The following is a 121,896-nucleotide window of genomic DNA, read 5'->3' as shown; positions in this document are numbered from 1 at the left end:
CATCCTTACTCGCCTTACTTTTGTCCTCCATCAGCACCGGCCTGTACCCTACCTGCCCTAAGCTCTCTCCTGGCCCCTTACACTAAGTCTGAATTTGTCCTGCTAGGTGACCTAAACTGGGACATGCTTAATCCACCTGACCAACTCCTAAAGCAATGGGACTCCCTAAATCTTTCTCAGATTTTCACCAATCCCACAAGGTATGACTCCAAACACCCAGAAAAGGCGACTCTCCTCGATGTTATCCTCACAAATAATCCTGATCAGTCTGGTGTTTTCGGTAATGACCTTAGTGTCTCTGAGTGGTCTTTGGCCTGGTTTGCTAACTACCTCTCTCAAAGAGTGCAGTGTATAAAGTCAGAAAATCTGCTGTCTCAGCCACTGCCTGTCACCAAGGGAGTACCCCAAGGCTCAATCCTAGGCCCCACGCTCTTCTCAATTTACATCAACAACATAGCTCAGTCAGTAGGAAGCTCTCTCATCCATTTATATGCACATGAGTCTTATACTCAGCTGGCCCCTCCCTGAATTTTGTGTGAAATGCACTACAACAAAGCTTTCTTAGTGTCCAACAAGCTTTCTCTACCATTAACCTTGTTTTGAACACCTCCAAAACAAAGGTCATGTGGTTTGGTAAGAAGAATGCCCCTCTTCCCACAGGTGTTATTACTACCTCTGAGCATTTCGAGCTTGAGGTAGTCACCTCATACAAGTACTTCGGAGTATGGCTAGGCGGTGCACTGTCCTTCTCTCAGCACATATCAAAGCTGCAGGCTAAAGTTAAATCTAGACTTGGTTTCCTCTATCATAATCGCTCCTCTTTCACCCCAGCTGCCAAACTAACCCTGATTCAGATGACCATCCTACCCATGTTAGATTATGGAGACATAATTTATAGATTGGCAGGTAAAGATGCCCTCGAGGGGCTCAACGTTCTTTACCATTCGGCCATCAGATTTGCCGACACATCACTGCACTCTATACTCCTCTGTAAACTGGTCATCTCTGTATACCCATTGCAAGACCCACTGGTTGATGCTTATTTATTAAACCCTCTTAGGCCTTACTCCCCCCTAGCTGAGATATCTACTGCAGCCCTCACTTTATTAAACCCTCTTAGGCCTTACTCCCCCCTAGCTGAGATATCTACTGCAGCCCTCATCCTCCACATACAACACTCATTCTGCCAGTCATATTCTGTTAATGGTCCCCAAAGCACACACATCCCTGGGTCGCTACAATGTTATGTTGTATTGCTACCATGCTGTGTTGTCACGTGTTGCTGCCTTGCTATGTTGTTGTCTTAGGTCTCTCTTTATGTAGTGTTGTCTCTCTTGTTGTGATATGTATTTTTAATCCCAGGCCTCCATCCCCGCAGGAAGCCTTTGGTAGGTCGTCATTGTAAGTAAGAATTTGATCTTAACTGACTTGCCTAGTTAAATAAAGGTTAAATAAATAGAATAAAAATTGTGGAGTAACTATAATATTGTTGATCCATCCTCAGAGATGAAGAGGTAGTCATTCAAAAATCATGTTAAACGCTATTATTGTACACAGAGTCCATGCAACTTGTGACTTTTTAAGCACATTTTTACTCATGAACCTATTTAAGCTTGCCATAACAAAGAGGTTGAATACTTATTGACTCAAGACATTTCAGGTTCAGTTAAAAAATATCTATATTTAATCCATTTTAAATTCAGGCTGTAACGCAAGTCTCCCTCAAAAAATTATATTTAAAAACAAGTTATATTAGATATAATTACTGGGAATAAATAGTGTCATAACACATTGTACACAGAGACATCTAGAGCATGGAACTTTAACCTTTTCATGCCTTTTCATATTCTAGGCCAAGCCACACTACTGTGCCAGCCTGGTTACACATCCATTGTAGTTGCTAAAACTGCTGGAAAGGACCATGTGAAAGCCAGCTCCGTACGGTTAGGGTTAGCACAACAATGTGAAAAGGGTATGAGTATGCTTAGTTCCTGGAAGTCAATATCAATACCATTTCCACTGACTTCAAATGTTACTGTCAATTATAAAGCACGGACATGTTTTGCAGGAAGTCTGCCAACGTATGGCCTTTTATTGGACAATGTAACAAAGGTAGATCAGACAACACAAATCAACAGAATCAACATCCAAAGTGACAAACGCACCAAGAGGTTTTCATAAAGTGCTGACCAAGAAAACAGACAAAGTAACTTAGACATGAAAACCACATAGAAAAGTAAAAATATGATCAATGAAAAGACTCAGATGACAAAACAAATTAAAATCTACCTCACGATAACTTCCGCCTCTGGAAAATGATTAATGGCTTTGCTTGTCCCTTAGTTGCCATCGACTCTACGAGTTCAAAGGGCGTGTAACAGGCATATTATCAGTAGTAATTCATTTGACCATGTAATAAAAAAATACAAAATAAAATGTAAAAAAAACTCGGCCCGAGCGCTTGTATTTTGTGCAATTTTCATTTGTAAAAAAAATATTAAAACCCTAGTTTCTAGTACATTCTAACACCACTCAGCAACAGTCATTTCTAAAGGCACACGAGAAACATTCCAACAGTGCTTAATTTGACCTCTAAAATGGAAAACACCCCATCATCATCATCCAGTCTGTGACAAAGTAAAACAAATGTATATATTCAATCAAACCTCCATCAATGAAAAGCTTATCCACACCGAGGACAAACATACAGTCCAGTTATATTTCCTGTCAAAAATGTGGTTACAATAACCTGCTTTGTAATGAATAATTAACATTTTCAAAGTGTGCTGCCTTAGTTAGCTCTGCTTTGCACAGAAATGACCCTTTCTGAAAAGAAAATGCCAATGTTTAAAAAGTATAACTTTTATATGCAGAGAAAAATATGTATCAGATCAGATGGACAAAGATGGAGCCCTCTGTAGAGAACCTCAAGACATACGAATAGATGTTAGAAAGCTTTCAAAAACACTCAAAATGATAGAAAAAGGATAAGAAAACAAAAGACCTCAGATAAAATCAGTATCATTCACTTCTCAACCCATTCAAAGACAGCATAAAAAATTGTCAAATGCTATTGAAGCATGAACTTTTGACAACAGGACAATTAAATGAGACAAAGTAAGTAACATTAAAAAAAATCTGACCAACTGAGAAACAAATGTAAAAATGGGAGCGGTGCAAATGGCGTTTTGAAAGTTAAACACTAGCTTGTGTGTTGACAGTTGCTGCATCTATACCTGGTTGGGTATACATTTGTGTGGACATTGGTGTTCTGCTAAATCCTGGTTGGGGACTTATTCAGACAAATACCGTGATGGAAGCACTAATGTTCAGTAGGACAGTACAGTCCTTCCCCATCACATTACTATGTCCCCCAACTACGTCTCACGTCTTCTGATGCCTTCTGCCGTTCATTTCAAAATAAGGGTCCTCGCTTTTGTTCTTGAGTTGGGTCTTCTTCGTGAGAGCAGTGTTCTTTTGGGAAGGGAGGGCTTTGATGTTGGGGCTGGTATTTTGGGGGGCCGTTTTGGTGGGCAGCGGTTTGAGAGAGGGGGTGATGGCAGAGGGCGCTTGCCTCCGTACTGCCCTCTGGGCAGTTGGTACCGTTCTCTGGTTGGTCTTGCCAACAGCGGTAGAGCCACTAGGGACCCCATGTAACCGCCCAGTGGTGCCGCCACGTAGAGGCACAACCACTTTGGGGACGGCCCTGGTTTGGGCCTGGCTTTTGTCTGTGGTGTCTTTGCTCTTGGGGAGCGAGATGGTGGATTTGGGCAGGGCTGTTGTGGCAGTCCTGGGGGTAGGGGTTAGTGTCCTGGTGGGTTGGGCCGTTGCCGGCCTGGGTGTTTGCACAGTCACACGGGGGGTTGGACGGACCCGTCTGGCAGCATCCGGACGAAGGCGCGAGGCCGGGGAGGCGGGCCGCCTCTGAGACAGGCGGCGTTGAGTGGCGCCGGTTGGGGGTCGGCCCTCTTTCTGAAAGGGGACCCTTGATGGGGCTGTGGCGGGGCGTGGCACTGTGATGGAGGTGTGGGTGGATGGAGTGGAGGAGGGTTTAGGAAATTTACAGGAGGGCTCGGGGCACACAGGGCTACGAGGCTGGGAGAGGGCGCCGCGAGGGGACGGCCTGAGCTTCAGCTTGGGGGCAGAAGGAGCCACAGCTGGGGAAGAAGAGGAATGGAGCAGTGGTGCCGTCTGCTGGTTCTTGCCACTGTGAATGGAAGGACTTGGGCCCTGCTGCGAAGACAGGGTGGGCGACACAGCAGCCAACTTCTTGGGGATTGGCAAGGGTTTCTGGGTGGGCTTCTTGGGGGAGGGAAGGGGCATCTGCAGGATCTTTTTGGGTGCTGCGGCTGCTTTCCTGGGCAGAGTAGGGGTCGAGACGGGGGTGCAGGTGGCTTTGGAGGCCGAACCAGAGGAAGACGAGGAGGAAGACGAGGGGATGAGGTTGACTGCAGCGAGAGGGTCCATGTCAGGTGGAGGGGCTGCTGCTGCAGAGCCGTGGACCAGTGGACCCTTCTGGTATGCCAGGATCTTCTGCTCCAGAGTGGTGAACTGGAGCACCCGGCCAGGGTCGTACTTGAGCAGGAAACCCCTTAGGGTGTCCCAGCCACCCCCCACACGCACCATCACATGCTTCCCATGCAGCATCTACCACAGTAAGAGAGAGGGAGAGACAGGGATAAATGTGAGACATTGCAGTTAGTCTCTTTAAAGGGTTAACATGGTTATTTTTTACTTAACTATTCCTCGAGACCCGCATCTACACTCACTCCTACTTACCACCCACTACTCACTCCTACTACCACCAACTAATATCTACAGTGCTGTCAACTACTATCTACAACTACTATCTTGGCCAATAAGGGTGTAATCCCTCCTGTAGGTTCAGTACTAATGAGATCCACTCTGCTTCCATAATGAGCTTAGGGAGTGATCTGCTGCTGTGTGGAAACGTGAGACAGACCTCTCCTCCTTCCTTTATCCTACACCGCTGCTTTTTACACTTGGCACGGTTTTTTACTTTCCAGTTATATAAGCATTTTATCAGCCTTAAATACACAACATCGGTACTAAGCTTACTTTTCCAAAATGTCTAAGTCTACAGAACTATCTTGTAGGTTGGTCTCCAGTCTACAGGACCATCTAGTCTATATAGCAGGTTGGTCTCAAGTCTACAGGACTATCTAGTAGGTTGGTCTCAAGTCTACAGGACTGTCTATATAGTAGGGTTGGTCTCAAGTCTACAGGACTATCCAGTCTATATAATAGGTTGGTCTCAAGTCTACAGGACTATCCAGTCTATAGTATGTGAAGGTATAAAAGGACCAGACAAGTACTGACCATAGAATTACATCATGTGTAGTAATTTAATTTATACGGTGCTGACACAGCCAAACGTGTGCCAGGCACCAAGACTGAACCTTTGGATTAGTGGCCAGGTAATAAATGAGGTTACGGTGGAGAGATGTTTTCTGGTCTCTTGGCAGAGGACAGAAAGGGTGTGTCACTAGCTACAGGTCTAATGCTCACTTAGCAGTGGAATTGACCCCAACACTGGTGTTCAATATTTGGGAGTGTTCAGTGTGTCACTATACAGTGTGTGCCGCTCACCCGGATGAAGAGGGTCTTGTCTCCCAGTCTGTAACGGCCCTCTGACAGGTATTCAATAGATACTCTCTGGGAGCAGTTACACGGAGGCTCGTCCGTCAGATGTTGCTCCTGTAACACAGAGGGAGAATTAACATGGGCCTATAGAGTCCTGGCTAAGGAAGTAAGAACATGAGAAAGAAATGTTCTAAAACATTGAGAAACCCTGTTTCATTAACTCATCGCCTAAGGATAAAGCAGAGTTGCTAACAGGAAAACTCAATGAACCGATGAACTCAACTGAACCAATTTTAAGTTGCAAAGACTTGAAAGGCTATAGAACAGCATTCAGTAGCAGCCTCTGAATACTGTAGTTTAAGAGGACCGCTTTGGCAAACACACTAATCAAAGGCTAAGTGTCATGCAGCTTAGGCTGTGGACACAGGAAGCGTTCTGATGTCCGTTGATGTTGTGACTGCGCTGCATTGGTGCCACAGGCTACAGAGTCACATGACCCCGGATGGATGGAGCATCACAAGGACCATAATGACTCATACAGACTTGAGCAGCGAGGCTAGAGCCACTGCTGTCGCCATTTTGGATCTGATGAACTGGGTCACCAACTAACTATTTTAATAGAACAAGAGATGAGACGAAAGTGGAGTCGAGTCCCTATTTAGTCAGTAGAAATTTGACAATAGCAGTTTTAACTCCTGGAGTGACTTACCCCAGGCTGGTAGAGGCCCCCATGCTGGCAGCACACAGTGAAGGTTTTGACTGCAGTAGCAGGCTCTGTCGTCTTCAGAAGGGTCTCCTCCAGCTCAATCTCCTTCTCCAGTTTGACCAGCACCGGAGGCTCCACCCCATACCTATGGAGAAAAACAGATCAGTTCAGGACTGTTAGGAATGGAAAAAAAGATGCCACACATTCATTTTTGCTGCATTGTCCATCTTTCTACCCCAACATACCACATTGCATAACTACAGGATCAGTGAAAGGTCAAAACAAAATGTGGTGGTCATGTTCTAGAATGATCTCATCTTACATTTGTCCCAGTGCAACACCTACAGCACACAGTGCCAGTCAAAAGTTTGGACACACCTACACATTCAAGGGTTGTAATGTATCAAACAACACCAAGGGCAACGTAGTAATGTATTAATCAACACCTAGGTAATTAACTCAAAGGATAATGTAGTAATGTTACAAGAATGGTGGAGTGGAATGGATTGGACCCTACCTCAACTGTACAACCATGGTTCTACTCCACTGATTACACAAGACTGAATGGGTTTTGGTTTGATTGATATACCTGTGATACCTGTCACAGTGCAACACCTACAGCACATACAGTGCCAGGCAAAAGTTTGGACACACCTACACATTCAAGGGTTTTTCTTTATTTTTTACATTGTAGAATATTAGTGAAGACATCAAAACTATGAAATAACACATGGAATCACTGTAGGCGTGTCCAAACTTTGACTGGTACTGTACATCGTCTATCAACCAAGGGAAACTTACTTGGAGACGATGCGGCCGATCTCTAGCAGACACAGACACACCTGCCTGGGATCCTTGTGCAGAACTGCGAGACAGAGAAAATACATACTGTAGAGAGACGACATGGTTGTATAGTATAGCAGCAGTGTCACAAACCCATTACTTATAATGAGAAGGTGTCCACATAAAGAACTTATGTTAATCGCTCTCTATGGTGGATCCTATTATGTCATTAAGGAGGATGGCTTAAACAAAAGCCAGAAAATGGCTTGCAGTGGAGGCATCTGCTCCGTTCAGTCATTAAAGGCTTACAACTCAGCCCATGTTCCTTTGAACCGATTAAGCTAAGAAGCCATTAATCAACTCCAAGGGTAATGTTGTAATGTATCAAACAAAGGGCAACGTAGTAATGTATTAATCAACTCCTAGGTAATTAACTCCAAGGATAATGTAGTAATGTTACATGAGTGGTGGGATGGAATGGAGTTGGACCCTACCTCACCTGTACAACCATGGTTCTGCTCCACTGATTACACAAGACTGAATGGGTTTTGGTTTGATTGATACCTGTGGACATTCGTGCAAGAATGCTAAGCTAACTAGAGGCTGCTGAGAAAAAATAACCCAAATATGCACTTCAAAACTATCTGGAGCGATGGCCGTTTGTGATTAGCTCCTACTTGCTGTGTCTACTGGTCAGTACAGCCTCCCCACCAACTAAAACACCTACCTAGGCCCTCCGATTCAAACAGGTACGTCTCCTCCACGCCTATGTGGCGACACCAGCCCAGGAAGTTGGCAGTGTTGTCGCGGGCGAAAAAGGACCCTGGAGAGGCATTGCACTTACATGCCACCTTCTTCATGGGAAACAACTGCAGGGAAAGTCATTCAAAAAGTACAAAAAATTAACCACACATGCATTGGCATCACAGTTGACATATGACCATTCTTGGTTAGGTAATATTTTCAAATGGACAGAAAAACAAATAATTTCAGAACCAAACACACCAACTCTTTTCAGATGGGAAACAGACCACCAACTCAAACTACCCTATCCTTAACACTCTCCCCACTCCCCTACTTATCCTGTTCCCACCGCCATTCCTCTCATCACAGCTCACCTTGCCCATATCCGAGGCCCTGCTCTGAGAGATCCTGCTCTGCAGAGCTCCAATTAGCCGACACAGCTTCACACCGTTGTTCAGCTCCGCCATGAAGTTCTCCGCTCTCACCTCCTCTCCTGTGTATCAGAGACAGAGAGGAAAATATTAGCATGAGTATGTTAGTGTGTTTTGTTGGGAGTGAGGGGTGAAATGACAGGGCAAGACATTTAAGGCCAAATTATTAACAAAAAAGAAAGAATTCTAGGCTGCACATCCAACAAACTTCCATTGCCAGGTTCAGAGTACAAATAATGCCACACGAACAAGACAACGACACACTTTTTGAATTATTTTCCCCCATGACCCTCCTGGTCTTACCCAGCATCCCGGTGAGCCAGATGGCCAGGTCCTCCTGCATGGGTACCAGTGTGGCTTCGTGGCGCACGGCCAGCCACTGGTCATACTGGAAGACATCGGCTAAGCCCGGCCCATGGCGCAGCGTCAATGGGCTGCGTGGACTCTGCAGGGGCGTGTCAAACTTCTCCCCGAACCACATCTGCAGGGGGGGGGGGGAATATAGAAAAAATACATTGAGTGACAAACTACCACCAGCTGGTGTCGTTACTATGGGAAGAGGGCAGAAAAAGGTTTTGGGTGCTGACAATTAAATCTTCCGAGCATATCGCTTACATTCATCCGTCATTCAACCCTTCCATTATATTACAAGTGGTGTCAGCCTGGCAAAGGAAATGTGTCATATTTTCAGAATGGATTCTAGCACTGTAGTGATTGTATCCAAATGCTCGTAGACTAAAGGAGCTGCACGGATCACTGGAAGTGGGTTTAGACACGGCTGGCAGTGGGATAGACCAGGGGGAGAAATCCGAAATCCTTCACTCACACAGGCTACTAGAACTCAGCCCCTGGCACAGACTGTGCTTTTGTCCGGGCAAGAATAACATGATTGAAGGATATCAATTTTCAAACATGTTGATATTCATCAGTATACAATTTCGACATTTGGACAAAAAAACTATCCAGCTACACTAATTAGATTGAAGTGTAAACAGACGGAGGAAAGGTTGCCTTGGAGATTGAGCAGCGTTTTGTAGGACTCTAAAATGGAAGAAGAATAGAAATAGGATATTGTCGAAAAACAAAACCAAGTACTCTGAGACGGCCTACTAGATGTCTGCGGTGACATTCCACTCGCAGTGAGGGAAAGGAAATCAGCTGAGGGGAGGAGAATGCCTGGAGGCTGGAACAAGCCTTGTATCCTACAGTCACATCAGATCAACCTCCAATCATACACACAGCTGACAGTATATCCGCTATCGCTTCCTCTCTCCCACACCCTCATTGGTATATCATGATTGAGACTTTCCCTGGGTTTAGCCTCACAGAAAGGCCTCGTTTGTTCTTTGGGAGTTTTTCCATGACCCCATTTGAATGACTCCCAAACTTCAGTGGGGGAAGAGAATGGGGGTGAGTCAAGTTATCACTGCTGGAGATATCAGATGTCACAGAAAACATCCCAGACTGACGAGAGTATGAGAGAGAAAGAAAATATGAGAGGAGGGTATGAGCGAGAAAGAGAACGAGAGCAAGTAGGTGTGAGATAGAAAGAGTGAGCGTAAATGGCCCTGCTCAGTAGAAAGTATTTAAAATTCTGGCTGGTTCTCAAAAAGAGATACATTTCATTAATACAGAAATAAGAAGAAAACTCCTCCTCCCCAACCCCCTCTCCCTTACATAACTGTGTTCTAAGGATAAAGTGCCTGGCTGGTGCTCTGGGCAAGGCAACCACACAACATATGTTGTTTTCCGTCTTACTCGTACCAAATATAGCTAATTAGAGAAAAGGCGACGAGCAGGAGAGTGTTTGAGTTACATAAACATGTGGAGATTACCACCATACCATTGGGGATTACCCGTGGTGACCTCTCCAGCATCACCTGACTGGATGCAGGTTTCACACAAATGAAAGCTTTAGTAGCCCTCACGTGGGCTTATTCTAGTTAGACATCAATTCAACTGATCCTTTATGGTAGTACTTGTGCAGTAGAATACCTACCACCTTTCTTGTGTCCAAATAAAATTGCTAAATGGTTTTGGGTACTGTGAAAAGTTTAGACTCCTCCCAAGTACATGTTTAGTTTTCAGAATAAGGGTGTAGGGGTAGCCTGTGTACAGGCAAGTAGACTAATTGTGGAAATAAATACCGCCTATTCCTGGTAAATCTAGCACATAACAGAGGGAGATTGTAAGAGTTTTAACCATTGGACATTAAAGCTACCTCTTAATGGAACATAGTTAGGAAAGGGATTTAAAAACAGCAAATCTACATTCCTAATGAAGCCACCAAATAGCCATTCAGGATGATGTGGATCGCATATATGTACACATACTAGGCCTCTTGATTGCATGTTGGTGTGATCACAAGACAGACACCAAGCCAATGAGTTTGAATACTTCTCAAATGCATCCTTTCACCCTTCCTTAACAGAATCACATGATTTGAGTGCGAAAAAACTAAGTTTCCACTATATTGCTTTCACTAATAATGTCACATCAGATTAGTGATGGGGAAAAATACTTTTACAGCTACATATCACGATAATATTTGCGCTGTACCTGCGCCATAACTCCAGTATTTTTCATCCTATATCTTGTTCTCCATCTTTTTAAAATAATGGTGAGCCAACATGTTTTCAGCACTTTTATTTCCCTGATCAACACTCATTTTCTCATGGCTCTCTATCGTCCCTCTGCAGCAGACATAGGATGAGCAATATGTTAGGAACAGCAAAGCATAATAAAATCATAGTATCGAATCGTAATACACATTGTAACGGCACCGACGTATCATGATAATATTGTATCGTGAGGTCCCTGGCAATTCCCAGCCCTACATCAGATCAGTGATAACGTCAAGGACGAGAGGAAGGAAGGAAGGATTCAAACAGGGCCAGAGTTACACCTGCTAGTCCTTTATGCTCCTCCTAGTTGTGAAATCTTCCCATGGTTGACCTTTGACCTAGAGAGTAGAAACCCCCCACTGCCGTAACCAAGGTCTGAGTTTTAGTGAGGTCTGGACAGGGGGGGAAAGATGAAGCTCATTTACTGCATTTCTATACCATTTAAAAACTACCAAAAAACAGCAAAAAAATAACCCTGGCCATAATCACATTCCCTTCAGTCCATCTACAAACACATAGCCTATTACCTATACAATTAGCTGCTAAACATTAACCAAGCACCGTGATTAAAAACAATCATTTAATACGTTACAGAGGGGATCTGTTTGCAGCAAAAGTATTTTATAAACAAAAAGTAAACAAATGAGTTTGCTTTACAGAACTTCTATTTCAGACCATTTTCTGCAATTGTACACATTTTGCCACAGGGCGGGAATTTTTTTAAAGCACATTTTCTACAATTCTACCATGTTAATATAATATCTGAGTGAGAGTGACTAACAAAATAAATGGGTGCCCCCTGGAGGTCAGGGCCCCTGGGCATGTGCCCTGTCAGTAATTCAGCCATGATTACTACAAGTTTAGTTAGCTGGCTAAATTGACTAATTTACCAATCAAAACATTTTTACTGACTATCAGTGACTTGAACTGGAAAAAGTTTCGAAATTGCACTTAGTGTATTCCACTATCCTAACTCAACAGTAAATTGAGATCCTCGACGACTGTGTGCCCCCCCAAAAATAAATCAATGTTTATTCAATTTGTTTTATTTAACAAACAAAAAATGTACGAGATCCAGACCTCTGTGTCCTCATATGTAGTTACGGCCCTGCCCACAGGGTCTTATTGGCCTCCTCAGATATCAGACGGTCTTGAGAGCAAACAGATTATGTTGCTGGAGATAAGACCAGGAAAAACAGTAAAGCGATTGGATCGCTGTCAGTCCGCCTCCTGAATAGACTAGCTAAACCAGGAAAGTGTTAAGATAATTTGAATGACTTGTGAGGGCGTCCTAAACTGACGGGGGAAAAATATATTTAAAAAAAAAAAATCACGATTTTGCTTTGCCATTGTGTCCAAGGCATTTTGCTTACACCTGACTGCTACTCCTATCCTTTAAATATGTAAACACAGCAGGGATAGGGACCACGGTATGAGAAGAGGTCTTTGGACTGGGCCTTTGAGGGAAAAGGTGTTACCCCTTCTGAACAAAAAATTCCCAAAATCCTTGTATGTGCATGATAAGTCATTTTCTTACCTGTATGCCAGCCTACACTGCCATCACTGCAATCAGAGGAGATTCACCTTTTCATCCTGAAACAGACATGAGGCTATTAAGTATAAAATATCTAGAAAACAGCATTGGAACATGGGCCACAGCACTGAGGGTATCAAATCACCATTCTTATAGGAAATAGGGTTGAGAGTTTGCTGCCTCCTTGATCTTGCTTTGTGATTATATACCAATTATGACAACACATTCAAGCATTCACATTGGATACATGTGGCTCACACATCATCATGTCCTATCCACCACGTGCTAACAAAAACAACACTTCCAGAAAATCTGAAACATCTGCAGCTGACACACATGGTGAGGATGATACAGTCCACAGGCTGAGAAACATCTGGCAGTAGCAACCATCTCTGTATATTTTGTCATTGTAACTTAGCTTACTTAATAGTCAAGCTTCTCTCTCATCTAGGTAAGAACACTTTTTAAACACATTCAACTAAAGGGCTGTTTAGCATGTAGTCTGGAAAGTTCAAGAATGGGATGGGACAACACTGATTCAGCATCAGTCCATGCTATCAATTACACCTTCCAGCCTTAACAGCTTCTACCCCCAAGCCATACAACTGCTGAACAATTAATCAAATGGCCACCGGACTATTTACATTGACCCCCCCTCCATTTGTTTTGTACACTGCTGCTACTCGCTGTTCATTATCTATGCATAGTCACTTCACCCCTACCTACATGTACAAATTACCTCAACTAACTTGTACTCCCGCACACTGACTAGGTGTATATATATAGTCTCGATATTGTGTTACTTTTTACTGTAGTTTATTTGGTAAATATTTTCTTAACTCTTCTTGAACTGCACTGTTTGTTAAGGGCTTGTAAGTAAGCATTTCACGGGAAGGTCTACACTTGTTGCATTTGGCGCATGTGACAAATAGAGTTTGATTTGATTGAAAAGGACATGAGTCAAGGACCATGTGCCAAGTAAATGACATGATATAGGTTAGTGACAAACAAACTATCTAGATTAGCTGTAAAGCGCTGTGCTTTACCTTAAGAGATTATGACTCAAAGATTGAATTTTATTTTATTTTATGACTAAGCACACATACATACATCTCTCAAGGTATTGGAGTGGCCATCACAAAGCCCTGACCTCAATTCTATAGACAATTTCTGGGCAAAACTGAAAGTGCGTGAGAGAAAGGAAGCCTACAAACCTGACTCAGTTACACCAGCTCTGTCAGGAGGAATGGGCCAGAATTCACCCAACTTATTGTGGGAAGCTTGTGGAAGGCTACCCAAAACATTTGACCCAAGTTGAACAATTTAAAGGCAATGCTACCAAATACTAATTGAGTGTAGAGGTCGACCGATGATTTTTCAACGTCGATACCGAATATTGGAGGACCAAAAAAGACAATACTGATTAATCTGACGATTTGTATTTATTTATAATAATGACAATTACAACAATACTGAACACTTATTTTAACTCAATAAAATCAATTTAGCCTCAAGTAAATAATGAAACATGTTCAATTTGGTTTAAATAATGCAAAAACAGTGTTGGAAAAGAAAGTAAAAGTGCAATATGTGCCATGTAAGAAAGCTAACGTTTCAGTTCCTTGCTCTGAACATAACATATAAAAGCTGGTGGTTCCTATTCCCAGGTAAGAACTTTTAGGTTGTAGTTATTATAGGAATTTCCCTCTATACCATTTGTATTTCATTAACCTTTCACTATTGGATGTTCTTATTGGCACTTTAGTGTTGCCAGTGTAACAGTATAGCTTCCATCCCTCTCCTCGCTCCTCCCTGGGCTCGAACCAGCAACACAACAGCCACCATCGAAGCAACGTTACCCATGCAGAGCAATGCAATGCTTGACGCACAACGAAGAGCTGCTGGCAAAACGCACAAAAGTGCTATTTGAATGAATGTTTACGCGCCTGCTTCTGCCTACCACTGCTCAGTCAGATACTTAGATACTAGTATTTACCTTTATTTAACTAGGCAAGTCAGTTAAGAACAAATTCTTATTTTCAATGACGGCCTAGGAACAGTGGGTTAACTGCCTGTTCAGGGGCAGAACGACAGATTTGTACCTTGTCAGCTCGGGGGTTTGAACTTGCAACCTTCCGGTTACTAGTCCAACGCTCTAACCACTAGGCTGTATGCTCAGTCAGATTATATGCAACGCAGGACACGCTAGATAATATCTAGTAATATCAACCATGTGTAGTTAACTAGTGATTATGATTGTTTTTTTATAAGATAAGTTTAATGCTAGCTAGCAACTTACCATGGCTTACTGCATTCGCGTAACATGCAGTCTCCTTGTGGAGTGCAATGAGAGAGAGGCAGGTCGTTATTGCGTTGGACTAGTTAACTGTAAGGTTGCAAGATTGGATCCCCCGAGCAGACAAAGTGAAAATCTGACATTCTGCCCCTGAACAAGGCAGTTAACCCACCGTTCCTAGGCCCTCATTGAAAATAAGAATGTGTTCTTAACTGACTTGCCTAGTTAAATAAAGGTATATAAATAAAAAAAAATCGAAAATCAGCAAATTGGCACCCCCAAAAAAAAGATTTCCGATTGTTATGAAAACTCTAAATTGGCCCCAATTAAATCGGCCATTCCAATTAATCGGTCAACCTCTAATTGAGTGCATGTAAACTTCTGACCCACTGGGAATGTGATGAAAGAAATAAAAGCTTAAATAAATAATTCTCTATTATTCTGACATGCCACATTCTTAAAATAAAGTGGTGATCCTAACTGACCTAAGACATGGAATTTTTACTAGGATTGAATGTCAGGCATTGTAAAAAACTGAGTTTAAATGTATTTGGCTAAGGTGTATGTAAACTTCTGACTTCAAATGTGTGTGTGTGTGTATATATATATATATATATATATATATATATATATATATATATATATATATATATATATATATATATATATATACACACACAACTATATACAATTCAGAATGTAAAGCTCTCCCTCTTCCTCCCAGGATGTAGGGGATTACCCAGACCCATCCCCTTGACCCAAAGGATGTGTGTGTGTGTGAGAACGAAAGAGAGCGAGAGACAATAATGAGCTATAATAGCCTCTGACACTTTAGTCAACAAGAAAACACAGACCCCCCCCCCCCCCCCCCCAACACATACACACCCCAAAATTGCTCCCTTTCTCCCTCAGCAATCCACCCAAATCCCCTTCCCAGTCTGTTCTATAGGATAGAGACTGAGAATGTAAACTTCTCTACTGGGCTGAGCTCCAGTACTCAAACGTCACCATAGACCCGAGGGGCAGGCAGCACAAACTAAAACCCTAGCACTATGACCGCATTTCAATGTCATAGATAGGGTTGCAGAACTTTCAATAAATTCCCTGGTTTTCCCCGAAATCCCAGATGGGGGATTCGCAGAGTCCGGAGGAAAGAAGCAGAAAATCCAGAATCCTCCACCAGGATATCTGGAAAAACAGGGAATTTATTGAAAGTTCCCAGAATTTTGCAACCCTAATCATAGATCCACATTTCAGCTACTTAATACGCTGTTGTCATTTCAAAGACAGCTCTTTACGTGCACAAAAAAAAAGTGCATTCAGTTACTCTGACACAGCGTGAGAGAAATCAATCCATGTCTAATCTGTGATGCGTTGCTCTCGGCAGACAACAGGATGACAGCAGTGCAGACAAGCAGAATTACCTTAGGACAGGAGGAAGACAGTAGTCATGTACGAAAATAGCTGCGTAGAACCCCCAGAAAGTCGGAAAAACCCGTCTCCACCCTGCTTCTGACCGGAAAGCAGAAAGCGCAGCACAGAACATGCAGGCTCCTACTGGCTGGTTCCAGACTTCAGAGTGTGTAATGTCGACAGCCAGAGAGAGAATGACAGAGGGAGGAGAGAATGGAGGGAGGAGGGAGAACATTCACTAATGAAGTGGCTCTGCTCAGCGCTGCGGAGGCCCCCCACTCCTGCCACAGCCAGTCCTCCGCTCACAAAGCACCCATTGTTACACACCCCCCTCCAGCCACCCCACACGTCCATCATCCCAACTCTGCAGCCTGCCCTGGGAGCTCCCTGCGAGGAGCTAGTGGAAATGGAGGGCTAGGGGGCAGGGGAACCAGCCACTTCCTCATCCCATCCTCCTTCCCTAAGCCCCACTCCAAAAGACATGATCGCAAGGGGAAAGTTTGGTGTGGGGAAGACTGAAGAGGAAAGGGCAAGGGCCAGGGTTCAAATTGCACATTGTGACTGTCCCAAAGTTTGCATTGTCTAATGCTTATGCGGGTGCCCAGGCCAGTGCACATGTCCTGATTTGCTAAAAGGTGAAAAGTACTGCCATAGTTGGAACCCTGGCAAGACTTGCTCCTGGAGCAGATCAGTAAGTCTAAACTACTGGACAGTAGACAAACAAAGAGGGGGAGAAAGAGAGAATGGGGTGACTTTCAATTTGAGTAGGGAGGCGTATGGGGCTGACAGCAGAGGACAAAGGGAGCACTAGTCTCTAAGAATGTGCTGCATCTGGGGCCCCAATGCGCGAGCTGAGAGAATGCCTCCCCGTGGGGACCAAAAGGGCAGCATGTGCGTCCACACCACCACCAAAAGTCAATGCGAGGGAGGGAGCGAGAAATGAAAAGAGAGACGTTCAAAAACAGAATGTGTTTTATGCTGCTGGGTTGGCTGAAGTGAATGTGCGAGTGTCTGAGGAAAGGGCAAGGCTCGACACTTGACAAGGGCCGCTGCCTCGCACATTCGACAGTGGTTGCTGAAACACTTGAACAATGCCTGTTCGCTCTTGGCAGCCCTGTTCAATCAAAACTGGTCTTCCAACAATGACCTTTGGGTCCAGCATGCATGTTTAAATGAATATGCATTTGAGCTAGTTTTTGCGTCATAATGTAAACCTTGTTAGGTACATTATTATACATTGGCACATTGTTGGGTAAATTAGATGTCTTTATCTTCTTTGGAAAAGGACCAGTAAGTAAGCATTTCACTGTTAGTCGACGACGCATGTGAAATAACATTTTATTTGATGTTGATTCATGTGTTTTGCTTCTGATAGAACCGGGATGTAAAATTACAAATCAAAAACCTGACAGCTCTTTAAATGAATTGAAATGGTGGGTCTCCCTTTGTGAGTAAATGGGATTGTGAGTAAATGGGAAGGTTTAATGAAGTAGAGGGACATGAGCCAAGCCGCTCTGTAGTCCTGAAGATAAACATACACAGATGGATGAGGGATCAGTAATCATTTAAGAGGATCAGGGGCTATTCCAGACATGGACGATCTACCCTCACCGATCACAATACTACAGACAGCACGTGGCACATGGATGGAGCTGCAGTCGGAGTACATCATGTGTTTGATGTGCATTCACAGTGGATTGTAAAGTGTGTGCGAATTAGTGAGTTAGGGGGGTGATTTGCATATTTACCAATAGCATGGAGCAGCTGCACAAGTCTAACGTAAGAGTGTAAAGGGGCTGTAAGCCAGCACATGGGGCCATAACCTTTTTCATTTTAACCCTGCTCTCCTGCCAAACGGGGTCTGCTCCACTCTCCCCAGAGACTACCAACTTCTCATTCATTTAAACTTCTCCTGCTGAGCCCTTTGTGTCTCAACTTAATTGGCCTGTCAGTTGAAGGTTTCATTCGGTGCCTCTCCATCAGAAATGGACCTTGTATCCATTGTGGGAGTAGGTGCATTCAGGCAGGATTAGGCCTAAGTGTAGCGTACATCATTTAGGCTCAAACCCATGTCCTTCAATTAGAGTTGTCCTGAAGATGACGGGTCGCCAGGAAAGCCCCTCATCGGCTTTTAGGTGTGAACTGAGGAGACACCTGCCAATCCCACTTCATCCTGGTTTGATTAGTCTATTACCACAGCATGCACTTTGAGGCTGCTGGGAAGTTTGTCTTAAAAAAAATGTTTAAAAAATGGAGACAGTCGCACTTCTGGTAGGGAGTAAAAATGTGTGGATTTATTGAAGTCCGAAATTGAGGCAACCAGATTAAAGTTGTCAAAAGGGAGCCAGCATTGAGTTAGATCTCCTATAGGGTGATTGTGCCCGTTAAGCTGCGGAAGGACTAGCAGCTTGCCCATTCATCGGGGGGAGTTTGCTCGCTGATTAACATAGGCTAGCTAGGCCACTGAATAGCAAGTCAACGCAGATGACATCATCCCTGCAGAAAACAATATCCCAACTGAAGTAGCTAAGAATGTCCCGAATACCGCCAAGAGCACTGATCTAACCTGACAGTTTCATAAATGTTGACATTTGCTTTAAATACATTTTCCAGAATGAATAGGGCTCCATGGCCATACTGACAAAGTCCCCATCAGGAAGGCCTTCTTTGATTGCCGAGGAGAGGGTTGTGATCTGATCATTGCAGTGATGGCAACAACTGCAGAAGCTGCTGTATTCAAAAATGGGTCAGTTGTAAGGACAAGGCAGTTAATGACCTCATCTGAAACTGTGACTGGATGATGTCAACAGAATAAAAAAAGGGGGTTTGACTTAAAGAGGGTGTTGAGGAAATGTTCTGTGTGTATTAGGGTATGCTGAAATGCTCTTATGACAGGAACATACATATTTTTTGGGTTATCTTAAAAAGTATACAAGACTAGTTGTACCTTTCAAATTGTACGACTTGTGTTCTCCATTGTGCTAAAACTCAAAAAAGAAAATCCTAAAAAAGGAAATTGGAACACAATGCAAGACCAAATATGGGCCTAAGACGTGTAGGCTAATTTGTAACCGGCTTTATCAAAGTGGTCAGATAAGCTGCTAGACGTCAGAGGCCCTGAAGAAGACCCTCACAGATGGTCAGGTAAGGAGGGTTACTTGCCTGTATGATAATCCCAGGGGTAGAGGGGAGTGGGACTGGGTAAACCTTTCACCTTAACATGAAAAAAGCTCAGCCCTCAGTAAAAACAAAAGCTACCATAGACCCGGTTGTCATTAACTAATGACCTCCAAACACCCTTTCAGCATCCTCCTCTCATCCTGTTCATTGTTTTGAAACTGGACTCATCATCAACTGTCGTAGGAGTCCACAGACCTCTAGAATTAAACTGTATATATTCACAGGACGCCTAAAAGATAAACTCCTCTCACTCTGTCAATTAATCGATGTTCATTGATTCAGGTCAGCGAGGTGAGAAGTAAGTCAACTCCTGTAATAGAAGACTCCAGGATAATACGACACTCAAATCATGTCTGTTTTTATATCAGAAGAACTGAGAAATGGCTAATGACCTCATTCAATATTACATGAGGGTTCGGCAGGTAGAGAGTGAGACAATGGAGACGTTCGCTGTTAGCCAGACAGGCTACAGCCCAGCTGAAACCTGGCCAAAGGAGAAGACATTTAAGCCAACAGAGAAACATTTGTGCTGGGGAGACTATGAAATATTCAAATCCTTGGTGAATGCATCCTTTGAATGTGTACTTTGAGAACCAGTAGCCTAGCATGCCATATGTTTGGCAGAAAGAGAAGAACTTCTGCTGAACAAAGTGAGCTTAAATGACTGCCCTAAGGCAACACGCCAAAGTTACCACACCAACCAACCTATCCTGGAAATGAAAAAATGTAATTATCATGAATGTATGCATCACTGTGGGCACACTGCCTGCCCTCCAGGACATCTACAGCACCCGGTGTCACATGAAGGCCAAGAAAATCATCAAGGACCTCAGCCACCAGAGTCACGGCCTGTTCAACACGCTACCATCTACAAGACGGAAAGTACTGGTGCACCAAAGCTGGGACCGAGAAAATGAAAAACAGCTTCTAACTCCAGGCCATCAGACTTTTAAATAGCCATCACTAGCTGGCCTCCGCCCAATACCCTGCCTTGAACCTTAGTCACTTACTAGCCGGCTGCCCTATGTACATAGTTATTGAACACTGGTCACTTTAATAATGTTTACATACCATTTTACCCACTTCATACAGTTGAAGTCGGAAGTTTACATACACTTAGGTTGGAGTCATTAAAACTCGTTTTTCAACCACTCCACAAATTTCTTGTTAACAAACTATAGTTTTGGCAAGTCGGTTAGGACATCTACTTTGTGCATGACGCGTACATTTTCCAACAATTGTTTACAGACAAATTATTTCACTTAATCACCATTCCAGTGGGTCAGAAGTTCACATACACAAAGTTGACCAGAAAATGTCACCATGGCTTTAGAAGCTTCTAATAGGCTAATTTACATCATTTGAGTCAATTGGATGTGTACCTGTGGATGTATTTCAAGGCCTACCTTCAAACTCAGTGCCTCTTTGCTTGACATCTTGGGAACATCAAAAGAAAATCAGCCAAGACCTCAAAAGAATTGTAGACCTCCACAAGTATGGTTCATCCTTGGGAGAAACGTCCAAATGCCTGAAAGGTACCACGTTCATCTGTACAAACAATAGTACGCAAGTATAAACACCATGAGACCATGCAGACGTCATACCGCTCAGGAAGGAGACATGTACTTTGGTGTGAAAAGTGCAAATCAATCCCAGAACAACAGCAAAAGACCTTGTGAAGATGCTGGAGGAAACAGGTACAAAAGTATCTATATCCACAGTAAAACGAGTCCTATGTCGACATAACCTGAAAGGCCGCTCAGAAAGGTAGAAGCCACTGCTCCAAAACCGCCATAAAAAAGCCAGACTACGGTTTGCAACAGCACATGGGGACAAAGATAGGACATTTTTCCAAAAAGTACGCTGGTCTGATGAAACAAAAATATAACTGTTTGGCCATAATGACCATCATTATGTTTGGAGGAAACAGGGGGATGCTTGCAAGCTGAAGAACACCATCCCAAACGTGAAGCACGGGGGTGGCAGCATCATGTTGTGGGGGTGCTTTGCTGCAGGAGGGAGTGGTGTACTTCACAAAATAGATGGCATCGTGAGGATGGAAAATGATGTGGATATATTGAAGCAACATCAAGACATCAGGAAGTTAAAGCTTGGTCGCAAATAGGTCTTCCAAATGGACAATGACTCCAAGCATATTTCCAAAGTTGTGGAAAAATGGCTTAAGAACAAAGTCAAGGTATTGGAGTGGCCATCACAAAGCCCTGACCTCAATCCTATAGAAAGTTTGTGGGCAGAACTGAAAAAGCGTGTGCGAGCAAGGACGCCAACAAACCTGACTCAGGTACACCAGCTCTGTCAGGAGGAATGGGCCAAAATTCACCCAACTTATTGTGGGAAGCTTGTGGAAGGCTACCCGAAACATTTGACCCAAGTTAAACAATTTAAAAAGGCAATGCTACCAAATACTAATTGAGTGCATGTAAACTTCTGACCCACTGGGAATGTGATGAAAGAAATAAAAGCTGAAAGAAATAATTCTCTACTATTATTCTGACATTTTACATTCTTAAAATAAAGTGGTGATCCTAACTGACCTAAAACAGGGAATTTTTACTAGGATTAAATGTCAGGAACTGTGAAAAACTGAGATGAAATGTATTTGGCTAAGGTGTATGTAAACTTCCAACTTGAACTGTATCTATATACTCTATTGTAGTCAAGGCTCATCCTATAAGTAACTTTCCTATAACACATGTTCTATTCATATACTGTCCAAAGAGTATACCAAACATTAGTAACACCTTCCTAATATTGAGATGTACCCCCCCACCCAAAGCACACAACTGTGGGAAGTATTGGAGTCAACATCGGCCAGCATCCCTGTGTAACACTTTCGACACCTTGTATAGTCCATGCCCAGACAAATTGAGGCTGTTCTGGGGGCAAAAGGGGTGGTGCAACTCAATATTAATGTTTGGTATACTCAGTGCATATATTCCAGACTGAAATTGCACATACTGATATTTCTTAATTGACGTGTGTATTGTTAGGTATTATTGCACCGTTGGAGCTTGAAACATCAGCATTTTGCTGCACCTGCAAAATGTGTATGTGACCAATACAATTTGATTGTATTTCTTCTCAGTCACTTTTCCCTCTCCTGTAACCATTCCTCTGCCACACTCCCACTGGTCCCAGTCTGGCCATTAGTCAACAGTACCCTAAATAAATGAGGGGAAAACCAAGAGGTCTTCATGATCTCCATTGCGTCCAGGGGAGATAGCAGCACATATGGGCTCACGTGGGGGTTTAACCCATTAAGCTGTTCATATCTTATCTGTGGCAGTGTTTTTTGGTTTGGCCTCCTTCTGGAGACTCCACTTCCCCAAAATGTGAGGCATAATGCCAGAGATCAGCCAGATGGTGATTACGGGGTAGAGGGGCAGAATCAGGGCTGTTTGGGGGGCGCACTCCTCACGCATGCATGCGTCTGGATCCAGTCCAGATCTCAAGTATGACCCTATGCCTAATTTTTATTATTTCTGCACAAATGCTACCACAAGATGGTAAATACAGTTGCCTGACAAAAGCAGCACAAAGGGAAAAAATAACCATCTTTGTGTGGTAGGCGTACATATGAGAAATACCTATGAAAAATATTTGTTTTCACATTACAGCTCAATTCAGATACAGAAATGTGTATGTTAAAGAAACAATATGCAGGTCTACTTGAGTTTCTAAAACGGGTATAGTATTTTGGATCCCTTTGCTGCTGGTGAAATGGTCTTCCTCTGGGGTAGCAGCACACACTTAAGCGAAGGGAAGCACCTGCACAACCTTGCTATTACGGTATTCCTCTAGCAGAAAACCAGGAACAGGAGATTTAAATGGACATAAAATCAGTCTGTAGTCAAACATGTTCTATCCATCTCAAGTTGTAACGGTAGGCTACATAGCTAGAAAAATCTATTTTCTGGTATAGCCTAACATTATGTAGCCTGAAAGTAAGCCATAAAATCAAGGGTATCTCCTTCCAGAGAAAGGGTGGATGGTTGCCAGAAGATACAGACCCAGGGCTCGAAGCCTTGGGTCTGGACACCACCCTCTGCAACTGGATCCTGGACTTCCTACCAGGTAGACCACAGGCTGTGAGGATTGGCAACACCTCCACCCTGACTCTTAACACAGAGGCCCCCCCCAGGGGTGTGTCCTCAGTCCTCTGCTGTACTCCCTCTTCACCCACAACTGCATGGTTGCACAACACCAACACCATCAAGTTCGCTGACGACACCACGGTTATAGGCCTGATAACCAACAACGAGTCAGCCAATAGGGAGGAGGTAAGTGAACTGGCATTGTGGCATCATGATAACAACAACCCCCTCAATGTCAGCAAAACAAAGGAGTTGATTGTGGACTTCAGGACACAAAGGGGGGGGAACATGCCTCGATCCACATCAACAGGACTGCAGTAGAGAGAGTCCTGAGTTAAGTTCCTCGGCGTGCACATCACTGAGGACTTGTCATGGACCAACAACACCACCACCACCCTTCTCAAGAAGGCACAACAGCGTCTCTACTTCCTAAAGGTGTCCACATGCTTCCCAGCTGAAACAGTTCAGTAGGATTTGTGCATATATTATGATGAAATTGTGGCATTTTTTCCCTGTTTTGTACTACGGTGAGTGTTTTTTCAGCAGTTCGGGCACACATTTTTTCTGGAGGTAAGCCAAAGTTCTGAGCCGAAGTCTATGTCCCTTCGTCAGTGATTTGTTAACAGTAAGGACTCTTCAATAAAGTATTTTTTTGTCATGCAATGAGAGATGACTTGTTTTCATGCCCATTTTATCTGTTGAAAAATACTGACGAACACATGCTGACGAACACAATGATACATCGAACTGAAGCATGCTGATGAACACGAGGATACATCGAGCAGATAGAAATACCGCTGAAAACTGCCCTTTTCATCCTCGTGCTAGCTACCATTAGTCACAGCAGCCATTTTTAAATGACAGTGTCAGCCTATCAGATCATTTGTTGTTCAACATCATGTGCCATTCCATAATGGCTGCAGTGGCTACTGGTAGCTAGCATGAGCACAAAATGGGAAGTTTTCTGGGAACACAAGTAGTATTTTAATCTTATTGATGGAGCATGTGGATAAAGGTCAAATTTGGAGTACAGTGGCATATCCCATTCCCGCTTTGAGGTACGTTTTCCAACTCATATCTCACGCCGGCTCAACTGTGTCAATGTAGCCAGGACATAAAAATATATCAAAAAGTCACACACTATATACAAATCACCAACGTTTCAGCATCACTGTGCCTTCTTCAGGGTCATGAATGTAGCCAGGACAAACATATTTTCACTAATATCAAAATCAATCGATCATAGCATGGTTTTGGGCTTATTCAGTAGTTTTTACCTGATAAAGTTGAATTATGTCAAAAGTACCATTTCTATTCATAAAAACAGTGGTCACAAGCTAGTCGATTGTGATCTTTAAGGCATTCCTAGTCGATCGCCAAACATTTCTGTAGAAAAGCTAACGTTAAAGGCACACTGGGTTGCAATGCTTTTTTTTTCTTCCGCCGAGTTGCACTGTTGGCGGTAGATGCACAGGGTCGGTGTTTCTATTTTCAACCATTTCATTTGTCTGAAAAGACTAACTCTGCCTATCCTGCGGACCAGGAGATCTGTGACTACATCGAGTGAGCAGAATGTGCTGACCAATCCGATAGATCAATTCACTGTGCCTACTACAGGCTTCCATGACACTGGGCACAAAAAAAGTTTGTTACTAGCCTACGTGAGACTTCATAACTTTTAAACCCATGACCAGAGAGAGAGACTGTCAAAGAACAAAGCAAAGATCTGCTGTTTATATGAGTTTTATTCAACACTATTACAAAAAGCACTCTCTACTTCCACTCGCACTGCAGCTGCAATAAATGAGTAGCCAAGTGTATCGATAGCCCTGCATTTTTATTATTATTAGTAGCTCGTTGTGTCTATTTGAATATCGAGTATTTAACTTTCTCTGGTCATAGGAACAATTTGTGCCCGAGGCAGATAAGGTGCGACTCAAGTTTTTCCATCAGGTGGAAGCCTGTCCCCTCTCTCTGATCAGTCTTTATTTTATTTATTTATTTATTATTATTATTAGTCTCACTGGAGGAAGGAGAGAGCAGGGACTGTGAGCAGTGGACCCCTCTGCTGTTCTCACCCTACCTCCACTGAGACTAATGCTGTCTTTGAAACAACTGGGAACTCTGAAAACTCTTGACTTTTGAGGGTTCAAGACAACTGGGAATTCTGAAAAAAAAAAAGAGATCCCACTGGGGAAATCGTTTTTGAACGGCCATCCAACTCGGAAACTCAGACATCTTTACAGAGCTCCGACTTCCCGACCTGAAGTTCACGGACTTCATGATTTGACCTTTGAGGCCAGACTTTTATGGGAGGAGCGCGCAATTTATTTTCTAGCCACCATAGCCTGAAAATGACAGCTATGTTCTATGTCCTCCTATGGACTGGCGCTTATGACAAACACCGGTACTAAATCAACGATAATAATCTGTTTTAAGGAATAGATTGTGACTTCTTGATTTATTTAATTTAACTAGGCATGTCAGTTAAGAACAAATTCTTATTTACAACGACGGCTTACCCCGGTCAAACCCTAACCCGGTCGACGCCCTAAGGGACCAATCACAGCCAGTTATACAGCCTGGAATCGAACCAGGGTCTGTTGTGACGCCTCTAGCGCTGAGATGCAGTGCCTTAGATTGCTGCGCCACTCTGGAGCCCTAAAAACTGTGTGAGCAGTTGTTAGTCATCATAAACGGATTACTATAAAGTTTAATACTAACATCACCAATCTGAGATAAAAAAGGGTGGGTATTTCCTGTAATGATTTTTGTTGTTGTTGTATTATGTTGTAACACATTATGTCCACCATGAGTAAATTTGAGTAATATAACATAATTCAACGTCAAAGTAGTTCAACACTAATATATTATCATACTACTTTAACCATGGAGTTGAAAAATGCCCGTAAACGCAATTTAACCAGGCACTCTAGACTAGAGCGTCCATAGGGTCTGTGCAGCAGGATGAATGTTTGACTACCATACTTAATTAATGTAACCACGATTGTGTTCCGACCTCAGTGCAGCTCAGTGTACACAAGGGTAAAAGGTAGTGTCGGTATCTTCTGGCAAGGTGGATGGTTGTCCAAGGCCAAGCATTTCTGTTCCTTGCAGTTTGTATCCATGGCAACATTTTCAAACACGCAGTCATTAGTAGGGCGTCTATAACCTGTGTGACATGATGATGCTCATTATGCAGGTTCATACATGGACACGTCGGCAAATTTTGAGTTTTCGACTTCTTCGCTCATTTCGAAATTTGTGTTTTAAAATCCTTTACCAGGGTTTTTCCAGAGGGGTACGCCTAATTGTACATTAAATGTAAAACAAGTTCAGTAATCTAAGCAGGCTACCATATTACACGCCTTTCATTAAAAACATGAGACAAAATCTAGTCTATTGTGTAGACTATAATAGGGTTTACGAACTTAGAAACTACATGAAATAGTCTTCCACTCGAGAGAAGAGATCAGCCACGGGGCACTTGTTGCTTCCTTGTGGGCTGAGAGAGGAAAGGACAGATTCGTTCACGCCACGGAAACAATTGTCTAGTGTTAACTCACCAGCAGTATATACATTACCTGTTCCGTCTCTCGTATAGTTTTCTTTGAAAGTTCCCAAAAGGTTGAGTTCTCTGTCATTAGTTGTCAGTTAACCCTCTCTCCAAACGTGCATGCACTGTTCGAAACAACCAACCAGAGCACAGACGAAGCTCTTCATGGAAAAGGGGCGTGGTGAAGCTCCTGCTGGAAGAGCAGGTAGGCGGACCCAAATGACGCTCCAGGTGGAGTTTGGCTAAACTCACGAATAATATAGACAAATAAATTGTGGTTCGTGAATATATTGTGACAAATCAAACCCCATTTATGTTATGTTGTCATATTTGTTTACGATATTTTCAGCTCTCAATTACTTTTCCATCATAGGCTAACTTTGGACATTTATGAAGACTTCTGGGATATTTTTTATAATTATTGTTGTTGCAGACTTCCTGTCGCACACATCTTCAAGTCTTGTCAGTGCCAAGTTGTCACAGATCTGGAATACTGTAAATGACACACATAGAGGTTAGAGCGTTGGGCCAGTAACCGAAAGGTTGCAGGATCGAATTCCCGAGCTGACAAGGTACAAATCTGTCGTTCTGCCCCTGAACAAGGCCACTGTTCCTGTGCGCAGTGGATGTCGATTATGGCAGCCCCCGCACCTCTTTGATTCAGAGGGGTTGGGTTAAATGCGGAAGACACATTTCAGTTGAAGGCCTTTGTACTAGGTATCCCCCTTTCCCTTAATTGAGAGAGAGAGACAGAGACACAGACACTCACTTGAAGTGTCTCTATTCCTTTGGAACTTTTGTGAGTGCAATGTTTACTGTTCATTTTCTATTGTTTATTTAACTTTCGTTTATTATCTATTTCACTTGCTTGGCAATGTAAACATATGTTTCCCATGCCAATAAAGCCCATTGAATTGAGAGAAAGAAAGAGGCTAAAGTTCCTCCTCTCTGTCTCTGGATCAAAAGCAGATATATACTACCCCTCCAAGGCTGTTAGTCGTTACTACAGGCTAAGACTTTTCTGGGGGAAATTTAAATTGAGTGAACTCAATAAACAAATGACATATTCTCTACTTCTTGCAGATTTAGCTTTTACATGTTGTTTTTTAAGTCAACCAAAATAAAATGTGTGCTCTTGGTTAAAGATAGGCTAAATAAAATATATTGAAATTGGGCCCACCAATTCTGTGTGTGTGTGTGTGAGAGAAAGAGACCATTGGAACAACTACTGGGATTTGAATAAGGCTCAGCAGACATCTGGTTTGAGGGAGACCTATTGGACAGGGAATTGAGCCAGTGTGGCTGGATGGGCAATGAGCACTCTCACACAGTGCAGACACAAGGATTCTAGATGGTGTACTGTCTGTACAATGACACAGCCATCTGATCAGGTTGGGCAATGTCTCCACAAACACCCATACAAAAGAGGCGTCCTTCACCCTTATGCAAAACACACAACTTTTTTTCTGAATAGTTTCAAGTTTTAATGTCACATTCACAAGTACAATGAAAAACCTTTCTTGCAAACTCAAAACCCAACAATGCAAAAATCAATAACAATGTAATACTAGAAGAAAAAAACACGAGATATAAGAAGATACATTTTATATCCCATAAAATATGTCAAAATGTAATTCTATACATAACATTATAGTGTAAGGAAAGTATACCCAAGCACGCTTCAGCCCAGTTTGAACAAAAAGGGAATCAGGTGATGAAGGACTTGAAAATGTATGTCTCGTTAATACATTTCTGATCTATGCAGAAACAGAATGCACCTTTTTCTTAATTTTCCTGGATAGTCACCCGCTGAAGTTTCCTGGGATATGGATTTTTTTGGGGGGATGAAATATAGTGTGTATTATATACATTTTTGCATATATTACAGATTTTCCATGAAAAATACACCATGTGACAGATGGCCTTTATAACTGTACATTTTGCTGGTATGTCTAAAACAAATCAATACATTTCTGCTAATTATTTGTTCCCTGATAATGTAATGGTTTGATATTTATTAGTAACGTTTCTTACATAGGACATAGAACGTCTCATATGTTTGAACATGAAGCACAACATATTACTAAATATTCAAGGAATCTCTTGCAAGTAAGATCTCCACAAGGGGAAGCTATTTTCCACGTTATGGGTTTACCGTCAGTAATAAAATGTATTCCAGTTGAGATCCAGGAAATGTCAAGGACCTGGAAGGCAAGGACGTTACATGCAATTAGAACCCTGCTGAGATCTTTTGTCTAGGTGTGCAGAGGCAGCGTGGACCATGGCCCCATTTCCGCCATATGCTATAAAAGATCTGTCAGACCTAATAAAGACCAACATGTGACATCACAACTGACCATGCATGCAGTTCATCACTGGATGGACACTGCTCTCAGCTTCATGTCTCAAACCAGTGATGGCCGATCAGCTTTTTAAGGTCAGGCAAAATATTGCACCTGAATGTATTTCTTGAAACCAATACAAAGCTACAGAGCACTGCTCATACAGTACAGAATCACATTAGAAATGTTGGTAATGTCAGGGATTTTGAGGAGAATTGTATTTATTTTATAAAATGGCTAGCTATTGCTTACTGTATCACTGTCTGTATTCTCTTCTCAAATTATATTGGCATCTGAAATCTCATTTTAAGCAGTATCCTGTTCAACAAAGAGAACATGATTGTTTAAAACGTTCATGCCTAGGATAACAGGCAGTTGTTTGCCTGGATATATGCATTTTATTTGACATTATTACATGTTATAAACCCTACAATGCGTGCCTACATGTCATAGATCATTGCATTACAAAAGTATTGCGCTATAAGGAAGTCACTGAGAAATAATTAAATAATATAACATTTACTGTAAATAAAGGTTAAATAAAATAAACATGTAATGTAGTGAAATGGGTGGTGCCAACATGAAGGTCTTGTCTGTGTTGCTTGACTATAAGGCTGCTTCTTTCCACACATTTCTTTTTATAACAATGATTGGGGGCCAACATACTTTACAATAAATGTTCACATGGCCTTACAGGAGAGACAATGTGCACATGTTCAATCTCTCTTGAAACATTTTTATGACATTATCCTGATCTGAGCCCCCCAAGCTGACACAATGGACATTTGATGTGAATACTTTTTTCTGTCTGTATTTTAGATTGATTCAGTATCCAAAAGTACATTTCAATACTGATCCATCAGTTATGTGAATTGCTTACAATGCAGCCACCATTATACATTTTTAGCAGGCCTTCCAAGTAGCTAGATTTGACTACAAATTGTATCCGAATCCAGGGTTTTGTGTTCTATTTCAACAGAGCGCGTGCTGCTAGCTAACCGCGCGAAACTTTGCCTTTCAGTTTATCTGTAGCTAGCCAGCCAGCCGGTGGGAGGACACGTCCATGTTGTAACTAGCAACTGTCGTGTCAAAACGTGAAATTATTAGCTAGTTGTTTATATTCATTGTGAAATTATAGTTAGCCAGTTACTACGAATACGCACATCCCAGTTTCTGCGAACGTTAGCTAAATTAGAAGATAGACAATTTAGCCAGTTAGATAACGTTAACTAGTTTCCGATTAGTAAAGTCGAGTTAACGTTAGCTGGGCAGTTGAAATAAATTAATGGGTAGACTATTTAAATAATCCCTCGGGGTTAGCGATTATTAGTTGAGTTTTCAGGAACGTTGACGTAGCTAACGATATCTGTTCAAAACCAATATGCCTCTAGCAAGATAGGTACCGTTACAACTAGCTATCCAATACTAGCTACATTGCCGCCATGCCAGCAAATAAAACCATTCTGCTCATGGAAGGAAACACTGAATATTTGCTTAATTCCAAACCCATTCATAAACGGTCCTGGATCTAAAACTGGCTAGCTATGTGGCTAACGTTAGCTGCTGTCTAAATGTGACTGACTAGCTAGCAGCCACCGTCAACTAGTAAATCCGAAATCGAATGCCTCAATGTTGACGAGCCGCTAATCTCAGTATTGTTGCTATTTATTTAGCTGAATCGTTAATATCCAGTGGGTAAAGTTAGCTGCACCCATAGACTTTCTACTCCACAAAATGGGGTCTATTAACGTTTGTCTCCGCCATTTTGTGACAGAAATTTCTCTGAGCACAGGGGTACGTGTAATGGTTGAATGTAGTAACCTCGTCAAGTAGATATCCGTCTGGCAGTTACAGAAAAGGGATCATGAGCAATTTCCATTCATCTCAGGAGACAAAAGTCATTTCTGAGTGCTCGGCTATTGGTGCCAACACCGGTGATAACCTGGTAGCTGGTTGCTCTCAGGCAAGGGCTGCAGATACTGGAATAACGTTACATTACTAGCTATCTCCAATTAAGCTATGACACGATGTGGCATTATCACTTTGAAATTGTAGCTAGATTTGGTAGAAAGTAGAGTTGCGGCTATTGAAACGGCCAGGTGATTTCGTGATCACAATATAACCAAGAGAAAGTATTTGTGAACAAACAGTACAGTAATGATACATTATTATAACGTGTCTTCATTTCTACATTGACAGATTAGAGTACTGCCCTGGGCCCAGACAATTTAGTTATGAACTGTCACAGCTTTGACACTGGTGTAAAGCAATGTGGTGTAATGGGATACTGTTTTTGGCGTTGAGATAACTAATATCATGAACCACTCATTTTGTGGATGAAATTAGCAAAACTGAATTTACTGTGGTGACTTTATTAACTGTAATGATTAGTCTTAATAGTTAAGAATATTCAGAGAAAGCAGTCACTTCATCAAAATTTACAATTTATATGAAACCATTACACTACTAGGAAATTAATTGAATGTCAATATTGATCAACATATAGCCAATTTTAAGAATAAAGTAGGTCTCCCCTCCCCCACGAACAGTAGTAATTCTGTTCTGTTTGAACGGGTCTTGTACATTTCAGATGAGCTCTAAAAAAGACAACACTGTCTATTGTTCCAATAAACCGCTTTGGAGTGCAATACCGTTGTTTCTAGTAGAGGGCGCTGCGTGGCAGTACGAGCTCGAGGCCTCAGATCTTTTTGTCTGGAACTGGATCCCGCTGCCGCTCTACAGTGTGTGCGATTGCTTGGAGCCGCGTCCGTAACACACTGTCAAACCACTCCAAACGAACACATTTGATACCAAAACTATTCATTTAACATATTTTACAATGGCAGTTTTAGTTTGCCGTTGAAATCGGTCGTTATTCTGGCTAAGTGTTTATTACAACTTACTGAATCGGCTTGTTTTCTGTGTGTAGCTGTGCATCAGTCTTTATTAGCGAGCTGGCGCTCTTCTTGCTATTAGCTATTTCTTTAACTTTTTTAAACACTCAGCTTCGCGAATGACTGAGCGCCGGCGGAGTATGGGATCCTTGGTGTCTTAGGAAGCGAGTGAGTGGGGTTTTAACCGTTTTTACATGCAAAAACAATGGCAAATTCGACGGGGAAAAATGTACTAGATCAGCGAAGGAAAGGACTGGCTTTCCTGGACGAGCTGCGGCAATTTCACCGAAGCAGAGGGTGAGAATGGGGCGTTTAAATACACCTTTAAACACCATGTGCACATGACTATGGATGCTTACAAACAATTAGTAATACCATTCTCCATGTATTTTATGTTTTTTTCCTTCAGATCGCCGTTCAAGAAGATTCCTATCGTGGGTGGGAAAGAGCTGGATCTTAATGCTCTCTATATCAGAGTCATTTCGTTAGGTGGATTTGCTAAGGTGAGTGCAACTAAAAGTGCATTTTCGCACTCTCGGTTTTCAGTGAAGTCTTCAGTGAACCGCTAGAGAAGTCTCTTTCGGCATCCCGAAGAGCTATTTCATACTAAAACCGCGGTAGGAGAGAGAGGATTGCGGTCGGCCTTGTGCTAGTTTGCCATCTATGCAATGTGGTGGCTTGTGTTGTGTATGGTTTGAATTGAAAGTCCGTACGGTAGCTGCATTGCTCGGAGTCTGAGTGCAGTTAGAGCAACTCAAAATTAGCGGGCACGTTTAACATCGATTATCGGCACAGAGCACTGGCTAGGAAGAACTATTCGCCGCGGGCGATAGGTAACATTTTGTGCAACTATATTTTTTTACGATAATTTGGGGGAAGCTAGTTATTCGCATTAGCCATCTTTGGCTCAATGGCCGAAGACACATGTAGGCCGCACACAGGCCTATTTATTGAAAACTGTAAACGTGAAAACAATTACTCAAATAAAGACTGCTCGCCATCATTCCATCATTGTTACTAGCATTGTGCTGAAGCGGGTCATCGTTGTCTCGGGCTTTGGTAGCTACCACATTTAGCCTGCACGCTTGGCTTGCCAGAAAAGTAATGTTAGCCAGATTGCTAACACTAGCTAGTAAGTAAGCCATCCAGTTCAAGCTGTAGCTAGCTGTGAGTTGTTGCTTGCGGAGATAACTAGATGGCTTGCAAACATGGAATAAAATACACAGTTCTAGCAACAACAAAAAAAGTAGCAAACATTAACATCTTATTAGATGCTAATCAGATTGTTTGACTGTCTTTTCCATATTTTATGCATCCTGATATTGGGTAATTGAAAAATGTATAATAACAGCCTCATTTACTTTACAGGTTTCTGACAAAAATCAGTGGTCTGAGCTGGGTGAAGATTTTAACTTCCCAAGGAGTTGTTCAAATGCAGCATTTGTTTTAAAACAGTACTACCTTCGGTAAGTGGCATGGTCTTGCATTAGCTACTACACTCAGGCAGCATGTGGCAAATGTTTACAAATTGTGAGAGGCTGGAAACAGGAAAGGACCATGCAACAATCCAGCATCGCTGACAGTTTTTAAAGATGTTGAACACAGAAAACAAAAACACTATAGTGGACCTTACACTGGCTGCAATGTTTATGCCTCATAACAGTATGATTTGACGTAACATTTAGTACATTTTAGTGGGTTAATGCAGATCACTATTTTATATATATATTATGTTTTATATGCCGTGTCTTACTACTGGGGATTCTGCCATACATCTTCTCTTTGTATATTTAAACTATTACTAAGGGACATGAACTGGGAATGCTTTTTAAATGGTCTGTGATTGGTGTGTTACTGAATGCTGGCTGGTCATTTGTCATTGAATAGGCTAGCCGTTGCCATAACTATGCCATCAACAGCACGTTACCCTAAACACCTTTTGCCCTCGGTGTAGATGGTTCACCAGCAGCAAGCCTGTGGACAGTGTGGAGCTGCTTCTCTACTCAAGTCTCCTTTTCCCTCCAAAATATTGCCATCATTGCCACGGCCACCTGCTTTTAAGAGGAAGGATCACATTCACCAGTCTAACCTGGAGGCTGCTTATATAACCCTGCTTTGCCAGTTAGTTGAAGCAGCATATCTTTAGTAATCCTGTTGCATTAATCACCTTCACTTTTTGGGAATGGTTGAAAGAGCAGTAGGTCAACAGTCTACAAGTATCCAATCATGAAGGCATGTTAAATTCTAAACAAGGTTCACTTAGACTACCTAAGTGGCATACCTGCTTACAGATATGGCTTATGAATTTGAACAACTTGGCATAGGCCTGAAGATGTTATTGCCTTCTTCTCTTAAGTCATCATGGGATTTTATATAGGCCCAACATGCAGAGCCAATGATAGGCCAAGCATTGTAATGAAGTGTTTCCAAATGGTGCTGGTTATTCCAGCATATTTAGCAAAGGATTTCATTCTTGGCATCAGATGATTTATTGAATTCAAGTATTTGAACATTAACTTCCTGATTTGATATTGGGTAGGCAATTTCACCCTGTGAGATTGGGTGCAGGATGTTCTAGCCCAGCTGCAACACCTGATTCTACCAATGAACAAGGCCTAAATGGTCTTCAACCAAGAAACAGGTGTGCTGCTGCTTGGCTGGGAACAAAAGTCTGCACCCAGTGAGACTTTTTTTCCCCTTTCAAATCGTCATTTGAAGAGTCATAGGCTAACTTATGATATAGCTCAACGCAGGGCTCTCCAATGACTATTTTACTCGTATATGTGTATTGGCACAGCAAACATGTTGTGACGATACAAGTATTGTTTTATTTAGGAGCACCAGTGTGCCGAGGAGAACGAAGGATTCTAACATTATTACTTCAAATATTTTTTGTTGCGCTCCTAAATTTCTGTGTGCACCTGGCTACATTTTCCAACTTAGGTGAACATGTGCTCTTTGTAAAAAAATATATTAACACATGTCAGAGTAGAGCCCTGTAAAACAATATTTGACTGAAACACAGAGCTGTAAATAGCCTAACTGACAGCAGGTTGGAAGGAGCTGTTGGGAGCTGCCCAGATGCATTACTTATTTTGCTTCATATATTCAAACCAATGCACAGGCCTAACTCATTTCAAGCCTGCATTTGACCTCGCTCCCTTAAACTTCTCCTGTGTTTTACCCCATGACACACCCCACTCGAATCACATGTTAGTTGTAGACTAGAATGGTCAAACTTCTATTCCTTGGAAGGTTTTTTTCACAGCTTATATAGGTATATATATCTATAGGTTTATTTTACCATACTCCTGTGTATTTACCAAACAAAAATTTTTATTGACCAGGTTAAGACCGCCTTCTACCATCAACTCAAATTGGTTTAAGTGGAAGATGTAGTCTCTGTTATAGGGCAAGCAAGCCTGTAACTGTGAAACTTATTGGAACCAAAGAGCCCTTTGGTTTAGCTGGGAGGGGTATCTCAATACCAACGCGGTCTTAAGGGCAAACACTGAATAGTCAAATGTATTGGAAGTAGGGAGTCCTTTGTTTGCTTGTTGGTCTTCTTTTACCACTACTTAAATTGAACGTTGCCAAGGGCAAGGCACTTGTCATTGAAAATAGTAAGTGATCCTGCAACCTGGGAACCTGAGCAAAACCTTAGTTCAGGTGCAGGAGAGGAGGTCTCTTAAGACTGAGATGCTGCTTGTGAATAGACTGTACCCAAAATGATGTTGTTAACACTGTGATGCCCATGCCAAAATAAGAGCTGGATTAGAACTACATAGCGTCTGTTCTTGCATACGTGAAGTCCGAGACAATCAAGTTGTCTCATTCGCACAGCGAATTGCTAGTGAGATTAGCCTTGGCACCTGAACAAAGGTGAAACGTGGCTACAGCGTCTATAGATCTAGTGTTACAGATATCAGGGGACAGCAGGGTAAGCCTTTCTCTGATGCTAAATAGAGGGTGCTAAAATGATGTAGCAAAACTCATGTATCAGCAAGCTACAGAAAACGCAGTCTGCAAGCGGGTCTGCTGAAACTTTGGAAATGCATGTTATTTTTTGACAAGGTCAACAGTTTCCTGGTGTAACCCAAGCTGCTTATACCATGTTCATTTTTATTAAAAGTCAGTTTGATTTCTAAACCAGTGTCATAAATTAGGGCTGTGACGATATAACTATCGTGATATTTTTTCCATGGCAAAAATGGAAACGCGAAGCAGACATCTCTTTGGTCCTTTAAAAACTTGCTGTTTGAAGTATTGTGTTTTTTATAGCTTGGAAAACACAGCGAACTAAAATAAACGTAACATGTAAAGTGTTGGTCCCATGTTTCATGAGTTGAAATAAAAGATCCCAGAAATGTTCCATACACACAAAAAGCGTGTGTCTCATATTTTGTGCACAAATTTGGTTAGATCCCTGTTCGTGAGCATTTCTCCTTTGCCACGATAATCCACCCAGCTCATGGGTTTGGCATGTTAAGAAGCTATTTAAACAGCATAATCATTACACAGGTGCACCTTGTGCTGGGGACAATAAAGGGCCAATCTAAAATGTGCAGTTTTGTCACACAACACAATGCCACCGATGTCTCAAGTTATGAGGGAGTGTGCACTTGGCATGCTGACTGCAGGAATGTCCACCAGAGCTGTTGAAATTTCTCTACCGTAAGCCGCCTCCAAGTCGTTTTCGAGATTTGGGCAGTGCGTCCAACTGGCCTCAGACTACATGTATGGCATCGTGGGCGAGCGGTTTGCTGATGTCAACGTTGTGAACAGAGTACCTCATGGTGGGGTTATGGTACGGGCAGGCATAAGCTACGCACAACGAATGCAATTGCATTTTATTGATGACAATTTGAATGCATAGAGAGATCATGACGAGATCCTGAGGCCCATTTGTCGTGACATTCATCTGCTGCCATCCCCTCATGTTTCAGCATGATAATGCACAGCCCCATGTCGCAAGAAACTGTACACAATTCCTGGAAGCTGAAAATGTCTCAGTTCTTCCATGGTCTGCATACTCATCAGACATGTCAACACCCATTGAGCATGTTTGGGATGCTCTGGATCGATGTTTATGACAGCGTGTTTCAGTTCCCACCAATATCCAGCAACTTCGCACGGCCATTGAAGAGGAGTGGGACAACATTCCACAGGCCACAATCAGCAGTCTGATCAACTCTATGCACAGGGGATGTCACACTGCATGAGGCAGATGGTGGTCACACCAGGTACTGACTGGTTTTCCAACCTTCAACCCCTACTTTTTTTTAAAGGTATCTGTGACGAACATCTGTATTCCCAGTCATGTGAAATTCATAGATTAGGGCCTAATGAATTTATTTCAATTGATTGATTTCCTCATATGAACTGTAACAGTGAAGTTGTTGCATGTTGCGTTTTTATATTTAAGTATAAATGTGAATCTGGATGACATAAGGACGTTTGTTTCCTAAACAAGTTAAATCCGCTTTGTGTTCTTTTTCCTTGCCACAATAATAATGAGTATCGCGATGCTGGTATCGTACTGCCCCCTTAATATAAATATCTGGATTAGGTGTTTTCTATCATCAGATGTAGGCCTAACAATAACAATTGAATCACTCCATAGTTCCCCACTTAGGTCGATAGGTCAAACTGCTGTGAATGATGGGCAGCAGAAGTTGTTCACTCTATAAAGAAGGTATACCCGGGAACCACTGTCTAAGTACAGCAGCTCTCCCTACTCCAAATCCTATTTCTCATGCCTGGCATACATTACAAGACTTGACTGGCAAGTAGGACCTAACTTTGTGTGTTGGACAAAGAAAACTATAGAAAGTCTGCTTGTTTGCAATTTGATTACAGGTGAAGAGCCATTTGCTTAGGTTTTGTTCTGGTTTTCCGCCACAACGTGAGGTCACCGCTTGCGCTCCCTCAGCATACCCCCTTATTTTGTCAGTAGTTATCTGCTTGCCAAGTCTTTCTCTTGACTTTTTAAAAAAAATTGTAAAACCTTGTCTAGCTAGGAGAGGTTTTGAATCACAGATAAAACAGTCCATGGAGGTGGGGATTGGAGATGTTGTGACTAGCGAAAGCTAGCTGAGGTAGGCAACACTACTACTACTATTGGCCTAGGATTGGGCATGCTGTCCCAATTTTCTTTGACTGCGGTAAGCTCTCTGCAGATCACACAGAAATGTTTGAAAGTGAGAAACTTTTTAACTTTGCATCAAGCAAACTACACCAGCGGAAAATGTATTTAGGGGGCTGACAAAATAAACTTACCCACCATTCTCGTTATGTTAAGCATAGTCTTGAGCTCAAAATGTTGACTTTTTTGTCTAATGGCATTATTTTACCTTTGATTCCCACCTTGATTGTAGTTGTTAGCGTTCTTCTCAGTGTAGTTTACCATCGTCTCCCCCAGTCTAGTTTCTTGTCCTCAACCGAGTATTTGGATTTCACTCACCCCCACTCTCAGTAGTGGTCTGTATATAGTGCTTCCATTTATTATTTTATCAGCAATAAAACCAGCCTATTGCTTGATGTAGCTTTAGGCTACATAATCTGGATTTCTAGTGTTGCTCATTGGTCCCTGTTGTATGCCTGCATGTTTAAGAAGTTGTCTGTCTGCTCAAATGAATCTGCAAGCATTTAATTTTCATGGTATAGTAATATATATTCACCTATTTATAGAACAGTAGTAATGCCAGTTTACTCGATCTGATTGTGTGCTTGTCCAACAGAGGGCACCCAATTCTCTCTCTCTCACACATACACACACACACACTGAGGCAGCCTTTATTGAGAGGGTTGCTCTAATGTCCTATCGGCTCTTGTATGATCCGGACGACCTTAAATTACATCAGTTTGCAAACAGTCACCATTTGCAGTGGTAGATCTATGGCTTCAGTTGCTTACATTTTTGTGTGCCGTTCAGGTTAATTGAAAAAGGGTCATCTTGTTTAGATTTTTTTTTGCTGGGGACAAAAAACAGGTAAGAGCCCTGTTACACCTTAATTGCTTGTTGTTTTTTTACATGCTGATCGTATGACACCTGCGATGACACAATTTTTATATGTCAACTTGATTAGACACTGATAAAATGAGAAGGCCTCTTAATTCTGTGATGCTTTTCTGTGGCACACTGGCTGTTGTCTTGTCAGAAGAATGGGAGCTTTTTGCCAGCCATGTATGAAAAGGGAAGTGCAGACATTAGCAGCTGCAACAGAACCCCCCCCCCCCTCCATGCAGCCTCCCCTTCTGCCCGTGCCCAGACAAGCGTGTGATGACGCTATGCAGAGCCGGGGCCCCTCCTCTCCAAACGGAGAGTTGGTGTATTTATAGTCCAGTGTGTCACGCGCCGTGGACGGGGGATTACCTTGGCCGCTGCGAACCAGCAGCAGCACTGGGACTCCGTTCAGATTGGAGCTCTCACTCTGACTCACGGCAGTACACACACTCCGCGCTTAGCCAGGGCTTTCCACGCTACCACTGGTGAGGTATTTCCTGCTGCCACCACTGCAGCATGTGTGTCTGTGTAAACAAATATTCAATGTGCAGATGTGTTGGTCCCACCCTACCTAAACATGTGAGAGACAGCTGCAACACTTGTTAGACATGAACTCAAGTAAGGTTTTGCAGGTTTTTTTGCAGATTTTTTTTTTGGGGGGGAGCTTTTCAGTCTTTTGTGTTTCATTAAAACTCCCTCTACTTTTCTGCACCTCTCCCCAGCTGAGCGGGTGGTCATTTGAATGAAGACATCACCCCAGTGTCTAGAATATTCTGTCTGTTCTGGTGATAAGATCATATCATCCCCAACTGTCACATCCGAGCTATATATAAAAATATTAAGGAAGACTGGTATTGGTTGTGACTCTTGATAAACTAGTTTGCCCTGTCCAATAGGGTACAAAGGATTCCTCACTTGTACTCTGCTTAAACACTTGCACTGTCATGCAGATGGTGTAACACATGTCTTTTGATTTGAGTCAGCTAGGCGTAAACATAATTATTTAATCATAACCGATGGTCTCTATGTCAGAAACTTGGATTGGATTGTATCCCCCTCTGGCAGTATTTTTCATTTCATGCTTTGTCGTGTAGTCATTCATATTCACTCTGTCGATTAGAAGTAGGCGAGAGACATTGGTTGTGTTGTAAGCCCCGTTTGTAGTTTGTTCCAGTCGGCAGCGGCTGAGTAGTGGAATTGCTTTGCAGCTGGGGTTGAAATAGGATGTGGGCACAGATAGCCTGACAACATTAGTGTTGTCTGTAGGAGAACTTCGAAAATGGTAGGAGTTCACAGAAGTAGGCTTGTGAGTCTTTATAGGCCAGAGTGTAGCCTACTAGTTTACTTGTGTGATTGCAAGCATTAACCAAATTCCTCAGAGTGGCTGTCATAAAGAACTCCATTGGCAAATTATATGGTGGGAATGTGCCAGGGTGTCCAGTTTTGTTATCAGGGATTTGGAGGCACAACAGTTGCTGTTTTTGCCATAGTCTAAGGATGCAGGACTTATCCTAGTTTGGCAGATTTGAGGATCGGGTGAAACAGGATTATTTGCTATAGAGGCCATTTCAGATTAGATTTTGGGAATAGGTGGGGTCTTGGATCAGTCACCCTTTGAGCGTTAAGTTCTTTTGTCTACAGATATTTAGAAAAGTATGAAAAAGTCCATCACTTCGGCGAGGATGATGACGAGGTGCAGCCTGGGAACCCGAAACCATCTCTTCCAATTGGTGCGATCCCCTGCTCCTATAACTACCAGCAACACACTGTATCAGGTAAAGCTTTATCTCTTTTACAAAGTGTCTTCAAACAACCACAAAGCAATAATTAGCTGCATAAGTTCGGCCCAAATCTTCTTGGTTGGGCTAAGACTTGAAATACAATTAGGATTCTTGAAGGGATGGCCCCATATTCTGTATACTTCTGGCCCTTCTTTGAACACTGTGTTAACAAACCTCCAGACGAGCTTCAATGCCATACAACATTACTTCCGTGGCCTCCAACTGCTCTTAAATGCAAGGAAAACTTCATGCATTCTCTTCAACCCATCGCTGCCCGCACCCGCCCGACTAGCATCACTACTCTGGACAGTTCTGACTTAGAATATGGACAACTACAAATACCTGGGTGTCTGGTTAGACTGTAAACTCTCCTTCCAGACTCACATTAAGCATCTTCAATCCAAAATTAAATCTAGAATCGGCATCCTATTTCGCAACACAGCCTCCTTCACTTATGCTGCTAAACATACCCTCGTAAAACTGACGATCCCACCGATCCTTAGGCGATGTTATTTACAAAATATCCCCCAACACTCTACTCAGACTTCATCCAATTTGCTATCACAGTGCCATCTGTTTTGTCACCAAAGCCCCATATACTACCCACCACTGCGACCTGTATGCTCTCGTTGGCTGGCCCTCACTTCATATTCGTTGCCAAACCCACTGGCTCCAGGTCATCTATAAGTCTTTGCTTGGTAAAGTCACGCCTTAGCTCAGCTCACTGGTCACCATAGCAACACCCACCCGTAGCACACGCTCCAGCAGATATATTTCACTGGTCATCCCCAAAGCCACTGATTCTGGAGTCTTATCTCCCTCACTAACTTTAAACATCAGCTGTCAGAGCAGCTTACTGATCATTGCATCTGTAAATAGCCCACACAACTACCTCATCCCCATATTGTTATTTATTTTTTTGCTCCTTTGCACCCCAGTATCTCCACTTGCACATCTATCATTCCAGTGTTCATGCTAAATTATTTAGGAACAATGTGTTAACTGCTATGTTCAGGGGCAGACCGACAGGTTTTTACCTTGTCAGCTCAGGGATTCGATCTAGCGACCTTTCGATTACTTGCCCAACGCTCTAACCACTAGGCTACCTGCCGCTCCAATACTTAGGTGCCGATACGATATGTATTGCGATTTGTTTATGTATCGCGATTCGATGCTCCAAACACATGCTAACTATACTGTATGTCTGCTGCAGAGACGCAAGAGAAAGCCATGAGAAATTTAGTTGTGGAGGTTAAAGTGCTCGGCTCAACTTTTTTTTTTGGGGGGGGGGGGGGGGGATAAGATGGAGAAAAAGCTGTAGGATGATAAATACCTGAGTCGTGGGGCAGGTACACCTGACTAGCGTTAGCTAACGTTAATTAACAAGGTTACGTTGAACAATTAAAGTGACAGTAACTATGTAAAACGGGCAAATATGATATTGCGATACTCTACTGTATCCATACTGTGAGGTTACGCGACCACCCTTTGGTGGATTTTGGGATGCTGTGAAATAAATAAAAGTAGCCTTAGGTCAGAGGACAACCTTGGTGCAAGTTTATCAAGGGGGATATTTCTTCAAGTACATTTCTTCAAGTATCGAGTGATGGGGCTGTTGAAGAACACCGCCAACTCTGAATTTGAGTCAACTTTACGACTCAAATGGAGTCAACATTATGGCCACCTTCAGCACTGAACTTCCTCTCAACTAAGTCTCTCTACTCAAAGCACTCACATTTGTTAGTCGTCTGAATGTGCATATACTGCAGGCTTGTTTGCTTTGTCCTTTCAGACAGTTTATTGCACCTCATAACATAATCATAGATTCGTCCAGATAGGATTTGGCAGCTCTTCTCCAAATGTTGCAATTTAGTTAGTCACAATGGTGCTGCTGGCCTGCTCCTACGGTAAAGCCTGCTCCTACGATAAAGCCTGCTCCTACTGTAAAGCCTGCTCCTACGGTAAAGCCTGCTCCTTAAAGTGAGAGTTATGGTAATACGGTTATACAGTTGCTTGAAATGGCCTAGTGGGTGCTGAACATTCATTCCCCCATTTTTTTTTTGGGTGGGGGGGGGGGTAAAGACAGCTCAAGAGAGGAGGATGTTAGCAAGACAAGATCTTAAAATGTATGATGAAAGTAGCTAATATACCAAGACGGACGAGTTGTATTAGGATTTGTCTTTGAACTGAGACGCAATATACTTCCTTACTTTATTAGGTCTGCTACATTTATACTCCTTTTGTTTATGCACAAACATATGTGCCTTTAAACCAGAGCCCTGCCACCAGAAGCTCATATCCTCCCTCATATGGCGGTTGAGATAATTGTTTGAATAATCTTGACTTTGTATTAGAATTTTTGTCCAATCTTGCCCAGGCCTGAGAGTCCCCCATCAGTAAGAGTGTATCTGAACTGAGGTTGTCATGTCCCCAGGCATGCAGGCAATTTGCAACTGTGTGTTACCATGGTGCTGTGTGATGGTGCATTACCACCATACCCACTGTGTGTGAAGTAGCTCTAGTTCAGGAGTCCTGTCAGCCACACACACACACACACACACACACACACACACACACACACACACACACACGTGTGAAACAGATGCAGAGCTGGCGGCTGTGAGGAGTTGGCTATTTATATCCCGCTTGATTGCACTGTAATCAATTTCAAATAACTGAAATATGCCATACAATCATTGCCATCCCAGCAAAGTTATGCCAAGAGACTGAGGCTTCAGGAAGTTGCACTTGTTAACGCCACCCCTGCATGTGACTTTAATCACAGTTTCCTATCTTTTGAATGCATATTCATTATCAGGCAGGTGTCCCAGTGCATGCAGTTGCAATCATTTTTCTGAACAGTCTAAATAAACTCATAAATCATCATTTCTCAATGTCTTTATAGCACAACATTGTAATATTTTTTTTATGTTTTCATCAGGCTTTCTTTACATTCACTTTGAAGTTGAAATTACAACTGGATTTGTGGTTGTTTTTTGTCCCCAGACTATCTCCGCCAAAGCTATGGGCTGTCCATGGAGTTCACGGCCCCATGCGACTATAACAAACTGGTGCTCTCTCTCCTGTCGGGCTTGCCCAATGAAGTGGACTTCGCAATCAATGTTTGCACTCTCCTCTCCAACGAGAGCAAGCATGCCATGCAGCTGGAGAAAGACCCCAAACTCATCACGCTGCTGCTGGCACATGCAGGTGTCTTCGATGACTGTACGTCTTCAACACCTTTAAATATTCTTCATTAGGATCCAAATCTATTTTTTCAGGACAGTAATTAGAGATGTATGGGTGTTTTTTGTCATCTTTGTCTTGTGGGAACTTGGTGGGGGAACTGTTGACACTCGCACTACTGTGCTCAGTTTCCCTTTTTGGGCAAAGTGGAAATGGGGAGAAAGTTGTGTTTTCCCTTTCATTTGCCTGTATGGGACTAGATGAGTTATTACCTCCTTGGTAAACTTGTTAATTTAGAGTCTGAAGCAAAATGCAAAAATCCAGGCTTCAGCGCAACAAAATGTGACCACTGCATTCCCTTTCAAGGCACTGCCATGGCAGAACCTTTTTGTTGTTGTTGTGATCCCTCAGGTGTGAAAATACCTTCTGTCTCAGAATGTAAGGGTTGGAATGTTCTCTCTAACGGTACTCTTGTGAATTTGCAGCACTAGGCAGCTTCTCCTTTGTATTTGGGGTGGACTGGAAGGAGCAAACCTCCCGGGACTTCATGAAGGTAGATTTAACTGAAAGACTCACTATATATGTATATTATAGGTTTGTAACTTACTAGGCTTTTGGTCAGAGGGAGAAAAAAAATAGTTGCCTCGCCTCCAGCCGTTCAGGGATCTTAGTGAAATACGGTGTGATGTCTGACTTTGCGGGAGTACATCAGCCTTAACCGCTCTGGCTATAGGTTATTGCAATGCATCTTTTCAGCAGTCAGTATTTCAACAATAATGTGTGAATATGATTCTACAGTTCTGGAAGGATGTGGTAGAGGATTCTGAAGTCAGGGACCTCATCTGGGACAAGACCAGCCTGACACAAGGTAAGCAGCGTATGCTGACAGACCAAATTTTAAAGACCCATTGCACAATAAAATATTTATTTCACAACAATGGGGAAAATATTAAGTCAAATAAATATTTCGACATTGTTTAGTGCACTTTTTGTGTAATAAAGTATTTGAAGATTTCTCATTTAAAAAAGATACTCTTAATGCCATTGCTCTGACATGAAGATGTCCTTGGTGGATCAGACATTCACTGTTCTTTCTGCTCTTCTCCCAGTGACAGACTCTACGTCGGGGGATGAGCGCTGGGGCGCCCTCTTCCACCCTCCACGCAACCTAGGCATCGGCGACATCGAGGGTCAGCGGGTCCTGCAGGTGGGAGTCATCCTCCGCAACCTCTCCTTCGAGGAGGCCAACGTCAAACTGCTTGCTGCTAACCGCACCTGTCTGCGGTTCCTCTTACTGTGCGCCCACTGCCACTTCATCTCCCTACGGCAGCTGGGATTGGATACACTCGGCAACGTGGCCGCAGAGGTGAGGCGTTATTACTGTTATATTTCTGTTCTGAAAGTTAATATTTTCTGCAATATTGAGCTATTTCATTACATGAATTAATACTATTCAGTATAATATTGTATAATGTTAGACAAGGCTGTAGCTGTTCCAGAGCATTTGTGTTATTGATGATTCTATGAGTTAATGTTTTCTCTCACAATAGCTTCAGTTAGATCCTGTTGACTTTCGAACAACCCACCTAATGTTTCACACCATCACCAAATGTTTGATGTCAAGGGACAGGTTCCTGAAGATGAGGGGTGAGTGTCAGAGCCGGTACTTTATCTTTTTCAGTGTCTGGGTCTTTTTATTACAAATGTCAGATATATTTTTATACCACGGTCCTTTTTTAATGTGAATGGTATTTCATGTCTTTATGTAACAACAGTAAGCATAAATTGTGATAAAAGTATAGATGATTTTCCCAGAGCCTGACCATTTGTTCCTCCTCCCCTCAGCCATGGAGATCCTGGGTAATCTGAGCAAGGCGGAGGACAACAGCGTGCTGATCTGTGAGTATGTGGACCAGGAGTCATACCGGGAGGTGATCAGCCTGCTGTCGCTGCCTGACCTCATGCTCCTCATGTCCTCCCTGGAGGTCCTCTACCTGCTGGCCCAGCTGGGAGAGATCCCCTGCAGCAAGATCGCCTCTGTGGACAGGAGCATAGGTGAGATACCAACAACCTAGCCCTAACCAGGTTACCAGTAACCTAGACACTAGTCAGGATTGAGGATACATGCAGTAGTATAAACAACCAAGCCAGAATGGAGGGGCTGGAGAACCATCTGAGATAAAGTGTAAGTATAGCATTAACAACTTGGCTAATCGAGTGTTTGGGTATTGTTTGATTAAGTATAGTCTCTTAGCATGGCTGCTTTAACCAAGCTGCATTAATTGACAATCAAACTCGTTCAGAATTGGGAAATCAAAAATAACTGTCATGCAACAATTTAGACACATGTTATTAAACTGTATATTTCTGTCTCCCTGGGCAGATCTGCTGGTGCGACTGGTGTCAGTGGACCTGCACACGTTTGGTCCGGATGCTCTGACGGCCGTGAGGCTGATGGAGCACCAGGCTGCTGGGCAGAGCCAGGTGGCTGAGGTGCGGCCGCAGCTTGTAGAACAGCTGCCTGCTCCGCTGCAGGGCGCACCCATCCCAGGTGAGCATCTTAACACTTAAACCCTGTCCCCTGATCTTCAGGTGCACATTGGAATTAAACTAAGCCAGGTTATAGTCATGTTGTACATAAAATCAGAATTCAGAGCAAGTTGTGTGAGGGCAATAATTAGCCATATGGTTTAAAGGAACAGTTCCCTGAGACAATGGCCTGAGATTATAGGCTCAGCTCCGTGGAGCCTTGCTCCTTGTCGTGTACGTTGGAGTCTGATCGAAAGCTGACTGCTCATCAGTTTACGCCTCCCATAAGCCTCTGCGTCCACCCTGTCTGTAGAGACGTTCCATCTGTTGGTTATTTAGAAACATGGATGATCAGGCAAAATGGTGTAAACCCGTGTTGTATGCAATCAATCAGCTAAAGTTGACGTTGGCATGAGGTGCTAAGAATAATTCAAGCTAGGGTAAACACAGCAGTCTGCTTGTACAGTACTGTCGCTGCTCCCTAGTGGGCAAAATGAGGAACAGCACACTAAACACACCATGTACGACGGGAGCACTGTTCTGCAGATTTCACCATTCAGTCTCACATCAGAACAAAAGTGTTTCCAGCATCGAGAATGGGTTTATTTAATAACTTTTGTAAATTTATCAAATTAGACTCTCTAATTATGTCATTTCTCACTTTAGCAGCAAGAGTCCCTGTCCAGTCCACTCCTCCTCCTGGTATTGTTGAGCTAGATGGGGAGAAGTTTACAGTGCAGTGGTGAGTCCCTCTCACACACACACATCCTCTCATAGTCATGCTCTCTCTGTGACACCTTCCTGAGTTCCCTTTGTCTCCACCAGGCTGAACGCCCACTTCGAGGTGAGCGGCGAGAGCTCAGTGTCGCGTTCAGAGATGTACTCGGAGTACCTCACCACCGGCAGCAAGATGGGACGCGCTGGCATCTTGGCCTCCCAAGGCTTCCTCAAATGTCTACGGTTGGTTGGCATAATCCCATATTAAATCAATCGATTTCTTTGAAAATTGTCATCATTTAGAGAACACACAACTAGAAGTTTTTTTTTCTTTTTTTTTCCGTTATTTATTTTTCTCCCAATTGTGGTCCTGGAAGCCTTGTATTCATGTTATGTTTTCAACCAAGAAATCACCCTATGGACAGTAGTGGTCCAAATTCAATGACTTTGAGAAACATGATTGACAAGGTCTTAGTGTCAACTGCACTCACACCGTGTCTCTCATTTTGTAGGACCATCTTCCCAAACCACACAGTGAAGCGGCTTGAGGACACCAAGCCCAATGCGCAGGCACACATACATGTGGTGGGGGTCAAACGGAGGGCCATCCCACTACCCATCCAGCTGTACTACCAGCAGCAGGCTAGCCCCACACCAGGGCCCAAACATGACGTCCCTGTCGACCCACAGGCATCGCCGTCAGGTAAACTCACTGTACAAATACTACATTTTTGTAGTTAGTGGCATTAAAATTCAAGTTTCCACCTACCTTGATTGTTATTACAACAAACGCAACATAGTTGCTGTACATGTTGTCTTGGAGTATGGTGAGACATACTTTGCAGTTGTGCGAATTGGACCTCAATCAATGATTCTGTGTTCTTTGTCTCTCTCTGTGTTTACACTTTGTCAATTGGTATCCTGGTTTTGCCCGGCCTCCAGTCCCCAGCCTTACTGTTAACCTGGCAGCGCCGCAGGATGGTGTACCCCTCCCCCAAGCGGCTCAGACTGTTCCTCGGCTCCCCCTTCACCACCAGGCCTCACCACATCAGCACCCCCACTCAGCTCAGCAGGCCAAGTCAGCGGATATCCTCAAGACGGCCATGGTCCAGAGCTCCATCCCCACCTCTGGCCAGGTGGTCCAGAACCACAGCCCCAACATGGCCCAACAGCTCCATCATCAACAGGTCATGGCGCCTACCGGGACCCCTGTCACACTGTTCCAACAGGTACAGCAGGGCCACATCTTCACAGCGCGGGTTCAGGGGGTGCCCATTGCCCAGCGGCCGCCCCTGCCGCACACTCCCTCCTCCTTAGTACCCCAGGCCCTCTCCCAGGGCACCCAGCAGGAGACTGCTGTGTTCTCTGCCCCCCCGCACTACGCCGCCGTGTCTGCCCCCTGCTCCTCACTGCAAAACTTCCAGGTGGGCGGGGGACAGGTGTTCACCATCGCTGGCGTGTCCAACGCCCAGGGCTCCCGTGTCACTTTCCAGAACATCGCCCCCAAGCCTGCACCCTCGCAGGCCAGCGGATCACCAACAACCACTCATAACCAGCAGCAGCAGTCCAGCGTGGTCATCGTCAGCCCCAACCCCCAGCAGAACCAGGCCTATGCCCCGGCTATCCATCAGATTGTTCTGGCCAACCCCTCCACCATGTCTGGTGGCCAGGCCATCCAACTGGCAGGACAGTCTCCCACTACTTCCAACCCCCCACCTTGCCCTCCCATTGTCGCTCCACTACCCCAGGGCCTGCCCTCTCCTTCCAACACACAGATCCCAATGCAGGGCTCTGCTTCTGTCAGTCAGATGCTGTCGGTCAAACGGCAACCACAACAATTGAACCCCCAGCAGCAGTTTCACCCCCAGCAGCAGTTTCAGATTCAGGCCCAGCCCCTGCCTCAGCAGCAACAGCAGCCCCCCCAGCCTACCTCCACAGAGTCCAGCCTGATCAAACAGTTACTGCTTCCAAAGCGGCCCTCCACGCCGGGCGGCAAACTCATCCTGCCCGCACCCCAGGTGCCTCCCCCTAGCAGCACACAGCGTGCCCCCAGCCCACAGGTGCTCTATCAGGTGGCCTCACAGGGCCAGCCTCAGCCCCAGCAGCTCAATGTACAGCTGGTCCCCAGCCAGCTTCAGTCCCCAGGGGGGCCTCTCCAGACGGTGCAGCTCATCTCCACCAGCAGCCCCGCCACCATCATCCAGGGCCAGGCTCCTGGTGGCCAGGTCACCTTCACTGTGGTGCCCAATACAGGCTTCACCACTTCAGCTTCTGCAGCCGCCGCCCAGATCAGCCAAGGAGCCGCTGCACCAGGCCTGCCAGTGGTCCAGACAGGGAACACCCTCCACGGGCCACCGCCGCCCTTCAGGGGGGACAAGATAATCTGCCAGAAGGAGGAGGAGGCCAAGGACGCCACGGGTCTGCACATCCACGAACGCAAGATCGAGGTGATGGAGAACTCTTCTCTAGCCGATGGGGCTGGCACCAAAACCAGCAACGGAGACCTGGCAGGGGCTGATGCTCCAGGGGCCAAGCTGCTTAACGGGAGAAAGTGCATGGACTCCAGTCTACCTCCATACCACTCAGGGAACAGCCAGGGGGCCTGCGTCAATGGACCGGCCAGCGAGAGCTGCCCCACCAACGGGAAGCAGCCCTCTGGCCCGGCTAACCCACAGGAGGGACACGTCGACCCCAAAAAGGCTCTTGTCAACGGGGTCTGTGACTTTGAGAGAGGGGACGCCTCCACCGGTTCCCACTTAAGCAAAAACATTCCAAATCACTTCGCTTCCAAACACTTGGGGAACGGGGAGGTGGGTCCTCCTCAGAAACTGCATGGGGCTCCCCAGGAGCCCTCTGTACCCCAGCAGGATACTGCCAAAGCTGAGCAGGCAGAGCGCCTTGCCAATGGGCCTCAGGCAACAGGCCCCTTCTCTAACGGACCTATGGGGCCGGGGCCTAACTACACTCTGCCTGCTTTCAGGCAGCAGCTGTTTCCCACTGTCACTGTAAACTCCCAGGGCGCCACGGGGCCAGGGACCCTGCCGGCCAATGGTTTGAGTGGCGAGGGCCGTGCGCTCAAGAGGCCGGCAGAGGAGGACAAGGGGGCGTCTGTGATTCCCTGTAAGGTGGGAGTGAGGATCATCACCATCAGCGACCCCAACAAGGCGGGCTGCAGTGCGACCATGGTGGCCGTGCCTGCTGGAGCCGACCCAAGCACAGTAGCCAAAGTAGCAATAGAGAATGCCACGCAGCAGAGGAACTGCTCGACCATACAGGCATCCAGCTCTACGGTGAGTTTCACATAGCTCAACAATTTGTTTCTTGTCCCAGTTTTGCAAGCTGTGTCAACTAGTTGGCTAGCAAGCTCATTAGATTGCTGACTTATCTTGAATACTTTATTGGATCACTGACATTCTTTTCCTGCTGGTAAAACATGTGACTCCGTTTTTCTTCACAAACATAAAATGCAGGACTTGACATTAACGCTTGTTCTCTTGTCTGGGGACAAAAAAAAACTGCTCGGACAAGAAGAATGTAGATTGAAGTTCAGACGAGTAATAAAACACATTTTTTCACATCGAACAATTACTCAGATCAGAATTGGATCAGGTCAACATTGGAATAATATTAAAATCAAATTTTTTATGTACATTAATAAAAAATGCCTACGTGTCAAAGTATAGATGAATTGCATGTTGGCTACAGCCTCACGTCCAAACCGATGCTGACATGAGGGAGGCACCAGAAAATGTAGCTGAACTTAAATGACTTTTAAATACATAAATGAAGGCTGAACACAGTCATGTTTGACAAATATAATGAAGGGTCATTAATGTCTAAAGGCTTGATTTGACATACTCCAGGCACGGTTTGTTCAGATCAAAGGGTCACAAGACCGGGCCTGTTGCGCACCGCACATCACCCACCTTGAATCTGAGTGGAGGCGTCTGCATTTTGAAGCTATTTAAAGGGCAATTCCACCACTTTTTGACTTCATTCATAATTTCCAGTGTATACATGTGTGAAAATAACACATTTCTACAATCTGTGGTTACAGAGAAGAGAAGTCCTAAATAAATGCTTCTCTGTGACATCACAGGGTAAGATTAAAAGTTTAAAAAATTGTCAACCTGCAATGTGTTTTTAGCCCAAGGGAGGTATTTTCTTGCTCCCCACATCACTGTGAATCTGTGTTTGAAAATCACTGTTAAGTAATCTAGTATAACTTTTTTACTTTAGTTTTTTTCCCTACAAACGTATAAATGCAGTGTTTTCACATATGTTGACACTGGTTTTGTGCTGGAGATAATGAACATGAGGTTTTTGGAGTTGCCCTTGATCCATAAACGTAATTGTTTGAAACCTGGATGTTTTGTCATTTTATGACTAATGTCTTACCTTGTTTCAAAGTATCCAAGCATAATCCTAGTCATATTAGTAACCCATGCTAGTCGATCAAATGTATTTATAAAGCCCTTCTTACATCAGCTGATGTCACAAAGTGCTGTACAGAACACCAGCCTAAACCCCAAACAGCAAGCAGTGCAGGTGTAGAAGCATGGGGGCTAGGAAAAACTCCCTAGAAGGGCCAGAACCTAGAGAGGAACCAGGCTATGAGGGGTGGCCAGTCCTCTTCTGGCTGTGCCGGGTGGAGATTGTAACAGAACATGGCCAAGATGTTCATAGATGACCAGCAGGGTCAAATAATAATAATCACAGTGGTTGTAGAGGGTGCAACAGGTCAGCACCTCAGGAGGAAATGTCAGTTGGGTTTTCATAGCCGATCATTCAGAGTATCTACCGCTCCTGCTGTCTCTAGAGAGTTGAAAACAGCAGGTCTGGGACAGGTAACACGTCCGGTGAACAGGTCAGGGTTCCATAGACGCAGGCAGAACAGTTGAAACAGAAGCAGCACGGCCGGGTGGACTGGGGACAGCAAGGAGTCATCAGGCCAGGTAGTCCTGAGGGAATGGTCCTAGGGCTCAGGTGGAGAGGTAGAGCGAGAGAGAAAAATATACACTTAAATTCACACAGGAGTAATACTCCAGATATAACAGACTGACCCTAGCCCCCCCGACACACAAACTATTGCAGCATAAATACTGGAGGCTGAGACAGGAGGGGTCGGGAGACACTGTGGCCCCATCTGACGATACTCCCGGACAAGGCCAAACAGGATGGATAACCCCACCCACTTTTTCAAAACACAGCCCCCACACAACTAGAGGGATATCTTCATCCACCAACTTACCATCCTGAGACAAGGCTGAGTATAGCCCACAAAAATCTCCGCCACGGCACAACCCAAGGGGGGGCACCAATCCGGACAGGAAGATCATGTCATTGACTCAACCCACTCAAGTGACGCACCCTTCCTAGGGACAGCATGGAAGAGCACCAGTAAGCCAGTGACTCAGCCCCTGTAATAGGGTTAGAGGCAGAGAATCCCAGTGGAGAGAGGGGAACCGGCCAGGCAGCAAAAGCAAGGGTGGTTCGTTGCTCCAGTGCCTTTCCGTTTACTTTCACACTCAATCATAGGACCTACTAAAGAGATGAGTCTTCAATAAATAATTAACGGTTGAGACCGAGTCTCTCTCTCACATAGGCAGACCATTCCATAAAAATGTAGCTCTATAGGAGAAAGCCCTGCCTCCAGCTGTTTGCTTAGCAATTCTAGGGACAGTAAGGAGGCCTGCATCTTGTGACCGTAGTGTACGTGTAGGTATGTACGGCAGGACCAAATCGTAAAGATGGGTAGGAGCAAGCCCATGTAATGCTTAGTAGGTTAGCAGTAAAACCTTTAAATCAGCCCTTGCCTTGACAGGAAGCCAGTGTAGAGAGGCTAGCATTAGAGTAATATGATCACATTTTTTGGTTCTAGTCAGAATTCTAGCAGCTGTGTTTAGCACTAACTAAAGTTTATTTAGTGCTTTATCCGGGTAGCCAGAAAGTAGAGCATTGCAGTAGTCTAACCTAGAAGTGACAAAAGCATGGATTATTTTTTCTGCATAATTTTTGGACAGTAAGTTTCAGATTTTTGCAATGTTACGTAGATGGAAAAAAGCTGTCCTTGAAACAGTCTTTATGTTGAAGAGAGATCAGGGTCTGGAGTAATACCGAGGTACTTCAGTTTTATTTGAGACGACTGTACAACCATCAAGATTAAAGTTGATGCATCTTTAGATCTCCCCTTTATTTCTAACAGATTTTCATCTGTCACATGAAACCGCTCACGCATGCAGTGTGCTTTGAAAAAAAGTTTGTGGTTGTATTTGTAATGTTGCAATATTTTATAGGCTACCAAGGTGGCCAACCAATCTCCAGGAGAGCCTTAAAGGGGCAGTGTTGTAATTTGAGACTGGCTTGAATATGCAAAGAAGCCTATTGGCAGAGTGTAGCCTACATTTGTCTGATTCTCTATGGTAAAAAAGGTAGTCATGCATTTTATTTTGAAAAGTGGATCTGGGGGGGCTTGAGCTTTTGAACAAGTAAAAAATCTGAACACACTTATCCAAAGGACGATCGGTCAAGTCCTTAAATGTGTAGTTGTAGGTGGGAGGGTGCTATCCATCACATGCAAGTACAAGGCTTTTCTGTTGCTGTTATTTGGGAAAATCAACTGCATTGTGATGAGTAGGGTTAGAGGCCATTTAATGATTTATACAGACTGTTTTATATTGCACTTATTGGATTGGCAGGTGTGTGTGATCTTTCATGTCATTGTATAGCAATGCAAGGCTTACAGTTGTTAATTTTACAAGCACATGACTTGCATGAAACAAGATGAATGATGAGTCTTCAGGTTCTAGGACCTTGAATAATTTATTCAAAGTCTGTTCATATTTTTGTTTAATTCATTTCTGAATAACTAATAAGCAAATTGTAGGTTATTCATATTTATTGTATCATATTTATTGTAAGCAGAGGGTAGCTAGGCTAAATTTCTTCAAAATTAGCTTAATTTATTTTGTCATACTTTTTAAAAAGGTAAAAGAAATTACAAAAAAATGTTTTGGACTTGTTTGTTTTGTTTGGGAAATAGTAATACAATCATACAACACAAAATATCACTTGCTTATTTGGTCTGATAAAGCTTTGCCTGGTTTTACACAGCTTCCGCCAACAGTGGCTCAGCCTGTGCAGGCTGGCAGCTCCAGCCCCAACGCCACCCTTTCTGGGCCACAAGCCGTGGTGGCACCCCCTGAGCAGACCAGGAAAGCGGGACAGAACTTCAAGTGTCTGTGGCAGTCCTGTAAACGGTGAGTCAATCTCTGGCCATATTGACTTGACCTACTTAAAGAAGTCCTGTGTTGTGAAAGGTGTGTTCATATCATGGCTAACTAAAACTGCGTTTAGACAGGCAGCTAAATTCTGGTATTTTTTCCACTAATTGGTCTTTTGATCAATCACATCAGATCTTTTTCAGAGCTGATTGATCAAAAGACCAATTAGTGGAAAAAATATCAGAATTGAGTCTAAGTGGCCTGTTCATTGACTGTCCCATTGTTATCCGTGTTGTTCTTCCAGGTGGTTTGAGACGCCGTCTAGGGTGTTCTACCATGCAGCCACGCAGCATGGTGGCAAGGAGCTGTACCCAGGCCAGTGCCTCTGGGAGGGATGTGAACCTTTCCCCCGACAGAGACTGTCCTTCATAACCCATCTACAGGTAAGACTACACCTTCTCAATCTATCAGTCCATGTTTGTGGCTTTTTACTGACAATTATCCTATTTTCTTCCTGTAGGATAAGCATTGTTCTCGAGATGCCCTATTGGCCGCACTAAAACTGGAGCAGGAACCGACACAGACGCAAGACTCCAATCAGAAAACTTCCAAGTATGTACCCTCTGGTTAGTTTAGCATGCTAGTGCTAATGTCCATTCTGGTGATGCTAGAATGCGCTATGTGTGGCAGACTCTTTTGCATTGTTCCACAGGCCTCAGCCAGTGGCAAGCAGCACTCCAGCACCGCGAGCACAGAAAGCTATTGTCAATCATCCGAGCGCAGCCCTAATGGCACTACGCAGAGGCTCTCGGAACTTGGTGTTCAGGGACTTCACTGTGAGTATGGTTAAGCTGTTTGTTTACATTGAAGGTGTCTGGCAGGCATTTGACAGAATTGTATAATTTTATACGTGGAAATAAGATTTAAGATGTTAATCATTGCAGTCCTTGACTACTCCATATTTATCATATATTCCCACTTGGAAATCTTTTGTTATCAATGTATCTTGTAACTGATGAATTTCACAATCCTTAGGATGAAAAAGAGGGACCAATGACCAAACACATACGACTAACTGCTGCCTTAACGCTAAAGAACATCGCCAAGTATTCAGACTGCGGTCGAAAGTAAGAACTTTTTTTTGTATCCATTCACAACTACAGAAGGGTCTTCTGAGGACTCCTCGTGCTGATTGATCGGCGTGATGAATCATAATCAATTAAACCTATGTTTATTTACTGTTTCATGGATATTATGTAATGACAGCTTCCTATCTTGTCTTCTCAGGTTGGTGAAGAGGCATGAGAGTCACCTCTCTGTGCTGGCACTCAGTAACATGGAGGTCTCCACAACGCTCGCCAAATGCCTTTATGAACTGACTCGCTCTCTCCAGGCTTGAGTCCAAAAGGGCAACACCACCCCCAAAAATAGGAGAACCATCCTTCAGGGGTGTCATGACAATGGGGCACACAGGTGGGTAACACCAGACCATGCCCTTCGGACTCCCCTCCCTCACCCCACTGTGCTCAAATCCCCCCCATCTCCTTCACAAAACAAACTGCCACGGGGTCTTCCACCAGCCGCCCAAGAGGGGGAGCTCTTTAGACTGCTGCCCTGAGGGACTCTACTAATGAAACCCTAAATACGAGCACATTTTTGTAATCCTGGGACTGTTTGCAGAGAACTTATTTGAGTAGGAGCGGCAGTACTTTGAGTTTTGCTTTGCCGAGGGAGGGGAGAGGCTAGAGATGGGGGAGGGAGACACAGCTGCAGGAGACTGGCTCGATTGTTTTTCTTTACAACTTGGTAGCGTGGTTTTCTTACTTGAGTCAATATATTTTCACTTATTTATTATTGAAATGAATACCATTACAATTAATGAAAAGAATCTTGTAAATATTTGTGAATATATATATATAAAGAAAATCCTCTCATGCCGATACAGCCACTGGGGAACTTGCTCTGTGGAGTAATAGAAGCATTACTTTGGTAGAATCTAAGTTTCTTTTTTTTTAAATGATCCCTGGTTACTTGTATCTAATGTGATTCTATACTCAGCAGTGGATGAATGTACTTAAAACCTGTAAATACTTCTGCAAAGGTACTGATGCTGTAAAGTTAAGGGGGGGGAAAACATTTTTTTTTTTGTGGAACTGACTTTTTTTTGTATTATAATACCTTGTAGAACTCATTTTGCTGGCTGAAAGAGTATGGAATAATATATCTCATGTCATTTTGTAGAAGAAAATAATATTGAAGGTATTCTCTCACCCCTCACCCCCAACATGTATCCACTGTAAACGTTTGTCATTGTACGAGCACAGTGCACGTACATTTTTTTTTGTATTTGTAAATTGGTTTAAATACATGGAGTTTTATACAGGTTTTCTCCTGTGTTCTTTGCTTTATGTGCAGGTATATTTTCTTCACTACTTTTTTTCTATGTTAATATAGTGTGGCGTTTTATTGTACTATTTTTTTCATTCTTAATACCATGCCACATTCCGGCTCACGTCCTCAGACTATCCTCTCTATGGTGTGTTGTGTAACATTAATGACTGCCTGTTAGCGTCCGAGCGGGGCAGCCCACCCATCCTCATTTCTGCAGTGTCAGTAGGATGTGCTATTATACATAGACATAACAGTCTGTTAGATTGGCTTTATTTACTTTGGTGACTGTTTATAGTTTTTAAATAAAAGACTGAACAATTTGTCTTTTTGGGGCTCTTGTTTTGTGGTGTGAGGAGGCAATGGGTGCCTCTGTTCCACAATGCTACATGGCTGTGATCATCCCAACATTTTTATATATATTCTATTGATCAAATTACGACAAAGTTGAGCTGTTTTAGAAAGCTTCTTTCCTAGATCATCTCTCCCAGTGGAAAGTGGATCAGAATGATTTTCTATCCCAAACTACCTCAATTGGGTATATATGGCTCTGAGTGTAGCTTACCTTTTACTTCTGTTGATGGCCTGTCACTAAAGTTGTCAGTCTCTTGCTACTGTTTATGAAATGACAACCTTTTAGCCCCCATGCCAGTTACTGGTATGATTGTTTCTAGTCATTTTATTGCATATAAATTCCGTTGAATTGAAAAGAAAGGAAAATATCAATGGTTTCTTGAAAATATTTTAATATCATTGGCAACTAAACAGTGTTCCGGTTATATCTGGGACCGGAAACAGTTGGATTTTTTTCCCCCTAGTGTAAAGTGTATTGCAGCGACACTGTGCGGTGCTGTTTAAACTTCACAGGTCTCAGACAGACATCGAGACATGTGGCCGAGACGTTCGTAAATGTATAACGAGTTAGCAGTGCAATCTATTCGGCTATATTCAGGTTATCTTCTAGCTTTGGAGTCTAACCAATACACGGAAATAAGTGGGACAAGAAAAAATAAACAACCACGCCAGTTTTCTAGCTATTGATTTAGCTTCGGGTAAGTCAACAAACACGTAGCTAGCTAACCAATTTAGCAAGTCTGCAGCCGTTGGCAAGCAAAAGTATCGTTAGCTGCTAGTTAGCCACGGTAACAGCTACCTAGCTAATATAGCGTCTGTATTGTAGGCCAGGCCAGTCTCGTTAGCCAATGAAGTTGAATAATTAACTAGCTAGCTATGAGCATACTTGTTTTGTTTCTTGTTAGCTAAATACAATTACGTTGTTACTAGCCTGCTAGCTAACAGCTGACTAGCCTATATCAACCAAAAGTAGTTAAGTTCGCTGACTAGCGCTTGATCATGACCATCTTGTTAACGTTATCTGAATCGCAAACTAGCCAGCTAACGCCAACTACTTAACTTAGTTATCAAACTAGTAGAAATAACAAGTAGCTAGTTAACCAGCGAAACATAGAAGTTAGTTGAAGTTTGAGGGGCACTAGTACACACTACTAGAATAAGTTGAAGGGTCGTGTTACATCACACATGGGCCACAAAGTTTAAATTGTTAACGTTAGCTGTTAACGTCAGCGACCGCAGGGCATTTCATAATGTTTACTAAATTAAATGTCAACTTACTTGACAGCTAGCTGCGAGGTATTTGGTTAGCTAGCTGAACATAAAATACAAGACCACAACTCGCCGGATTTACTAGATAGTTGGAAGCTAGCTAGTTTACGTTAGTAGTTGGCTGACTAGCTGGTAAATTAAATAATGCAAGATGGCAGTGGATGATAGAGAACATGGCTAACGTTATTTTATCAGCTCACATGGTAGAGTGTTGGCCTCAGTGACCTGTATAACCCATTTAATTTAAATATCTGTGTCTGCCTGTATTTTAGCCAGAGCTGACACACTGGTTAAGCAAGACCTTTTGTTGTACTCTTACCACTGGCTTTCACTGGACAGTGTTTTGCTTCTTGATTCATGCGGAAGGCACATTTCAGTTGAATGCATTCAGCTGTACAAACCTTTCCGTTGCTCCACTCAACAAGCAGACATTAACTTCTCAACTGGCTATATACACTTTGTGACAGTGTTTATTTTTGTTTTTTCAAGTTTATTTAATTTAACCTTTATTTGACTTGGCAAGTCCGTTAAGAACAAATTCTTATTTACAATGGACTGCCTAACCCGGACAACGCTGGGCCAATTGTGCGTCACTCTATGGTACTCCCAATCATTGCCACTTGTGATACAACATGGAATCGAACCAGGGTCTGTAGAGACACCTCTAGCACTGAGATGCAGTGCCTTAGACCACTGCGCCACTTGGGAGATCTCCAGAGCTCTGACGTCTCCTGCTTCCATCTGCTGGTCGGGAACCCGCTTAGCTAGCGATCCACTATTCAAGAATGCTTGTTTCTTTTATTGGACGTGGATACCGAGAGAAATCCTTGGCCAAATCAGCCCTGCATTCAAGTAGTTACTCGCCAGACACATGCTGGCAAAGACGAAACCATTTGTTCACATTTGCTGTGCTTATGCTGATACAGTTTTAAGTTTTGTCTTATGTGCGAGATAGGCATGGTATAAATCGTCCAACGAAATGCTCACTTGCAAGTTCCTTCTCGACAATGCAACAAGAATACGAACATAAAGTAAATGGCAGTAGAATAGAATAACATTTTTAGCATAAGTATAATACAGGAAGGTACAATGTTTACATGTGTATTGGGGATAGGGGCAGGTGTATTAATTGAGAAATATAGTAAGAGTCTGGTGTCAGCAGTTGTGATGAGGTGTGGAGAATCACAGCAGTCTGATGCTTATAGATAGAAACTGTATCTCAGCCTGTTGGTATCAGACCTCATGCTCCGATATAGTCTATCGACGGTAAGGGAGAGAACAACGCGTATGTGGGGTCCTTGATGCTGCGTGCACACCTCAGGCACTGTTTCCAGTTGATATCCTGGATGAGTGGAAGCACCAATGATGTACTGGGCCACCTTCACCCTCACCCCCATAGGATTATCATTTATTTACATTTTAGTCATTTAGTAGACGCTCTTATCCAGAGCGTCTGACAGTTGGTACGTTCATCTTAAGATAGATAGGTGGGACAACCACATCTGTTATAGTAAATATATTTTTCCTCAGTCAAGTGATCTTGTAGTGGATGCGAGCTTCGACTGGAAGCCAGTGGAGCATGCAGAGGAACGGGGTACAATGGGAGAACTTGGGAAGGTTTAACACCAGGCAGGCTGTGCCATTCTGGATAAATTGCAGGGGTTTGATGGCACATGCATGGAGTCCAACCAACACCGACTTGCAGTAGTGCAGACGGGAGATGACAAGTGCCTGGATTAGGACCTGCGCCTCTTCCTGTGTGTGACAGGGTCGTACTCTACCGATGTTGTAGAGCATGAACTTGTAGGAGCAAGTCACTGCTTTGATGTTTGCAGACAGAAATTATTCATGACCTGGCAGGAATATAGTATGTTGGTCTGGTTTAGAGGTCAACCGATTAATCGGAATGGCCGATATCAAGTTTTCATAACAATCGGAAATCGGTATTTTTGGACACTGATTTGGCCGATTTTTTTTACAACATTTTTAACACCTTTATTTAATCTTTATTTAACTAGGCAAGTCAGTTAACAACACATTCTTATTTTCAATGACGGCCTAGGAACGGTGGGTTAACTGCCTCGGTCAGGGGCAGAACAACAAGATTTTCACCTTGTCAGCTCGGGATTTAATCTTGCAACCTTACAGTTAACTAGTCCAACGCTCTAACCACCTGCCTCTCATTGCACTCAACGAGGAGCCTGCCTGTTACGCAAATTCAGTAAGCCAAGGTAAGTTGCTAGCTAGCATTAAACTAAACAAAAAACAATCAATCAGAACCATTAGTTAACTACACATGGTTGATGATATTACTAGTTTATCTAGCGTGTCCTGCATTGCATATAATCAATGCGGTGCGTATCGTTGCTCCAATGTGTACATTATCATGAACATTAATGCCTTTCTTAAAATCAATACACAGAAGTATGTATTTTTAAACCTGCATATTTAGCTAAAAGAAATCCAGGTTATCCAAATCAAATTTGTTTGTCACATACACATGGTTAGCAGATGTTAATGCGAGTGTAGCGAAATGCTTGTGCTTCTAGTTCTGACAATGCAGTAATAACCAACGAGTAATCTAACCTAACAATTCCAAAACCACTACATTATACACACAGTGTAAAGGGATAAAGAATATGTACATAAGATATATGAATGAGTGATGGTACAGAACGGCATAGGCAAGATGCAGTAGATGGTATCAAGTACAGTATATACATATGAGATGAGTAATGTAGGGTATGTAAACAAAGTGGCATAGTTTAAAGTGGCTAGTGATACATGTATTACATAAAGATGCAGTAGATGATATAGAGTACAGAATATACCCTACATTACTCATCTCATATGTATATGTCTGTAAACATTATATTAAGTAGCATTGTTTAAAGTGGCTCGTGATATTGTTGGACTAGTAACCGGAAGGTTGCAAGTTCAAACCCCCGAGCTGACAAGGTACAAATCTGTCGTTCTGCCCCTGAACAGGCAGTTAACCCACTGTTCCTAAGCCATAATGAAAATAAGAATTTGTTCTTAACTGACTTGCCTAGTTAAATAAAGGTAAAATAAAATATATTTTACATCAATTTCCATCAATTCCCATTATTAAAGTGGCTGGAGTTGAGTCAGTGTGTTGGCAGCAGCCACTCAATGTTAGTGGTGGCTGTTTAACAGTCTGATGGCCTTGAGATAGAAGCTGTTTTTCAGTCTCTCGGCCCCTGCTTTGATGCACCTGTACTGACCTCGCCTTCTGGATGATAGCGGGGTGAACAGGCAGTGGCTCGGGTGGTTGTTGTCCTTGATGATCTTTATGGCCTTCCTGTGACATCGGGTGGTGTAGGTGTCCTTTAGGGCAGGTAGTTTGCCCCCGGTGATGCGTTGTGCAGACCTCACTACCCTCTGGAGAGCCTTACGGTTGTGGGCGGAGCAGTTGCAGTACCAGCGAATATTAACCAGGTGAAATTGTTCATTGAACGCAGAATCAGTGTATATGCAACAGTTTGGGCCGCCTAATTTGCCAGAATTTTACGTAATTATGACATAACATTGAAGGTTGTGCAATGTAACAGGAATATTTAGACTAATGGATGCCACCCCTTAGATAAAATACGGAACGGTTCCAAATTTCACAAAGAATAAACGTCTCGTTTTCAAGATGATAGTTTCCCAATTTGACCATGTTAATGACCTAAAGGCTCATATTTCTGTGTGTTATTATGTTATAACTAAGTCTATGCTTTGATAGAGCAGTCTGACTGAGTGGTGGTAGGCAGCAGCAGGCTCGTAAGCATTCATTCAAACAGCACTTTTGTGCGTTTTGCCAGCAGCTCTTCTGATAACCGTGGTCATAGTTCTCTCATTGTACAAGTGTCTGATCAACTTCTAATGTAATTTAGTCAAGCATTGCGCTGTTTATGACTTCAAGCCTATCAACTCCCGAGATTAGGCTTGTGTAACCGATGTGAAATAGCTAGCTAGTTAGCGGGGTGTGCGCTAATAGCGTGTCAAACGTCACTCGCTCTGAGACTTGAAGTAGTTGTTCCCCTTGCTCTGCATGGGTAACGCTGCATCGAGGCTGGCTGTTGTCGATGTGTTTCTGGTTCGAGCCCAGGGAGGAACGAGGAGAGGGACGGAAGCTATACTGTTACACTGGCAATACTAAAGTGCCTGTAAGAACATCCAATAGTCAAAGGTTAATGAAATACAAATGGTATACAGATAAATAGTCCTATAATTCCTATAATAACTACAACTTAAAATTTCTTACCTGGGAATATTGTAGACTCATGTTAAAAGGAACCACCAGCTTTCATATGTTATCATGTTCTGAGCAAGGAACTGAAACGTTAGCTTTCTTTCATGGCACATATTGCACTTTTACTTCTCCAACACTTTGTTTTCGCATTATTTAAACCAAATTGGACTTGTTTCATTATTTATTTGAGGCTAAATTGATTTTATTGATGTATTATATTAAGTGTTCATTCAGTATTGTTGTAATTGTCAGTATTACTAAATAAATAAATAAAAATTGGCCGATTTTAATTGGTATCGGCTTTTGTTGGTCCTCCAATAATCGGTATCGGCGTTGAAAAATCATAATCGGTCGACCTCTCGTCTGGTTAGCCCTATTCTTCCAAAGTTACGCCAGCAACTTGGTGTGATGTCATGGTTGTAATTTCATTGTGTTATTGGAGTTTTGGAAAATTCAGTCAATATTTTTCATGAGTATTCCCTGGAGTAGAGAGTTGGTTGTCTTGGACATGTTTCTAGATATGTCCTCCCAGTCTTATTGTGTTATTACTATTTACAGCTCGTCTACCCAATTGGTTACCGCTATAATATTCTCCTTTTTTGTTATAATTATGTATATGTGCATTTACCTTATGCATTTGCTATTTATCAAATTAAAGGATCTATAGAATATATTTTTGTGCTGTAAGTGAACTCTTTTCACGGGAAGGGTCCCAATTTATGAGTCCTATGACCCATGCTACCCAAGGAAGTGGTAGCACAATTGGAGGCCATTTTAATTTATAATTTTGAATAGCCTTTGATTTGGGCCTGGGTATGTCTTGAAGTCCAGTATGAACAAAACGATTCATAAAGACAGTGTAATTAAAAAAAAAAAAAAATTAAACAGGCAATGGAACAATAAATATAGCATGAGGGGACCAGTCTATTATGGGTGCTACAAGAAACAAAGAGAATGACACCCGTTATGAAGATTTCTAAATATTTATACACTTAAATGGCTGTTGAAATAAAAATTACTTTGTTTAATGTAAATGGCCTTAATAGCCCCATTAAAAAATGACAAAAAATATTGGTAAAATTGAAGAGGGATAGAGGTGATATCATCTTTCTCCAAGAAACACATCTAAAGAAGAACATAGAAAATTAGAACATCTGGCATCAGAACAAGTGTTTTCCTCTTCCTACCGTTCAGCAAGAAGAGGGGTAGCATTAATGACCAAAAATAATATCCCTTTTTACACAAAGAACCATTGTAGACAGACTGAAGATACATACTAGTAAATGGAAAGTTTGAGGGCACGGAAATAACATTAAATGTATATAACCCAAACGAACAAGGACCCACATTTATATCCAAAATGCTTAACCTACTTATCATGGCGCCAAAAGGGACAATCGTAATGGGAGGATACCTCAACCTTCTCATGAATCCCTTGTTAGATTGTCAACATAAACACAAGGCAGAGAAGGCTGCAGTGACACTAAGAAGGGCAGACTTGGCGGTGGGTCTGATAGATGTTTGTAGAACTCTACACCTATTTTAAAGCACGTAACAAATATACTCGAGATTAGACTATTTCTTCATGTTTAAAAACAGGCCTAGCCAAAGTCAATAACCTCCTCATTAGACCAATTGAAATATCGGATCATGCTAAGTATGAAACTAAATATATGACCAAAGAAAGGCTTGACAGTCTGTAGTTTAAATAATTCACTTTTCATGACATAGAATTTAAGAATAGAATCAGGGCAACACTGAAACAATATCTGGAGATTAATGATGATGGAGAGGTCTACCATAATGGCATGGTTGGGGCCAAAGCAGTGCTTCGAGGCATGATAATGTCATATGCTTCTTCTTCAAAAATAGAGTACGTACCAACCTGTAACTCCGCTATTATTACTGTTATTCATAAAGAAGGTAAAGATCCAGCAGAATGTGCATCGTATCGACCAATATTGTTGCTGAACGGCGACCAAAAATTGCTTACATAAATTATTGCAAATAGATTCAGTAATATAATCCCAGATATCATAAACTCTGACCAAATGGGGTTTGTCCAGCAGACTTCTGAGAAATTAATGTTAGACTAACATTTAATTTGAGTGGAGCAGCGGTCTAAGGCACTGCATCTCAGTGCAAGTGGCATCACTACAGTCCCTGGTTCAAATCCAGGCTGTATCACATCCGGCCGTGATTTAGAGTCCCATAGGGTGGCACACAATTGGCCCAGCGTCGTCCGGGTTAGGCCATCATTATAAATAAGGATTTGTTCATAACGGTCTTGCCTAGTTAAGTAAAAATATTCATAATGTAATGGAGCACGCTCTCAAGAAAAAACATAAATAGCTTATGCTAACTAGATGCAATAAAACCATAGTGTCCTATCTGGATACAGACTAAATACAGGGAAATCAGAACCAATTACTGTAGGTCAACCAATATCCCAAGACATCAAAACTAAGTTTAAACTTAAATGGGATCAAAATGAACTGAAATACCTATTGATTTTGAAACAATGTAAATAAGCAGCGGGACTAGCATCACCAAACCTAATGCGTTATTATATAGCCGCCCAACTAAAATAATTGTTTGGATAAACCCGGCATCAACAGCTAAATGGAATCCACCAAATGGAAAAACCAGTAGGTGCGACTATGTTTAGGAAGATAATCAATGCACACACTAGGAATATATAAAATACCTGTATAAATAACACCATAAAGGTCTGGACAAAGATCACCAAAATAAAAAGCCTTCCAAACAGACCTTATCTACCTGCGAGAAATTGTAATGGATGGCGACTTTAAGCCAAGGATGATCGATGATGCATTTCAATTATGGGCTGACCAGGTATCATCAGATGTTCAGACAAGGGGGTAGATACATTTGAGAATATATCAGAAAAAAATACAACCTCCAGAACTGTATTTTACAATTACTTACAAGTGATTAGTCCTTACTAAAGCAGTGGGACCTAATAAAACGCTTAGTGATAAAAGGACATTCTACTCCAAAATGCAGGAAAGTTAAGTTAAAATTGAAGACAGTTTAATTTCATCACTTGATCTCAAAAACATCACCATCATTCTATATTAAACCAAAAAATAATTTTGCTAGCGTAACGTTGCTGTATTTTAGCTAAAAAGTATTGCATACATCTAAATAGGGTTGGCTAGACTTAGCTAGGTACCTTGGCGGGTTTTTTGGACGATCTGATGAGAATCTGAAGAAGTTGGGTAACTTGTCAATTATTTGATAAAATATTGAATTTGGCCTTTAATACTATAACCCATAGAAACGCATTGAGTAACACATTCATAAAAGACAGTCCAAAAATAAATCATAAGAAATAAGATTTTGAAGTGTCTGTCCTATATCTAGGAGATATAAGAAGGCTCATGAAATATTTTTGTTTTTTTTGGATGCATAATTACCCCTTATATTTGTTGGCACAAAAGTACCTCTATACTTCCATTGGTTTGTATTGGTTACCTTCAGACGAGTCCTGTGACACTTGTGGGGGTCGTGGAGCAGTCATAATAGTTTGTCGGCCGTTCGGACGCTACAGACATTTTTGTGAGAAGACAGATTTTTGGGATGTCTCATAGTCTGACAAACACCGCTATAGCTCGGCCACCTTCCACCGCAGATGTGGAAGGCCGACAGGCGGATGCGGTGGATTGCGACGCAAGCTATGCAAAAAAACTGATATCTACACCTGCATTGCTTGCTGTTTGGGGTTTTAGGCTGGGTTTCTGTACAGCACTTTGAGATATCAGCTGATGTACGAAGGGCTATATAAATACATTTGATTTGATTTGATATCTCTAGTTTAAAATGACAGATGAAAAAAATGTAATAAATTGTTACTTAAACTGACAAACAGGTGTGTCGATAGACTCTTAAGTTGGCCATTGTGTAAATAATGCATTAAAGTCAATGGAAAACTTGCTTGACAAATTGGTTACACACACAGATCTCTGGTTTAATGTAATTAAGTGATGGCACTGTGACTGGGTTGTTAATAGAGCTACCCCCTACTTTTGTCAATTTCTGCCTGAAGACATACCCAAATCTAACTGCCTGTAGCTCAGGCTCAGAACCAAGGATATGCATATTCTTGATTTCATTTGAAAGAAAACACTCAGAAGTTTGTGTAAATGTGAATTGAATGTAGTAGAATATAACACAATAGATCTGGTTCATACGTTTTTTCATTTTTATTGTTAGCATCATCTTTAAAATGAACAAGACAAAACAAACATTCAGATAGGATGATGGGGACAATTTCAGTGAAAAACATAAGAGGGCAACAGTACTTGTGCAAAGTTTCAGAATGATAACTTCCAAAACAAGTGTGCTACATCACATTTATCATGAAGTCACCCAGGTGTCCCAGACAAGTAGCCCAAGTGGCCAAATTGGTGAAGGTATACATTTTGAAACAAATAACTATATACAAAATACCAAAATGGTATCAGCTAATATCTCAAAGTTCTGTACAGAAACCCAGCCTAAAACCCCAAACAGCAAGCAATGCAGGTGTAGAAGCACAGTGGCTAGGAAAAACTCCCTAGAAAGGCCAAAACCTAGGAAGAAACCTAGAGCGGAACCAGGCTAGGAGGGGTGGCCAGTCCTCTTCTGGCTGTGCCGGGTGGAGATTATAACAGAACATGGCCAAGATTTTCAAACGTTCATAGATGACCGGCAGGGTCAGACACTAATAATCACAGTGGTTGTAGAGGGTGCAACAGGACAGAACCTCGAGTAAATATGAACAGTTTAGGGTTCCATAGTCGCAGGCAGATCAGTTGAAACTGGAACAGCAGCAGGGCCAGATGGACTGGGGACAGCAAGGAGTCATCATGCCAGGTAGTCCTGACGCATGGTCATAGGGCTCAGGTCCTCCGAGAGAGAGAAAAAGAGAATTAGAGAGAGCATACTTAAATTCACACAGGACACCGGATAAGACAGAAGTACTCCAGATTTAACAAACTGACCCTAGCCCCCCGACACAAACTACTGCTGCATAAATACTGGAGGCTGAGACAGGGGGGGTCAGGAGACACTGGCCTCATCCGATGAGACCCTCGGACAGGGCCAAACAGGAAGGATATAACCCCACCCACTTTGCCAAAGATCTACACAATATTGTGCTGCTGATGCCAGGTGCCATTTGTAAAGCAGAGGGTCGCCAAGCATGTGGTGCAGGTGATGGGGGACTTCATCTTGCAAACAACACAGTGACGCCTCCATGCTGTGCCCTTTTGGCCCTTAGGCACATCCATACCTGCAGAAATAAATTTGGGCAGATAAACACTTGTGGCAGGGGCAGAAGGGACAGAGGTAGAGTAGGTAGAACGTGGTGCAGTTGTGCTGTAGCCAGCAAGCTCCTTGATGAGCAGCTCTCTGAGGTGAGAGGAAGGGCTTTCCACAGCTCTTAGCCATTTCTTTGTTTAGGATGAATGCATTCACCACAGCAATGTCGATGAAATGATAGAAGAACGTCTTGTACCATTTCATCGTCTTATGGAGAACATTGTAATAGCCTATCAGCGCATCTGACAGGTCCACACCTCCCATGCTCTTGTTGTAGTCCTTTATTGCAGATGGAATGGGGAAATTTTTGGTGGTCCATGCCCCGGCACCGTCCTTCACACATCTGACGACATGATCCCCACTGAAGGACTTGTAGATTGTTGTGCACATCACCACCTCTCTGGTATCCATCCACTTTACAAAAAGCAGGCCATCTTCATGGATGGTCCCCCGCTCAGCCCGCTTAGGCATGTCGTTCACCTTCGTTTTCGGAAAGCCCACCCTGTTGGTACGAATGGTGCCACAAGCCCACACTTCCCGCTTCCTAAGGTCTGCAAACAGGGTAGGGCTTGTGTAGAAGCTATCCACAAACAGTTTGTAGCCCTTCCCTAGCAGTTGAAAATCCAATAACTCCATGCATTACAGAGTCATAGCTAAGTCCCTTACCGGTAGCAAAACTGTTCTTCCCCTCATAGACAAAAAAATTGCATGTGTAGGCACACACAGAATCAGTCAACACAAACTGCTTGTAACACCACTTGGTTGGTTTGTTTCTCATGTACCTTTTGAGGCCAATTCTGGCCTTTGAGGCTACCATCCTCTCATCTATTGACACATTCTGGGCTGGCTGAAAGTAGGTTTTGCAGGCCTCAACAATGCTGTAGTAGAGAGGTTTTATTTTGCACAGTCTATCAAATGTTGCTGTGCCTCTCTTGTCATTTGCTTCATCAACCTTTGGGTCACTGATATGAAGCGCCTGTGCGATAACCAGAAACCTTTTGCAAGACATAACGGTCATGGGGAAAGGTAGTTGGTAGAGAGATGATGTTTTCCAGTAGTCCCTCTGGCTTTTCTGCTTCACCTGCCCCATGTAGACGACCAGTGAAAGTTAGCAGAAAAGGTCTGACATGGATATGGGCTTCCATGCTACCTTTTTGCCTGCTTGCTTCTTCTCCCCATACTTATTCGTGTTAGACACGAGCGAATCGACAACGGATTGGGTGAAAAACAGCTGAAAAAGCTGAAGGGGGCTGTAAGTTGATGTCATGTTCACCTGAAGTCCTGGCTTCCTTTTTGGCCTAAATGTTGGTTGAGGTGGCTCCACATCATCTTCTAGGACAGTGTGCCAACGCCCTTCTGTCCCTTCGTTAGCAGGTGGCACACTTCCCCTCCTCCGCTTCTTTGTCAGTGCCTTCACACCTCTAGATGGCCCGGGAGGTGTGGAGCCGGAGACAACAGGTGTCCGGCTGGATGAACCAGCTTCAGTGGGGGATGGACACCTTGGCACTGGGGTCTTCCATTCAGAGTCAGTGTCACTGTGAAAGAAAATGTTCAGTTAGAATAGTTTCACATATGAGCCCTGTATCAACAGGTATAATAAACATATACAGTGCCTTGCGAAAGTATTCGGCCCCCTTGAACTTTGCGACCTTTTGCCACATTTCAGGCTTCAAACATAAAGATATAAAACTGTATTTTTTTGTGAAGAATCAACAACAAGTGGGACACAATCATGAACTGGAACGACATTTATTGGATATTTCAAACTTTTTTAACAAATCAAAAACTGCAAAATTGGGCGTGCAAAATTATTCAGCCCCCTTAAGTTAATACTTTGTAGCGCCACCTTTTGCTGCGATTACAGCTGTAAGTCGCTTGGGGTATGTCTCTATCAGTTTTGCACATCGTTTGACAGTGGGGATGGTGTGTTCAGGGTGATGGGCTGTGTTGCTTTTACGCCAAACATAACGTTTTGCATTGTTGCCAAAAAGTTCAATTTTGGTTTCATCTGACCAGAGCACTTTCTTCCACATGTTTGGTGTGTCTCTCAGGTGGCTTGTGGCAAACTTCAAACAACACTTTTTATGGATATCTTTAAGAAATGTCTTTCTTCTTGCCACTCTTCCATAAAGGCCAGATTTGTGCAATATACAACTGATTGTTGTCCTATGGACAGAGTCTCCCACCTCAGCTCTAGATCTCTGCAGTTCATCCAGAGTGAACATGGGCCTCTTGGCTGCATCTCTGATCAGTCTTCTCCTTGTATGAGCTGAAAGTTTAGAGGGATGGCCAGGTCTTGGTAGATTTTCAGTGGTCTGATACTAATATTATCGCTTGCACAGTGCTCCTTGGCATGTTTAAAGCTTGGGAAATCTTTTTGTATCCAAATCCGGCTTTAAACTTCTTCACAACAGTATCTCGGACCTGCCTGGTGTGTTCCTTGTTCTTCATGATGCTCTCTGCGCTTTTAACGGACCTCTGAGACTATCACAGTGCAGGTGCATTTATACGGAGACTTGATTACACACAGGTGGATTGTATTTATCATCATTAGTCATTTAGGTCAACATTGGATCATTCAGAGATCCTCACTGAACTTCTGGAGAGAGTTTGCTGCACTGAAAGTAAAGGGGCTGAATAATTTTGCACGCCCAATTTTTCAGTTTTTGATTTGTTCAAAAAGTTTGAAATATCCAATAAATGTCGTTCCACTTCATGATTGTGTCCCACTTGTTGTTGATTCTTCACAAAAAAATACTGTTTTATATCTTTATGTTTGAAGCCTGAAATGTGGCAAAAGGTCGCAAAGTTCAAGGGGGCCGAATACTTTCGCAAGGCACTGTATATAGATTACAGGGAACATAAAGTGCTGTTCCATTTCACTTTTTCACTTAACAATGAGCATTGGGATTGCAAACAGAGGAAGATCGTCAAAGGTAAACTATTTATTTTATTGCAGTTTGTGATTTTGTTACGCCTGTGCTGGTTGAAATAGTTTTTTTTTTATGGGGCTCTATCCTCAGATAATCGCATCGTATTCTTTTGCAATAAATCCTTTTTTAAATCTGACAACGTAGTTGGATTAGCAAGATTCTAGGCTTTCAAAACAACCGTATTTTGTTGAAGGTTCGGTGCGCAGAGGTTAACAACAATCTCTCATAAATTTTTCTTTCCAGGGGTCATCTGGTCATTAGGGACAAAGCAACACTGTGCCAAAGATGACGGGTGAATCGGGAAATGGTAAGTAACTGTCAGCCAATCATCATGAATAAGATCTTTCAATGGGCTTTGGCGTGATGATTTCATTTCAAAGTCTCTACCCTCAAGTTTGTTCTTGAATGACAAGCTGTTGTGCCATCTCTCTCTGGTTGTCAGACGGACAGACCCCAGAGGGAGACCCGGAGCCGGAAGAGGCAGAGCGGTGTCCTATCTGCCTGGGTGCGCTGGGCCGCTGTGTCCTGGCCATGCCCGACAGCTGCTGCCATGTATTCTGCCTCAGCTGCCTCCTCAGATGGGCAGAGGTAAGCACCATATATCTGTCCTACCCCCTAGACACATCACCCTCTGTGGAAACCGATAGTGCTGCAACTGGCAAGTTGTCTGTTGTGATAAGCCATGGTCTTACTCCCGGTGAGGCTCAGGAGACTATACATGGCTAAGATGTGTTGGACTGATGTTTTTTTCTTCTTCTGTGTTAAAGTTGCAGGCAGTTCCATCCTGCCCAGTGGACAGGCAGCCTTTCAATGTTGTCTACAAACGTGATGCTGTGCTGGGATGTGTGACGGTAAACAGGGGTTTCTCTGCTGGCTCTACCTTCTGTTTCACAATTTGTAAATGGCATGTCATTAAACATCAGAAGCTACATTATAGCTTTGGTCACTATGCAAGAAGAATGTACGTGCTTTGACTTCAGTTGTGATGTGAATCTCAGGTTCCTGTGAAGAAGAGAGTCAGCCAATCAGAGCCAGAGAAGTGTGGCTGCACAGACCCGGAAGCCAGTGGCTGTTTGTTGAAGTGAGTAGAGGTCTTGTGTTTGTGAAAGGGTTGCCTTGCTGCACAGTTAACCTGATAAAGAACCTTGGTCGAAACGTTGTCTTTAAACTTGGAGAGCATTCAAACGGTGTGCAGCTTAATGGCAGTCACTTTGCGGTGCATTATTATATAGATTTTTTACCACATTTTTTAGGTGTTACAGGTACAATATACATGTTAATTTACACACTTAGTTTATACCACATGTACCTGTACTCTAAAGGATTAAAAACTAAGAAATACATCCCATCCTGCCTAGCAACACAGATTGGGTGTCAGTTCCCCCATATCTCTATCTGCCCCCCACCTTCCCACCCTGCCTAGCAACACAGATTGGGTGTCAGTTCCCCCATATTTCTATCTGCCCCCCACCTTCCCATCCTGCCTAGCAACACAGGTTGGGTGTCAGTTCCCCCATATCTCTATCTGTAGTTATTTGGCGAATTTAGTTGTGACTGATACAAACCTTATAATGTCTTAGAAATCAAAACATGTGGACTGCATGATGCGACTAGGCTATTCTATTAGAAAAAGTTGCATAAAAAGATTGCACTCTTCTTTGCCTCAGGCCGCGCACCCTGTTATCTCATCAAGTGATCATATTTTCACCCACCAGACTATTTTCAGTTTAAATTTGTCTTTACTAATATGTCACATTTGTTTTGATTTAGAATGGTCCATTATCAAATAGGTAGGAACAGGGGGAGGGGGAAATGTACATGTCATCCTTATGCACTCAAATAGCGAATGAAGGCCACGTTCCCACATTTTAAATTATGCACGGTAAGCTATTCCTGTTTTATAGCAGAGCAGCTGAGAAATAAATATAGTAGCAGCTGGGATCCTCCTCTTTTTAGTGGCAACCATCAAAATCCTGCCTTCACACGGGATTACATATAGAAATGTCTGGGTTTATAAGAACACTTATTTCACTTTGTGGATTAACCACTCTTTGAAGAGAATGCATCCTCACTGCGTGACAGGTGATATACTGCACAAACTATGTATGCCAAGGGCTCTCCAACCATGTTCCTGCAGCTACCCAGTGCTTAATTTGGGAAACTAAGTGAAATATGTTCATGAACATCGATAACAAAGAAACATATTTAAACTGTTGACAGCCCCTATCTCTGCATGCTTGAGAAAGGAATGAAGGAGAGAGAGGGGAGGAGATGGAAACACACAATGGTGATCTATTCTGTAGCTAAAGTTAATGTCAGCCTATTTATTATGAATATATTAAACATACCCTATTACTAGGCTATTCAAAATCAAATACAAAGTCACTATAATTGTAGGCTAATTCTGTAAGCCACCTGCACAATCAATGAACCAACAGCATCGCCTAGGAATAATACGTTCACTCCCAGACTCATGGATAGTTTGGAGTGTAGCATAAGGTAACCAGTCCATCCAGTATGCATAATAATATAGTCCACACTCCAAGGCGATAACTCCCCAAAAAATGGTTGGGAGTCTAGACCAATTATGTACCAAGACATCTTAAATCTGGGTTTTTATAAAATATTTTTTTCTGCTGTGCGTAATGTATTGTATAACAGCACAGTAATTATTTTAATTCAGGGTATTTTTTTCGGGTATGGGCTCATAAAGGCATATGCCTATGCATAGGCTCTAATATTCATATGGGTGTTCTACATGCAACGTCTTAAATGCTTTGAATTAATCATCACCTTAGAAAGCACTCTCCATTTACTTGTTTGACATTGAAACAACGACCATGTTCAATTTGAAGAACTTCTTTCTTCAAATTGATCATCAGTGAGGTCCAAAAAATGTAGCCTAATGGTGAGGTTTAAAAGCATGATACTGTTTTAATGATGTTTGATGTGATTTTCGATATTTGCATTGATGTCAGTGGTTAGAGTGACAATACAGCCCTGAGTACCAGGCCATTAGCAACCTAATGGTCGTTAGCGATTTGGGTACTACAAAAGAGGAGATTACCAGAACCCCACGGTCACATCGAATTTAACTGCGGTCATTACAACCCTAGTTGGGAGTTGGGCCAATTTCATCATACCTTTTCATTGGTGTTAAATAGCAACTTAAAATGTATAAGTTCATGGTTAGGACACCAAGGTCATGTTTTTCCATATTCTATTCCAGTTAAATGGTTGTTCAGATTCACTCAGGTCTTTGATCATGCTTTTTTAATGGCGAGCACAGAATGAGCTTTCCAAAACTTGTTTATATATTATAGAGATTCAATATTTTTGGGGACTCAGATAATTTATTTATAAATCCTGTCATTGGCATAGATGACCTAATTTGTACATATTTATTTTTTTAAAGGAGTCTCTTCCAGGGCAATGTGATATACCATATTTCTCTCTATACTCAGCCAGGGGTTGGAGGAATCATGTCTAAACCAATTTAGGATGGTGTGAAATGCTAGTGCCTGGAAATACATTTTAAAGTTTGGTACACTTCATCCTCCCACGTATTTCTCTCTTTGTAAGTTAATTTTAACCGGGATCGCTTACCTTGCCATATTAATTTTGAAACCACACTGAATTTTATCCCAATAGCCAGAAGGGCGAGACATGGGAAGCATTCAACTACAGAAATTCAGCCGTGGCAATATTCATTGACAATATATATTCTGCTGGTTAATCTGAGGTTGGATTGAACGTTCTGTTAAAATTTCTGGCAATGGTCTTATCTACTCCCAAATGTTTGAGATTTCATAAGTAGAGATGGAGTACATCATAGAGAACGGCCGAGCCGTTATTGGCCTTTTAGTCTTTCGCCTTTGCCTATAGGCCCTCTACATAGTAAACCTGCCGTTACATTGAGATGTACAGTTATTTTTAGAAGAATCTTGGCTTAGTTTGGATTCTGATAGTAATTCCCCTGTTTCAGATGCAATAGTTGCTATATCAGCTAATTGAGCATTACGGCTTAGCTTTTGGGCCAGTAAATGACTGGGACGATTACCATGGACATCATGGTTGAGTCTAACTCGATGGATGGCAAATTCTGCTTCGTCTTGTCAATAAATTAAGTTGTGTCTTGACTTTGGAAATAGTAATAGCTACCTGGTCTGAAAAAAAGGGTTTGTTGAAAACGATCTAATGCAGTTAACATTTCCCATTTGTGATTTATTCAACACAGATGCAAATGCAGTTGCATACATTTTTATAAAACTTTGATGGCATTCCATAGAATTCTGACATTTGAAGTAAAGGTGATGATCAGACAAGCTCATGCAGTGCCTTCGGAAGGTTTTCAGACCAGCTGACTCTCTCCACATTTTGTTACGTTATAGCCTTATTCTAAAATTCATTAACTTAACCTCAGTCTACACACAATACCCCATAATGACAAAGCAACAACAGGTTGACATTTTTACTAATTTATTAAAAATAAATTTGCCCCAGTCTGAGGTCCTGAGAACTCTGGAGCAGGTTGTCATCAATGATCTCTCAGTACTTTGCTCTGTTCAGCTTTCCCTCGATCCTGACTAGTCTCCCAGTCCTTGCCGCTGAAAAACACCCCCACACCATGATGCTGGCACCAAATGTGGCGCTTGGCATTCAGGCCAAAGAGTTCTGTCTTGGTTTCATCAGACCAGAGAATCTTGTTTCTCATGGTCTGAGAGTCTTTAGAAGCCTTTTGGCAAACTCTAAGCGGGCGGTCATGTACCTTTTACAGACAGGTGTGTGCCTTTCCAAATCATGTCCAATCAATTTAATTTACCACAGGTGGACTCCAATCAAGTTGTAGAAACATCAAGGACGATCAATGGGAACAGGATGCACCTTAGCTCAATTTCGAGTCTCATAGCAAATGGGCTGTTTAAAAAAAACTGTTTTCACTTTGTCATTATGGGGTATTGTGTGTAGATTAATGAAGGGGAAAAAATGATTTAATACATTTTTGAAGGCTGTAACGTAACAAAATGTGGGAAAAGTCAAGTGGTCTGAATATTTTCTGAAGGCACAGTATGTCGAATTTCTATTTTCTTCATTTTAGAAAATAAAGGTTTAGTTAAGAGAAAATTGAGTACTCTGTTTGAGGAGAAAGTCTACTCTTTTGCTTTAGGAGTATGTGCTCACCAGGCATCATTGAGGTTGTAATCAGAGAGTATATGTTGGCGGGCCTAGGTTACATGTGGATTGTAGTTGGTCTTTATTAGATTTGTCCCACATGTTCAAAATGGCATTCATGTCTGTCCCAATAACTAGTTGGATTTCAATTCATTCTAACAATAGGCTGTTCAGAGAATCAAAAAACTTGGGCTCAAACAAATTTGGAGCATACACATCAATAAAGGCAATTTTCTTTCCATTATGGATACGTTTAAGGAAAGTGATTCTGTCTTCTTGGTCTTCACCTTAACCAAGATGGTTATTATTTCTTGGAGCATTGCTATATCAATATGGTTTATTGCTAGGATATCAAGACAGCTAGAACATTTGATTAGTTGAGTAGGTATCCACTTTAGAAGTGAGCAATGACGAGATTAATTTACCGGTTTTAATTGCAAGTCGAGGGCAGCGGTAATTTCCCCACAAACAATCTCTTGCATAGTAGCAGCCAACTCTTTCTGTTCCCACCTGCTAGTTGTTTCTCCACCTTAACATGGTGTTAATATGTTGACAATTATTTAAAAATATACTCTGTGGCCAGTTTATTACGTACATCCATCTAGTACTGGGTCGGACCCCCCTTTGCCTCCAGAGCAGCCTGAATTCTTCGGGGCATGGAAACATTGCTCAATTGCTATCAAGGGACCTTATGTGTGCCAGGAAAATAGTCCCAACGAATTGTGGGTTCTGAGATGCCGTTCTTCACACCACTGTTGTACTGTGCCGTTATTCGCCTGTTTGTGGCCCGCATGTTTGCATGATTCTTGCCATTCTCCTTCGACCCCTCATCAACAAGCTGTTTTTGCCCACAGGACCTGCCACTGACTGGATGTTTTTGGTTTGTCACACCATTCTCTGTAAACACTATACCAGATCAAATATCTGTTTGGGATTCTTGCAGTTAATTTGCAGTCTACAAATTTGTAATTTTGTTCCGGTTCCCTGACCAGCCGCCCAAGAAAGAAAATCAGCCCACGGTTGAATCTAGTTGATGATCCCTGCCATAGACACTGTCGTGCATGAAAAGCCCAGAAGGCCATCCGTTTCTGAGATACTGGAACCGGCGCTCCTGGCACCGACGATCATACCATGCTCAAAGTTGCTTTGGTCACTTGTTTTGCCTATTCTAATGTTCAATCGAACAGTAACTGAATTCCTCGATACCGGTCTGCCTGCTTTATATAGCAAGCCATGGCCACGTGACTCACTGTTTGTAGCAGCAAACCAATTTTGTGAACGGGGTGGTGTACCTAATAAACTGGCCAAGTGTAAGTCTGTTAATGTAAAGATATTTTGCTAAAGGAATTCACGAGAAAGCCACACGTTTCAATGCATGCCACCTTTTATGACAAATGTAAAAACCACATTTATATTTAAGGAAAAAAGGAGGAAGATGGAGGAGACCGAAGACTGAGAGGACATCAGAAGCCAAAGGCCTTATTCGGAAATGTATGTGCTTATTCTCCTCATATAAATCATCTTTCCTTGATTTGTTGGCATTTTATTGGCATTTTATTCCGATGTAACAAGATAAATTGTGTTCCCCAGGCAGCGATGATGACCCCTCTGTGTTGAGCAAGAAGAAGGTTAGTAATTTCAGACCCCTTTGTAGAGGCATCTATTTCATAACAAATCATATGTACGGTTCATGCAAGATTTTATGGGTTTAGAGTCCAACTGTGAAGATATGTAATGCATGCGATGCAACTAAGAAACAAACGTTATTTTTAGCATGCTAGATTCGTGTTAGATTCACACTACATACGCATACCGACACAATACAAACACAAATACATTTGTGCATTCGTAAAGTATTTAGTTAGAACCCTTGACATTTTCCACATTTTGTTACATTCCAGCCTTATTCTAAAATTGTTTAAATAAATTGTTTTCCTTAATCTACACACAATACCCCATAATGACAAAGCGAAAACAGGTTTAGACATTTTTGCAAAAACAGGTTTAGACATTTTTGCATTGAATAGAGTCCAAATGTAGTAAATTCAATTGATTGGACATGATTTGGAAAGGCACACACCTGTCTAGATAAGGTCCCACAGGTGATTTCGGAGAAAAAAACCAAGCCATGAGGTCGAAGGAATTGCCCGTAGAGCTCTGAGACAGGATTGTGTCGAGGCACAGATCTGAGGAAGGGTACCAACACATTTCTGCAGCATTGAAGGTTCCCAAGAACACAGTGGCCTCCATCATTCTTAACCTCTCTGGTACAAGTGGGACGGCCAACCTCGACAACAGCCAGTGAAATTGCAGGACGCCAAATTCAAAACAACAGAAATCCCATAATTAAAATTCCTCAAACATACAAGTATTTTACACCATTTTAAAGATAAGCTTCTTGTAAATCCAGCCACAGTGTCCGATTTAAAATAGGCTTTACGGCGAAAGCACACCAAACGATTATGTTAGGTCAGCACCTAGTCACAGAAAACCATACAGCCATTTTCCAGCCAAGGAGAGGGCTCACAAAGTCAGAAATAGCGATTAAATTAATCACTAACCTTTGATGATCTTCATCAGATGGCACTCACAGGACTTCATGTTACACAGAAATGTGTGTTTTGTTCGATAAAGTTAGTCTTTATGTCCAAAAACCTCATTTGAAATTGGTGTTTTATATTCAGAAATGCATTGTCTCAAACAAACATCCGGTGAAAGTGCAGAGAGCCACATCAAATAACAGAAATACTCATCATAAACATTGATAAAAGATACAAGTGTTAAACATAAAAATACAGATAAACTTCTCCTTAATGCAACCGCTGTGTCAGATTTCAAAAAGGCTTTACAGCGAAAGCACACTTTGATTATGTTAGGTCAGCTCCTAGCCACAGAAACCCATACAGCCATTTTCAAACCAAGGAGAGTGTCACAAAAGTCAGAAATAGCATTAAAATGAATCACTTACCTTTGATGATCTTCATCTGGTGGCACTCCCACCAGATGTTTTCGATAGTTAAACTTTGTCCAAATACCTCTGTTTTGTTGGTGCGTTTAGTTCCGAAACCCAAAGGCACAATGTTCGCTCTCAAAACCGAGACGAAAAGTCAAAAAAGTACTATAAAAGATAGTAGAAACATGTCAAACAATGTTTAAAATCAATCCTCAGGTTGTTTTTGTTATAAATAATCAATCATATTTCAACCGGACTAAAGCTTTGTCAATGGAAAAGGTAAACAAGAAATGCACGCTCCCGATCACGTGCTTGGTTCATGGATGGAAATTTCCACTGTCCTCTCATTGAAAGCGGTGTATCTCCCTCATTTTTCAGAGTAAGCCTGAAACAATGCCTAAAGACTGGTCACATGTTGAGGAAGCCATAGAGATCGTGAACTGGGTCCTAAGTCTTTGTATGGTGGATAGGCTTTCAATGGAAAACCAGCATTTCAAAATAATAGTACTTCCTGGATGGATTTTCCTCTGGTTTTCGCCTGCCATATCAGTTCTGTTATACTCACAGACATTATTTTAACAGTTTTGGAAACTTTAGAGTGTTTTCTATCCAAATCTACAAATTATATGTATATCCTAGCTTATGGGCCTCAGTACCAGGCAGTATAATTTGGGCATGCTTTAATGCTGCCACCTACCCTAGTGAAGTTAAATAGAAGAAGTTTGGAACCATGAAGACTCTTCCTAGAGCTGGCCAAACTGAGCAATCGGGGGAGAAGGGCCTTGGTCAGGGAGGTGACCAAGAACCCGATGGTCACTCTGGCAGACCTTTATTTGGTATTTTATAAGAATCCTCATTAGCTGTTGCAAAAGCAGCAGCTACTCTTCCTGGGGTCCACACAAAACATGAAACAATACAGAACATCATTAGACAAGAACAGCTCAAGGACAGAACTACATACATTTTTTAAAAGGCACACGTAGCCTACAAATCAATGGATACACATAGGGGAGAGGTGATGTGCCACGAGGTGTTGCTTTCTGTTTTTTTTAACCAGGTTTGCTGTTTATTTGAGCAATATGAGATGTAAGGAAGTTCCATGCAATAAGGGCTCTAAATAATACTGTATGTTTTCTTGAATTTGTTCTGGATTTGGGGACTATGAAAAGACCCCTGGTGGCAGGTCTGGTGGGATAAGTGTGTGTGTCAGAGCTGTGTGTAAGTTGACTATGCAATCAATGTGGGATTTTCAGCACATTAATGCTTCTTATAAAAATAAGTGATGCAGTCGGTCTCTCCTCAACTCTTAGCCAAGCGAGACTGGAATGCATAGTATTTATATCAGCTCTCTGATTACAATTAAGAGCAAAACATGCCGCTCTGTTCTGGGCCAGCTGTAGCTTAACTAGGTCTTTCCTTGCAGCACTGGACCACACGACTGGACAATAATCAAGATTAGATAAAACAAGAGCCTGCAGAACTTGCTTTTTGGAGTGTGGTGTCAAAAAAAGAGCTTCTCTTTATTACGACTAGACCTCTCCCCATCTTTGCAACCATTGAATTGATATGTTTTGACCATGACAGTTTACAATCTAAGGTAACGCCAAGTAATTTAGTCTCCTAAACTTGTTCAACCACCACACCATTCGTTACCAGATTCAGCTGAGGTCTAGCACTTAAGGAATGATTTGTACCAAATACAATGCTCTTAGTTTTAGAGATGTTCAGGACCAGTTTATTACTGGCCACCCATTCCAAAACAGACTGCAACTCTAAGGGTTTCAGTGACTTCATTAGCTGTGGTTGTGGATGCGTATATGGTTGAATCATCAGCATACATGGACACGCATGCGTTGTTTAATGCCAGTGGCAGGTCATTTGTAAAAATAGAAAAGAGTAGAGGGTTTAGAGAGCTGCCCTGCGGTACACCACACTTTACATGTTTGACATTAGAGATGCTTCCATTAAAGAAAACCCTTTGAGTTCTATTAGATAGCTCTGAATCCACGATCTCCACAGAGGAACTCTGTGGGAGACCCTTCCAGAAGGACAACCATCTCTGCAGCACTCCACCAATCGGGCCTTTATGGTAGAGTGGCCAGACGGAAGCCACTCCTCAGTAATAGGCACGTGACAGCTTGCTTGGAGTTTGCCAAAAGGCACCTAAAGGACTCCGACCATGAGAAACAAGATTGATGAAATCAAGATTTAACTCTGGCCTGAATGCCAAGCGTCACATCTGGAGGAAACCTGGCACCATCCCTACGGTGAAGCATGATGGTGACAGCATCATGCTGTGGGAATGTATTTCAGCGGCAGGGACTGGGAGACTAGTCAGGATCGAGGGAAAGATGAACGGTACAAAGTACAGAGATCCATGATGAAAACCTGCTCAGGACCTCAGACTGGGGCAAAGGTTCACCTTCCAACAGGACAATGACCTTAAGCACGCGGCCATGACAACGCAGAAGTGTCTTTGGGACAAGTCTCTCAAAGTCCTTAAGTGGCCCAGGCAGTGCCTGGACATCAACCCGGGGCGGCAGGGTAGCCTAGTGGTTAGAGCGTTGGACTAGTAACCGGAAGGTTGCAAGTTCAAACCCCCGAGCTGACAAGGTACAAATCTGTCCCTGAACAGGCAGTTAACCCACTGTTCCTAGGCCGTCATTGAAAATAAGAATTTGTTCTTAACTGACTTGCCTGGTTAAATAAAGGTAAAATAAAAAATAAAATAAAAACCCCATAGAACTTCTCTGGAGAGACCTGAAAATAGCTGTGCAGTGACACTTCCCATCCAACCTAACAGAGCTTGAGAGGATCTGCAGAGAAGGATGGGAGAAACTCCCCAAATACAGGTGTGGCAAGCTTGTAGCCTCGTACCCAAGACGTCTGAAGGCTGTAATCGCTGCCAAAGTAGAGGGTCTGAATACTTATGTAAATATGATATTTCAGTTTTATTTGTAATACATTTGCAGAAATGTCTAAAACCGTTTTTGCGTCGTCATTATGGGGTGTTTGTGTGTGTGTGTGTGTGTGTGTAGATTGAGAGAAAAAACAACAATTTAATCCATTTTAGAATAAGGCTGTAACGTAACAAAATGTGGAGAAAGTCCAGGGGTCTGAATACTTTCCGAATGCACTGTACATACACATGCCTACTCACACACGTAATTTGCTGCTGCTATTATGGCCTTTATTATACTCTTATTGTTATCTATCTTGATGCCTAGTCACTACCCTGCCTCCATGTTCATGTCTACCTCAAATACCTCATACCTCTGCACATTGATCTGGTACTGGTACTCCCTGTATACATCGCCTTTGTGTATTTTGTATTCCTCTTGTGTTACTACTTTGTTTTAAACTCTGCATTGTTAGGAAGGCCTAGTAAGCAAGCATTTCACGGTATAATCTACACCATTTGTATTCACCGCCTTTGACATAACATTTAATTTTAGATTGTTGGTTAGAAATTTGTTCAGCAGATCTAGCCTTTCCCATGTTTGAGTTTGCTCAGCCAAGAGTTTTCGATAATACTCTGGCATAGAATAAGTAGTATCAACGTGGCCCCCTGTCCTCATCGACCTATGTGTTCCCACTGGGCGCTTGTCTGGTGTTTGCAACAGCCAAGCCTCCTTTTGAACGGGTTTCTCTCTTTTCCAGGTGAGAGGACCTCTGTGCTCTTGGTCTGCGGCCCAGACAGGCACAGCAATGGGGACTATGACACAGTGCATGTGAGTAGGCCACTTTGTTAACGTTTTGATTTGCAGCTCACCGAGCAGAGACACAGTAACTACTTCTTATGGTACTTCACAATTTGTTGGAAACCCTGTTCTAATCATCATTGTCCTAACAAAGTTGAAATAGGTAGACTCTTTCTGTCTCAAGTTTGTGTTTTTGACTTAAAGACAACCAATGAAAGATGTCCTTGTTCTGTGTTTGTATATTGTGTCCTTTGTCTACTCTGCAGTGCAGAGCCCCTTTGGGCGCCCGAGGAGGAGCCGTCTGAGGATGACTGTAAACAGTGTAGCCGCAAAACACAGGACTGCCCATTTCTGCCTGTTGCTGTACCCGTTCCTGCCAGTGGCAACTCGAGGTGAGTTGGTCCGCACACAAGTAATGTATGTAGATGGAGTGTGTGTATATATTGTAGGTAGAGGTTGTAGGGTGAGAGTTTTTCAATAGAAAGGGATTTTGAGTGCATTTTTGACAGTATGAGTGAATATTGGTCAGCATAATTTGTAGAGCTCTGATCTGATATTTCCCTCCCAGGCAGTTGTTCCATACCTCTGAGTGGAGTAGCAGCCCCTTTCCTCTGAGACCCCTCTCACCGTTCTCTACTACTGCTTCACCTCTCGGCTCGGGGCATTTTGGTGAGTCTTATCAACCATTTATTGAGTCTGTTCAAATGAACCCTCTCAGGTTTTCCCCCCTCCCAAAAGCCGGTATAAATGTTAACTTGAATCACTGAGTTTGAATTAGGTCACGAAAGGTGACTAACTGTAAGCTGCTTGGCTACATGAAGCTACATTGTGGCAGTAAGCTACTTTTTCTGAATAATTTCCATCATGTGTGTGGGTTGTGCAGTACCCTGGCATTAGGAGTTCAGTTTTGTGAAGGCACCAAATCCAAACCTTTAATCGATAGGTTATGCCTAATTTTAATGCAACATTGGACCATTTAGATTTCTCACAATACTTCTAATATTCATGATTATGTCTCATAATAAGTCTTTCAGGGAAGAGTTTGCGCAGTCACCTGCCCCAAAGGAGAGGAGAAGAAGGGCACACGTGGATCTGGCTCCAAAGGCCCCTCCAAACAGACAGAGGCCTTGACGACTAGGCGCTCTGGCCGCCACAGCAGGGTTGAGGAACAAGCTCCTACACAAGACCCTGCATCTTCGCAGTCCCACTCTTCAGATTCCGACACTTCCACAAACCCACCCACAAAAGCGGGCAAAAGCACCGCAGCAGCTGGTAAGAAGATGGGCAAATGGGCAGCTCAGCGAAAGCCCAGCGCCAGGAGGAAGGCCCAAGTGAGAAAAAAGGCCTCCAAAGTCATCCTCAGTAGTCCATCGGGAAGTGAGGAAGAGAAAGCCAAAGAGGAGGAGGAGGAGGAATTCGAGCAGCAGAGGAAAGAGGTAGAGGAAAGGGAGCAGCTCTCAGACACTGCAGTGAGCCCACAGGCTGTGCAGCGCACCTCCAGCCCTACCGAGGAGGAAGGCCGTCCCGAACCTTCTGCGTGTGATGCCCTGAAGGACACTGAGGACCAGCCATGCGAAGATGAAGATTATCTTTCTGAGGAAGAGGAACATGGGAAGGAAGAAGAAGAGGAGGATGGTGAGGGAGAGGACCGGAAGTCACCGTCGTCAGATGTAGAGCTGAATACTCCTGGGCTCTCCCCCGACAGGGACCAAGGTGCAGGGGAGAAACACCCGGACCAAATAGAAGACCCAGAGAAAAGCAACTCACCCACCTCTTCCAACTCACCAGAGAGACCATTGGAGAGCCCCCAGTCTGGGCAGTCAGGACAACTTGGGGAGGAAGATGCTGATGCTGTGGAAGCCACTAACGATCCAACAGAAGTGAAATCAGATGATGAAGCCTCAGTGAAGGAGGAGAAAGCAGAGGTCTCTCCCTGCCCCACTGCAGAGCCTGAATCTTGTACTGGCTCAAATCGTTGTGAATCTCCAGACGGTAATGTGTCCCAGAGAGTTCTAGGCGCCTCAGAAGCAAAAATGTCCGAGGAGGACAGGCATGATCCAAAGGATGTCATAAATGAAAAACCAGCAGCCGGCAGCAAAGAGGACGGTCTGTCTGAGGATGACACAGAAGCAATACCAATGGACTGTGATTCACCCAGCAGTGAGCGCAGCACCAACCTGGCCTCTGATCCACCAAAAGAGACTGAAAGTACAGCTCACGAGTCCACAAGCCAGGCCCCGGAAGACAAGAGGAATGGTAGCAGGCAGGAGCGGGAGAGCTCGGTCAGAGAGGAAAAGGTAGAGGAAAGGAAGAATGGCAGGCAGCGCAAGTCACGCTTCCACTCTGCTGCCACCACTTGGTCCCCCAAGAGAGAGTCGAAGCAGGACACGTTGAGGAGGTCGCGCTCCAGATCTCAGGAGCGCAACAAGGAGCGCCAGGCCACGGGCAGCCGCAGCAGGGAACGGGACGCTGAGAGGGACGCCCCCAGGACGGACCGTAGCCGTGACCGTAGCCGTGAGAGGAAAAACAGGAAGCGCTCTAAGAGCCGTTCCAGATCTAGTTCCAGGTCCAGAAACAGGTCCTACCGAAGAGGGTCATCCCCGGAGCGCCCGGACTCAGGGGGACAGTCACCACGGAAGAGAGATCGCTGGACTGGAGATGGATGGAGGGCTGGGCCGGGCAGCGACCCCTCTCGAAGGAATTTCCCAGAGAGGCCAGCCAGAGATGCGGGCCGCTCTGAAAACGGCGGCTTTGCAGATGTTTCCCCCAGCAGGGAAAATCCTGACTGGGTTATTGAGAAGGCGCGTGCTGACACAGAGGCCAGGGTGACAAGTGGGCCTCGCTGGGAAGATAAAGGCTGGGGTGGAGATCGTGGACGAGGCACAGGACGAGGCCGGGGCGCCTACGGAACCTCCAACCAACAGGGGGAGCAGGCAGAAAACCGCTGGCAGCCCAGAAACACATTCTCAGGGACCTCAAACAATTCAGGGAGCGACGCGTACAGCCGATTCAACGAGAACCGTGGCGGCCGCAGGAAGGAGCCTGAGATGGGCGAATCGATGATGGACCGCTCTGGCTGGTCATCAGCTTCCAGCTGGGCTGTGCGGAGGACACTCCCGGCAGACGTGCAGAACTATTACTCCAGGAGAGATCGAGGGGGAGGTGCAGGCTCTGGCAGCTGGAGCAGGCAGGAGGAGACGTCAACAGCAGGTCAGAACCCTTCGATTGTGTGCCATGGAGTGTATGCACTCATTACTGTTACCAGTTTCACTGTGCATATCGAAATGGTATTGCTGATGCCTGTTGCGCAGTTGATGTGGATCCCACTTCTGCCACCAATGTAAATCTTAATAAAAGCCCAGAATGTACATTAGGTAATCTAATATTATTCTTGATATTTGTTTTTGTCTATTCAGACCCAGCTCAGAGTGAGAACAATGCCCAGCCCAATGCGGGTGGAGAAGCTCCACCCGCCCTGAACGTCATGCCTCCCCAAATGAATGTCCTGCATTACCCAATGGGCCCGCGAGGCCCACCTGTCAGCCTGCAACCACCCCCCTTCGGGATGCCTCCTCAGGTCCCCATGCACCACCACTCCTCAGTGCCTCTCCTGCAGGTCCCTGTGACAGCTGCCCAGGGCCTCCCACCACCACCACCACCACCACCTCCCATGCAGCAGGGCAGCATGACGGCCATACAGGCAGATAGCCGCACAACACAGGTAAAGACAGGAGTATTTTTGCATCCTTTGTCAAAATATAATCTTCTGGACCCAAGCAATCTGTTTGAGTATTTTCACTTCTCTCATACTTTGTCCTCATGAATACCTCCATGCCTCTTTCCCAGATGATGAGCAGCATGGCAGGCCATGGCAAAGCCCCCTTCATACCCACCATGACCAAAGTAGGTGGCGCCAACACAGTCCAGGCCCACAGCATGGCCATGCCATCCTCCACCACCCAACACAGCAGGGCTGCCCCCCCAGACAGCTCCAAGAAAGAAAAGGTAATGTCACCGCCACGAATAACAACCACAGCACCAGGTATTATTCTCAAGTGGCTTCCTATACTTTCTGTTTTGTATATACTGTGGAGAGCTACTTTGCTAGTTAATGATTTGTGTTTGCATTCTGACCCAGATAATTAATGATCCTTTTATTAGATTAGAACTAGATTTCTTAACTTGATATCTGCTTTGGAAACAACAGATCCATGAGAGAGCTGTCAATGAAGTGAAAGCAGCCATGAAACCTTACTACCAAAACAAGGACATCACCAAGGACGAGTACAAGGAGATTGTACGCAAAGCAGTTGAAAAAGTGAGTGGTTATAAACCTCCAGTAACATTTTGACATTGGTATTTGAACTTAGCTTTTAGGAGTACATGTAGCTTTTAGGAAATCAAAACGGTCTGTTTATATTTTTTGATTTCCTGAGGGCATTTTATATTTCAGGTCTGCCACAGCAAGAGTGGAGAGGTGAACTCTGGAAAAGTGGCAAACTTGGTGAAGGCCTACGTGGACAAATACAAACACGCTCGCAAGAAATGAACCCTGACATCTGCTGAGGGGGAAACGGTCTCAGCCCATCTGCTTAAGTGCAATTTCTACCAGGTGTAACAGCCTCCCGGCTGACAGACTGGAGCCCGACTTTTGATATCTCTTACTTTACCTTGAAGATTTTTCTATAGATTTCATATTTTGTTTAGAAATAATCCAATCGGAAACTGTAGTGTGAGAAGACCGTTATTTCAAGTAGATCTTGTGGCTTGGGAACTACTATGAGATAGATGCCCAGAGTAGCTGGAGCAGTAAGGTTAGCACCTGTTCTTTGGTGAGATGGACATGGTGCTATGGGTAGTACAGAGGAGAGCACCCTCTCGTGGAGCCAGCTGGTATGATGAATTTCTCCCTCTCTCCACCGGGGACCTCCTAATGACTTCTTAGTTAAAAAATATTGTAATTGTTTCTCATTTTGTTTTTGTTTTATAAATATTATATTATGATTATTCTGGAGAAAGCCTAGGTAAATGTGCATTGCCTTTATGACTCTCTAGGCTGCATCACACAGGCAGCCCAATTCTGATCTTTTTCCACTAATTGGTCTTTTGACCAATCAGATCAGCTCTGGAAAAGATCTGATTGGTCAAAAGAGGGTGCGAAAAATATCAGAATTGGTCTGCTTGTGTAAACTCGGCCTTAGTCATCACAGCTCAAAGCTTGAGTGTAATTGTATCAGGGACTTCATTGGTTGAGAGTTGGTGATCAGTTGTCCAATCAGCAGTGAATTTGTAGCGTACGGTATGGGTCTGGCAGATCAGGTGAAAACGGCCATGTCCCTTACTTGTTAAATGTGCTGCGTAAACGTGCAAAATAACTAGAGAGCAATGAAATAAATGAGCTGCTTCATGTCTGGCTATGTGTGTGTGTTTGTGGTCATACATGGAAAAGTTATTGACCCCATTCATCAATTTTAACATCAGAATTTATATTTTTTAAAGGTCCAATGCAGCTGTTTTCTCTATCAAATAATTTCTGGGTAACAATTACTGTTACTGTGGTTGTTTTCAATAAAAAAAATTGTAAGAAAATGTATGTAAATACCTTGGCAAAGAGCAATTTCTCAATCAAGAATTTAACTAGGACTGTCTGTGAGAGGTTTGTGTGGGGAGGGGAAAACTGAAAGGTAGCCATCCCACCAAAACAGACTGAAATTTCACACAGCTCTTAACACTTAAAGGGCATAATTTGTCACTTTCACCTGACAGACATATTTTGTTATGGTCATGAAGACCCTCTTGCCAATGTTTCACAAAAGCAGTCCAATGCACTGCTTGTTAACCTGAAAATGTGCTTCACTAGTTTCACCAGCAGGGCAGGCTTGTCAAAACCATTGTCAGGTTTTTTTTTTTTAAATCAACCCACCATTTCATAGAAAAGATATGAACAGTTAACATGACAATCAACAGAACATTGGCAATCAGTGCCTTTTCCAGTTATAAGCGACATAAACGGTTGCTTAGGCCGGGGTCTCAATCTAGTAAAAATTGTAGAATACGCCAGGTGCAATTTCGAAATTTGGTTGTGCATCCGGACACGCACCAGGTTTCCATCCAACCTTTTTATGCGAGTAAAGTACATGTCGGATAAAAGATGTCATGACAGGCTAGATGGAAACATAATTTTTCGGTAAAACTTCCAAATGTCGGCAAAAAATACACTGGACAAGGTGGGATCTTTTTGTGTTGGTAAAATAATTATACGAAAACGTCGGTGGAAACGCTTTTTTTGCGCAAATATTGATATGCTTAATGAACATCGAGGTAAACTTGGAGTCACGCGATGACATGTATGGTCCTCCCATTAGGACTCGTCCGGAAAGAAATCAGGTTACAGATTTGAATAAATTATGATTAACGTAACAAGGTGATGACTGATACTCCTTTCCAGTAAATATCGAGGGATTTATTCTTGTGACATGATGATTGATTTTTGGCTTCCGTTTGACAAAAATAATCTCGCTCTTTTGTCCATCATAATAACAATCTCATCATGTAGGCTATATGGGTGATTCTACGGAAATGGTGGATTTTGAAGAGCAAATTTTTTTGTTGTAAATAAAACTTTGTCAGATAATAGTTAACCCATTGTAAATCAACATGCATGCCAGTTTAATTACATTTAATATCTGTAATACATAACATAAAAAAATGCTAGTGCTGCCTTGTCGTCTCTGGTGCTCCCTATATTTTAGATGACAATTCAGGCTTTCCTGAATGTAATTTCACATTTTAATTTGCGTAGATAATCAAAGACAAAAGGTTAATGCAAATATTAATACATTGTAGTAGATTTGTAATAACTAACTTTAAACCTGTATGTAGAAAGTTCTAGTGTGTGACATTTTTATATTTCTACCACGTGTTTTGTGTTGTAACATCCGAAATAATAGAAGTTGGGTCATCAAAATGTGATTATCATTTCCTTAAAATGCTTACTAATGAATGCAGCAGCAGTTGGGTAGATAAAGATTAACAAGTATCCATGCAGTAACACCAGTGACACGATGTGAAACCATTGACATTAACATTATAAATTATTTCATACAAATTTGATCAATTTAGTAATTAAAAAATATATATAAATCATGTTAGAATGTGTTGATTTTATATGAACAATAAAATTAATGTTATTGGTCAAAGATTAAGACCAAAAGATTAAGCCTATTGCCTCAAATGTATTCCCTAACACATTGTCGTACAAAAATAAAATATGTATAATAGAACTGTAGAAACACAACATTGAATGTAAACTAAGACTAACTTTTCCCAAAAGCACGGATATAGACATATTGTACGCAGTAAAACATGTTCATGGAACAGGCCTATTTCCTGTACTAACTTTTCCTGTACTAATTATTTCCCATACTAACTTCACTTTTACTTGATTTGTTTGTCTTTAGAAAAGTTTGTCCATATGTTTGTCTTTGTTATGCTATTGTATCACATCCATCTGTTAGCATCTCCCAGCCAGTCTCCCTTGCTTTCTAACCACTGACGCCGCCTTCTTCAGGTGCTCCTCCAAGTACTTCCATATACTGTGGCCAATCTGAGCTGATCTTTTGTTCACTGGCATTGGCTTTGGCATCAGACACACAATGTGGTCATCCCCATACCGGTTGATATCATCTCTTGGGCCTGACCAGAAGAACTTGTTGACTTCATTCCTTGTGCATGCACTTAACTTTGACATTATGTTCTTTGACCTCCAGTATAACCCCAGGGTATTCATCGTGGTTCACAATGCACCCCTGTCGGGAGAGTGACACTGTCGGGAGAGTGATTTCTTGGAGTCCATGACATGGGCAATCCCACATGCTTTGCGCTGCATGGCAGAGACGACTTATGTCTTTGTATTTTAGGATGCCAGGCGTGATTACTCAGAACCTGGTGCATTCGTATGGTTCCTTTTATGGTTACTCCATAAATCGTCTGTGCCTTACTTTCCACTTCTTCCTCACTAACATAATATAACTCTATTTGAGTGCCAGAGTCCCTTACCTACTCATCGAAAGACATTGCATCCTTTGTCTTTCACATGGTGGACCAAGGTCAGTTGTCCACTTTAGTGAGCCCCCCACTCCACCTCTTCATTGGATTTCTGTCTAGCCGGTGGAGTGTTCACATTCTTGGCTTGTGCCTTTGAATTGTTACAAACTGTGCTATCTGCAATCTCCTCCAGGTTGCTGGACTGTGAAAGACCAAGTTTGTGCATTTTATCCATTGTAAACTGCAAGTTCTCAGGAGTCTTGCACTGGCAAGTTTCTCAGTCTCTCTCCTGCGGTGTCACCACCCAAAAGGGGTTTTCCCTGCAAAAGAAGTGCTCTCTCTCTCTCCTGCTCTCAACATCTCTCTGTGTTTTTCTGACTGACCTGACATTGCTTTCGCTACTGTCCTGTTCCTCTTTCTGTGAGATCATTCACTCTCTTTCTTTTTTGACTCTCTAAATCCTTTAAATAAGTAAGTTGTTTTTGTAATGCCGGCTGCTCTGCGCGGTCTGGGCTTGCTGTTTGGGGTTTTAGGCTGGGTTTCTGTACAGCACTTTGAGATATCAGCTGATGTACGAAGGGCTATATAAATAAATTTGATTTGATTTTGATTTGATTTGATCACAATATTGAAACAGTATAAAACCTTATGTTGATATAAAACGTTATCAGTGTGATTGATTTTCACTGGTGTTAATGTCAAGTCACTGGTAACACCAGGGACGTAACACCGGTGACAAATCTGCTGACAAGATGGCATATCTAAAATGGGGGACCACAGTAGCTCAAACCACACTTCTTAAATTGTAAATAAATCACTTAATAATATGATTGGATCAATTATATCAATCATATTTCCTTTCCCCATACTATAAACTATAACACCAGTGAAGGTTTTTTTTCTTTTAATTTGATTTAACATCTTTGCATCATCAAATTGCTAATATGAAGAGAGAGTGCAGACTCACCATGTGCTCTTAAAACAGCCCTGCCTCTAATGAACCTTTGACCCAGGAAAAAGTTGACAAGGATGTGTCATTTTTTCAAAGTGGTGTTTTTTTATTAAGGGTAACACCAGTGACATGAAATTGAGGGACAGCTATTTCCTGTAAATTATTTATAATATTTAGTTCATATTTTAAGTAATTCCCTAAGCAGCTTGAATACTTTAATTTGTATTATGACATTTAAAATATGTCACTAAACCATGACTCCTGGCTCTAAGTTGTTTTCATGGTGCTGAGCGTGTTCTACGATAATATGAAACATATCATTTTCAATATAACTGTCTTACATATATTTACTAACAATTGAAACAAAAACATTTTGTGTCATTATCAGATTTTCCCTGGTGCACAACGTGCCAAAACCAGAGTTTTTTGTTGTGAGAAAACAGTAGAGTTGAAAATGTGATGGAAACCCATTTTACTGTATTTTTTATTTGGTACATGGGAATTTAACCACAAAAGGTTTTTTATGTGCAATACATCATCACGCACAGCCTTTTTTCTACAGCAAGTCAATTTGATGGAAACATCTCTGGTGAGAAAATGCACATATTGTTTTTATGCCGATTTTAGAAGATATGCATGAAAATCTGTTGCCAATTGGACGGAAACCCAGCTACCAACAGTCACTCAACTAGCCATGTCATCAAAACATTTTTTTATTGGTAGTTAGCCAGCTATCTAAACTTGTAGTAATCATGGCTGAATACCTACCTCCAGGAGGCACCCATTGATTTTGTTAGTCATTCTCACTCAGATATCTTATTAACATGGCATAAGTCATTACTAAATGTGTAGAATTGCCGAAAATTTGCTTTAAAACTGCCAAAATATCTCTCCACCCTATGGAAAAATGGGTAGAATTGCAGGAAATTTAAACTTAATTTATTTTATATACGCCCCATGGCAAAATGTGTAGATTTATATTTTTCTCTCCACCCTCACAGGGGGGCCACTAAAATGTTTTGCTGCGAGGTGGGGAGGCCCCTCAACCAAATCTGGTTTAGGGCTCCCAAAATAAAATACTGTGTCTGGAACGCACTGGCGTGTTGACATAGTGCACACAATTTATCTATTTTTTGCTTAAGTTCTCATGTACCGTATAAAAATGTACTGTTCAATGTGTTTCTATCCATTTTCATCTATACCAATAGTTTTTACACAAAAAGTGTTGCGTTAAATAGGAAATGTGCCCAGTCTGGTATTGGTGTGAAATGGCTAGCTAGTTTGCGGTGTGCGGGGTAATAGCGTTTCAATCGGTGTCGTCCCTGTTTGAATGTTACACCCATAACAGTCCCTCGGATTTTGTGGAGCGATGGGTAACGATGCTTCGATTGGTGGCTATTGTCGATGTGTGCCGAGGGTCCCTGGTTCGAGCCCAGGTAGGGGCAATACTGTTACATTGGCACATGCCCTTTCGCTAAACAGCTCGCAGATACTGTGCGGGTAGGTTAGTCTACAATACATAGATAAACGCGATAATTTTTTATTTGTCAAACGGCAGTTCATCATGTCACCAGAATAAGACCCTCGATATTTATTGGAAAGGAGCCTCAAACTCATACCGGTCCGTGCACTTTCACCACCCTGTAAAGTTCATCATAATTTATTTCATAGCGGGATGACTACTCATGTCATCGCGTGACTCCAGGTTGATTTCAATATAGGTATTTTATTATAGATACCCATTCGCTGCTGCAGCAATATTACGGGAATTTATATATACACACATTAATACACACACGCACTACTACAACACATCTACAATACGTAATGTGTGTAGAGTACTTGTGTTAGCGTGTGTGTGTATATGCTTGTGTCTGTGCCTGTGTGTGTGGCTCTTCACAGTCCGCGCTGTTCCATTAAGTGTAGTTTAATCAGATTTTTGTAAAATCAGATTATACTGCTTGCATGAGTTACTTGATGTGGAATAGAGTTCCATGTAGTTAGTCATGGCTCTATGTAGCACTGTGCGTTTCTCATAGTCTGTTCTTGCCTTGGGGACTGTGAAGACGCCTCTGGTGGCATGTCTTGTGGGGTATGCATGGGTGTCTGAGCTGTGTGTTGGTCATTTAAACAGACAGCTCAGTGCATTCAACATGTCAATACTTCTCACAAATACAAGCGATGAAGTGAATCTCTCCTCTATTTTGAGCCAGGAGAGATTGACATGCATATTACTAATGTTAGCTCTGCATGTACATTTAAGGGCCAGCTGTGACACTCTGTTCTGGGCCAATTGTTATTTGCCTGTGGCCCTCTTGTGGCACTTGACCATATGACTGGACAGTAGTCCAGGTATGACCAAACTAGGGCCTGTAGGACTTGTTTTGTTGATAGTGGTGTCAAGAAAGCAGAGCAGTGCTTTAATACGGACAGACCTCTTCCCATTTTAGCTACCGTTGCATCAATATGTTTTGACCATGACAGTTTACCCTCCTGGGTTACACCAAGCAGTTTAGTCTCCTTAACTTGCTAAATTTCAACATGATTCATTACAAGATTTAGTTGAGGTTTATAGTTCAGTGAATGATTGTTATTACATCAATATTTGCGCGTGAAGTCGTTTCCACTGCCTTTTCTCGCATAATTGAATTTAAAGATGCAAAAAGATTCCACCATGTCGAATAAACAAATGATCTCTCAACATTTATAAAATTGCATCGAAACTTCCTGTTTCCATCACAGCTGTCGTGATTTTTTTTCATAGGGTGGATGGAAACGTGGTTAATGAGGTCATTTGCATGAGTTGTGCTTTTATTTATTTCAGCAAGGCAGAGTAAAGATGTGTCTTACACATCTTTGGCTGTTCAAATCCAATCAACAGCACTACTTTAACATCATGTCTAGAATAAGGTTGTGTCTTCCTGTCACCTCATATTCATCATTTGATCCCAAATTGCCGGAGTTATACTTCACTGTCCAAACACTGGTGGACTTATGATTCTGGACTATACATCTCATTCATGCCAACATTTGAAAAAATGCATCATTTCCCACCACAATATTTAGACAATGTAATATTCTCTCCTGAAATTGTTTGTGTTTTTGTGCAGTTTATTAATCAAAATTGAAGGGGTTCCAGTTCTTTGTCTAAGGACTTGCCATCACTTTCCCAACATACGGTGGGCTCCCTGCAAAACCACACCACAATCAGCTGGTCTGCAAAATAGAACTGACACAATAAAGACCCGACAATGTGTGGGATTATCTTTGACTTTATTTTGACAATAATTACATGATGTACATAGTGTTTCATTGAAACAAGAGTGTAACACTGGTGGGCGATGCCCTCTGCTCCTGAGGTCAAGAGATGGCTCACATACTCTCTAACCAAGACGTGCGTAAAGCATGAGAGAACAGGTTATCAGGGTCACAAATAGAACAAGTGTGAAGTGTGTTACACAAAGACCACTGCCACTATGTTTTGGTAGGTTCCACTTTAAACATGGTCTTTCAGAATTACAGCAAGTGGAAGAGGGAAAACTCTCTCACTATGGTTCCAGAAATGAAAGGGAACAGTTCCATACTGAATCATAGGGGGGTAAATTGATAAAGACCAAATTCACCAGCTATTTTTACAGCTCTAGTTTTAGTGAAATGCCAATAGAAGGTTAAACAAAACAGAGCATATATACAGTAGTTCAACTCATAGATATTTACACATATATGTACAATATATAAATATAGTAAAATAGATAAAATTACATTGATTTCATGTTCTTCCATAAATAATCGCAGGACAATAACAGTTTGGATGATGTGTGAGGTTAACATTGGAAGCAGTGAGCCGCCCGCCTCGTGTTTGTGACGAGGTGACAAGCCAACTCTACACTATCCTTATCAATCATTTCGTTATTTTTTTGTAACTACGGTTATGTTTAATAAGGAGAAGCTGCCAACCGTTAGAAAAACACTGACATTTTGACAGATACACTGAGCAGCTCACACGACATTCCTCCGCCTTCCCTCAGTTCTGCATGGAAGCCATTATGTAACGTTGATGTGACGTTTGGTTATGTGCGGTCTCAAAACAGTCAAAAACAAACTATTTTTGCAAGGTAAACAGGTACATTACAACCACGCATGTGGTCAAATTCAAGATATTCTTCCTTAAAGAAAAAAAGTGTAACGTCCCCCTCCCCTTAGCATCTGGGGGATTTGACAGGGAGCATGCCCCATCTACAAGCAGTAGTGTCATCGCTGTATAAGATTTGAACAAGGTCTTCAATACATTATAATGCGTAATACATTTCTTTAAAAGAGATTTCTCCTAAGAGATCTTTTGCAACTTCCAGTGTGGGGTTTTGAGAAGGCAGGTTTCGTCGATTCATACTAAGCATTTTACAAGTTAAGCCGACACCACTAGCTAGGTCACACAGCCTTGGTACAAATACTGATAAGCGGTCTAGTAGTCCGTGAACAGACAATTTCCTCACGAGTGTGCTGAACATTAAGTGCTTTTTAAATATATAAACACATATTACAAATACCTTTTTTGGCAATGTTTTAAAAAATAAGAAGTTGAACGCTAAATTATTCACGTCGAGTAGAGTCTGCTGTCATGTTCTCCACTTGTAATGAGTTCTGGGATTCCAGGATGTCCGCGGTTGCGTGCGGCCTCGGTTGAGAAAAGTTGTCGCCGTGCCCAAAAAGCTGAGCTCACACGCAGTACCTGAATATGAGCTGCAGTGGAACTCTACAACTACACCATCCCTGTTTGAGGCACAGTCAAATGTTTCAACTGTACCAGAATAACAAAAAAAGAGAAAACGCCCAAAACGGGAAACAAAACAAAGAAAGCACAACGAAAAGAAAAAAGATCATCACCACCTGTGTGGCTTAACCGCATACTGTACAAAGTTCAGTACATTCTCATTGGAATGGTATAGTCTCTTGCTTAGAGTTCAAAGCCGAACATTGTTGTATGTGAGGTCATTTTCTTCTTCTTGGGTAGCAGTCTTAGCGGTCAGATGTTTAGCGGCTGAGCTGCGGATGGTGTGGTCCCCCCCCCCCCCCGGTGGATGAGGTATCCTAGTGTCCGTCGGAGGCTTGTGAGGCGTTGTTGATCCAGTCAAGGGTGATGAGGGTCAAGCTGCCGATCATGACGAAGAAACCACTGCACAGGAAGATGGATGCCTGGAGAGAGAGGGAGGACGAGACAGTTGGGCTTTTAGCACAACAAGGCTTTCTTCTCCACTCTATGATTGCTGCTCCTTGCCAGGAGTCACAGACCACAACACCCACAAACACATCAATTCATGGATCAAAAAGGAGCAGGGTTTTTTCTTACCCCAATTTTCTGCACAGACTTCATGGGCTCCTTCTTGACCAGTTTGATATAGAAGGCCGAGGGCAGGATGAAGATCAACATGGCTGCCGCAGATGCACCTGAGGAGGAAGATGACAGGCTCAGTGGGGATGTTCACCTCTTTTCTTTCTCTATCACAACTTCTAGATTCTGTGAACTGCACCTGACCAACTGAACACATTCACTCACCAATGAAGCCGAAGATGTCTCTGATGGTGGGGACGAAGATGACCAGACAATTTGTGCTGGCCAGCAGAACCACGGTGATGATGGTGTGGCGGATCCAGCTGAACTCCTTGGAGGCACACAGTAGCTGGTTGACCGACGTGCGGATCTACAGAGAGACAGAGACGGGGGACCAAGGTCAACATGGTGGCAATGCCGAACTTGACAATGGACAGACAGACAAGCTGCCAGCCAGACAGATAGATAGATAGATGTGAGGCTTACGGGAAACAGCACCACAGGGACAGTCAGGGTGACAGCTGTCAGCACGGCCAGACGAACGATGAGTAGGATCACGTCAGACTTGTAGACCTTGGAGTAGGTGTGCAGAAGTTCGGGCTCCACATTCACTGTAAAGCCAATCCAATACGGTCATTTAATTTATGCTTGTTTCCTTTCACTTATAAAGCCACATATTCAATTAATTTCCCTTAGCCTGATGAGTCCACACCTTTCAGATATTCAGATATCCAGACATAGGGCCCATGTGTGACCAACTGGGTATCGAACCCTGGTCAGCAATGCTCTATAATAACCCCTACGGTAAACATTCACTCATTTAGCTGTATTATTGGTGTTCGTTCAGAAATGTCTTTGTAACCTGCATGTTACATGTCCAGCCCAATCAAACTGAGATTGAGAGGTCAATTGTAATACAGTTTAGATTATTCAAGGTTGTGCGTAACTTTCACACCCTAGTTCATTCATTTTCGTCATGTCATGTCGTCCTTGCTAACGAGGGCCAATGCGTAGCCATACTTTTAGGGAAGTCTGGAACATGGCTGGACACCTGCTGCGATTTCCTTGCCATAACAAATATACAGGATCATTGGTGTATTGGACAGATGATTCTGTGTCTTGTTTTCTCATGGGGGACAGTACTTGCATAACTGGTTGTAATGAGCCCAAAACGGACTGTTTCCTGCTCAAACTAGTTTTGTATCCGACTGTTAAAAAATGGATGAATATGTTTCTAAGAGGGGCGGGGGTGGCTCACCGTTGAAGGTCAGATATCCGAAGAGAGCAGCCAGCAGGTACATGATGAACATGGCCAGGAAAGACACGTTGGCCACGCCCTGCATCTTTCTACGGGAACGACTGGGAAAGAAGAGGAGGTTGAGACAACACAGAACCACTGTTCTTTTCTCTTTCTTCCTTCACAAGTACTACAGCTATAAACTATGTGTGTGTGTGTGTGTGTGTAGCCTTGACAACGTGGCAGCTGGGTAAACAGCGATAGACTCACTCTTTAAGCTCCTCGTACATGGGCAGCACGGCGGGGTGGCAGACAAAGGCGAACGTCAGGATAGGAACAGCATACACAGTCTGAAGGAGAGCATTAGACAAGACCGTTAGACATTTGACACAAAAAAAACCATTAGATCACACAAAAAACAAACATAAAGACAAGTACGAAAGCACTTGGGCATCCATTAAGTAGTTCTCTTTCTATTTATCGATTTACCACTCAACATATCTGTCCATTTCTCACCTGAGAGTTGAAGACAAAGTATTTGGGTGTGCAGACGTCCTCGTTGTAGATGACGGCGGTGGTGTTGAGGAAGCCCATCGTGTTGTTCAGAACCTTGCTAACCGTCTCGTTCAGTATCACGTCCATGTTAGGGACGTAAGGGCACGGGATCTGGAACTTCTTATAGATCACCTGGAAAAGAAACCAAGCCCATTTAGACTCCCATACAAAAGGTACAGACTATTGGCTACATACATTGCTAATTGCCAATATTATAACTACTACAGATTAAAACGGATTACTTTTAGAATGCTTGCTAATGGTCCGGCTAGTGTGAGCAGGTCAGAATTGTAAACCAATGTGTCACAGTTATTCGGGTGTTCTATCTTAATTTGACCAGTTTCTCACTGCAGGGAAATAGTCCTGCAGTGACAGGAAATGCAAAATATTGTATGGATTATAATGAATGGAGATGTGGTTGATACATTTTAGTTAGGATAAATCAAGATTGGCAGTATTAAAGTGGGAATGATTAACTTTAGAAGCCGCTTTAAACCTTAAATACACTAACATTTGCATTTCCTACTGTGCAGGAACATTATCTTTTACAACAGAGTTATAAAATTAAGATATCATATCTGTAGGTGAGCCATTCACTACAATAACCTGAACTGTAAAGACCATAACAGCAGAGTAGTTTAGGATGTTGACTCACCACAATCAGAAAGAACACCATGCAAAGCAGGGAGAAACCACTTGTGTAACCAAGGTAACCTGAAGTAAGGTAACAGAGAGAGAAAACTATTGAGTACTTCATATACTGTGGAAATGTAAGATAGGAAATATACTAACAACTGTGTAATATCCGTTATAACATATTAAAACTATATTACAATGAATAAGAATGTACTCTTCTAAGGCAATATATTAACTTTATCAGTCAAAAAGGAATCTAATGTAAACAAACTGTTCTGGCCTCTACTACACACATACGTTGCCACAGTGCGTCACCATCCCCTGCCCTTTCACAACATTTTACACAAGTGCTGCATTTTACAACACACACACACACACACACACACACAAAGTCAAGTGCCACACTCTGTATTGTGTCTTACCAAGGTTCCTGAGAAGTGAGAGTGGCAGGATGATGACAACTGACACCAAGATCACAAGATAGTCCCCGTTCGCATACCACTCTCTGAAACGCACAGGAGAGACAAGACCTCGTCATACACTGTACACACATATCACCACACAGTTTAATATAATAACACACAGTTACGCCCACACACACTTACACACATTCATATCCCAACATTTATCTAGCTTTTGTGAAGAAATATGACCTATATCAAAGCTATTGTAGCGTTCGTTTCTCGTTTGACTGTTGTTGTAAAATACAAACATGGCAGAATGTCTGCAATGCACACATAAATAGCAGCCTGCTCTTAGGGTGGTCTAGCTACATGCTGGCAACACTACATGAATGTTTGATGGGCCAGTTGGTCTGAATGAGCTCATCCAGAGGTCTGTCTCTGTGCGGCACTGGCTCTTCTAAAAGGACCCTTTGAACGGCCGCCGACAACACACCGTCCCTGCTCCCTCCTCTCCCTCTCTGCTGAGAGGGACAAAGAGGCCTCTTCACATCTTCCCAGCGCAGCACTCAAAAACAACCCGCCGCCATTTTGAATGACACCAAAGTCACTACTTCACCTCGAGGGTCGACCGCTCAAAAACAACCATGGGCCATTTGTCAAACCAAAGTAACAGCAGACTAAAAGACACACACACACCAACCGACACACAGAATCTAGAGACAAAGCTGCTTACCCGTTGGTAGCTCCCATGAAGGCTTGGATAACGATCGGCAGCTCGTACTTCACAATGTAGAGGTAGCTGGACATGGCTGCAAAGGTAAAAGCAAAGTCACGGTTGGTCAAAGTCATATTGTGAATCAGTGACTTTTCATCAAAACATGCCTTATTTTGTTCCAAAACAGACATCTCTGAGAATGTTCTAGTAGCACTAACCAAGGATGAATAGGCCTATTGGTTCGCAAAAGGGATGTTTGTTCCATTGGAAAGTCTAGTACCCTTGCAAATATTTATTGTAAACATTTACAGAACCATTTGGTTTATTTGGCTGCTCTTCCTTTTCTATGTGTGACATCACTGACATTTAGACTTTGGACTTTTTTCCACATAGTCAACTCCTAGTGGATCAATGAGACTGTCTCCTCGACTTTGATCTGTCTTTCTGAATGACCATTGAAGTGTCCTTAGTTCTCACCTCCGATGTTCTGCATGGTGATGGAGATGGATGCAGCCAGTTTCCCGGGCATCCCGAAGGCCTTGTAACCCAGCTGTTCATAGACCAGCGACCCTCCTTCATTGGCTGTCTTTAGAAGCAAGTGCACAGAGTACAGGGAGAAGATGGACACAGCCACCAGTAGAATTCTGTGGAGAGAAGAGGAACATTGTATCTTGAGTAAAGGTACGGAACCAGGCCTGCAAGACTGGTAAGGACTATTATCGACTGGTATTAACCATACTGACACCTAGTAACACGGTTGACTACTGATAAGTGCACATTGGATAAGAACAAGCTTTGTTTCCGTTTGGTGCATTTCACCAGTCCCAATTCAAACATGTTATTTTGACTTGATCTCCCAATGGTTCCATCTGAACGTGAAGACAAACCTCACCAAATGTCAACGCAGGGCTTAAATTCACATGGAAAATGTGTTCTGACCATCGCAAGGACACATCTCATGTTGACCATGTTGAGGCTGGGGAAGTGACACACAAGTGACCTTCTCTACTGTACTGTAGCACCCAAACATAGGGATCAATAGGTTCTGTCTGTGAGCTGATCTGCAAAGACCCTGTCATGGGGACAGTTTTGATGCAACACAGCTATGCACAATCCAGATACAGAGATGTGATTTGGACAATGGGCTCCAGGTTTGGATATTCTATCTAGCAGCCAAGCTGTGCAGAGCTAAAACTGTCTCACTGTATTAATAGTAGCAATTGTCCCACTGAGAAAAATTCTCTAAGAGATATGAGCTAGGTTCACGTTATGAAGGCTTTGTGCAAATCATTTCACTCACACAACTTAAGAACCACAACACAGTGGTATAGAGACGATTACTCGACTATATCCGAGCACAGCTCTGTCGACTCAGCTACTTCAAATCAAATTTATTCATAAAGCCCTTCTTACATCAGCTGATATCTCAGAGTGCTGTACAGAAACCCAGCCTAAAACCCCAAACAGCAAGCAATGTAGATGTAGAAGCACTGTGGTAAGGAAAAACTCCCTAGAAAGGCCAGAACCTAGAGAGAAACCAGGCTATGAGGGGTGGCCAGTCCTCTTCTGGCTGTGCCGGGTGGAGATTATAACAGAACATGGCCAAGATTTACTTGTCAGCATTTACACTTCTGCCCATAATAGTTTAGTCTACATCTCATCACGTCATATGCACTTCACTGACTCCTCAAATATACCTTAGATGACCCCAAGGTAATTGTTTTCACTCTGTAAATACTGAATCTACCCAACAGTGAAGTGTTTGCAAGTCCCATGGTGTGGAAACCTTTTGCAAACAAAGATCTTTTTTAAACAGAGGCTTTTATACCCTGAAGAAGAAGGTATGTTACGGAAATGCATAAGCCAAATCACTAAAGGTTTTTCAGTCTGGTTTATATATTTTACAGAATTTCTCCTACTTCACAAAGCTACACTAATAATCAGAGGTATTATATTCATAATTCATATGCATAAGCTGTTGGAGCAAGTGGCCCTTCAAACTGGCTACCCACTGGGCACAGAAGTCATTTCAACATCTAGTTTTGATTTACATTTGGTTGATTTGTCAACTAACATGAAATCAACAAAAAAAATGACACCATGTCATTGGATTTAGGTTAAAGGTCATTTGAAATGATGTGCAATGAGTGTAATGGCGAGAAGAAGAAGAGTCTACTGGAATGATCTCATGTGAGGCCCGTTTCCCGTACCTTACACCTTTATATATCTCTGGCCCCCTCGCAGAAAGATTAGCGCTGCTAAGCGGCTTCCCCCCGGCTTTGAGTGACTGGCCCACATGAAAGGCCCTGATGCTAGTGCGCCACACACCCAACCACAGCGCTCACACTCGTACGCCCACTGTTCGTAAACACTGGCCTGCGTGGCTACTAGCTACCGTGCCCTGCAGTAGCATAAGCTTTGATCTCTGTAGGCTGTACTCACCAGCTTACTCTAACTCCCTTCAGGGTTATCCAATGCCCTGTCTTAGACAAGGACACATCTCCAGTAGACTGTGGATAAATGCTGTGCTCTGGTTGTATGTACAGTATCTATGCCTCACATTGGTACATATTGAGATGTGTGACCTTGTTGTGCTCTACCTGGTGGTATATCACACTGCCAAGTTTAGAATGTGCTGTATTGTCTCTGATATGACTGAGTGCATTCAGACTCAAGACAGTTCCACAAACTATCTTCCACACTAGCAACATAGTGATATTCTATATTGTATTCAATGTGATGTTGACTTACATTTTAGTTATTTAGCGGACGCTCTTATCCAAAGCGACTTACAGGAGCAATTAGGGTTAATTGTCTTGCTCAAGAGCACGTCGACAGATTTTTCACCCAGGGACTCGAACAAGCACACTTTGGGTTATTGGCCCAACCCGCTTAGCCGCTAGGCTACCTGTCACTCCTAATTCCTACTACCTCCTTCCCAGATTCATAAAGCTGAGCCCCATTTCAATTGTGGAAGTGTATTTCCATTCCAATTATTTATATATATGCTAGTTGACTGACAGGGAGTGCTGTTTTGAAGCCACTGCGCCTTCATCTTGGCACCACCCTCCACCATTGCAAAAAAATATTTTGGAAGCTATAAAATCAATGTATTAATGTGTATATTTGTTTTTGCCACATTTATTAGTTTACTGACACCAAAATGCTAAATCGAAATGTGAGCTAAACATAAAAAAATAAAAATTCTTTACAATGTTTTTCCATAAAGTATAATTTTTTGAAAAAAACTGTACCCACTGCAACAACAAAATACTTAAATACATGTAATTTTGTCCTTGGAAATTTGTATTCAAATACTATAGAATTCCATTCATTCCTATGGAGGACTACGCCTTCTGGGGACTGCCGATATGACCGACCGGTGGCATCAGCAATCCTGGGATATATCATTGGTGTCAACTGCTTTAAAACAGACACCACTAGCTCGTCGTCACACCTTGCAAGCTGCGGACATTGCCATCGGATGACACAGTGTGAACATTCTGATTGAACCCGCAGTGCAGTTTTTCTTCATTAATCAAATGTATTTATAAAGCCCTTTTTACATCAGCAGCTGTCACTAACTGCTTATACAGAAACCCAGCCTAAAACCCCAAACAGCAAGCAATGCAGTATTAGAAATAATCTGCAATTGATTTCAATGAAACCCAAGTCTGACACTAGCATACAGGATCACTAGAACAGTACTCACACAAAGAGTGCAATGCCAGTGTTGGCCATGGCATAGGAGAGACCCAGGATGCCGCTGCCCATGATAGCATTGCCCAGGTTGAAGACTGACATTCCAAAAGAGGCGGTGCCCGGATGCTGTTGAGAATAAAGTAAAATATACCCAGTTAGAAAAAAAAAACTCTGATAAATGCACAGTAAACCATAAGCCTCAAATTGGGTAACCTATATGTTATCAGTCCAGCACTTACATAATCTGTTTCATACTTCTTCTTGTCCAGGTGGTAGTCTGGAAGGAAGTTTTGACTCTCCGCATCCATATCGGGATATTGACTGGAAATCAAACATGCATAAAGCATTTATTTAATGGATTAATCCCATTCCAATTCAGCCTTTAAAACAAACATAATACAAGTCCTACAAAAATAAGCAAGTTGATGACATTTCTGCGGTTAGAAACACAGGCATAAGTCTACTGCAGAGCATCTTCAGACCCAGCAGGCTGCAGTGCCTCACCTGTCAATAGGAACCTTCTTGGTTGGACAGGAACTGTATTCATGACTATTGGAACTGATACTGCTATCCTCATCCGGGGAAATGTTGAAGCGGCTCATCTCTGTTTTTGCAGTGGCCTGTTTCATGCTATAAAAATAAACAAGCGGAAAACCTTGAATCAATTTGTGTTTATTTGTGAACTTCTTGCCTGTGCCATTCCAACTCTCTTCTTTCATATGACCGTGAGTTCTACCAGGGACGTTGAATAATCAATATTAGAAAGGGAGAGACTAGGCTACTCAATGCGCTGCAGCTACCTCATAAATCTGAAGTCATGTGACCAGACGAAGGGGGGTTGACTCATCCCGGGAGCCAGTGGAAAAATACCAGCCGCCCGGCACCCGCGTCTATCCACATCAGCGCAGCGTCACATTCCCAATATGAATGACAAAAGCATTGCGCCAGTCTTTTGATCTCCAATTTCAACGTGTTAAATAAGAAGGACATTGTAATAGGACGATAAATGTAACTAACAAATCCCGTTTATTTAAACAGAATGTGAGATCGTGTTATTAGTTTAGGGTTTTAAATGATAGAGCACAGCCTAATCTAAAACATTATAGGCATGGGACTGTTAAATAATTAGATTTTGGGCTCCATTTAATAAGATTTCTTCCATGACTGACTGATGGAAACAAAAGGCACGTGCTTGTCTATTATGGGCATGGCACCATTTTGCGCAGAGCTGTAGTCCTATATCTCTTTTAGATATCCTCAGCTGTAGCTTACAGGCATTCATTTGGGTTGCATCATTTCTTGGACATTGATGTCTTTTATTTACAAATATCCTAAATAAGGGAAAGACTCAACCATCAAATCCATTACATTCCTTTCTTGGTTACCGCCCCGACATTCCTCTGTAAATAATATAGCCCACTAGCCTACAGCGTCAGTGCTATTTATTTATCTCCTTGTGAGTCTGGCCCATTGCGCTGTGTAGCCTAGGCCTATAGCATAGCATCATAAATATTATAAAGAATACAGAAACAACACATCTATAACCTAATAAATCTGATCTTTGCGCCTAATTGATCTTGGCTAATTGACTAGGGAAATAACCTGCAAGAGATTAAATACATCGGCCCGCTATTTCAATACACAATATATAGGCTAATTATTTAACCTATTTTCCAATAGAATAGACTTAATTATTAACAATACATCCATTTACTAGGCCTATATAATTGTAAATTACAATGTATAGTTTATAGAGAATTACAAGTTAATTAGCCTACACCCGGTAACACAGGATATTTCCTGGAAGACAGTAAAAGATGCGGCGCAGGCAGAATCTTACCTTTGAGAAAACGAATAAAATCCCTATGAAAAAGTAGCGATCCTTTTCAATTTTAATTTGAAACAATTCCTTCACCGTTGAATGTCTCCAATATTCTACTAGAAACTATTTATCCTTGAAGTTTTATTCAGTAACAATAAATGTATCTAAGATACAATTCAATTGTCCCAATTAAATAGGAAAATAACTTACAATGTGGATACAATTGTATAAGAATAGCTTAAACTATCATTTATTTTAAGATGTTATATAAATCAAATTGCCAACGATGTGATACGCAACTTGAATTTACGTTGTTCTAAACGAGGTGGGGTTTGTCTGCACCTTTATATCTATCCAGCGTTGCATCAGCCCGAGGAGGAAGGGGAGGGGCTTTTTGCCTTGGCGACAGGCATAGACTTCACACACACCAGAATGAATGACGCGGTTTGTGTACAAACACACGGTCCAGTAAAGGGGATGGTTCTGAATGCCCTTCACAATGTGCATTCGACTATCTTGATTTCTGCTCATGGAAAAAGTTGAATTCAGATCATGTATTTGGATCACTGTGTCCTCGTTAGTTTTTTGTTGTGTGTTGCACTGAGAAGATAATAAATAGCCTAGCCAATAGTCTATACTATAGCCCATAGTAGTCTAGGCCTACATTCCTTTGGTTTAACCCACCCCGATAATTAGGCCATGGCTCCTTTTCTGGACAGTTTTTACTTGGTTCCCGGACATGAAATTGACCAGACGATTAACTGATGAGAAAGCACGAGATTGTGTGTCAGTAGAATTTAAAATGCGACCAACGCTTCAAAGAAGACCTCCCAGTATGAAGAAGATTAACGTACGCAAACGAATCATGTGACGACGGTTCAGTGAGCGCGCCAGGAATCCGTGTCATCCCAATCCCCTTGTCATGAAGTGACTCCCTCACATCGGCTTTAGGTTCACACTCTGCTCCTTTGCGAGTCTAAGCAGCGCGTTGGTTCTCTCACGCATGCTGTTAAAGTTATGTTTACACACTCTTTCTAAGCACACTAAGCTACCCCCTACTTCACACACAGGCTCTGACTTCTTGTTATGGTTACCTGTGTCTCACACACACACACACACAAACACACATACACACACACACACACACACACACACACACACACACACACACACACACACACACACACACACACACACACACACACACACACACACACACACACAGCTGTTTCTTCATTGTAGCCCATACATGTTAGGCTATTACACATGTATTAGGCTATCACTTTATTATTGTCCGTAGCAGGGTCAATGTTTCTCAGTATGCTACACATTTTAGATTGATTCAGCTGGGGTGTCTGACATTGAGGTGAAATCACACAGTTTCGTAACAGAGACCCCGTTTCCATTCATTATGCAACCATATTAGAGCAGTCTTTATGTCTAGCCTTCTGGTCTTTACTTTGGCTTCATGAACTTGTGACACAAATACAAATGAACCCATGGCACTGTTAGAAAATAAGGATCTCTGAGAACAAGTTTGCAGATGAACAAAGTTAATGTTGTTTGGTGGTATGAGACCAGTTGGACCTCAGTGGTTAGGGTTAGTTGCTTATTCAGGAGATATTACTGTTAAAGGACCACTCGTCTACAACGTCCACTATTTGTGCCAGGTTCATTTCCATGTGATAGTAGAACGGTATACAATGTAAAACATACTAACCCTGTGTACGTATGAACAGCCTCCCAGCCTATAGACCAAAATGTAGCAACACAGATGTCCACACTACACACACACACACACACACACACACACACACACACACACATTATTCCCCTCTCAGTCACACATGAGTTAGTTTGTGTATAGGTCTGTGGGAGCCATTGTTTGGGGCTTTAGAGTGACCCTGCCAAACTAAGACGGATCAGGAAAGTGGAGCAGGGCCTGGATTTGGGCCGATTCCCCAGCCTCGCCATGGCCCCATGCTACATTAACGCATAATTTAAGCTAACGCGTCCAGACACAGGCCGTGGGGTAGGCACCTCAGGAGTGGAAATTATCTTAAATGAACATAACTTTTGACTGATATACGAGAGTGTGAAGCCTAAATGTTGTCAATGTCTGTCAATGGATTTGGATGGAATGCATCCAATTATGTATTTCTATAGGACAATATAGTATAAACAATTGTTTGGTTTATCACCTGTGTACGCTGTTACTGTCCCAAATACCTGTATGAGTAGCTTAAAGCATTTCTACCACCTTAATTAAAATGCTGCTGAGTATTCTAGTTCAGTGGTGTGCTAATAAACCAATAGCCTACTGTCAGCTGATTGGCTGCAAGAGGTGAGAGATATTTTATTTATCAACCATTTCCTGTTCACATTCTCGGAAAAGAAGTGACTACCTTGAAAGTAAAGCAACAAAAAGGCATAGCAAAGGAGATCTACTTTTAGACTGTGCCTCTTTGTCTCTGATATATATATATACATATATATATATATATATATATATATATATATATATATATATATATATATATATATATATATATCCTTTTTCAGGACCCTGTCATTCAAAGATAATTTGTAAAAATCCAAATAACTTCACAGATCTTCATTGTAAAGGGTTTAAACACTGTTTCCCATGCTTGTTCAATGAACCATAAACAATTAATGAACATGCACCTGTGGAACAGTTGTTAAGACACTAACAGCTTAGAGACGATAGGCAATTAAGGTCACAGTTATGAAAACCTAGGACACTAGAGACGCCTTTCTACTGACTCGGAGAAACACCAAAAGAAAGAAAGATGTGGCCAGGGCAATAAATTGCAATATCCGTACTGTGAGACATCTAAGACAGATCTACAGGGAGACAGGATGGACAGCTGATCATCCTCGCAGTGGCAGACCAAGTGCAACAACAACTGCACAAGATCGGTACATTCGAACATCATACCTGCAGGTCAGCTACAGGATGGCAACAACAACTGCCCGAGTTACACCAGGAACGCACATTCCCTCCAGCAGTGCTCAGACTGTCCGCAATAGGCTGAGAGAGGCTGGACTGAGGACTTGTAGGCCTGTTGTAAGTCCCCACCAGACATCACCGGCAACAACGTCGCCTATGGGCACAAACCCACCATCACTGGACCAGACAGGACTGGAAAAAAGTGCTCTTCCCTGACGAGTTGCAGTTTTGTCTCACCAGGGTGATAGTCGGATTCGCGTTTATCGTCGAAGGAATGAGCATTACACCGAGGCCTGTACTCTGGAGTGGGATCGATTTGGAGGTGGAGGATCATGCATTACAGGGAAAACATCCTCCTCCCACATGTGGTACCCTTCCCGCAGGCTCAACATGACATGACCCTCCAGCATGACAATGCCACTAGCCATACTGCTTGTTCTGTGCGTGATTTCCTGCAAGACAGGAATGTCAGTGTTCTGCCATGGCCAGCGAAGAGCCCGGATCTCAATCCCATTGAGCACGTCTTGGGACCTGTTGGATCGGAGGGTGAGAACTAGGGCCATTCCCCCCAGAAATGTCTGGAAACCTGCAGGTGCCTTGGTGGAAGAGTGGGGTAACATCTCACAGCAAGAACTGGCAAATCTGGTGCAGTCCATGAGGAGGAGATGCACTGCAGTACTTAATGCACCTGGTGGCCACACCAGATACTAACTGTTACTTTTGATCCCCCCCTTGTTCAGGGACACATTATTCAATTTCTGTTAGTCACATGTCTGTGGAACTTGTTCAGTTTATGTCTCAGTTGTTGAATCGTATGTTCATGCAAATATTTACACATGTTAAGTTTGCTGAAAATAAACGCAGTTGACAGTGAGAGGACGTTTCTTTTTTGGCTGAGTTTATATGTATATGTACAGTACCAGTGAAAAGTTTTGGACACACCTACTAATTCAAGGCTTTTAAACTTTTTTTTACTATTTTCTACATTGTAGAATAATAGTGAATACATCAAAACTATGAAAATACACATGGAATCATATAGTAACCAAAAAAGTGTTCAACAAATCAAAATATATTTTAGATTTTAGATTCTTCAAAGTAGACACCCTTTGCCTTGATGATAGCTTTGCACACGCTTGGCATTCTCTCAACCAGCTTCCTCTGGAATGCTTTTCCAACAGTCTTGAAGGACTTCCCAACATATGCTGAGCACTTGTTGGCTGCTTTTCCTTCACCCTACGGTCCAACTCATCCCAAACCATCTCAATTGCATTTCGGGTCGGGTGATTGTGGAGGCCAGGTCATCTGATGTAGCACTCCATCACTCTCCTTCTTGGTTAAATAGACCTTACACAGCATGGAAGTGTGTTGGGTCATCGTCCTGTTGAAAAACAAATGATAGTCCCACAAAGTGCAAACCAGATGGGATGGCGTATTACTGCAGAATGCTGTGGTAGCCATGCTAGTTATGTATGCCATGAATTCTATATAAATCACTGACAATGTCACCAGCAAAGCACACCCACACCATCACACCTCGTCCTCCATGCATAATGATGGTAACCACACATGTCCCCTGTATACAGCCTCGTTATTGTTATTCTTATTGTGTTACTTTTTATTATAACTTTTTATTTTAGTCTACTTGGTAAATATTTTCTTAACTCTTCTTGAACTGCACTATTGTTTAAGGGCTTGTTAAGCATTTCACAGTAAAGTCTACACTTGTTGTATTTGGCACATGACAAATAAAGTTTGATTTGATTTAGTTTGACATGCGGCTCTCATCCGTTCACCTATTCTGCGTCTCACAAAGATACGCCGGTTGGAACCAAAAATCTCCAATTTGGACCAAAGGACAGATTTCTACCGGTCTAATGTCCATTGCTTGTGTTTCTTAGCCCAAGCAAGTCTCTTATTATTATTGGTGTCTTTTTTGTTGTTGTAGAATTTTACCCCCTTTTCTCCCCAATTTCATGGTATCAAATTGTTAGTAGTTACTATCTTGTCTCATCGCTACAACTCCCGTACGTGCTTGGGAGAGACGAAGGTCAAAAGCCATGCTTCCTCCGAAACACAACCCAACCAAGTTGCACTGCTTCTTTAACACAGCGCACATCCAACCCAGAAGCCAGCTGTGCACCTGGTGACCTGATTAGTGTGCACTGCACCCGGCCCACCACAGGAGTCATGGTGCACTATGAAACAAGGATATCCCTACCGGCCAAACCCTCCCTAACCCAGACGGCGCTAGGCCAATTATGCGTCGCCCAACAGACCTCCCGGTCGCGACAGAGCCAGGGCGCGAACCCAGAGTCTCTGGTGGCACAGCTAGCACGGCAATGCAGTGCCCTAGACCACTGCGCCACCCGGGAGGCCCATTTTTGGTGTCTTTTAATAGTGGTTTCTTTGCAGCAATTCAACCATGAAGCCCTGATTCACGCAGTCTCCTCTGAACAGTTGATGTTGAGATGTGTCTGTTACTTGAACTCTGTGAAGATTTTATTTGGGCTGCAGAGGTAACTCTGGGTCTTCCTTTTCTGTGGCGGGCCTTATGAGAGCCAGTTTCATCATAGCGCTTGATGGTTTTCGCGACTGCACTTGAAGAATCTTTTAAAGTTATTGAAATCTTCCACATTAACTTCTTTGGGACTGGGGGGCAGTATTGAGTAGCTTGGATAAAAAGGTGCCCAGAGTAAACTGCCTGCTACTCAGGCCTAAAAGCTAGAATATGCATATTATTAGTATATTTGGATAGAAAACACTCTGAAGTTTCTAAAACTGTTTGAATGATGTCTGTGAGTATAACAGAACTCATATGGCAGGCAAAAACCTGAGAAGAAATCCAACCAGGAAGTGGGTAATCTGAGGTTTGTAGTTTTTCAAGTCATTGTCTATTGAATATACAGTGTCTATGGGGTCATATTGCAATTCCCAAGGCTTCCACTAGATGTCAACAGTCTTTAGAACCTTGTTTGATGCTTCTACTGTGAAGGAGGGGAGAATGAGAGCTGTTTGAGTCAGGGGTCTGGCAGAGTGCCATTAGCTCAGTCTCGCCTGCTCCCTTGAGAGTTAGCTGCGTTCCATTGCGTTTCTACAGACAACGGAATTCTCCGGTTGAAACATTATTGAAGATTTATGATAAAAACATCCTAAAGATTGATTCTATACTTTGTTTAACATGTTTCTATGAACTGTAATATGACTTTTCGTCTGAACTTTTGCCTGGACTTGCCCGCGCCTCCTGAGTTTAGATTTGTGTACTAAACGCGCAAACAAAAAGGAGGTATTTGGACATAAATTATGGACTTTATTTAACAAAACAAATATTTATTGTGGAACTAGGATTCCTGGGAGTACATTCTGATGAAGATTATCAAAGGTAAGTGAATATTTATAATGCTATTTCTGACATCTGTTGACTCCACAACATGGTGTGCTTTTTCAGTAAAGTTATTTTGAAATCTGACACAGCGGTTGCATTAAGGAGAAGTGGATGAAAAATTCCATGCATTACACTTGTATCTTTTAGCAATGTTTATTATGAGTATTTCTGTAAATTGATGTGGCTCTCTGCAAAATCACCGGATGTTTTCGAACTACTGAACGTAAAGCGCCAATGTAAACTGAGATCTTTGGATATAAATATGAACTTTATTGAACAAAACATACATGTATTGTGTAACATGAAGTCCTATGAGTGTCATCTGATGAAGATCATCAAAGGTTAGTGATACATTTTATCTCTATTTCTGCTTTTTGTGACTCCTCTCTTTGGCTGGAAAAATGGCTGTGTTTTTCTGTGACTAGGTGCTGACCTAACATAATCGTTTGGTGTGCTTTCGTCGTAAAGCCTTTTTGAAATCAGACACTGTGGCTGGATTTACAACAAGTTTATCTTTAAAATGGTGTAAAATACTTGTATGTTTGAGGAATTTTGTTGTTTTGAATTTGGCGCCCTGTAATTTCACTGGCTGTTGGCGAAGTGGGACACTCCGTCCCGAATATCCCAGAGAGGTTAACTGACCTTCATGTCTTAAAGTAATGATGGACTGTCGTTTCTCTTTGCTTATTTGAGCTGTTCTTGACATAATATGGACTTGGTCTTTTACCACATAGGGCTTTCTTCTGTATACAACCTTTTCGCAATACAACTGATTGGCTCAAATGCATTATGAAGGAAATAAATTCCAAAAATTAACTTTTAACAAGGGACACCTGTTAATTGAAATGCATTTCAGGTGACTACCTCATGAAGCTGGTTGAGAGAATGCCAAGAGTGTGCAAAGCTGTCATCAAGGCAAAGGGTGGCTACTTTGAAGAATCTCAAATATAAAATATATTTTGATTTGTTTAACACTTTTTTTGGTTACTACGTGGTATTTCATAGTTTTGATGTCTTCACTATTATTCTAAAATGTAGGAAAATAGCAAAAACGAAAGAAAAACCTTGAATTAGTAGGTGTGTCAACACTTTTGACTGGTACTGTATATATATATATTTTGTAATAATATGGATTCATATGAATTATTACACATTAATATCATATAAATAAAACTGCAACTGTTAAAAGTATCTGCATGAAGTGCAAATATAGTATATTACTGTAAGAGATGCTTTTGGTTTAATTCCACTCAGGAACATATTAGTGCCTGCTTGCAAGCTGAAAATCTTTGCCTGTGCATGTTCAGTCTACCTGCCCCTCCCCCAGGCTACTGTACTGATGTTACACGCTTGATTCAGAAGATAGGCAAAGGGATTTTTTATTAGCAAGAGAAGAATGGATTTACTTTTCAGTGCTAGTTAAGGATACTATAGGCCTAGTCATCACGTTTCACATAGGATTTATTAACAACAAAAAAGTAAGACGTGTTTTTAATTATGCAGCTGCTCTGCACACACAAGCTTGTTAGCTAGCTAGATCAAATGACATTCAAAGACCCTCCATAAAATCAGCTCCTCCCAGGTATAATTCTGTGGACCTAATTCAGATAATGCATGTCATAACAAGATGTCCGTGCTTCAAGCCTCCTCCTCAAGCCTTTGTCACTCTCTCCACCTGCAAAATTTCAGTTGCATTTTGCGCCATAAATTAGGCTACACTTGTCTGTCCATCACACATGTAAATAACTAGCTCGCCTGCTCAATCCGCACTGATTGTGAAGTAATTGAATGATCTAAATGTAAAAAACGGTTGCTTTCACAGGTTGAAAAAGGAACGGAAAGGAACAATATAAACCACAACTGTTTGGGGTTCGAAACGGTTCAGAACTTTAATTTGCTGGTCGGAATAGTAGAACGAAACGAGAAAAATGATGTGGTTCTGTTCAGAACGAAACGATTGGGAAATCATTTCGGTTCCAACCCCTTATTCGCACAGAGCAAAATGGCATATCATTTATGTGCCACTTGTTGCAATGTGTTTGTTACCCTCATGGCAGCCAATAGGGGTAGAACAGCCATGTCACCCCCATGTCCACGCCATTGATCATTTCCCCATTGTCTTGGCAGAGGGCCCATTTCGTTATCATGTAACCCATTTATCCACAAGGATACTAGATAAATAGTTATTCTCAATGCATCCGACTCATTCATGGCACCCCCCTCTCCCCCCTCCCCCCCCCCCCTTTCCCCCCTCTCTACACACGTACACACACTCACTGGCTTCGAAGTCCGATCGCTAACCTTGGCACATAGCTGGCTAGCACGAGAGCCCCCTCCTTCTCTGTTTTATAAAGACTTTTCATTTTCCCTGGGTTTAAATGAAGGATTTTCCTACTCCAAGCCTTTATCCACCTTCCCAAAACTCAGATTCCGAAAAGGTTCATCTAAGTAGGGGATATTTCAATTTGGATGCCTTTTGAAAGTAAATTAAAGACGATAAATTCTGCCTGTCAAGTAAAGGGCATTTGTTGCTCTTGTTGGCATCCAGAGGCAGTTTCAGGAGATTTACTGAACTTTTTCAGGGGTCACCATGTTTATGGGGTAACTGAGGACGCTACCACATAGTTGGTAGCACAACTGAGAGCAGCTGAGGTTCCTTTACACTGCACAACGGTTCAAAGACAGTTTTTTTTAACTACTTAATGCTGCAATATGTAACTTTTAGGGGGACCTGACCAAATTCACATAGAAATGTGACTTATAGATTTGCCATTCTCATTGAATGCAAGTAAAAGAAGTGGCAGATCTGTTCTGTGTGCTATTTCTATGTCTCTCATTTTTGCGTTTTTTACTTTTTAACTTTTTTATTTCACCTTTATTTAACCAGGTAGGCTAGTTGAGAACATGTTCTCATTTTCAACTGCGACCTGGCCAAGATAAAGCATAGCAATTAAACACATACAACAACACAGAGTTACACATGGAATAAACAAAACATAGTCAATAATACAGTAGAACAAAAGAAAACAAAAAGTCTATATACAGTGAGTGCAAATGAGGTAAGATAAGGGAGTTAAGGCAATAAATAGGCCATGGTGGTGAAGTAATTACAATATAGCAATTAAACACTGGAATGGTAGATGTGCAGAAGATGGATGTGCAAGTAGAGATACTGGGGTGCAAAGGAGCAAGATAAATAAATAAATACTGTATGGGGATGAGGTAGGTAGACAGATGGGCTATGTACAGGTGCAGTGATCTGTCAGCTGCTCTGACAGCTGGTGCTTAAAGCTAGTGAGGGAGATATGAGTCTCCAGCTTCAGAGATTTTTGCAGTTCGTTCCAGTCATTGGCAGCAGAGAACTGGAAGGAAAGACGACCAAAGGAGGAATTGGCTTTGGGGGTGACCAGTGAGATAAACCTGCTGGAGTGCGTGCTACGAGTGGGTGCTGCTATGGTGACCTGAGCTGAGATAAGGTGGGGCTTTACCTAGCAGAGACTTGTAGATAACCTGAAGTCAGTTGGTTTGGCGACGAGTATGAAGCGAGGGCCAACCAACGAGAGCGTACAGGTTGTAATGGTGGGTCATGTATGGGGCTTTGGTGACAGAACGGATGGCACTGTGATAGACTGCATCTAGTTTGTTGAGTGGCGTTAAGGAGGCTATTTTATAGATGACACCACCGAAGTTGAGGATCGGTAGGATGGTCAGTTTTACGAGGGTTTGTTTGGCAGCATGAGTGAAGGATGCTTTGTTGCGATATAGGAAGCCAATTCTAGATTTAATTTTGGATTGGAGATACTTAATGTGAGTCTGGGAGGAGAGTTTACAGTCTAACAAGACACCTAGGTATTTGTAGTTGTCCACGTATTCTAAGTCAGAGCCGTCCAGAGTAGTGTTGCTGGACGGGCAAGCAGTGATCGGTTTAAGAGCAGTTGGAGGCCACGGAAGGAGAGTTGTATGGCATTGAAGCTCATCTGGAGGATAATTAACATGTCCACGGAAGGGCCAGAAGTATACAGAATGTATACTTGGTAGGTTCATTGATAATTTGTGTGAGATTGAGGGCTTCAAGCTTAGATTGTAGGATGGTCGGGGTGTTAAACATGTCCCAGTTTAGGTCACTTAACAACAGCACAAGCTCTGAAGATAGATGGGTGGCAATCAATTCACATATGGTGTCCAGGGCACAGCTGGGGGCAGAAGGTGGTCTATAGCAAGTGGCAACGGTGAGAGACTTTCTGGAAAGGTGTATTTGTAAAAGTAGAAGCTCAAATTGTTACGTAAAATGTTCATTATTTTAAAAAAAATTCTACAACAGACATAGCATTGATTTAATTTGCAGGTGACCGAAGCAATGCTTTCCAAAACATGAACATTTCAGGGATGAGGTGATGTTGGGCATTTAGGATGTACTACTTTGAACACCGTTTGTCATGTTTAGAGGGGAGAAAATAGGTTAGTGAGTGCCATTCCACATTGGACACACAAAGGGCTAGTAGCCATCAGACTGAAAGGCAAACATGTCACCAAAGAGGAAGTGAGTTTTGTTTTGGTATCACACACACACACACACACACACACACACACACACACACACACACACACACACACACACACACACACACACACACACACACACACACACACACACACACACACACACACACGCACCAGTTGATCCTAATCGGACATGATGTCTGTGCCGGCCAGGAGTGCGTAAACATTGCCTACATCAACACCATCACAAAGAGTGGAAAACCAAAGCATGAGGGGACCCACAACACCAACACTACAGTCTGTCATGTGGGATGACGGCTAAAATGAAGGCAGAATCATTTGACGCAGTGGAAAAGTTTTATTTTACAGAATGGACCATCAACTGGTTGTCGATACCTAACAGCAATACAGTAAAGAGTTTTAAAAACAATGTGTAGTATATTTATAATGTTAAGGTCTGTACATTAGGTCATGGACATTATAGAACACATTTAGACTTTTTGACTATTGACTCCAGGGCTAAGCATCCTATATTCAATATTCATTTCCATCCTGTTCAATTTCTATGCTAATAACTGTCATTTACTTCCACCCATCTTATCTCTCCCAGCATATGACCTAGACTAGGGTGATTTGAAAAGGTATACTTATGCAGGCTAAAGTGCTTTTACAGTGATTACTACAGTATCAGTTATGTTTGTGGACTGACATGGTTTGCAACATGGTCTTGACCGTCATGTGGACATACATTAGGTTTTCATCACAGTACAGGACAGTGGCGTCCATGTCCAGTTCGAAAAGTCTGACACCAATCTTCTATATTTATAATTAAATTCAGCCTCCCAGCGGCTAGATCGGCCTTAGCATCTTTTTGATATGAAGCATTACCTTGGTAATCCTCTTAGTGGTGGGAAAGTGGTTTAGAGGTGCATTCTTTATAACAGCAGCACAAATTGGGGGGATCACTGCCCCGAGGGGCCTGGGTAAGAGTAGGCCACTCCCTCTAAGGCTCTTCGAAACTTTCCATGAAGATTTCCTGGGATGGGATCGCCCTCCTGCATCGCAGTGAACCCGCTGACATCTCTGCATCAGTGTGTGATGTGATGGGATGGAGGGGTGGAGGGAGGGAGCAAGGGGAGGTGGGAGCCGGGGTGGTGGGGGGTGGTTTGGGTTCAATCCGGACGGGAAACTCAGGGAAATGGTGTTGCTGCGGGAATGCAGGGCTGTTTGAGCCATGGTGGCTGAGAGGATTAAGGGGATCAGGAGCGGGAAAGGTGGCCAGACACACACACATATACTCACACAAGGGTATACACACACATGTACACACACAACTAATCAGGGCACGTCAGTCGCAACATTCTCTGCAGCCCACGCTGGGACACGATGTACTTAGGTGGGGAAAGACAGAGATAGAGAGACAGATTTACGATGAGCATTGGTGTAGTGGGAGCTATACGACGTATACCCACTTTCTTTTCAGTGGGAATTGCATATTACTTCTTAATCCGCACTAATGTGTATCAAAGTAGTATCGTGAAGGTAAACACCATATCAATTATGTAGTACAATTGTGAAATCATGCACAAAGTAGCCTACACAATCGCAAAGTATGTGAATATAGGCTATTCACATTCACACTGTACACATAGCTAGTTTTAGCAGAATATCAGGCAGCAAGAGCACACAGCTCTCAACTTGTTGTTGACGCATGGAGCAGCTCATAGAATTGAAAGACATCAGTAGCCGGTTATAGACTTCAAACTTCACATTTCTGAAGTTTTTCTATTAAAAAGTGTAATTTTGAGAGTGAAAACAACTATAGGAAATTGATAGGCAAAATTAGAGTATACCCACTTCTCCAAGCACCACTACACCACTGACAATGAGACTCAATGAGACACACGGACGGACGGACGGACGGACGGACGGACGGACGGACGGACGGACGGACGGACGGACGGACGGACAGACAGACAGACAGACAGACAGACAGACAGACAGAGACAGAGACAGACAGAGAGACAGACAGACAGACAGACAGACAGAGACAGACAGAGAGGCGTACAATGAGACTCAATGAGAGACAGACGGACAGGCTTAAGATGACACTAGAAAGACAGGCTTAAGATGGCACTAGAAAGACAGGCTTGAGATGACACTAGAAAGACAGGCTTAAGACGACACTAGAAAGAAAGGCTTAAGACGACACTAGAAAGACAGGCTTAAGACGACACTAGAAAGACAGGCTTAAGATGACACTAGAAAGACAGGCTTAAGATGTAAGTGTTAGAGAAAGTACTCTGAGACTTGCAAAGTTCCAACAGCATACGCTGAGGTAATTATACACAGAAGTGATAAACTCAACAAGTGGTAGAGCATGAAATAAACATCAACAGAGACACTGAGACAAGGCTGTGAAGAAGACATGCAGACTCGGTCTACTTACAGATGAGTGCACTGTTTTCCCTCTGCCACAGCAACGGCAGTCAAAGTTAGTGTCTCACAGTCGTTGTTGCATGATTTTGGTCTCTTTGCTCAACAGCATTGTCGCAGTGCACCATGCCGGAAGTGCTGTGAAATACCATCTCCATGACCATTTCCTGTGGAAGACAGGAGGTTAAGCGGACAGATATGAGTTGGGCATTATGACACAGCTTCCTGTCTGACATAGCATCAGCATTTGAGAAGATTTAAAAAAAAATGTTCTCATGAAGAACTGTAAGAGGTGTTTTCAAGTGTCTTCTGGGAAGAGGAAGGAAATGTGGTGTTGTGATGTTAATCAAGCACATTTTTCATTGTGGCTGAAATGTTGCCTGAAACAGTGGCTAAAATGGTGGCGTAAACATCAGACCGGACTACTACTACTATTTCTACAACTAGTAGACCAATAGTTCCTCATTGCAAATGGTTAGTGCTCTTTTCTTCAACAGAGTCAGACAGTGTCTAACCACATCAGACAGAATGAAAACAGCACCACATTAGTCTGGGGTTAGTTTCAAATCACTTCTGAACACATTTCTATCGACAACACTTCCTGTTCTCTCATTGCTTACATGTCATTTTTTTGTTGAACAACTCTTTTATTTTATTTGAGCAGTACAATCCTTTAGAGTAGACATGCTTTTCTTGGAAAAGACGTGTTGACAAGCCGACATGGGTTAATTGAGTGAGTGTTTTACTAGAGCTGAACATTGGCATGTTGGATTCATTTCCTGTCTATGATTGATTTAAGTGCTCACTTTGCTTCCAAAATATGAACAGAAAACATTTAAAAGGTTGCTTTGTGGTTTGCACAACAGTTCTAATGATAAATGTTAAAGTAATTGTGTAACGTGGGTGATGGATTGTGACAAAAAAGACAATTTAATGTTTTATTGTTGAGAAACGTGAAGAAATGTAAATGGACAATAATAATCATAGTAATGTGAATTGCATCCAAATAATATGACCATCAACTTCCTACATAAAACATGGAGGCAGATTCATGACATGATGCTGATAGTATATCCGTCATAATTCCAAAATGACCTACTTACAGAGTGGTGTGAATGTATTGTAGGTTTGAACCTCCCAGTGTAGACTGTTTGAACCTCCCAGTGTAGACTGTTTGAACCTCCCAGTGTAGACTGTTTGAACTTCCCAGTGTAGACTGATTGAACCTCCCAGTGTAAACTGATTGAACCTCCCAGTGTAGACTGTTTGAACCTCCCAGTGGAGACTGTTTGAATCTCCCAGTGTAGACTGTTTGAACTTCCCAGTGTAGACTGATTGAACCTCCCAGTGTAAACTGATTGAATTTCCCAGTGTAAACTATTTAAACCTCCCAGCGTAGACTGTTTGAACCTCTGTGTAGACTGTTTGAACCCCCCAATGTAGACTGATTGAACCTCCCAGTGTAGACTGTTTGAACTTCCCAGTGTAGACTGATTGAACCTCCCAGTGTAAACGGATTGAATTTCCCAGTGTAGACTGTTTCAACCTCCTAGTGTAGACTGTGTCAACCTCCTAGTGTAGGCTGTTTCAACCTCTTAGTGGAGACTCTTTGAACCTCTCAGTGTAGACTGTTTCAACCTCCCAGTGTAGACTGTTTGAACCTCCCAGTGTAGCCTGTTTGAATCTCCCAGTGGAGAGTGTTTGAACCTCTCAGTGGAGACTGTTTGAACCTCCCAGTGTAGACTGTTTAAACCTCCCAGTGGAGACTGTTTGAACCTCCCAGTGTAGACTGTTTAAACCTCCCAGTGTAGACTGTTTAAACCTCCCAGTGTATACTGTTTGAACCTCCCAGTGTAGACTGTTTAAACCTCCCAGTGTAGACTGTTTGAACCTCCCAGTGTAGACTGTTTAAACCTTCCAGGTGTAGACTGTTTGAACCTCCCAGTGTAGACTGTTTGAACCTCCCAGTGGAGACTGTTTCAACCTCCTAGTGTTTTCAGGTTGACCCATATAAGACATATTCCCATCTTTGTTGTTTCTTCTTCTCCTTGGTTTCTGACCTTCATGGTTTTCAAGAGGAGATTCTGTGGACGTTACTCACAAGGCCATCACACTAGGAGCTCCTGACACACACAGACACTCCACCCTGCCTCCTTTCCACATGCCAGGTGGGACCTAAACCCACTTTC

At 42.6% G+C, this 121,896-nt stretch overlaps 4 protein-coding genes across 7 annotated transcripts; 2 read left to right on the top strand and 2 right to left on the bottom strand.

Annotated features, from left to right (window-relative positions):
- Nucleotides 1-2,060: 2,060 nt before the first annotated feature.
- LOC116352698 (GAS2-like protein 3) lies at nt 2,061-27,183 on the bottom strand. 3 transcript variants are annotated; one of them, XM_020490835.2, is made up of 9 exons: nt 27,015-27,153; nt 12,430-12,485; nt 8,572-8,749; nt 8,212-8,330; nt 7,821-7,962; nt 7,112-7,175; nt 6,314-6,455; nt 5,611-5,718; nt 2,061-4,647 (listed from the first exon to the last, which is right to left on the bottom strand). In XM_020490835.2, exons 3-9 carry the CDS (start codon nt 8,747-8,749, stop codon nt 3,385-3,387), a joined length of 2,016 nt encoding a protein of 671 aa, XP_020346424.1. In that variant the 5' UTR covers nt 12,430-12,485; nt 27,015-27,153; the 3' UTR covers nt 2,061-3,384. The 3 variants fall into 3 exon arrangements, with proteins under 3 accessions (XP_020346424.1, XP_020346425.1, XP_020346423.1); XM_020490836.2 differs by lacking the exon at nt 27,015-27,153 and adding an exon at nt 16,147-16,361; XM_020490834.2 differs by lacking the exon at nt 12,430-12,485 and having other exon boundaries at nt 27,015-27,183.
- Nucleotides 27,184-31,933: 4,750 nt separating this feature from the next.
- Nucleotides 31,934-57,375, top strand: LOC109896572 (AT-rich interactive domain-containing protein 2). Of its 2 annotated transcripts, none has more exons than XM_020490826.2 (21): nt 31,934-32,519; nt 32,632-32,725; nt 33,591-33,688; nt 40,870-41,003; nt 44,016-44,234; nt 44,681-44,748; nt 44,994-45,063; nt 45,305-45,561; nt 45,746-45,842; nt 46,041-46,250; nt 46,579-46,746; nt 47,394-47,466; nt 47,550-47,684; nt 47,954-48,144; nt 48,384-50,731; nt 54,555-54,700; nt 54,969-55,107; nt 55,185-55,276; nt 55,377-55,500; nt 55,700-55,791; nt 55,952-57,375. In XM_020490826.2, the coding sequence occupies exons 1-21, from the start codon at nt 32,428-32,430 to the stop codon at nt 56,061-56,063; spliced, it is 4,959 nt and encodes a 1,652-aa protein (XP_020346415.1). In that variant the 5' UTR covers nt 31,934-32,427; the 3' UTR covers nt 56,064-57,375. The 2 variants fall into 2 exon arrangements, with proteins under 2 accessions (XP_020346415.1, XP_020346414.1); XM_020490825.2 differs by having other exon boundaries at nt 31,935-32,519; nt 47,391-47,466.
- Nucleotides 57,376-57,878: 503 nt separating this feature from the next.
- On the top strand, nt 57,879-88,425 carry LOC109896574 (protein SCAF11). The gene is made up of 15 exons (XM_020490832.2): nt 57,879-58,104; nt 71,435-71,498; nt 71,634-71,779; nt 71,959-72,042; nt 72,190-72,272; nt 77,784-77,854; nt 77,954-77,991; nt 82,977-83,047; nt 83,284-83,409; nt 83,586-83,686; nt 84,044-86,227; nt 86,434-86,738; nt 86,864-87,022; nt 87,225-87,335; nt 87,471-88,425. Exons 2-15 carry the CDS (start codon nt 71,477-71,479, stop codon nt 87,564-87,566), a joined length of 3,597 nt encoding a protein of 1,198 aa, XP_020346421.1. The 5' UTR covers nt 57,879-58,104; nt 71,435-71,476; the 3' UTR covers nt 87,567-88,425.
- A 6,846-nt stretch (nt 88,426-95,271) lies between these two features.
- On the bottom strand, nt 95,272-106,782 carry LOC109896599 (sodium-coupled neutral amino acid transporter 2-like). Its single transcript, XM_031831520.1, has 15 exons — nt 106,434-106,782; nt 105,098-105,223; nt 104,833-104,914; nt 104,604-104,719; nt 101,369-101,535; nt 100,910-100,985; nt 100,195-100,277; nt 99,792-99,850; nt 99,098-99,268; nt 98,852-98,931; nt 98,603-98,703; nt 97,831-97,955; nt 97,570-97,714; nt 97,363-97,460; nt 95,272-97,208 (listed from the first exon to the last, which is right to left on the bottom strand). Exons 2-15 carry the CDS (start codon nt 105,220-105,222, stop codon nt 97,104-97,106), a joined length of 1,533 nt encoding a protein of 510 aa, XP_031687380.1. The 5' UTR covers nt 105,223; nt 106,434-106,782; the 3' UTR covers nt 95,272-97,103.
- Nucleotides 106,783-121,896: the final 15,114 nt, after the last annotated feature.

Source organism: Oncorhynchus kisutch, linkage group LG9, assembly GCF_002021735.2.
Source record: "Oncorhynchus kisutch isolate 150728-3 linkage group LG9, Okis_V2, whole genome shotgun sequence".
In the NCBI taxonomy this organism is placed as follows: domain Eukaryota; kingdom Metazoa; phylum Chordata; class Actinopteri; order Salmoniformes; family Salmonidae; genus Oncorhynchus; species Oncorhynchus kisutch.
This window is presented reverse-complemented; position numbering and strand designations above follow the sequence as displayed.

Excerpts from the sequence above, each read along its gene's own strand:
- LOC116352698 (XM_020490834.2), bottom strand. The coding sequence starts at position 27,074 with ATGACAGAGAACTCAACCTTTTGGGAACTTTCAAAGAAAACTATACGA. Across the intron at positions 7,176-7,820 it reads GTTTGAATCGGAGGGCCTAG|TTCTGCACAAGGATCCCAGG; the intron begins GTAGGTGTTTTA and ends TCTGTCTCGCAG. Across the intron at positions 6,456-7,111 it reads ATCGGCCGCATCGTCTCCAA|GTATGGGGTGGAGCCTCCGG; the intron begins GTAAGTTTCCCT and ends TTTTCTCCATAG.
- LOC109896574 (XM_020490832.2), top strand. The coding sequence starts at position 71,477 with ATGACGGGTGAATCGGGAAATG. Across the intron at positions 86,228-86,433 it reads GGAGGAGACGTCAACAGCAG|ACCCAGCTCAGAGTGAGAAC; the intron begins GTCAGAACCCTT and ends TTGTCTATTCAG. Across the intron at positions 87,023-87,224 it reads ACAGCTCCAAGAAAGAAAAG|ATCCATGAGAGAGCTGTCAA; the intron begins GTAATGTCACCG and ends TGGAAACAACAG.
- LOC109896599 (XM_031831520.1), bottom strand. The coding sequence starts at position 105,222 with ATGAAACAGGCCACTGCAAAAACAGAGATGAGCCGCTTCAACATTTCC. Across the intron at positions 98,932-99,097 it reads ACTTTGTCTTCAACTCTCAG|ACTGTGTATGCTGTTCCTAT; the intron begins GTGAGAAATGGA and ends GCTCTCCTTCAG. Across the intron at positions 97,209-97,362 it reads AGTCTGTGCAGAAAATTGGG|GCATCCATCTTCCTGTGCAG; the intron begins GTAAGAAAAAAC and ends CTCTCTCTCCAG.
- LOC109896572 (XM_020490825.2), top strand. The coding sequence starts at position 32,428 with ATGGCAAATTCGACGGGGAAAAATGTACTAGATCAGCGAAGGAAAGGA. Across the intron at positions 47,685-47,953 it reads GGCTTCCTCAAATGTCTACG|GACCATCTTCCCAAACCACA; the intron begins GTTGGTTGGCAT and ends CTCATTTTGTAG. Across the intron at positions 54,701-54,968 it reads CTGTGGCAGTCCTGTAAACG|GTGGTTTGAGACGCCGTCTA; the intron begins GTGAGTCAATCT and ends TTGTTCTTCCAG.